At 35.5% G+C, this 112,596-nt stretch overlaps 3 long non-coding RNA genes across 3 annotated transcripts; 1 reads left to right on the top strand and 2 right to left on the bottom strand.

Moving 5' to 3' along the window:
- Positions 1–8,087: 8,087 nt before the first annotated feature.
- LOC136032781 (uncharacterized) lies at positions 8,088–11,518 on the bottom strand. Its single transcript, XR_010618779.1, has 2 exons — positions 9,879–11,518; positions 8,088–8,307 (listed from the first exon to the last, which is right to left on the bottom strand). It is a non-coding gene; the product is annotated as an uncharacterized LOC136032781 (long non-coding RNA).
- A 30,965-nt stretch (positions 11,519–42,483) lies between these two features.
- Positions 42,484–70,078, bottom strand: LOC136032780 (uncharacterized). Its single transcript, XR_010618778.1, has 3 exons — positions 69,970–70,078; positions 49,300–49,412; positions 42,484–42,930 (listed from the first exon to the last, which is right to left on the bottom strand). It is a non-coding gene; the product is annotated as an uncharacterized LOC136032780 (long non-coding RNA).
- Positions 67,137–100,723, top strand: LOC136032782 (uncharacterized). The gene is made up of 3 exons (XR_010618780.1): positions 67,137–67,347; positions 94,627–94,802; positions 99,235–100,723. It is a non-coding gene; the product is annotated as an uncharacterized LOC136032782 (long non-coding RNA).
- Positions 100,724–112,596: the final 11,873 nt, after the last annotated feature.

Below are 112,596 nucleotides of genomic sequence, written 5' to 3'. Positions count from 1 at the left end.
AATTCGGTACAATGAAAAACCCCTGGCTAAAATGGCACAAAATACAATGAAACTAAAAACATATACAAAAGTGAAGGAACTTTTCAAAAGAGAAAACGTAAACAACGTGTGCTAAAAAACATTTTTATTAACTCCTAAACTTATAATAGTTTCATGATTGACAAAAGCTTCTGTATAACCTATTATAGTGTCATAATATTTGGTTTATAAATAAAATAATTCCGGAAAAAAACTTTGGAATTTAAATTGGCGTTTTACCAAATTTGACTTCAAATTTCATTATTGGAGGATGTTATAACTCCTTTAATCAGGAATTACCTTTAATACGTAATGATAATGTAGGTTATTAATACTGTAGGCGATTTAATAGGTATTAATCATTAACTTTAATAGACTAACGATGAGAAAATATAATATAACAAGCATATTAATTAATTTTATTTAGTAGTTCTAATAAAAAGTATTAATAGACTCATTAATAGATGTAGCAAATCTGTAGGATTTTCTAACAACTATTGCAAGAACTGTCATACACCCACTAACATTCCTTCCAACATTCTTCCGCTAAGATCATTCAAAAAAAAATATGTGAGATTTTTATGTAGATTTTGATAAAAAAACATAACATCTAGTTTTTGGCATTTTTTTCAGAGTAGTAATAAGTTGGAATTTTTAGCAGTAGTATCACCACAGAAAATCGCCAAGTGCTTCTAACTTTCGGCTTTTTTTTTGTTGCCATTTCTCACAGCAATAAAGTAAAACCAGTGTAGTAATAAGTATTTGATTTTTTTTTCTAAAAAAAAAGTATTACAAATATTAAAAAATGCCGAGAAACACCAAACAATAGATAGCGTTGTTAATTTTTTCCACCATTAATTCCAGTTTCCATTCTTATAAGCTGCCAATACTCATTGATTCGCCCGACGTTGCCATGTAACATAACACTTATTGAATTATCGTCACGACCTGGAATACTTCAAAATTAAGGTTTTAAAAATTGGATGACCGCTTTGCCGACAAAGAAAAAAAAAAGTGGCGAATTCCATCTCGTGTTAAAAGCGATGCCGATTTAAACAGGATTAGAATGTTCTTTCCACTGTCACCGCCAAAATGGTTGTTGACTGAAACAGAGAATCGGACACTATAATTGAAAAATGCCCCATTTTTGATCAGTCTATCATAGTAGCGTATATAAGCCAATAAGATTTAAATTATCTAGATTATCATTAAAACTAGTTCAGGATTTAGGCCATATCTAAAATGCCTTTCTTCCTAAGTAGAATCACAAATAAAAGTCATTCTAAGAGGATTAGGGAGAGGAAACTGGAGCTAAGTCAAAAATCACTCCAGAGACCAAGAGGGAACGAAATCTAAGACGTCAAAAAGACTTATGGGGATTTAGAATGGAACAAAGCTTTCTCTTTATAATGCTAGACAATGCCCCTAAATTTTTTATTAAATTTTGGTGTCTATAATTTTCTCCACACGTAAGCTTTATTACAAGGGTTCCCCCTAAAGAATTAGGATTATTAGCATAAACAAAGATTAGGGGTAACTTATAAGAGCGGGAACTGGCGCTAATGTCGACCAAAAACTATCAACGCTATCTAACGGTTAGCTACACCCGACATTTTTTCAATGTCAAAACAAGAATAATCAATTCAATTAGTGTAATCAACAGAAATACGGTAATAATAAGTATCTGGCCTCAGGTCCAGAGAAACAAACGATTACAAAGCTTCAAAGAGTTCATACTTTTTCCCCTCAAAACGAATATCAATACCCCCTCCTTGGAAAATTTTTACTATTTACATCCATGATTACGTCGATACGAATAACAAAGGCTAGCAAATCCATTTATGAAAGACCTATAGGATCAAATCCTCCTTCTCAAATTAGGAATTTAACAAAATCCAAAAAGTGGCAGCCCAGGCAACCGTGAGTGCCCTGCTATATAAGAGGAGACTCACACTTCGACGTCATCCGTCCTCTATGAAATTCCTACTGAATATGAAGAATTTCCCCTTATTATTAATTTCACAGTATTCTTATGGAGATGTACCACTATGGGGGAGGGGGTAGCCTCTGCATTCAACTTAGAGATTTGAAAAATGTAGGCTTAATAGGAATATTTTCTGGAAACTGGGTGACAATTTGGGTTTGATTAAACTTTCCCATCATTAAGGTTTATATTGAAGACTATATCCTATGATTACGTCATTTTATTTCTATAAGAAAATAGTTATTTTTATGGTTAAAAAAAACTGCTGCATTCAAGCTTCTAACTAAAAAGTACTGAATTTAGCCTTGATACGAAGAAAGATTGAATAGTATCATTGTAAGATGTCTTGGGCAATCCAACCCCATCCCCTGCAAGGGCGTACCAAGGATTTATTTGTGTGTGTGTGGGGGGGGGGGTAAAAAACAATGCATCAAAAAAAATTTATATGCTTTTTGCCTACGTTTTTACGAGTCAGATGAAAATTTCAGGGGGGAGGGAAACCTCGTACACCCCCTGGACATGGTCTTGATCCCCTTATTAGAATCAAAATTTTTTGACATAAAAAAAAACCACCTTTTCAAGGTGGAATTTCTAGTAGAAAAAATAATAATAAAAAGGTCATACTTCTAGGTTATATAATAAACACTCGAGAATTTTTACGCACTCATAAGACAAAAAAAAGTCAAGCAACTTCTTAAACAAGATAATTCGTTTGGCTCGCTAGGCAAACAGGGGTTTCTCACTCTGTGAACAATATTTCTGGATATATTTTTTGGGTTGAGGGGCATAACTAACACACCTAGGTTTGGTTAGATTACATTTTTAATATACTGCGCTCTGGGCAGCACCCCTTCCATAGGTCCTAATCCTACATGAAACGTCAATGATGTCAATATTGTCCACAGTCAATTAAGTTAAGAATGATGCTATCAATCTAAAAAAAAATCGAGAAAAAAATCAAACACGTGTACTCAGTCTGGGAGTTTTTGTCTGTTTAACGGAACACAAGCAAGAACTAAGCTGTCTCAGATCTGACAAAGACCGGTTTGCCTCTCTGGAATCGGTTATGATTTGCTGGTTTTTGTTGAAAAAACTACGATGTAGGTATATTTTAATTAAATACTTAATGTTTAGGGGTTAGGTATTTAATATAATGTGCTCTGCGCGGCCTGCTTTCCATAATTCTTTGTCGTAATTTCCAAAATTTTGTTTCTAAAGTATCATATTATCATCATGTTTGGTAAAATTCATTACGTTTGACCTGAGTTCACTTCTTGGGCATGTTCTGTCTAACAGACAAGTAAAAAAAAGAAAAAAAAGGTAAAGGATACGGCATTAAGACTTTACAGTCCGTACCGGCGGTGCTGATCTCCGTTTCTTGGTACAGACAAGTACCGGTCTTGGTCTCACTATTCATTCTCTGTCCTATTTTCCTTTCCTTTCTATGCATTTTTGCGGAGGATGGGCTGAGGAACCTTTTTTGGATTCCCCCTCACCATACACACACACACACACACACATATATATATATATATATATATATATATATATATATATATATATATACCACGATTCTTACATCAGTTTTCTATATTTTATTGTAATAAAGTGTTGCGAGAGCAACACTTTCGTTTTATTTCTTTGCTATGGGTTAAACGCTGAAGTTATATCGAAGCCTATCGAAGCATTTAAAACATTATTTTCAAAGAAGAACTCGATCAGTAATCACATGATCAAAGGCTATGCCTCAGCTTTGAAAAAACAACAATAACAAAAGAATATCGAAAGAAGGGACTAAATTGACTTTGCAGCCAGTTGAAATATATCCTTTTCAATCGTAGACATCGTGACGGATCAAGACTTGGAGCAATATCTTATATAATCTAGTTGGTATTATAAAGCTATCCGAAACTTTTCAGGATCAAAATACCATAGATGATACTCTATTAATTATTCCGAAACTGCCTCGTTTTACGTTATCGTTTTTACCCGTTACGTAAACACTCAATTCTAGGTTACAGTGCCAAACAAATACAACGTAGAAACAATAGGGAAAGTTTTTTCAAGACAATGGAAATTATTTATGTAGATATTTCGGCCCTATGTCCAAGGGCCGTCTTCAGCACAATACAATACTATATATATATATAAAAGAACTTACATCAAATTGTGAGAATTAAAACTGAATATAAAAACACTTATTAAAACAATTTTTTTTTTAAAATATAGCCCTAGCATCCTTACTTCAGCGAAGTTCAACCAGGACTGGCGAAAAGAATGAAATGAAGAAATATAAACTCATTCAAACTAAAGAGAATAAAATGATTAGATGCAATTTCTTAAAGCTAATCTTGCTTGTTTAGCAGCCTGTCTCAAAGGCCTTTTCGTAGTTGGTTCAGTACTATTATAAATTGGTTTAGTAAAATATTTTGTTAGATCATTTTTAATTAAATTTGAGTATAAAGAATTTAGTGAGTATTCCCCCAAGTCCCTGTTCAAAGAAATATTTTTATTGATTTTGAGATTAATTTCAATTGATTCTCGAACCACCTGTTTTATTCCCAAATCATTACTAATGAGTGAAGAGTTTTCAAAAAGTATCATGTGGGACGGATTATTAAAAATATGCCAACCTAGAGCAGAATCAAAGGAATTGTTTCACTCATTAGTAATGATTTGGGAATAAAACAGGTGGTTCGAGAATCAATTGAAATTAATCTCAGAATCAATAAAAATATTTCTTTGAACAGGGACTTGGGGGAATACTCACTAAATTCTTTATACTCAAATTTAATTAAAAATGATCTAACAAAATATTTTACTAAACCAATTTATAATAGTACTGAACCAACTACGAAAAGGCCTTTGAGTCAGGCTGCTAAACAAGCAAGATTAGCTTTAAGAAATTGCATCTAATCATTTTATTCTCTTTAGTTTGAATGAGTTTATATTTCTTCATTTCATTCTTTTCGCCAGTCCTGGTTGAACTTCGCTGAAGTAAGGATGCTAGGGCTATATTTTTAAAAAAAAATTGTTTTAATAAGTGTTTTTATATTCAGTTTTAATTCTCACAATTTGATGTAAGTTCTTTTATATATATATATAGTATTGTATTGTGCTGAAGACGGCCCTTGGACATAGGGCCGAAATATCTACATAAATAATTTCCATTGTCTTGAAAAAACTTTCCCTATTGTTTATACGTTGTATTTGTTTGTTATGGAAAGGCAGTGTGGTCTTCGTCGCTATTTTAGGTTACAGTGAGTATGGGTAGGCTAAACCAACTAGCAAAAGTTACAAACCCCTCTTCACTAAAGATGATTGTAGCCTAAGAGATGATTATTACTTACAAGTCCCCTACATGTCTTACCACTCGAACCAATTCGGTCTTATCATCAAATACACTGGAAACAAATAATAGGTACACCAAATAGCAAAATTTGCAAACCCCTCACTGCCGAAGATGATTATGAGCTAACAGCTGGACCTTTCCTTACAAGTCCCCTACATGTCTCACAATTGGCATCGGCTTATTTTTGGTTTCAGTGTGTACCTTACTACTGAAGTTGTCAACCCCTTGAATCATTCAAACTAGTATATCTCATGAAGGAATTTTTGTATAAAAAAAAAAAGGATGACACAAAAAAAAAACGGAACAAAACCAAAGTGTTGCTCTCGCAACACAATGAATGTTTGTGTATATATCTTATTTACAGCACTACACTGTTCGGTTTATCACCAAGAAACTTCTAAAACCTGTTGAATACATTCTTGGAAAGGTTTTAGGCGTAAACACTTATACATTTTTTTTTTCACATAAAGTCATGTTAATAGATTTCAGGCCAGAAGTAAATATATATTCCTGGTCATAGGCACTTGACTGTTTCTGCTTTTCAAATGTTACATTATTTGTATTTTACGGATATTAATTATCCAACATCGCCCCACGGGTAATTTGACAAAACTAACCTTTTAAAATTAAAAATACAATTTTATTTGCATATGGGGACAATTTTCAGGGAAGGATTGTCAGGGAAAAGTTTATGCGGAGGGCAGAAATATTCCACCAGGAGGTTCCTGCAGGGGGGTGATTTTCTTAAGGTAATCTTCATGTGAGAGGAGATTATTCAGTTGGGGAGGGGAGCATTTTTGGGGGATTTCCAAGGATGAAGTATTATCCATGAAGGAGTTATCTGCAAGGGGAAGTTTTTGGGGTGAGGATTGTCTTTGGATTTAAAGACTAGAAATCTCCAGGGAGGAGGGGATTCTCTGGGTGAAAAGTTACGGTGATTATAATTCGTAACATGTTTATTAGCGTTGGTCCCCATTGGGGTTTTTGGAGCAGTGGGGTCAATAGGATATTATGAGAGGGGCCTGGTGAGGTTATACCACTTGCCACCCCCAAAGGCTGGCTCTGCTTAATACTTTCTTATGAAAACAAGAGATTCTCAGCAATTACACAAATCACTCAAAACTTAAAGACTTAAAGAGTTTATTTTATCAGGCGCCTAAAATTTCACCAATGGCCTTGGGATATAAATGTCTACAAAATCGTCGTTGAGGCATGCGCACTTATAAACAAAAAAAAATGAAAAGCAATTTTTTCTTTCAATTGAAATCAAGGAGTAACATTAAAACTTAAAACGAACAGAAATTGTTACGTTTACGAGGGGTCACCCCACCTCAATCCCTCGCTATTTATGCTAAGGTTTTTGAGTTTTTAAAAAGCTTATTGTTCTAGTTAAACAGAACTTGGGTTTCAGGAGTCATTCTTAAGTAATTGGAGCGAAAAGCGTAAAGAACAAGGTATTGAGGAGGGGTAGCCCCCTCTAAAACATTCTCTATAAAACTTTCCACCATAATAATTAACTCCCTATATAAGGTCTCTAAGATAAATGGGAGCCATGATGCATCCTACCCCCCCCCCCCACAAATAAAGCAATTCTGTCAATTCTCCAAACTTTGACAATTACTCATAAACTGTTCTACGTCTCTCCCATATTCCAAACAAAGGGCGCAAGCAGAACTGCCTCCCGGGCCATTTGCATCATTAGAATCCAAGTGTGCCCTACGCTACGAAAATAAAATTTTCAAACACCTACAACCAACACCTTAGCACGCTCCACGGTAGGTACAGTATCAACTAAAACTCCTTTCAATACATTACTTTAATCTTGTTATAAAATCATAGGCTACTTTAATCTCCTGGTGGTAAGGAACGAAATCCAACATACCAAGGAAATCATTAGGTTTGCAATGGGGACCCTGGTTATTATTCCATGCCCATGAGAAATCAGCTTTTTCCAGCGTGGATTTAATCTGTTTAATCTGCCACCTCACCTTTTTAGAAGATTTCGCCTTTTTAAGTTATTGTGAGCCGCCTTCATTAGACGGTTATCCGGCAAATGTAATGTCTGTAACAAAAATTTGATCATCTTGATAATGCTCTTAAGACACAAATTTGGTAAACCCAGGTCACCTTTAGGAGCTAAACTGCTTTCGAGCCGGCTAATTTCTTAAAATACATACACTGCAGTGACTTCAATTGTCTCATTGTAGTGGCTCCCCACAATAAATCATAAACGCTACTAAAAAACCTAATGAGATAGGTTGAAACAGAAAATTTGAGGAAAACCAGAACTTAAGGAGAGATAATCATGAAAGAAGTTCAAACTCAGTTAATACATTGGTGCATCCTAAATTCAGTAACTCAAAGAGGCCAGAAATGTCCTCAACAAATTGTTTTTAGCCTTAAATATTCTAAAAAATGTGAATCCTCGTTACAAGGAGCATCATTAAATTAAGCTTTTCAATACTTTCATTACAGCTGTGGCCAGGCCTCCCTCTATAACCAGGTATGGCTTGAATGTGCAGTTTTATCGTTGGGTGACTCTACAGTTTCTAATTTGATCTGTAGTTGGTTTTTATCCCACAAAACAAAGATGTAAGCTGGTACGCGTAGACATTCCGAGGGAGAAGGTTGAGCGGTGCTTTCGGTAGCAATGGCACACCCTATGTGATGGTAAGGCTTTATTTGTAGTTTTTCTATTGAATGGCTCTAGTTTAGAAGAGAAGACTCCCACAATGCAACAGATTTAATTTTATTCATGATTAAAAACAAAAATGGTACTGATACTGGGTGTGATACTGATACTAATAATAAATGAGACTGATAAATGGTGCTGCTACTGGCATCTGTAGGGGTATTGCGATTGAATTTGAATCCAAAGTAGTCTATACTGTTGTCCTGTGATTGTGTTTAAGCACCATCTATAACTCAAATCACAGAATAACAGTTAACAGACCTGAAAAAGAACAGAAAAAAAAATGATAATCTTGAAGCGAAGAGTTCAAAAAAAGAATAACTAACGTCTATAAAGAATAGACAAATAAAAAGAATAAACGATGAAGAATAAAAGAATAATGAATACCTAAATTAATCTAACTACCAAGGAGGCAGATGAAGCAGAAGCATTCAAAGGCAACAAATATTGGGCCAAAACAGACCTTAGTGAACCTACTTCTACCCTTATGGTTTTGAACTACTTTGCTTAATTATTTGCGTTTCAAGCTTTTTTAACTTAGCTTAGTTTTACTTAAAAAAATAAAAATTTGAACACTAATAATAATTGAGCAATAATTTCTTATCGTTTTAATGTCGCTCCTTACTTGCAGTTACAAAAACCTGTTTTTTTTTGTATTGAATAAATAGCTGAGTCAAACTAAAAATGAACAAAAATTAACATGAATAGGGCTGATAATCCCCGTGCCTTCTCAAGACCAGAACACAATTTGCGCTTAACTGAAAAGAAAATACACTTCAAATTAATATGTATACTTAATAATGTAAACCAGTCTTGAGATGTGACTGTCGCCTTTTTGAAAATCTTCATGTTCATATATAATTTTGATTTATTTGAACATCCGCCAATATTAATTGAATATTAAGAACTTGTGCAATAAAACTACTCTTCATAGAAAATGTTGCCTAAACAATCATATCTTATTCAAATTTTACTTACAGTTGAATTTTTGAATTCTCAAGCAGATGACAAAAAAAGCGGGAAACTTACAACCAATTTACAAGCATTGATAAATTTACTTTTACAGCAATAAATAGTTTTTGGAATTATTCTGGAATAATTTAGGTGGGGATCGGCCTGGGAGAGGTGGAATTCCCAGGCGGTGGAAGTTTCCAGGAGAGAAATTTTCAGGAGGTGGGGGGGGGGGAGAATACACTGAAAGAATGAACATAAACTCTTAAAACAGCCTCTTTGACTTTTGGAGATCTCTGAAACCTTCTAGGTGCGACCGCAAAGCCAGCTTGGGCTTTATTATTGAAATAGGTTTACAGCTTGGTAATCCAAAGTTCTTTTGACCACCCATTTTATTTAGCATTTTTTGTGTTTATTTTGAAAATTGCAGATACATTATACTAATTTTAAAACTGCCTATTAAATAGCAATTAATCTTGCACAACCTCTGAATCTCATTGATATTCAGACACGCTCGCAAACACAGACACACACACACACACACACACACACAGACAGACACACACACACACACACACAAACAGCTCTTGTTCATATTTGTAAAGAATGTCTCTTAATATTGAAATTAAACTTTTAGATGCAGAGTAGTCAAAGGCAAAAGCATTATGACAATTTGTCACTGCAATGAATCTTTATGAGATAAAGAGATATGTCTATAAGCAAGAAGAAAATTAAACAAAGGGGATTTTTATTTTATATACAGGAGAGTTGAAATTACTTGCTACAAACATTTCTCAACCCAATTATATAAAATTAAAAATTTAAAAATCCATCTCTACAGACAAGGGATACAAACACAAAACCAAAAAGAAAAGTCTTACATAATGAAAGAGAGGGTGCCTTCGATGCAACATACATGAAATGGATTCTTGAAAAAATATGGACTGGAGTTAACGATAGCAACATCTAAGTTAGACCCCATCCAAGAAAGAACTATAATAAAAATGCATAACAGTCAAGTTATAAATAATAAATATAATATTTATATTTAGTAACTGTTAATACAAAAATAACCAAAATTAATAACCATAATAAAATGTATACTGAAAATTATTTTCATACAGGCTACATTTTACTTTTTTCATTGCTCATTTCTTATTGCTGCTTTAGCAATAAAGATTGGCAAAAAACTTTGGTTAGCTTTCTTGATATAATTGAGATAACCTATGATCCTATTTCTGATACATGAATCAAGCTATAGTTTCTGAATCGTTTGGACTTTTATATGATGCATAGGGTGTCAAAGGCAAAACATTCAAAGGATCCCTATATTTATGCTCAAAATATGTATTTTGAGTAAAAATGACATTTCTAGAGCTATAAAGAGCTTTTTATGATGAGCCTTGCATGACGCGCAGCACCCTTTTCCAACTAGTCCATGACCAACCATAAATTGGTGAAGATTTGACTTCCTCAGACGTCAAACAGTCAATAAGTAAGTTGTTTTTAAAAACATTTCCGATCATGATGAGACGTTCAACATCAGTACTGAGGTCACCGCTGAAGAGCAAGTAGCCTTTGAAGCTTCGGCCGAGACTTCAAGTAAACATTTGTTGAGGTAATGGTATGACATTTGCACGGTAGATATGCATTAGCCAAGATAGTCAAGCACAGGCAAATGAAACTGCAAACATATCTTGATCATATAGGCAAGAACATCGGAAGGAGAGCTGTGGGTTCGCCCAGCAGGGGTATAGAAGTATGTATGACCATTTCTTTGCACCAAAGTGTTAATAGTTATGTCAGTAAGCTAGTGCTGAAGACTAAAAACTAGGGAAGAGATTTTCTGATATTCCACATTTTTGACTCTACATAATATATAAATACGTGAAGGTTGTCAACACATCCAGTTCTAGGGAAGGGGAATAAGAGGATTTTTTGGGGGAAGAGGTGACAAAAGCATTAAAGGCGATAATTTTTTATTTTTACCAAGGGACGGTTCTTCTCAGTCTGTGTGAAGTTATACCGACAGCAAATGTTAAAAAAGAAAAATGAGGACTAGATAAATAAGGTCAAATCTTTGCAAGTTTGGAAGAGTACTACTAGGTCAATGTTCGTATTTTACTTCTTAATCTATCTACACACAATACTTGCAAATTACAAGCCTTCAAAAAAATAAAAATAAAAATGAATCATGAATCAATACAAGTATTGATTTGTAATTATTGTACAGTCAGAGCCAAAGCCGTTCCTAGGGTGAGTGGTGCCCAGGGCAAAATTAATTACAGCACCCTTTCCCAAAGCAAAAAAGCCAAATCAAATTGAGCAATTCCCCAGCCTTGGTCCCCGGAACAACTGCCTCGGTTGCACCCTCCCCTAAAAGTGGCTCTGGTTGGAGCAGCACTTTTGATCTGTCCTGATTTATTTATTTGTTTTTTTTTATTTCCTTTGCTTTCACTTTTAGTTTATTGCAACAGTGTTAAAAGTCTAACCTTTGCAAATTTTACCTTGAGTGCAGACGACATGCCAAATTGATGAGTATGATGCAATATTTTAGAAAAAAAAATTTTTTGCCTTTGGTAAGAAAGAATGGTTTCTGATTTTGGTTCATCCGGAGCTCATATTGTGTGAGCTGAAGTAAAGCTTTAGAGTTTATGGCAGAGAGATGTATCCAGCTAGCTATTAGTAGTAGTAGTTGACATAATGCATTAGTAAAGTGTATATGCAGCAAGCAATCACTTGGTAAAAGACACTGGATCAAATTATTCTTACCATCAAATATATAGGAAGCAAATACTAGATGTCATGTTTTTAGAGAAAGTAATGTTGTCTGTGTTATAAATTATCAAACTATTCAAATTTATGTTTGGACCAAAGTAATATAATATGAAATTTTGGGGTGGAATAATAAAGCAATGGCTTGCATATTTGCTACGGACTATCGTGATGATCGATCAGATAGACTGTTTGCCATAAGTATTGCAAGACTATCGAAGTGTAATGATAAAATATGGACTTTCGTGTCTGATAACAGGTGACTTTAACAGTGATCTTGAAAACCTGAGCGGTAACACAGTTCAAGTTTTAATCGTGCTAATATGTTACTCGGTATGCTAGGTGATGAGTTTATACTCGCGTCTAAGAATAAGAATTTTTAATATATTCATAATTCGAGAAGTATGTCAAGCCTAGATCATGTTATGCACACTCAATCAGTTACACCGAGTGAGGTTCTTGTTTCTGATTCAAATTTTACATCAGACCATTTTCCGTTGTTTTTCGATATTGATTTAAATGTTAGTGTTTCACCTCCTCCTGCAAGGCTCCAGAAGGGTCCATATTTTGTTTGTGATTGGAAACATGCGTCTATGAGTTCATTTCAGTCGACTTGTGATGAACTTACTTCAAAAATCTGTGTTCTTTTTGATCTGCTGATGGTTAGTTCAAAGAACTATCCGGCGGAATCACGAATTCGGTTGAATATTTATTTTAGTGAGCTTGTGCACGCATTACGTCTCGCTGAACAGTCAGCTGTACCGTCTAGACGGATGTGGCCTGATACCAAAGTACCAGGCTGGTCTGCAAATGTTAATCTGCAAAACACGTATAATTCGGCAAAATTTTGGCTTTCGGTTTGGCGTGAGGCTGGCTGTCCAAGAGACGGTTGGGTGAATAAGCTTCGAATTCATAGTAAGCGTAAATTCGCGAAAGAGCTTTCACTACACCGTAGTGCAATTATTCGTTCTTCATCTCAGGCTATCCTTGCCCACCCAAATAAACTTTGGTCTTCATTGTTTGAAGAAAGATCTCATGTAACAATGACCTCAATATCTCGAGATAATTGGGTTCAGCATTATAGAAATGAATTTTCGGCTCCCGATATCAGGCTACAAAAAAGTTTCGGTGTGAATCTGGATGATTTCTTCTCACGTAAGCGAGAAGAAAACAGTCCGGGTGTACATGATGCAGACAATGTACTTAATCTGAGCCACCTCCTTCGCGGTTTAGAGGAGAATTTTATCCAGTCTCAAGTAGAATATAGAAAAATAATCCTTCAGTTTAATGAAAAGAAATCAGATGATGTGTTGTTATTGAATGCTAAGAAAGGGTCTGCTGTTGATGTTAGGCTGGGTGGTGCTACTGTTCGGCTTGCCGAACACATAGTTTATTTGGGGATCCCTATTGGTCGGTCTATGCTTGAAACGCGTCATCTTTTGCAGTCATCTGCAGAAACAGATCTCTTTAGCGTATAGCCGTGTTGTAGTTTATAGGCGTCAGTCTGATCGGCGGATTTTGGCCCGTCTGTATAATAAAAAGTAGCGACGAAGACCACACTGACTTTCCATAACAAACAAATACAAAGTAGAAACAAAAGGGAATTTTTTTTTTCAAGACAGTAGAAATTAGTTCTTTGAATATTTCGGCCCTATGTCCAAGGACCGTCTTCAGCACAATACGAGAACAAGAGAGAAAATATGCATATATAAATAAACTTACATTGTGAGAATTAAAACTAAATAATATTACTTAAAAACTTTTTTAAAAACAGCCCTAGCGTCCTTACTTCAACGAAGTTCAACCAGGACTGACAAAAAGAATGAAGTGAGAATATAAACTCATTCAAACTAAAGAGAACAAAGTGATTAAATGTAATTTCTCAGAGCCAACATTGCTTTTTTAGCAGCCTGTCTAAAGGGGCCTTTTCGTAGCTGGTTCAGTACTATTATAAATCGGTTTAGTAAAATATTTTGGTAGATCGTTTTTAATTAAATTTGAGTATAAAGAATTTAGTGAGTATTCCCCTAAGTCCCTGTTCAAAGGAATATTATTATTTATTTTGAGATTAATTTCGATTGATTCTCGAATGTTTTATCCCCAAATCATTACTGATGAGTGAAAATTTTTCAAAAAGTATCGTGTGGGACGGATTATTAAATATATGCCAACCTAAAGCAGAATCAAAGATTCTGAGACAGGCTGCTAAAAATTTTTTAGCCCCATTTGGCTAAAGACCTGGTGGACATAGAACAAATAGTTCGACACATTGAGTCCTTAGAGCCCTCAGGCAGTATTCACGACTGTTGAAAGTGGTTACTGGTGTCCAGACTTGATCACCTGTAAACGTGGACGATGCCAAATCTGCGAGATATGGTAGGGGAAGAAATTGACAATTGTTTTCAGGAGAAAGGAGATAGCTGTAACTATGGTACATGCTCAAGATGATGGCGATGTCTTAGTTGTAAAAACTGCAGTTAATTGCGTTGAAACTTTGTCAAACACTTTGATTGGAAATGATATCGACTTATTATCCCTTCTGCTGTACCATGCCAAGCTTGATGTATGTGATCTCTTTATGCAGACAAACACGCATGAAAATAACCGACGAGTGTGAGGCATAAAAAGGATCAAGAAGAAACTCGGAGCCTAAGGAGCAGAAAATTTACTCATTGCCACGCAATGTCTGGCTCTGATACAACATCTAGACTTTACGGCGTAGAGAAACCAACACTGGCTTCCTTGTCACCTAAAGATGGTATTTTTAAGAATGCTTGCAAGATCTTCATGATACCAGGATCTAATTGCTAGATCACCGAAGTCGGAGAGAAAGCTTTGCTCCGCGTATACAAAGGGAAAAGTAATGAGAAGACATTGAAGGATGTCCAAATTTGGTATTTACTATGTGGCTCAAAAGTTCAATTGCTTTCATTCAGGCAGAGCAGCTTCCGCCAACTTTGGCTGCCGGGAAGTACCACTTTTATACGTGTTATTTGCAAATAATGAAGTGGCAAGACACGTCCAATTCGCTAAGGCCCAAAGAGTTGGTTTTGTGCCTCTTTTAGTCACGAAATATGTATCTTCACATTATGACCGATGCCTCAGCAGCACCAGAAAATCTGCTTAAGATGGTGTGGTACACCAGCGGGTGCGAGTTTCTCAGATGCAGCTGCCGTTAGAACAATTTACCCTGCAGGGCGTTTAAAAGGGCGTTATGTGCCAACACTGCAGACAGACAGGATGAGGACGATAACCAAGACGACTAGGAAGAAGAATTAGCTTTAGATTGCGCTTTAAAAGAAAAATATTTTTATGATTAATTTACCTAAGTTCTAAACGTTTCTTTTTATAACTGATTCGTCTGCAGTTTTGACCCCGACTATAGAATTGGCTTTCAAGAAGTTATACTTATTAACGCCCTAAAGAGGTGGAAATCAGGTAAGTAGTAAGAAAAATTGCTTTTTGATCTCATATTTAGCAATACACTGCTTTATTTTATATGAATGATCTTTTAGTTGCTGGAAACCTTCAAATAATGATGTGGGTTCCTTACCCACCCTCCGTCCCATTCCATGAGGGTGAAAATTGATACCCTGATACGGAAAACTGACGTCTCGGATTCGTCATGATTGGCTTGGTAGAAAACGACCATTTAAACTCCAAATCCTGTGTAAACACAAAAAACGACCCCCCCTCGTTTTTCCCCTTCTACGGTAGATTTGGGACACTTTTGGTTTAATAAAGTTGGTTTAAAAAGTTTTTTACTGTTTAATAAAGTAGAATTGAGAGAGAGTCAAACTTTAGCGTAAAGAGCGGGGCGTTGAGAAGGGAACAGCCCTTTCATACACGGAGTAATTTCTGTTCGTTTTAAGTTTTAATGTCGCTCCTTACTTTCGGTTAAAAAAAACTAGTTTTTTAATTTAATCGAAATAAAACCCACTTTTCTTTGCTAAATTTTTCGTAGACTGAATTATGAAGTCCAAGGGTGTTAAGCCTAAAAAAGGTATGGTGGCAGAAACTATAGTACAAATTATGAGCACTCAGGGGTGAGGGGTGATTCCCCCTCTACATACTAATCTGGAAAACTTCACATACAACATTAGATAATTTAGGCGTAAAAATGCACTTCTCGAGGCGTCAGATACTTTCCGTTGCAGATTTGCAAGCCTGATTTCCCAAAGTTAAGTTCCAAATTCATAATCAGCTAGACATTTTCCACAAGAAAAATTGAATTAACAAATGAGCAAACTAATAGGATTGTTAAAACGTTTATTCTTTTCAAACAAATAACGTTCTTTCCAGAATGATCTTCTGATTACACTTGTCAGATTTTATTTTCCATAAAGTATAGCGTTATTTGCATACAAGGTTGGTCTTTTCAAATGAACAACGTTGTGCTGACTCCCTTAGTCAGAATTTATATTTGCATAAAAAAAGATCTTGCAACTATTCCAAGGACCAATTATACAGAAATTCATATATCAGCATTATTTATAAGACGCTTACCCAGTAGTGGTGGTGCTGTTAAATTGGACGTTGCATTATTGGACGTCGGCACACTAGAAGTGGTTGGAGTTGATGTTTCTTCAGTCTCACAAGCAGGGACATTCTTCCCTAAAAGTGAAAATACAAAAGATTTAAAACAAAAAAAAACAACAACAAAAAACTAGTAAAGTTTCTGATTAACTAGCTAGGAAATAGACATACGTTTAGAATCAAACTTTCATCCTGAATCCAAATATAGTCTTCATTTGCATCGCAAATGAACTTTAGTCACCCCCCCCGCTCTCCTTTAATGGTCAAATATATAGTCGTAACTGCATATATATATATAGGATGGGCCAAAAGTCAATGACCCATTTCAAATTTAAATGTCTTTTTTATTTCTTAATACTTTTTTTCTTCATATTTTTATTTTTTTTAGATCCTGGAAATTAATTATGGAGAAGTACCATACAATGTACGGTATGTAACGTGATACGGTATACATAGAACGTACGTATAAAGTACGTGATAGAAAATCAGTTTTCATTGAATTGACTTTATGATACTAAAATTTCATGCATGTAACTGTTAAAATAAAAGATATTGAAAATTGAATTGGGTAGATGACTTTTGGCCCACCATGTACAAATGAAACCATTAAATCAAATTGAAGATAAGGTTTTTACGTATCTTTTCTAGTTAACAAGCAAATAATATATTATCATAATTATATATATATATATATATATATATATATATATATATATATATATATATATATATATATATAGATATATATATATATATGTATACATATATATATTGTGTAGGGTATTGTATTGGTGGGGGCGCTTTGCACCCCCCCCCCCCACAAGCCCCCCCCCCGCGCGCGTAAGTCGTTACGCACCATATTAGGTACGTGCCATTGTAGTAATTTATATATCCCCCTGTGCCCCCTGGCGTCCCCGTTGCAGTTGTGTCCCTGTGTCCCTGTCGTCATTTATATCCCCTGTGTCCCAGTCGTCATTTGTGTCCCGGTGTCCCAGTCTGTAATTTCTCTTTGAGTGTCCCGGTCGTCATTTATATTCCCTGTGTCCCGGTCGTCATTTGTGTCCCGGTGTCCCGGGGACACCGGGACACCGGTGTCCCCGAATGTCTGAATGTATTTTCAGCACTAAATTAGAATATTTACACATTGAAAGACTCTTAGGGGAAAGGGCAGGACAATACACAGTTTTTGACCCCAGATGACCCAGATTTTGACCCCCAGATACCCAGATGATAATCTTTCAAAATAATTAGATGATAATGCCCCACAAAAATGATTATTTGTGTACAAATTATAGGAACATTGCAAAATTATGAAAATACAGTAAAAATGGGGGAGGGAAAAGAGCTATGAGTTACGCAATTTTCCCATTGTTCACGTATAGTATTTGTTACAGGGAAATATATCGAAATTTAATGGGGGGAATTATCTGCGGGGGAGCATATGATTTGGAAAACAATCAAAATTAAAAAAAGAAACTTTTTTCAACAGAAAGTAAGGTGCAGCATTAAAACTTAAAACGAACCCCTCCCCTTATTTACGTTCCTACTTTTATAAAGGAAGGGAAAATTAAATAACGTATTCACTGTATCTATTCTTCAAACATTGTCTTGCCAAAAGATACAAAGATAATTATTAGCATATCTATTGTTGAAGTTCTTATGGTGATAAAATGCTGTTACTGAACAATTGCAATGGGATAATAACGACGCATTTAGCTGCCATTAAAAAAGCGATGGGTATAGTAAGCCGAGCGGTCAGTTCCTTTTAAGCAATACAGGCGCCAAACATTTAAAGTAGAATGCCACGACACTGTGACTAAAGGGACAAACGCAGGGTTTTTAAAACTAAAAACGACCGTATTTCATGTCAGCTTTCGAACTACGATTTCTTTTTAGGTCAATCCTCATTTTGAGCGCATTTTACACTACACACTTTGCAAAAATTAAATTAAACCTAAAAATTTTACCCTACCTAAAGATGTCGCTGGTTATTTGGTTTAGAACGGGGGTCATTGGTGTGACTCTGCAAGCTTAGCCAAGCATTAACCCCGCTTTAAATGGATACCTGGAGAAATCTGGAGAAAATACCCGGAAAGCGTCGCACGATTTACCCCTAACCACGCATTGCACTCCCAGCCGAAGTCATTGAATCAGGAGATCGGCACCTGCGCAACGCAGAACATGGTAAGCAAGCGAAAAGTTTACCTAAAGGATTAGACAAACGTAGCGTCTTTTCAAAGCTAACAAGAGCTAAGAGCTCATATGGCACTTGTGACGAGGCGAGAAGAGCCAAGAGATCATATGGTATGAGCTCTAACAAAATTCTATGAATCAATAGATTGATTTTAAAAGGAAAATAAGAGGCTTAATGCCGGTCAGGATTTAAAATAAGAGCTCTGAGTCACGATGTCCTTCTAAATATCAAAATTCATTAAGATCCGATCACCCACTCGTAAGTTATAAATATCTAATTTTTTCTAATTCTTCCTCTCCCTTTAGCCCCCCAGATGGTAGAATCTGGAAAATGACTATCAAGTCAAATTGTGCAGCTCCATAGCACGCCTATCAATTTTCATCGTCCTAGCACGTCCAGAAGCACCAAACACGCCAAATCACTGAACCCCTCCCCCCAAATCCCCCAAAGAGAGCGAATCAAGATCGATTCTGTCAATCACGTATCAAGGACATTTGTTTATTCTATCCACCAAGCTTCATCCCGATTCCTACACTCCAAGTGTTTTTCCAAGATTTCCCCCTCCAACTCCCCCCAATGTCAAACGATCTGGTCGGGATTTGGAATAAGAGCTCTGAGACATAAATTCTTTCTAAAAATCAAATTTCATTAAGATCCGATAATCTATTCGTAAGATAAAAATACCCCAATTTTCATGTTTTCCAAGAATTCCGGTTTCCCCCTCCAACTCCCCCCAACGTCACAGGATCTCGTCGGAATTTAAAATAAGAACTCTAAAGCACAAGATCCTTCTATATATCAAATTTCATTAGGATCTGGTCACCCTTTCGTAAGTTACAAATACCTCAATTTTCAAAATTACCCCACCTCCAATTCCACCAAAGAGAGCAGATTCGGTTCGGTTATGTCAATCACGTATCTTAGACAGGTTTTTATTCTTCCCATCCAGTTTCATCCTGATCTCACCGCTTTAAGTATTTTCTAAGATTTCCAAACCCCCCCCCCCAACTACCCCCCCCCCCAATTACGCTTAATCCGGTTAAGATTTAAAATAAGAGAACTGAGTTACGAGGTCCTTCTAAATATGAAGTTTCATGAAGATCAGATCATTCCTTCGTAAGTTAAAAATACATCATTTTTTCTTATTTTTCAGAATTAACCCCCCCCCCCCCAATAGATCGGATCCATTCCAATTATGTAAATCACGTATGTAAGACTTCTGTTTTTTTTCACCAAGTTTCATCCTGATCCCTCCAATCTAAGCGTTTTCCATGATTTTAGGTTCCCCAACCCCAAACTTCCCCCAACGTCACCAGTTCCAGTTAGGATTTAAATAAGAGCTTTGAGACACGATATCCTTCTAAATATCAAATTTCATTGAGATGCGATAACCCGTTCGTAAGTTAAAATACCTCATTTTTTCTAATTTTTCAGAAATAACCCCCCCCCCCCCCAACTATCCCAAAGAGACCGGATCCGTTCCGTTTATGTCAATCATGTATATAGCACTTGTGTTTATTTTTCCCACCAAGTTTAATCCCGATCCCTCCACTCTAAGTGTTTTTCAAGTTTTAGTTTTCCCCTCCCAACTCCCCCCCCAATGTCACCAGATCTGGTCGGGTTTAAAATAAGAGCTCTGAGCCACGATATCCTTCTAAATATCAAATTTCATTGAGATCTGATCACCTGTTCGTAAGTTAAAAATACCTCATTTTTTCTAATTTTTCAGAAATAACCCCCCCCCCCCTCAACTATCCCAAAAAGAGCGGATCCGTTCCGTTTATGTCAATCATGTATATGGGACTTGTGCTTATTTTTCCCATCAAGTTTCATCCCGATCCCACCACTTTCCGATCCCACCCATTTCCGATACATGAAGCTTTTAATTGTTTTAAAAAGCAGAATTGTGGTAAAGAGTCAAACTTTAGCGTAAAGAGCGAAGGATTACGGAGGAGACAACCCATTTCATATACGGAGTAATTTCTGTTCTTTTTAAGTTTTAATGTCGCTCCTTACTTTCAGTTAGAAAAACTAGTTTTTTTATGTAATTTCTGAACGTTTTTGAATTAATGCATGTTTGGTTTGGCTCTCCACACATAAATTATTAAAATGAATTTTATATTTTAATTCCTTTTTTGGCTAAATGGCTTTCTCTTAGTTCTGATCAGACGATTTTGAGAAATATGGGATGGGGAAGGAGGCCTAGTTGCCATGCAATTTTTCGGTTACACAACAAGGCAACTATAAATTTTAATTTTTAACGAATTTTTTTATTAGTAAAAAATATAGGTAACTTAAGAAATAACTTACATAACAAACTTTTCTATTCTTAAATTTTTATTATGTATATGAGGGGGTTTGTACCCTCGTTAATACCCCGCTCTTTACACTAAATTGTAAGTTTTGTGCCGATTATTTAAGAATGACCCCTGAATCAGAAAGGCCGTAGAATAAATAGTTGAAATTACTAAAAATGCAATAGCATAAAGAGCGAGGTATTTATCTCCTCCTAAATACCTCGCTCTTTATGCTAAAGTGTTTTTAGAACCCCTCATATGCGTAATAATCTCTGTTCGTTTTAAGTTTCAATGGTACTCCTTACTTTCAATTGATAGAATTTTTCCATGTTTATTTTTTCATTGTTTTTTTTTCTAGTAATTTTAGAAAATCCTGCGCCCTTTTCATTGAATTTCTGTTCCCCCATGACATATTTCTCCAAGGAAAGATCCTCCCACATAGCCCCCTCCCCTCATCCCCGCCCCCAAAACCAAAAAAAATCCCCTGAAAACGACTGTACACTTCCCAATAACCATTATTATATGTAAACACTGGTCGAAGTTTGTAACTTGCAGCCCCTCCCCCAGGGACTGTGGGGGAGTAAGTCATTCCCAAAGACATAGTTGTTATGGTTTTTGACAATGCGGAACAAAATGGCTATCTCAAAATTTTGATCTGTTGACTTTGGAGAAAAAATGAGCGTGGGAGGGGGCGTAGGTGCCCTCCAATTTTTTGGTCACTTAAAAAGAGCACTAGAACTTTTCATTTCCGTTAGAACGAGCCCTCTTACAACATTCTAGGACCACTTGGTCTATACGATGACCCCTGGGGAAAAAACAAACAAATAAACACGCACCCGTGATTTGTCTTCTGGCAAAAAATACGAAATTCTACATTTTTGTAGATAGGATGTTGAAAATTTTGCTATAGGGTTCTCTGATTTGCTGAATGCGAGGGTGTGATTTTCGTTCAGATTCGGTGACTTTTAGGGGGTGTTTTCCCCTATTTTCTAAAATAAGACAAATTTTCTCAGGCTCTTAACTTTTGATGACAAAGACCAAATTTGATGAAACTCATATATTTAAAATCAGCATGAAAATCCGATTCTTTTTATGTATATTTTAGCATCAGGATTCCGTTATTTAGTTTCATTTACTATTGAGCCGGGTCGCTCGTTACCACGAACTGTTTGATCTGGACTGGAGTTAACGATAGCAACATCTAATATTAGACCCCATCCAAGAAAGAACTATAATGAAAATGCATAACAGTCAAGCTATAAATAATAAATATAATATTTATAGTTAGTAACTGTTAATATAAAAATAACCAAAATTGAGAACTATAATAAAAATGTATATGGAAAATTATTTTCATACAAGCTGCATTTTACTTTTTTCATTGCTCATTTCTTATTGCTGCTTTAGCAACAAAAATTGGGGAAAATCTTTGGTTTGCTTTCTTGATATAAATGTTGTGAAAGCAGCATTTTGGTTTTATTTCTTCACCAGCAGTCATCAAAACTTTAAAAGGATCTATGGCAAGAACCTATTGATATATTTTGAAATATTAAAATATTTTTATTAAATTTCTACTAAATATTTCAATATTGACCTATTGAAATATTTCAAAAATAGAAAAAAAAGACACTTTCTTAAAGAAACTCCAAAAAAGCTATATCCGCTTAAACCATCATTATTCTCCAATATCTGACACCCAATTAATGTTGTTACTTTTGAAATGCACCAAATATGCAAGCCATTACTTTATTATTCCACCCCAAAATATCATATTATATTACTTTGCTCCAAACATAATTTGAATAGTTTGATAATTTATAACACAGACATTACTTTTTCTAAAAACATGACATCTAGTAATTGCTTCCTATGTATTTGATGGTAAGAATAATTTGATCCAGTGTCTTTTACCAAGTGATTGCTACATATACACTTTACTAATGCATTATGTCAACTACTACTACTAATAGCTCACTGCAGCACCAAGCCACCTGAGGCCAATGCAGCTACACATGCTCCGATTCCATCCCAATATTTTACCTTAAATCACACTACCAAACAATAAGGACAAGTCCCAAAAATACAGGTCAATGATGATGATGACTTGATTTGTCAGGTGCATCCCATAGTGTGATCCAAGACTTCCTGCTCTGATCTTTGTCAACGGCAGACTTGACGGCTTAAACACTGGGAGACACAATAGCATTCAAGCTAAGGGAGTTTCATAGACTGACTACATGATTAGAAAATAATTTGTTTTGCAGTTTGGTGTTTGCATGTTTTTGGTAAATCTTCAAGGAATTGCCTCTAGTACTTGGCAAACTAACTTTCTGGAACAAGTTAGGGATAACACTCTGGTCACAGACTAACTGGTCAGCCATTATTCCATCTACAATCCCATGTCTATATGTGAGGGTATTTTGAGCTTATGTAATCAGGTAGGATATGGGAGATGTTGAATCACTTTATGCATTTAGTTGAATGCTGCTGTACTGATTCCACAATTTATATCTCAACCTTATTGACTGGAGTAGCAATACACATCTAAAATCCTAATTTATGTCTGATCAGGCCCTTTAAAAGCTTGGTGATCACAGCTGGAGATCTCCTGCAAAACATTCTTTTTACAAAACTGAGAGTTTAAGCAACCCACTTTGAGAGTGCACCAAGATCAGCTTGAATCTCTATTATTGAAGGTGCATTGTTGATGTATATATTAAATAGTTGGACCTAAATGCATTCCTTGAGGCACTCCACTTTTAACATCTACTGATCCTGAGAAGAAAATCAATATGCTGTCTCTGAATACCCATAGCACCTGCTTTCTAGTAGTAAGAAATTGTATTAATCAGTTGACAACAGCATTGTGGATGCCCATTGCACAGAGTTTAGAATTTAGTCTCCTGTGCCATACTTTACCAAATGCTTTGGCTAGATCCAATCAACAGGAGATCCTTTGTCCTATATAAGGGGGGCGATTCAAAGAGAAATTTTAGTATAAATCCTACAATGGCAGAAGAAACAGCTAAGGAAGCTTCTCAAACAGTTAATTCACGGAGAAATTTTAGTATAAATCCTACAATGGCAGAAGAAACAGCCGAGGAAGCTGCTCAAAGAGTTAATGCCAAAAGGCTTCCAGTTAATAGCGAAAGTTTGAAAAGAAAGCGTGCCGCGGAATCACAAGAACAGCATGAAAACAGGCTTGCGTCCCAAAGAGAAATTATAAAAAAAATCGTGCCGAGGAGTCACAAGAACAACGTGAAAACAGGGTCGCGGCTCAAAGAGAAATTACCAAAAAATCATGCCAAGGAATCATAAGAACAACGTGAAAACAGGCTCACTGCTCAAAGGGAAATTACCAAAAGAAAGCATGCCAAGGAATCACAAGAACATCGTGCAAACTTGAGGCTCAAAGAGATAATGCCAAAAGAATGCGTGCCGATGAATCACAAGAGCAACCTGAAAATTATCGCCTGGCATTCAGGTACAGCCCAGTCGATGATTATAGCTTGAGTAGATGTGCTCAAATCGGGACTATGTCTAAAATTTGTCCCTATTGCAAGGCCTTGAAATTTAATGGTGAAACAATGCCAATGTGTTGCGCCTCAGGAAAAGTTAAACTTCCTCAACTGCCTGCACCACCAGAGCCATTGAACACTTTGCTTACTGGAACTACGTCAGAATCAAAGGGTTTTTTTTCAAACATCCGAAAATATAACTCATATTTCCAAATGACGTCGTTTAGTGCCCAAATCGAAAATCAAGATCAATTTATGCCTACTTTCAAAGGAAAAGGGCAAATTTATCTTAGAGCATGGTCCCTTCTACCATTCTCAGGTGGGAGTCATAAATTTTTACAACTGTACTTCATCAGTGATAGCAATTCTGAATTGAATGCACGTTGCAAAATTTCTCCCGATGTTGAAAGGTCTATTGTTTCCCAATTGCAACATCTTTGCCAAGAAAACAATGATTTAGTGCGCCTGTTCAAAACAGTATTCGATGTGATGCCTACTGATACGCATAAAATTGTTATTTCCGCTGACAAAACGCCTATTGGCAAACAAGTGCGTAGATACAATGCTCCAACTATCAACGAAGTGGCAATCGTTATGGTCGGTGATCAATTTTTGCCTCGAGATATTATTCTTCATAAGCGAAACGCTCAGTTGGTAAGAATTGCTGAAACTCATCAACGCTACGATGCCCAACAATATCCTATCATTTTTTGGGATGGAGCTGATGGCTATCACTTTAATAATAAATTGATAGATCCATCCACTAACAAACAAATGGATAAGAAATGCAATGAAATGAATTATTATACCTAGAGACTAATGATTTGTCCCAATGACGAAATTTATATTTTAAAATGCCATCAATTGTTTCACCAATACATCGTTGATATGTATACAAAGATTGAATCGGAACGTTTTGCTATTTATCCATCTGAATGAGACCAAGCTCTGCTCTGAACAATACATTCATGTGCAAGATGCGGTTGTAAATGACAGTAATACCACTAACGTTGGAAGATTAGCGATTTTACCTTCGTCATATGCTGGCAGTCCCCATCATATGCATGAATATGCTCAAGATGCTATTGCGTATGTTCGTCTCTATGGTCGTCCAGATTTATTTATAACATTTACATGTAATCAATCGTGGGACGAGATACTGCAACTTTTACCTCAAGGACAATTGGTGGTTCATAGACATGACATTACGGCCCGTGTCTTCTGGCAAGAGTTGAAATCACTGATAAACTACATAGTAAAACCTAAAGTGTTTGGGTCAGTGCGGTGTTTGATGAACTCAGTGGAATGGCAAAAACGAGAATTGCCACACGCAAATATTTTAATCTAGCTACATGATAAAATTACTTCTAATAAAATTGACAATTTTATTTTCGCTGAAATACCTGATGAAAATGTCCATAAGGGCTTATATGATATAGTGGTAAAAAATATGGTATATGGACCTTGAGATGAACTGAATGAAAAATCATCCTGCATGGCCAAAAGAAGATGCACAAAGCAACATCCTCGACTTTTAGTACCCAACACAATTACCAGCAACGATGGTTACCCACAATATAGAAGAAGATCTACTAAATTTGGCGGTAAAACAGCAATAATAAAGAAGCATAACAGTACCACCATCGAAGTACATAAACGGTGGGTTGTTCCATATTCACCTTTATTACCGAAAATATACAATGCACACATAAACGTGAAATATTGTAATTCTACAAAGGCAATCAAATACATATGTAAATACGTCAGCAAAGGTAGGAACTTGGTAGTTTTTGACTTGCAGTCCAAAATCAGTGATATTGATAAAGTTGTACAATATTGGGCTGGGAGATATATAAGCATCAATGAAGTTGTGTGGCAAATTCTTTCATTTACGATACATGAATGTTGTCCAGCTGTTGTTGACTTAGCGGTACATTTACTGAATGGTCAATGTGTTTATTGTTCGGAATCCCACATGCAACAAAAACCTCTGAATCCACCGCCTACAGCGTTAACTGCTTTCTCTGCGTTATGTCAAAATGATTCTCTTGCAAAAAACTGCTGTATTCTGAAGTGCCTACGTTTTACATGTGGAATTCTAATAAGAAATCATTAGCACGTTGAAAACAGGGTAAGTCAGTCGATGGCCAACCTAGGATCTTCAAAGAAACCACGATAGGAGGACTCTACACCATTGACACCAATCAAGATGAATGCTTCTTTATCCATCTGCTTTTGGTTTATATACCTGGCCTGACGTCTTTTGGTCATTTGAGAACTGTAAACGAGACTATACATGACACCTACCGTAGTACATGCCAAGCTCTGAGTTTATTGAAAAACAACCAACACTGGGATAACTGCATCAATGACGCGTGTGAAACGTCAATTCCAAGTTAAATTTGTGCATTATTTTGAGTCATTTTGACAACTTGCTCTCCTCCATCTCCTACAGAGTTACAAGAGAAATACAAATCACAAATGACCAAGGATATACTCCACCAAATACGGCTAGAGAGTATCTTGAATTTTACAACAGAAATTTATAACTTCACTTTAATCTTCTCAAGCATTTGGGAATGCCTTCACCTATTTTTACCGCTGCTATTTCTACATGTGTATAATTAGATTGTGAACAATGTTACAACACGATTGATCTATTGATGTATATACAAACAAATATTTCTAAGTTAACGTCAAAACAAAAAGGCATTTATGATGAGATAATGCATTGTGTCAATAACCAAGTTGGAGAAATCTTCTTCTTGGATGTGCGAGGTGATTCTGGCGAAACGTTGCTATTAGGATTGATTCTGGCATCAATTTGATATAAAAATGACATAGCGTTGGCCCTTGCATTGTCCGGAATAGCTGCAGCATTGTTGCCTGGTGGGTAAACTGCTCATTCTGCTTTGAAATTTTCTCTGAATATGCAATCTACAGAAACTCCCACATGCAACATTTCCAAATCATCTGGGATGGGTAAAGTATTGCAGCAATGCAAACTTATTGTTTGGGACGAGTGCACAATGGTACAAAAAAAATTGCTTGATGCTTTTGACTGATCATTGCAGGATTTCCAAGAAAATTCAAACCATTTGGCAGCACATTAATATTGCTTGCGGGAGATTTCAGGAAAACATTACCTGTTATTTCTAGATCGACCCCTGTGGACGAGATGAATGCTTGCCTGAAAAATTCTAATTTATGGGTTCACGTAAAGACATTAAAATTAACTATAAATATGCATATCCGATTGCAAAACGATAACTCTGCTAAAATATTTTCAGATCAATTGCTGGCAATTGGAAACAGAAAGATCCCAGTTGACTCAATTTTAGGACGTATACAACTACCTCCTGAATTCTGTAAGTGAGAGATGTCAAAAAAATGATTTGGTTGAAAAAGTATTTCCAGATATTCCAAACCAATCATAAAAATCATAAAAGGCTAAGTGAACGAGCGATTCTAGCAGCCACGAAAAAACACGTCCACAAAACCAACAATATTATTCTGACCAAGATTTGAGACCAGGCAGTCATTTACAAGTCAGTCAACACAGTTCTGGAATCCAATGAAGCGTTTAACTATCCATCATAATTTTTAAATTCCCTGGATCTCCCAGGGTTTCCACACATGCTATAACTAAAAACTGGCATTCAAATAATACTTTTGCGAAATCTTAATCCACCAAAGCAACTTGCTGTAAAAAAAAAACAATGGAAAACTTAATAGAAGCAACAATTTTGACAGTGCTTTCTGAGGGTGAGGCTGTTCTTATTCCTCAAATTCCATGGTTCCAACAGATCTGCCTTTCCAATTTAAAAGATTGCAATTCCCAATTCGACTAGCATTTGCAATCACCATCAACAAAGCTCAGGGGCAATCATGAGAAAAATGCAGTATAAATCTTAATACAAATTGTTTTTTGCATGGACAATTTTATGTTGCATTCTCAAGAATTGATAAACTGGACAATCCATTTATATACACAGATAATGGAACAGCAAAGAATGTTGTATATCCACAAGTTTTATGCAGTTAAAAAAAACCACATATTCGTTGTATATACATACGTTGTATATCCATAAGTTTTATGCAGTTAAAAATTATAACCTGACATACATGTTGCTAGGACGTGTAGCACTAAAGCAACGAGTGGCAGTGTTTACAACCTGTTGCAAACACCTCCAAAAAGGAAAGCAGTGTAGCGATAATAACCTTATTAGATTCATTATATCAGCGAGCCCTACTGTAGAAGTTTTTAGATCCAATCTACATTACAATATTTAAATTACAATCAAATTGCAATAAAATAAAATTACATTAAAATCGTAATAAAATATTTTGCAATATAAGGAAGCTTTCATTTCAGTAATTTACAAAATCAAAAATAGAGGATCTTATTAAATTATATTAAACTGTTTAAAGAGAAAAAACTGGTAATAGCAAAAATATTTGAATATATTTTGACAATAAATTAAAGCAATTATAAAAATCTTAAAAAAGAAAAACCAAAAGTTTGAAGCTTAGTAGAAATTATTGTTATAAATTGGATTTGCTTTAATAATCAAATATCTTTGAAAAAACTGCAATATGAAAAGACAGAAAATTGTCTGTGGTTAGAATACAAGGGACAATGAGAATCCATATATAAAGCCTGCCGCGTGCCGCTAGCTGAGGTGCTAGCTAGCACCAGTCAGTATAGAATATAGATATAGATTACTGCAAAATGACTTGAACTCACATCTTTCGAATTCAATAGAGAGCATCAAAGCCAATGTACTGTGGTAACTGTTAAAACAGATTGTACTATTGAATACTTGATTAATATATGGTGGTAGAGAAAATGGTGGTAGAGGTGATAGGTGGGCTTTGTGGGAGGATCTTTCCTTGGAAGAACATGTCAAGAGGGAAAAGAAATTCAATGAAAAGGGCACAGGATTTTCTAGCATTACTATAAAAAAAAAACAATGAAAAAGTTTTTTTCAATTGAAAGTAAGGAGTAACATTAAAACTTAAAACGAACAGAGATTATTACATATATGAGAGGCTCTTCTTCTCCTAAATACCTTGTTGTTTATGCTAAAGTATTTTTAGTAATTTCAACTATTTATTCTACAGTCTTTCTGATCAGAATTGGGACAAAACTTAAGCTTTAGAATAAAGAGTGAGGTATTAACAAGGGGACAAACCCCCTCATATGCATAATAAAAATGCAAGAATATAGAAGTTTGTTATGTAAGTTAATTCTTAAGTTACGTATATTTTTTACTAATAAAAACGTTTTTGTTAAAAATTAAAAGTTCTAGTAGCCTTTTCAAGTAACCGAAAAATTGGAAGGCAACTAGGCCTCTTTCCCCACCCCTTATTTCTCAAAATCGTCTGATCAAAACTAAGAGAAAGCCATTTAGCCAAAAAAAAGAATTAATATACAAATTTCATTTTTATAATTTATGTGCGGAGAGCCAAAATAAAACACGCAATAGTTCAAAAACATTCAGAAATTAAATAAAAAAAAACTTAAAACTGAAAGTAAGGAGCGAAATTAAAACTTAAAACAAACAGAAATTACTCTGTGTATGAAAGGGGCTGTTCCCTTCTCAACGCCCCGCTCTTTACGCTAAAGTTTTTTACTGTTTAATAAAGTAGAATTGAGAGAGTCAAATTTTAGCGTAAAGAGTGCAGCACAAAGAAGGGAACAGCCCCTTTCATACACGGAGTAATTTCTGTTTGTTTTCAGAGGCGCCATTTGGACCAAATCTTGGGGTGGGCATAAACTCTATCTTGCTCCCACCCCCACCCCCAACTCACTTCGTGTCGCGTAATCATCTAGGAAATGGGCATTTGACAGAACTCGAGAATTTTATTATGCATCTTACCTTCTTTCAAAGTTTACAATAATTAATAGCAAATAGCGTAATTACCCCAAGGGACGTCAAGTAATTATGCTTTTTGGTTAATAGGCGAGCAGTAATTTCAAACCCATTGGACAGAATGGATTATGTTGGGCATAATGGATTATTATGGCCGGCAAAGGGCCCTTTGTGGTGGAAGCTTGGGCCCCCCTGGAAAATCTGGGATGGGCATTTGCCCAACCCTGACCCCCCCTCCCCCAAATGGCGCCTCTGTTTGTTTTAAGTTTAAATGTCACTCCTTACTTTCAGTAAAAAAAAAATAGTTTTTTTTTATATTTAATTTCTAAATAGAAGATAGTAAAATGGTTCAGTAACTATGTTTCCAGAGATCTTTGGTATTTCAATCCCTCACAATTATGTAATCAATCCATCATGCTTTGAAACTAAATGTTGGTTTACAACAAACTCAAAAGACAATGTTCACCTGTTCGTAAGTTAAAAATACCTCATTTTTTCTAATTTTTCAGAATTAACCCCCTCCCAACTATCCCAAAGAGAGCAGATCCGTTCCGGTTATTTCAATCATGTATCTAGGACTTGTGTTTACTTTTCCCACCAAGTCTCATCCCGGTCGGTCCACTCAAAGTGTATTCCAAGTTTTAGGTTTCCCCCTCCTAACTCCCCCTCCCCCAATGTTACCAGATCCAGTCGGGATTTAAAATAAGAGCTCTGAGACACGATATCTTTCTAAATATCAAATTTCATTGAGATCCGATCACCTGTTCGTAAGTTAAAAATACCTCATTTTTTTCTAATTTTTCAGAATTAACCCCCCCCCCCCCCCAACTACCCCAAAGAGAGCAGATCCGTTCCAGTTATGTCAATCATGTATCTAAAACTTGTGCTTATTTTTCCCATCAAGTTTCATCCCGATCCCTCCACTCTAAGTGTTTTGCAAGATTTTGGGTTTCCCCTCCCAACTGCCCCCAATGTCACCAGATCTGGTCGGGATATAATATAACAGTTTTGAGACGTGATTACCTTCCAAACATCAACTTTCATTAAGATCTGATCAACCGTTCGTAAGTTAAAAATAACGAACGATTGTGTTGAATGTTTAACCGATTCCCCTCTTGCTGGCTGTTAATTTCAATGTTGGTGTATTGAGGGTCGTTTGGAAACGGGGGTCGATTATCAACAAGTGTGACAAAGGCCATACAGCCTCTGTATCATGCAAAATAGAAGAAGTCAATGAAGAATTTCTTGAAGAAGTGAATAAAATACAACTTATACGAGTATTTTGGTTATATTATCAACAGTCATCCACATCATAATTTAATGGAAGTAATAAAACAAAGAAACTAACAAGAATCCAACTCGCTTAAAAACTCGTTCAGATCCTTAAAGTTTGAATCTTTATGCAGAAAAGGCCTTCCGAAATACCAAATTTAATGAATTAGTTTCACTTATTTATTTCAACGTGGCAATACTGTCAAAAATGTAGGGCCGCCCTAAAAACTCCATAATATTGAAAAAATCTTAGAAAAAGAGAACCGAGATGGATCCAAGAAGCAAAAAAATGTTTTCATTTAGATTTCTTGGCACTTTGTCAATATTTCACATATTCCACTAGAGAAATTGAACTCAAACGGAAATCCACTGCAAAAGGAAATCGAGTCCAAAATATATTATTAAAAACCTCACATAAGGTACAAGAGAAAAATAGAACATTTTTCTCTTTATTTAAAGCTGGAACAGGTTTTGCGCCAACAGCTCTGGTCGAGCTGTAATTTTGCTGGAGATAGCTACTAGCTCTCAGCAGACTTCAAAAACCAAAAAAAAAATTCCGGAAAAAAATCTGGGAGGCCGAAAATTAAGTTTCGTGTATTTAAATTGGATTCTGGCTACAATAGATCTGTAGTTTTTAAAAGATAGAACTCAGACGATTTCAATTATCAAAGAAGGTTCTGAAACAAAAAAACCCACGGGGATAGTGGATTGCAAATCAGTTTTGAATTTCTCTTTTCTTAAATTTGTTGTCAAATTGTACAGATAAATTGTTTTATCCTAGCATGGATTTTACCTAGCAAAACGCTTTAAAAATAATCTTATAAAAACAAAAGAAGTTAATTGGGAATTTTCTGAAGATAATGATGAAAAGAAATGCAACCATAATCAATACTTCAGTAATATATGATAATCAGTGAAATACAAATTCAATCGCTCAAAACTCTTCGATAGTATAACGATGAACTAGAATTGGCCGAATCTTTATGAAGATTCGGCTGAAGATTGGCCATATTATCTTTCAAATGAAGATTAAAATCGTAATTAGAATATTCATTAGAATTCAAATAAGACTGACTCTCACCAAATTTTCAAATTGTTTATGGTTTTTAGTGTGAACAATCTTGGCCGTATTAGAATTCAAATGAAGCTTATAATTATAATCTTCATTAGAATTCTAATAAATTTGAGGCTCAGTCAAAATTTTCATAATTCAAAATATTCTTCGACGACCGCACTAAAACTTCCCAAAATTTCAGCTGAATTCACTTTGAAGTTTTATCCGGATTGATTTTCCTCTCTCCTCATCTTTCAAAATTATATTGAGGAATATTCTTAACTTCTATACTCTTCGCCCTTGTATTTTTTTCTTTTTTTAGACATAAAGCTGAAAATGTTATTTGAATCTGTCGTACTCTTATTATTCTCGCCGTATTTTCTTTCATTAGTTTTCTGTTTTGCTGTATGTTAGTGTATACTCTGTTTTTTTTTTGTGTTGTTTTGTGTAATTTATTTGAAAGTATTTGTGGTAATTCATCATTGTATTTTGAGATACTCAACAGGCCAATCTTTATTGATCAAATAAATGTTTAGTGTTTATAAATAGATTTCTTTTTTGGAGGAAAAAAATAACTGTTAGATTTTGTGTTTTAATCCATTTTGACGAAGAATGTTTTAGTGATTTGGCGTCTTATTGTTTCCTTTACAATTTGTATTATAGTTCTAAAACATTGCCGCTTCTGAAGACAGAGGGGAACTTCTTAAGCGTTTCCCAGAGGAATTGTTGCAGATAGTTTTGGGTACCTATTTGACAGACCGTATATCAAACAACAAACTGTACGAAAAAGTAGTCTTTTCCATTTTGAACAGATATAATGATTAAAATGTTCAGATGACTAGGAAACGTTTGCCGATGAAGAATGAAAGATTGCCAATGGTCATCCTTTTCGGCCATCCATGAAGGTTCAAAAGAAAAAAAGGTCCTCCCCTAATGTATTGGGAAATGGTCGTAAAAAGGACTTAAGTACATTGGAACTTGATTTCCTTAATGCAATGTTGTCGTCTTATTTGTGCCCTTTAGTAACAATTCCAACGAGAATAACGCATTCTTCGGCAACTTTAATATTTGTTGGTGGGCAGTCATTGAATGGTTTTAAGACGGATTTACTTGTTAATGATGGATCAGACAACCTTATGTTGATGAGTAAAATTGATAGTTTAAAGAGTAGACCAACAAAAGATGATATTAAACATCAAGATTTATCAGAAAATAGTTTGAAAAATCTGGCTGTAAATTTGGAATATGTTGATTTTTCGGAAGTTTTCAAATAGAAATGTGCAGAAAAGGCTTATAATTTGTTTATGGATCTATTTTTAGCTGAGTTTGATAAATGTTGCCCCTTAAAGAAAGTTAAAAAGAAAAAAATAACCTTCGAAAAGTATGGATGACTGGTATCCTTGTTTCTGTAAAAATGAAGAATAGATTGTATAAAGATTATTTAAAAGACCTCACGAATGAGAAACTCTTGACTTTCAAAGAGTATAGAAATCGGCTGAATAAAATTAAAGGGGACGCTGAAAGAGCTTATTACAAAAAAGAGTTTGAACAGATAAGAGGAAACATGAAGCAGACTTGGATCCAAATCAATGATACACTGGGGCATAAAAAGGAAAAGGACAAGATTAGAATGATGAATTTCAGTGAAAAAATTGTTAATGATTCAAAAGAAATTGCGGAAAATTTATGCATGTATTTTTCAGAGGAAGGTTCTAAGCTGTTCCATGAAGCAGTTAAAAGATAAGAAAGTCCGCCAGTCCCCAAACTTAAACCTCGTTATGTTACTTCTGAATTCCTTTTTACAAATTGTGATGAAAATCCAATAAATGAAATAATTATGAAAATGAAATCACAAACCTGTGGAGTAGATGAAGTATCTTTAAAAGCTGTTCAAGCAACAAAAACAATTTTTATTCCTAATTTGACTCATCTGATTAATTTATCACTTGAAGAGGGAACTTTTCCAGAAAGACTTAAATTAGCCCGAGTGCTACCCCTTCACAAAGGGAAGTCAAAAAATGACCCGAGTAATTACCGACCCATTTCTATTTTACCCTTTTTTCGAAGATTTATGAGAAAGTAGTCCATAAGAGAATGTATGATTACCTCCAGGAGCACATGTGATACCCAATTCGGGTTTCGCAAAGGACTTTCTACGGACCATGCAATTCTGAAATTGGTTGACTGGGTGAACGATGCATTCGATAAAGGCCTATACCCGCAGCTTTATTTTTAGACATTAAAAAAGTATTTGACACTGTTGATCATGATGAATTACTCCAAATTCTTGAATCATTTGGTGTACGTAATGTGGCTTTAAAATGGTTTCGTCCGTATCTTATTAATAGAGCTCAAGTTGTACAAAATGTAAATGCAACATCAGAATGCCATCTTTTACCGTGCGGAGCGCCAAAAGGTTTAATATTGGGACCATTGTTTTTTCTCATTATATTGACTATTTAAAATATCCTTTATCTGAAGCTAATATCATAATATTTGCAGATGACACGCTTCTTTTTGTTGCATTTGAAAATCTACCTTCTTTATTTAATAAAATGGAAATTGCTCTGACTGAATTTGTATCGTGGGCTGATTCACAGTTTTTAACACTAAATTACAGTAAAACAAATTATATTTTATTTTCTAGAATCAGATCAGTCCAAACAGACCTCAATTTAAATGTAAAAACTAATATTATAGAGTTAAAACCAGTAGATATCTTGGATTTATTATTGATGAGAATATTTCGTGGAATGAACATGCTAAATTGGTTGGTAACAAACTTTCAAGGTCCCTTGGAGTTATCCGCCGTCTTGAATTTCGTTTCCCTAAAAAATCCTGAAAATGATTTATCATTCTAATTTTCATCCCCATTTGTCTTATGGATGCTCTATATGGGCAAGCAACTTCATCTCATGTTATAAGAGAATCCAGATCATCCAAAATAAGGCCATTAAAATTATATCACCTCTTCAGCATTCAGATAAAATTAATCTCCATTTTAAGTTTACTAAAATATTTGATTTGTCAAAGACTAGGGATTTTCATATTGCAACTTTTTGTTTTAAAGATTTTAACAGCCTCCTTCCATCATTATTTGAAAATTTATCCCATTTAAATCAAGATTTGCATACTTATGAAACGCGAAATTCATGTGACATTGTTCACGAGACACCGCCAACAAAAAGAGCTTCTTTTTTAATTAGATTTTTGCACCAGCTATTTGGAATTTAATCCCCTTGGAGATCCGGAACTCAAATAACTACCTTCAAGCGAGCAGTGAGGGGTCATTACAGAAATACTGTTGAGATTTGAATATCGTGTGGTCCTCCTCTTTTCGGTCTTTTTCTTTTTTTTTCTTTTCTATCTCTTCGTCACCTCCCCTTTTTTTCTTCTTTTTTTGATAAATCTAGTCAATTCGTTGTTTCTATTTGTTGATTGTTTAATTATTCTTTAGTTAAGTTTCTGCCCTAGTAATTAAGTTAAGTTTAGTTAAGTAGTAAACATGTAATTATATGTTTCTGCTTAAATATATATGACTGAACTGAATTGAGATTGATGACCACCTTTGTTTCTTTAGCCAGCTTAGATAAGAAACGGTGCCTACGTTGATGGCACCGTTTCTTTGGACTATTTTGAATAAAATGACTGTCTCAAAATTTCTGTTGGATGCATTTCGAGAAAACACGACGTGCGTATGGGTGTGTGTGTGTGTGGGGGGGGGTAGCTGCATTCTGATCAATTTGACCTTTTAAAAGGGCACCAGAAATTCTGATTATTAATCCACTGAGTCCTCTTTGAAGTATGTATGACCACCCTTCCGAAAAAAAATATTTTATGCCCCAAGGGCATAACTTGCAGCCCTTGCCATAAAAGCTTCGGGGCGAGGATGTCTTCCTCGAACACAGTTTTTCCGGATCCGGACCCTTCAACTCCAATGAACAAAACTGCTATCACTAAATTTTGATTGGATGTCTGGGAAAATGATGAGCATGGGGGGAGGGGCTGGTTGCTCCCAAATGACTTTTGACTCTTGAAAGGGCGCTATAAATTCTAATTTCAAATGATCCCCATCTGAAGTTTATAACATCATCCATTTCATAGAAGCCATATATACCTCCAGGCCATGACTTAAACCCTATCTCCAGGGCACCGGGGGGCTGTGGCAACCCCAGAAGCATTCTTATGTTCTTTGGACTATTTTGAGTCAAATCGCTGTCTCCTTATTTCAACAGGATTCGTTAGTGAAAACAATCGCAGAGGAGAGGGGCTAGAGGCCCTCCACAACTTTTGACGGTTAAAAAGAAAATAGAATTTCTAATTTTCATTCTAATGATCCTCGTCTAAAGTTTATTCAAGAATTCATTACATAAATACCTTAACTGCCCCCAGGGCATAACTTACAACCTTTGCCTCCAGGCTCTGGGGTTTATTACTGCATCGAAAGTCTTGTTGCTATTTTAATACCACGTTATTGTTACTATGTTACTATTTAACAATGTTAATGTTAATATGTTACTATTTCTATGTTACTATTTTAAAAAAAAATTGCCATCTCAATTTATCAATAATAAATAATTAAACATTGTAGCAGTATAGGCTTTACTATAAGCAACACTATAACGCTGTCTCTGCAATCTTTTATGTCCCCAGGGCAGAACTCACAACCCTTACCCTGAGGGCTGTGGAGGGGACTGTCATCCTTAAAAACATAATTTCCGGACCTTTTAAAATCATTAAACAAAATGGCTATCTTAAAATTTTGATCGGAAGTGTTTTGGGAAATGATCGGCTACGCGTGGGCATTTGCACTTCAATCACTTCTAATTATTAAAAAGGGTACAAGTTCTCTCAATTTCCAATCGAATGAGCTCTATTTGAAGCTTCTATGACCACATTTTCTATAAAAAACCTTCTATGACCCCAGGCTATAACTTCAAACCCTTGCTCTTGGGGTTTTGTGAGATGTTGTCACCGTCAGAGACATGATTCCCGGACCCTCAAAATTTTTTTATCGAAAATCTTTGCAAAAATGATGGGCATGTGGAGGTATTCGACCTCCGATGACTTTTTACTATTAAAAAGGACAATAGTCCTATCAACTTCCAATCGAATGAACCCTTTTTGAAGTTTTTACGACAACACTTTCTTTAAAAACCTTTTAAAAATATGTCCTCATGGCTAAAGTTATAGCCATTACCCTGAGGGATGTGAGGGGATTATCATTCTTCAAGACATACTTTCCAGACCCTTTAACTACATTGAACAAAATTTTGATTGGATGAGTTTGGGGAAATGGTTGGCGTATGAAGGAGGGTCGTTGCCCACCAATGACTTTCGACTCTACAGAAAGGGTACTAGTCCTTACAAATTCCAATCGAATAAGCCTTTTTTTTAAGCTTCTACAACAACTCCTTCAATACAAAGTGCCTAGATCTAAAACAAACCAAAAAAAAATAATAATAAAATAAAAAAATATATTGTGCCGTCATCGTCTTTTGATTAGGCAGCAATATTGCGCTACCTAGGATATTTGATTATTGAAGCAAGTCCATTGTCTAACAACGATATACACTAAGCTTCAAACTTTGGTTTAAATTGCGCAGCTTGAAACCTCGGAGAGGGGGCTGGGGGGTTGAAATCCCAAAATGCATAATACCTGAACAGTTCAATAATGCTGAAAAATTGATGCCTCAAAACTTTGTTTGAACGTTTGTTTTTTGAAATGATTGGCATCGGGAGGGGGAGGGAGGCGCTCTCAATTCACTTTGACTCTTAAAAAAAGGCACTTTAACTTCTAATTTAAGATCAAAAGATTCTTTTGATTTTAGTACGACCAACCTTTCCATGAAAACGCTATGTGTCCCCAAAGCATAGCTTAAAGCCCTTGCCCCAGGGTTCTTGGGGGTAGTTTTAACCCTGGAGACATTGTTGCATATTCTTTTGAAGATTTTAAACAAAATTGCCACCGTGCTATGATATCCGATTCGTTTGGTGAAAAGAGGGGTAATAGGAGGGGGGCTAGTTAACCTCTGTCACTTTTAATCTTTAAATGGAACTAGAACTTCCAATTTCAACCAAATGAACCACCTACCATCCCTTCCATGAGAACCTTAAATGCCCCAGGGGTATAACTTACAACCATCGGCATCAGGCTCTGGTGGTTTGTATCAACTCCAAGAAACTTGTTATATGATCTTTCGACTATTTTCAATAAAAGGACTATCTCAAAATTTCTGTTGGATTCTTCTCGGGAGAACACGACGTATATGTGTGTGTCTGGGGTGGGGGTAGCTGCTTTCTGATCACACTGACTTGTAAGAAGCGCACTAGAACTTCTTAGTACCAATCTAGTGAGTCCTCTTAAAGCATATGCGATAATCGTTTCTTTAAGAACCTTATACGCCCCCCAGGGCATAATTTACAACCCTTGCCTAAGAAGATTTTTTAGCGGGGGGGGGGTATCTCCGACCCAGACATAGCTTCCAGGCCCTTCAACTACAATGAGCGAAATTGCTATGTTTAAATTATGACTGAAGTATTAGGTGAAATGATGAGCGTGGAGGAAGGGCTGGTTGCTCTCAAAACACTTGGACTTCTAAAGAGGGTACTGTAAATACAATTTCAAATCAATTGAGCTCCATCTGAATTTTACACGCCCACCCATCCCGTAAAAACCTTATATGCCCTCATGGCATAACTTACAACCCTATCCCCAGGACCTTTGGGATTGTGTCAACCCTGGATGCACTATTATATGTTCATTAGACTATTTTGAACAAAATCGCCATTTCATAATTTTATTCGGATACTTTTGGTGAAAGAGGGGCCATCGGGAAGGGGAGAGGGAACAATGGATCATTGGAGCCGTATAACCTTTAATTTAGGCAGCGCTATAACGCTGCCTCAGAAACCTTATATGCCCCCAAAGGGCGCAATTTACAACCCTTGCCCTGAGGGCTGTGGAGGGGTCATCATCCTCAAAGAAATAATTTCCGGACCTTTCAACTATTTTCTTTAAAAATCTTTTTTTAAGAGAATGAAACTGAAGAAGGTTTGAACGAAATCAGTTATATAATGTTAACAGGAAGGCCCAAAAATCGAAAATTTGCAATCATTAAGAATGATGATTCTCCATTTTGACAAGGAATTACAACAATTCAAAAACCTTTAAACAGAAAAACAAAAGTTTCAAGCTTAATGCATATTGTTACTGGAATTCGGACTAGCTACAACATCAAAATATCTTTGACCTCAGTGTGAAAAGACATTAAATAGTTTATAAGAGCAAAAAACTGTTGCATACAAAAATACTTATATATATTTTAACAAGGAATTACAACAATTCAATAGCCTTAAAAAAGAAATGCACAGACAATGGGACAGCAAAGAATGTTGTATATTCGCAAGTTTTACGTAGTTAAAAACATACATATATATCTATCTATATTCACAGGTGGGACACAGGGACACAACTACAATGGCACGTTAAGACTTAAGCGCACGGGAGGGCTTGGGAGGGAGGGCGCAAAGCGCCTCCACCAACTAGGTGTTTAGGTGGCACGAAGCGCCACATCAACAGCTAGTATATATATATATATATATATATATATATATATATATATATATATATATATATATATATATATATATATATATATATATATATATATGTATATATGTGTATATATATATATATATATATATATATATATATATATATGTATATATATATATATACACATACTAGCTGTTGGTGTGGCGCTTTCGCGCTGTACCAGCACCTAGTTGGTGGGGGGGGGGGGCTTCACGTCCCTCCCCCCAAGCCCCCCGCGCGCGTAAGTCGTTACGCGCCATTGTACTTGTGTCCCTGTGTTCCACCTGTGAATATGGATATATATTTATATATATATATATATATATATATATATATATATATATATATATATATATATATATATATATATATTTTTAACTACGTAAAACTTGCGAATATACAACATTCTTCGCTGTCCCATTGTCGGTGCATAAAAAAAGATTGTCAGGTTTACCGACCGTCGAACATGCAACGTACAATTGTCCATGGGAAGAACAATCTGTATTAAGACATATACCGCATTTTTCTAATGATTGCCCTTGAGTTTTGTTCATGGTGATTGCAAATGCTAATCGAATTGGGAATTGCAATCTTTTATTAAGTATAGTATAAGCTCTAAAAACGAAATAATAAAGTTTTACTCAAACAAGCTTTTTAATTTTTATTAAGATAAAGATAAAATAAAATGTCAATATTTTTATTTGTTGACTCAGGAAGCGGTTCCTTGGCAGAGGAGAAGAGACCATAGAAGAAGCAGAAGTGCTTGGATGAGCAGTAAATTCGTTTAGTGAGGGATAAGCAAAAAGGATCACTGATTCAAAAATGTAAAGGGCTCCAGTTCTTTTATAATAAAAAAAGGAAAAAGAACATAAAAAACGACTTTACAGAGAATTAGATTAACTTACGGTTGAAAGCCCTTGATTTTTATTTTAACTTTAAAATTACAAGAAGCCTGGTCTGTTGCAACGCCTTTCTCTGTGAAAATTAAGGCTATCAAACAGTTCGTGGTAACGAACTGTAGTAAGGAGCGACCCGGCTCAATAGTAACCAAAACTCTAAAAAATTGAATTTTGATATCAATAGCTACATCAAAAGAATTGCATTTAAATGCTGATTTTAAATATATAAGTTTCATCAAGTTTAGTCTTACCCATCAAAAGTTACGAGCCTGAGAAAATTTGCCTTATTTAGGAAAATAGGGGGAAACACCCCCTAAAAGTCGTAGGATCTTAACGAAAATGACACCATCAGATTCAACGTATCAGAGAACCCTACTGTAGAAGTTTCAAGCTCCTATCTACAAAAACGTGGAATTTTGTATTTTTTGCCAGAAGACAAATCACGGGTGCGTGTTTATTTGTTTGTTTTTTTTTTTTCTTTTCCCCAGGGGTCATCGTATCGACCAAGTGGTCCTAGAATGTCGCAAGAGGGCTCATTCTAACGGAAATGAAAAGTTCTAGTGCCCTTTTTAAGTGACCAAAAAAATTGGAGGCCATCTAGGCCCCCTCCCACGCTCATTTTTTTACCAAAGTCAACAGATCAAAATTTTGAGATAGCCATTTTGTTCAGCATAGTCAAAAACCATAATAACTATGTCTTTGGGGATGATTTACTCCCCCACAATCCCTGGGGGAGGGGCTGCAAGTTACAAACTTTGACCAGTGTTTATATATAGTAATGGATATTGAGAAGCGTACAGACGTTTTCAGGGGGGATTTCATTTTGTTTGGGGGTGGGGCTGAGGAGAGGAAGCTATGTTGGAGGATCTTTCCTTGGAGGAATCTGTCATGGGGGAAGAAAAATTCAATGACAAGGGCGCAGGATTTCTAGCATTACTATAAGAAAACAATGGAAAATAAACATGAAAACGTTTTTTCAAATGAAAGGAAGAAGTAGGATTGAAACTTAAAACGAACAGAGATTATTACGCATATGAGGGGTTCTAAAAATACTTTAGCATAAAGAGCGAGGTATTTAGGAGGAGATAAATAACTTGCTCTTTATGCTAAAGTATTTTTAGTAATTTCAACTATTTATTCTACGGCATTTCTGATTCAGGGGTCATTCTTCAAGAATTGGGACAAAACTTAGCATTTAGTGTAAAGAGCAAGGTATTAACGAGGGTACAAACCCCCTCGTATGCATAATAAAAATATAAGGTTATGAAAGTTTGTTACGTAAGTTAATTCTTAAGTTACGTATATTTTTTTACTAATAAAAACGTTCGTTAAAATTAAAAGTTCTAGTTGCCTTTTTAAGTAACCGAAAAATTGGAGGGCAACTAGGCCTCCTTCTCCACCCCTTATTTCTCAATATCGTCTGATCAAAACTAAGAGAAAGCCATTTAGCCAAAAAAAACAATTAATATACGAATTTCATTTTAATAATTTATGTGCGGAGAGCCAAAACCAAACATGCATTAATTCAAAAACGTTCAGAAATTAAATAAAAAAAAAACTAATTTTTTTAGCTGAAAGTAAGGAGCGACATCAAAACTTAAAACGAACAGAAATTAATCCGTATATGAAATGAGTTGTCCCCGCCGCAATTCCTCGCTCTTTACGCTAAAGTTTGACTCTTTGCCACAATTCTACTTTTTAAAACAATTAAAAGCTTTAGCGTAAAGAGCGAGGGATTGCGGCGGGGACAACTCATTTCATATACGGATTAATTTCTGTTCGTTTTAAGTTTTAATTTCGCTCCTTACTTTCAGCTAAAAAAATTAGTTTTTTTTTATTATTTAATCACACAAAAAGACGGCAACAGGGTTCAGACTTCATTCACAGAAGTTTTTACTGCTCAGCTTTTTTCAACCTAAAAAAAAGATGTCATTCAATTGGAGATTAAAGATATAAAGAATACAAGAAAAGAAAACAGAGAACAATATATATATATATATATATATATATATATATATATATATATATATATATATATATATATATATATATATATATATATATATATATATATATATATATATATATATATATATATATATATATTTATATATATATATATATATATATATATATATATATATATATATATATATATATATATATATATATATATATATACTAGCTGTTGGGGTACACACCTTATATATACACACTTATATACATACTAGATGTCTGTCTGTCTGTCTGTCCTAATATGAAGTCTGAATTATTTCATCATATACCAATTCAAAAACGAAAGTATTCAAGCCGATATAGCTGAGATGGTAACGCGTTATGTTCCAGGTTCTAGGTTCGAAAGGTTTCAGGTTCGAACCTTGACTTTAGCATTAATACAAAAGAAGAAAAAAACTAAAAAAAAGGGTAAAAACTACAAAAAAAAAAACTAAAAAAACTGAAAAAGCTAAAAAAGGTAAAAAACTAAAAAAGGTAAAAACTACAAAAAAATTAAAAAAAAAAAACTAAAAACTAATAAAAACAAGAGCTAAGAGCTCTTATGGCACTTGTGACGAGGCGAGAAGAGCTAAAAGCCAAGAGATCATATGGTATGAGCTCTAACAAAATTCTATGAATCAATAGATTGATTTAAAAAGGAAAATAAGAGGCTTAATGCCGGTCAAGATTTAAAATAAGAGCTCTGAGTCACTAAGTCCTTCTAAATATCAAAATTCATTAAGAACCGATCACCCACTCGTAAGTTATAAATACCTAATTTTTTCTAATATTTTCTCTCCCTTTTGTCCCCCAGATGGTCGAATCTGGGAAAACGACTTTATCAAGTCAAATTGTGTAGCTCCCTGACACGCCTACCAATTTTCATCACCCTAGCACGTCCAGAAGCACCGAACTCGCCAAATCACTGAACCCCTCCCCCCAACTCCCCCAAAGAGAGTAAATCCAGTACGATTCTGTCAATCACGTATCAAGGACATTTGTTTATTCTATCCACCAAGCTTCATCCCGATTCCTCCGCTTCAAGTGTTTTTCCAAGATTTCCCCCTCCAACTCCCCCCAATCTCAAAAGATCTGGTCGGGATTTGAAATAAGAGGTCTGAGACATGAATTCCTTCTAAAAATCAAATTTCATTACGATCCGATCATCTATTCGTAAGATATAAATACCCCAATTTTCATGTTTTCCAAGAATTCCGGTTTCCCCCTCCAACTCCCCCGAATGTCACAAGATCTGGTCGGAATTTGAAATTAGAACTTTAAAGCACAAGATCCTTCTAAATATCAAATTTCATTAAGATCTGGTCACCCTTTCGTAAGTTACAAATACCTCAATTTTCAAAATTACCCCCCCCCCCAATTCTACCAAAGAGAGCATATCCGGTCCAGTTACGTCAGTCACGTATCTTAGACAGGTTTCTATTCTTCCCATCCAGTTTCATCCTGATCTCACCGCTTTAAGTATTTTCTAAGATTTCCAGTCCCCCCAACTGCCCCCCCCCCCAAATTACGTTTGATCCAGTTGAGATTTAAAATAAGATATCTGAGTTACGAGGTCCTTCTAAATATGAAGTTTCATGAAGATCCGATCACTCCTTCGTAAGTTAAAAATACGTCATTTTTTCTTATTTTTCTGAATTATCCCCCCCCACCCCGCAATTGAGCGGATACGTTCCAATTATGTAAATCACGTATGCAAGACTTCTACTTATTTTTCCAACCAAGTTTAATCCCAATCCCTCCAATCTAAGCGTTTTCCATCATTTTAGGTTTCCCCACCCCAAACTTCCCCCAATGTCACCAGATCCGGCCAGGATTTAAAATAAGTGCTTTGAGACACGATTTCCTTCTAAATATCAAATTTCATGGAGATCCAATCGCCCGTTAGTAAGTTAAAAAATACCTCATTTTTTCTAATTTTTAAGAATTAACCCCCCCCCCAAACTACCCCAAAGAGAGCGGATCCGTTCTGGTTGTGTCAATTGTGTATCTAGGACTCGTGTTTTCTTTTCCCACCAAGTTTCATCCCGATCCCTCCACTCTAAGTGTTTTCCAAGTTTTAGGTTTCCCCCTCCCAACTCCCCCCCCCAATGTCACTAGATCCGGTCGGGTTTAAAATAAGTGCTCTGAGCCACGATATCTTTCTAAATATCAAATTTCATTGAGATCCGATCACCCGTTCGTAAGTTAAAAATACCTCATTTTTTTATTTTTCAGAAATACCCCCCCCAACTACCCCAAAGAGAGCAGATCCTTTCCGTTTATGTCAATCATCTATCTAGGACTTGTGTTTATTTTTCCCACCATGTTTCATCCCGATCCCTCCACTATTAGAGTTTTCCAAGTTTTAGGTTTCCCCCTCCCAACTCCCCGCCCCCGTCACCAGATCCGGTCGGGATTTAAAATAAGAGCTCTAAGACACGATATCCTTCTAAACATCGAATTTCATTGAAATCCGATCACCCGTTCGTAAGTTGAAAATACCTAATTTTTTCTAATTTTTAAGAATTACTCCCCCCCCCCAACTACCCCAAAGAGAACGAATCGGTTCCGATTATATCAATCATGTTTCTGGGACTTGCGCTTAATTTTCCCATCAAGTTTCATCCCGATCCCTCCACTCTAAGTGTTTTCCAAGATTTTAGGTTCCCCCCCCCCTCCAACTTCCCCCAATGTCATCAGATTCGGTCGGGATCTGATCAAATCGGGAAAACGACTATTTCTAATTTAATCTGGTCTGGTCCCTGATACGCTTGCCAAATTTCATCGTCCTAGCTTACCTAGAAGTGCCTAAAGTAGCAAAACCGGGACCGACAGACAGACAGACCGATAGAATTGGCGATTGCTATATGTCACTTGGTTAATACCAAGTGCCATAAAAACTGCAGAACTTTCAAAAAAGATTGAACAAATACAAATATGATCAAATTGTATCATCTTCTCATCAGAAAATTTCTTCCAATAAATAAAAGAAAAGAAAGAAAAATTGACTTTAAGCTACCAAAAAAGGTTACCTTCTTTAAAGAAAAAGCTATCAAGGTTAGCATAAAACACTCCTCTGTATAATATTTCTTGAATTCTAAAGATGTTCCATAGAAACATATTGCTGATTTCACATTATAAATATTATAATATTTATGTACATGAAATAATTATTAATGAATAAATGAGAACTAAACAAACAGAAATTAAAGTGCATAATTAAGTCAAACTCAAGAGCACTACATATAAGAATAGGGCTACTATACAAGAATAAGAAGAATATAAATATATATATATATGCACATACAAGAAAATACAAGAGCATACATATATACATATACAAGAATATAGATATAAGAATATAAAGGCAAGAGTGTCATACTACTACATGGACTATGATCTTTTTTTTTTATTTTGTACTCTGTAGTTTAGTATATTGTACCGTGGGTAATAAATAATAGTGATATGGTACAAAGTCTAAATTGATGGTAATGAAATTTTACAAATCTTCCAAAAAAATTTGTTCAAGGAAATATGACTACCCCAGACTGGAAATATATGCCACATTGGCATGTGTGCCAGGTTCACACTGTTCTAGAGGGACTGGAACCAGGAATTTTGAACTAAATCTGACTTCAATATACTAAAGAAAATGTAAGATCTTTATAAAATCCTTAAAGCCTTGTTTTTATGGCAGTTAGTATTAACCAAGTTACATATAGCAATCACAAATTCTGTCGGTCCTGGTTTTGCTACTTTAGGCACTTCCAGGTAAGCTAGGACGATTATTTTTAGCAGGCACATCAGGGACTGGCCAAATCAAATTAGAAAGAGTCTTTTTCCCGATTTGACCATCTGGGGGGGGGGGAATGGGGGGCCGGTTAATTCGAAATTTTTTTTTGGAAAAAATGAAGTATTTTTAACTTACGAACAGGCAACGGAATCTTAATGAAATTTGATGTTTGATGTTCCCGACCAGATCCAGTGATATTGGGAGAAGCTGGAGAGGGTAGACATAAAATCTTGGAAAAAACTTAGAGTAGAGGGACTTGGACGAAATTTGGTGTGGAAAATAAGCAGAAGTCGTAGATATGTAATTAATATAGCCGGAACAGATCTGCTCAGTTGGGGAAGTTTGGAGGGGGGAGGAGGGTTAATTCTGAAAAATTAGAAAAAATGAGGTATTTTTAACTTACAGAGGAGTTATTGGATCTCAATGAAATTTCATATTTAGAAGGACATCGTAACTCAAATCTCTTACTTTAAATCCCGACCGAATCCAGAGACACTAAGGGGGGGGGGAGAGTTGGGGGGAACTGGAATTCTTGGAAAACACTTAAAGCACGGAGATCAGGATGAAACTTGGTGGGAAGAATAAAACAAGACCAAGATACATGACTGACATAACCGGAACGGTTCAAATCTGGATCCGGTGACCTATTAGGGAGTAGGGGGGGGGCTAAAATTTTGGAAAACGCCTAAGAGTGGAGGGATCGGGATGAAACTTTGTGTGACAAATAAACAAAAGTTATAGATACGTGATTGACATAACCGGAGCGGATCCGCTCTATTTGGGGGAGTTGAGGAGGGGGAGGGTTAATTCTGAAAAATTAGAAAAAATGAGGTATTTTTAACTTACGAAGGAGTAATTGTATCTTAATGAAGTTTCGTATTTAGAAGGACCTCGTAATTCGGATCTCTCATTTTAAATCCCGAACGGATCCAGTGTCATTGAGGGAGGGGGGGGGACCGGAAATATTGGAAAACACTTAAATCAGAGATTAGGATGAACCTTGGTGGGAGGAATAAAACATGTCCCAAGATAAGTGACAGACATAACCGGATTGCATCCACCCTCTTTGGTGGAGTTGGGGGGAGGAGGTCGTAATTCGAAAAAAACGAGGAATTTTTAACTTACGGACGGGTGATCAGATCTTAATGAAATTTGATATTTAGAAGGACCTTGTGCTTTAGAGCAATTATTTTAAATCCTGACCAGATCGGGTGACCTTACGGGGAGTCGGAGGGGGAAATTGGAATTCTTGGAAAATGTGAAAATTGAGGTATCTTTATCTTACGAATGAGTGATCGGATCTTAATGAAACTTGATATATAGAAGGATCTTTATGTCTTAGATGCTAAATTGTCAATTTGAATCAGATCCGGGGACAAAGCGAGTTGGAGGGGGGAAACAGAAATGTTAGAAAATGCTTAGAGCGGAGAGATCGGGATGAAACTTGATGGTAAGAATAAGCACAAGTTATAGATATGTGATTGACGAAATTGGAACGGATCTGTTAACTTTGGAGGAACTAGGGGGTGTTGATTTGTAAAAATTAAAAAAAATTGGAGTTTTTAACTTAAGAACGGGTGACTGGATCTTAATGAAATTTGATATTTAGAAGGAACTCATGCCTCATAGCTGTTATTTGAAGTCCCTACCAGGTCTGTTGACATTGGGGGGAGTTAGAAGAGGAAACCAGAAATCTTAGAAAATGCCTAGAGTAGAGAAATCAGCATGAAACTTGGTGGGTAGAATAAGCAAATGTCGTAGATACGTGATTGACGTAGCCGTACTGGATCCACCCTCTTTGGGGGAGTTAGGGGGTGGGGTTCAGTGCTTTGGCGAGTTTGGTGCTTCTGGACATTCTAGGATGATGGAAATTGATAGGCGTGTCTGGGAGCTGCACAAATTGACTTGATGAAGTCGTTTTCCCCAATTAGACCATCTGGGGGGCTGAAAGGAGAGGAAAAAGTAGAAAAAATGAAATGTTTATTACTTACGAGTGGGTGATCAGATCTTAATGAATTTTGATATTTAGAAGGACCTTGTGACTCAGAGCTCTTATTTTAAATCCCGACCGGCATTAAGCCTCCGATTTTCCTTCTAATTCAATGTATTGATTCTTAGAATTTTGCTAGAGCTCATACAATATGAGCTCTTTGCTCTTGTCTCGTCCAGCCTTGTCACAAGTGCCATATGAGCTCTTAGCTCTTGTTCATATTTGTAAAGAATGTCTCTTAATATTGAAATTAAACTTTTAGATGCAGGGTAGTCAAAGCCAAAAGCATTATGACAATTTGTCACTGCAATGAATCTTTATGAGATAAAGAGATATGTCTATAAGCAAGAAGAAAATTAAACAAAAGGGATTTTTATTTTATATACAAGAGAGTTGCAATTACTTGCTACAAACATTTCTAAACCCAATTATATAAAATGAAAAATTAAAAAATCCATCTCTACAGACAAGGGATACAAACATAAAACCGAAAAGAAAAGTCTTACATAATCAAAGAGAGGGTGCCTATGATGCCACACACATGCAATGGATTCTTGTAAAAATCTGGACTGGAGTTAAAGATAGCAACATCTAAGAATAGACACCATCCAAGAAAGAACTATAATGAAAATGCATAACAGTCAAGTTATAAATAATAAATATAATATTTATAGTTACTAACTGTTAATATAAAAATCACCAAAATTAATACCTATAATAAAAATGTATAATGAAAATTATTTTCATACAAGCTGCATTTTACTTTTTTCATTGCTCATTTCTTATTGCTGCTTTAGCAATAAAGATTGGCAAAAATCTTTGGTTGGCTTTCTTGATATAATTGTAGTGAAAGCAGCATTTTGGTTTTATTTCTTCGCCAGCAGTCATCAAAACTTTAAAAGGACAAGAACAAATATTAAAAAAGAAGACACATTCCTAATGAAACTCCAAAAAAGCTATATCTGCTTAAACCATCATTATTCTCCAATATCTGACACCCAATTAATGTTGTTTCTTTTGAAATGCACCAAATATACAAGCCATTGCTTTATTATTCCACCCCAAAATTTCATATTATATTACTTTGCTCTAAACATAAAATTGAATAGTTTGATATTTTATAACACAGACATTACTTTCTCTAAAAACATGACATCTAGTATTTGCTTCCTATGTATTTGATGGTAAGAATAATTTGATCCAGTGTCTTTTACCAAGTGATTGCTACATATACACTTTACTAATGCATTATGTCAACTACTACTACTAATAGCTCACTGCAGCACCAAGCCACCTGAGCCCAATGCAGCCTACACAAACCTACACATGCTCCTATTCCATCCCAATATTTTACCTTAAATCACACTGGCCAACAATAAGGACAAGTCCTAAAAATACAGGTCAATGATGATGATGACTTGATTCGTCAGGTGCATCCCATAGTGTGATCCAAGACTTCCTGCTCTGATCTTTGTCAACGGCAGACTTGACGACTTCAACACCGGGCGACACAATAGCATTCAAGCTAAGGGAGTTTCATAGATTGACTACATGATTAGAAAATAATTTGTTTTGCAGTTTGGTGTTTGCATGTTTTTGGTAAAGCTTCAAGGAATTGCCTCTAGTACTTGGCAAACTAACTATCTGGAACAAGTTAGGGATAACACTCTGGTCACAGACTAACTGGTCAGCCATTATTCCATCTACAATCCCATGTCTATATATGAGGGTATTTTGAGCTTATGTAATCAGGTAGAATATGGGAGATGTTGAATCACTTTATGCATTTAGTTGAACGCTGCTGTACTGATTCCACAATTTATATCTCAACCTTATTGACTATAGTAGCAATAAACATCTCAGATCCTAATTTAGGTCTGATCAGGCCCTTTAAAAGCTTGGTGATCACAGCTGGAGATCCCCTGCAAAACATTCTTTTTACAAAACTGAGAGTTTAAGCAACCCACTTTGATAGTGCACCAAGATCAGCTTGAATCTCTATTATTGAAAGTGCATTGTTGATGTACATATTAAATAATTGGATCTAAATGCATTCCTTGAGGCACTCCACTTTTAACATCTATTGATCCAGAGAAGAAAATCAATATGCTGTCTGTGAATACCCATACCACCTGCTTTCTAGTAGTAAGAAATTGTATTAATCAGTTGACAACAGCATTGTGGATGCCCATTGCACAGAGTTTAGAATTTAGTCTCCTGTGCCATACTTTACCAAATGCTTTGGCTAGATCCAATCAACAGAAGATCCCTTGTCCTATATAAGGGGGCGATTCAAAGAGAAATTTTAGTATAAATCCTACAATGGCAGAAGAAACAGCCAAGGAAGCTGCTCAAACAGTTAATTCAAAGAGAAATTTTAGTATAAATCCTACAATGGCAGAAGAAACAGCCACGAAAGCTGCTCAAAGAGTTAATGCCAAAAGCCTTGCAGTAAATAGCGAAAGTAAGAAAAGAAAGCGTGCCGCGGAATCACAGGAACAGCATGAAAACAGGCTTGCGTCTCAAAGAGAAATTATAACAAAATTCGTGCCGAGGAGTCACAAGAACAACATGAAAACAGGGTCGCGGCTCAAAAAGAAATTACCAAAAAAATCGTGCCAAGGAATCATAAGAACAACGTGAAAACAGGCTCGCGGCTCAAAGAGAAATCGAAGTGCCAAGGAATCACACGAACATCGTGCAAACTTGAGGCTCAGAGATAATGCCAAAAGAATGCGTGCCGAGAAATCACAAGAGCAACCTGAAAATTATCGCCTGGCATTCAGGTACAGCCCAGTCGATGATTATAGCTTGAGTAGATGTGCTCAAATCGGGACTATGTCTAAAATTTGTCCCTATTGCAAGGCCTTGAAATTTAATGGTGAAACAATGCGAATGTGTTGCGCCTCAGGAAAAGTTAAACTTCCTCAACTGCCTGCACCACCAGAGCCATTGAACACTTTGCTTACTGGAACTACGTCAGAATCAAAGCGTTTTTTATTCAAACATCCGAAAATATAACTCATATTTCCAAATGACGTCGTTTAGTGCCCAAATCGAAAATCAAGATCAATTTATGCCTACTTTCAAAGGAAAAGGGCAAATTTATCTTAGAGCATGGTCCCTTCTACCATTCTCAGGTGGGAGTCATAAATTTTTACAACTGTACTTCATCAGGGATAGCAATTCTGAATTGAATGCACGTTGCAAAATTTCTCCCGATGTTGAAAGGTCTATTGTTTCCCAATTGCAACATCTTTGCCAAGAAAACAAAGATTTAGTGCGCCTGTTCAAAACAGTATTCGATGTGATGCCTACTGATACGCATAAAATTGTTATTTCCGCTGACAAAACGCCTATTGGCAAACAAGTGCGTAGATACAATGCTCCAACTATCAAAGAAGTGGCAATCGTTATGGTCGGTGATCAGTTTTTGCCTCGAGATATTATTCTTCATAAGCGAAACGCTCAGTTGGTAAGAATTGCTGAAACTCATCAACGCTACGATGCCCAACAATATCCTATCATTTTTTGGGATGGAGCTGATGGCTATCACTTTAATAATAAATTGATAGATCCATCCACTAACAAACAAATGGATAAGAAATGCAATGAAATGAATTATTATTCCTATAGACTAATGATTTGTCCCAATGACGAAATTTATATTTTAAAATGCCATCAATTGTTTCACCAATACATCGTTGATATGTATACAAAGATTGAATCAGAACGTTTTGCTATTTATCCGTCTGAATCAGACCAAGCTCTGCTCTGAACAATACATTCATGTGCAAGATTGCGGTTGTAAATGACAGTAATACCACTAACGTTGGAAGATTAGCGATTCTACCTTAGTCATATGCTGGCAGTCCCCATCATATGCATGAATATGCTCAAGATGCTATTGCGTATGTTCGTCTCTATGGTCGTCCAGATTTATTTATAACATTTACATGTAATCAATCGTGGGACGAGATACTGCAGCTTTTACCTCAAGGACAATTGGTGGTTCATAGACATGACATTACGGCCCGTGTCTTCTGGCAAGAGTTGAAATCACTGATAAACTACATAGTAAAACCTAAAGTGTTTGGGTCAGTGCGGCGTTTGATGAACTCAGTGGAATGGCAAAAACGAGAATTGCCACACGCAAATATTTTAATCTAGCTACATGATAAAATTACTTCTAATAAAATTGACAATTTTATTTTCGCTGAAATACCTGATGAAAATGTCCATAAGGGCTTATATGATATTGTGGTAAAAAATATGGTATATGGACCTTGAGATGAACTGAATAAAAAATCATCATGCATGGCCAAAAGAAGATGCACAAAGCAATATCCTCGACTTTTAGTACCAAACACAATTACCAGCAACGCTGGTTACCCACAATCTAGAAGATCTACTAAATTTGGCGGTAAAACAGCAATAATAAAGAAGCATAACAGTACCACCATCGAAGTACATAAACGGTGGGTTGTTCCATATTCACCTTTATTACCGAAAATATACAATGCACACATACACGTGGAATATTGTAATTCTATAAAGGCAATCAAATACATATGTAAATACGTCAGCAAAGGTAGGAACTTGGTAGTTTTTGACTTGCAGTCCAAAATCAGTGATATTGATAAAGTTGTACAATATTGGGCTGGGAGATATATAAGCATCAATGAAGTTGTGTGGCAAATTCTTTCATTTCCGATACATGAACGAAGTCCAGCTGTTGTTGACTTTTACTGCGGTACATTTACTGAATGGTCAATGTGTTTATTGTTCGGAATCCAACATGCAACAAAAACCTCTGAATCCACCGCATACAGCGTTAACTGCTTTCTCTGCGTTATGTCAAAATGATTCTCTTGCAAAAAACTGCTGTATTCTGAAGTGCCTACGTTTTACATTGTGGAATTCTAATAAGAAATCATTAGCACGTTGAAAACAGGGTAAGTCAGTCAATGGCCAACCTAGGATCGTCAAAGAAACCATGATAGGAGGACTCTGCACCATTCACACCAATCAAGATGAATGCTTCTTTATCCATCTGGTTTTGGTTAATGTACCCGGCCTGACATCTTTTGGTTATTTGAGAACTGTAAACGAGACTATACATGACACCTACCGTAGTACATGCCAAGCTCTGAATTTATTGAAAAACAACCAACACTGGGATAACTGCATCAATGACGCGTGTGAAACGTCAATTCCAAGTTAAATTTGTGCATTATTTTGAGTCATATTGACAACTTGCTCTCCTCCATCTCCTACAGAGTTACAATAGAAATACAAATCACAAATGACCAAGGATATACACCACCAAATACGGCTAGAGAGTATCTTGAATTTTACAACAGAAATTTATAACTTCACTTTAATTATGATTGAAGATTTGTGCTTATATATGGCAAACAAACTTCTCAAGCATTTGGGAAAGCCTTCACCTATTTTTACTGCTGCTATTTCTACATGTGTATAATCGGATTGTGAACAAAGTTACAACATGATTGATCTATTGACGTATATACAAACAAATATTTCTAAGTTAACGTCAAAACAAAAAGGCATTTATGATGAGATAATGCATTGTGTCAAAAACCAAGTTGGAGAAATCTTCTTCTTGGATGTGCGAGGTGGTTCTGGTAAAACGTTGCTATTAGGATTGATTCTGGCATCAATTTGATATAAAAATGACATAGCGTTGGCCCTTGCATTGTCCAGAATAACTGCAGCATTGTTGCCTGGTGGGTAAACTGCTCATTTTGTTTTGAAATTGTCCCTGAATATGCAATCTACAGAAACTCCCACATGCAACATTTCCAAATCATCTGGGATGGGTAAAGTATTGCAGCAATGCAAACTTATTGTTTGGGACGAGTGCAAAATGGTACAAAAAAATTGCTTGAGGCTTTTGACTGATCATTGCAGGATTTCCAAGAAAATTCAAACCATTTGGCAGCACATTAATATTGCTTGCAGGAGATTTCAGGAAAACATTACCTGTTATTTCTAGATCGACACCTGTGGACACGATGAATGCTTGCCTGAAAAATTCTAATTTATGGGTTCACGTAAAGACATTAAAATTAACTATAAATATGCAGATCCGATTGCAAAACGATCACTCTGCTAAAATATTTTCAGATCAATTGCTGGCAATTGGAAACAGAAAGATCCCAGTTGACTCAATTTTAGGACGTATACAACTACCTCCTGAATTCTGTAAGTGAGAGATGTCAAAAAAATGATTTGGTTGAAAAAGTATTTCCAGATATTCAAACCAATCATAGAAATCATAAAAGGTTAAGTGAACGAGCGATTCTAGCAGCCACGAAAAAACACGTCCACAAAAACAACAATATTATTCTGACCAAGATTTGAGACCAGGCAGTCATTTACAAGTCAGTCAACACAGTTCTGGAATCCAATGAAGCGTTTAACTATCCATCAGAATTTTTAAATTCCCTGGATCTCCCAGGGTTTCCACCACACATGCTATAACTTAAACTGGCATTCAAATAATACTTTTGCGAAATCTTAATCCACCAAAGAAACTTGCTGTAAAAAAAAAAAACAATGGAAAACTTAATAGAAGCAACAATTTTGACAGTGCTTTCTGAGGGTGAGGCTGTTCTTATTCCTCAAATTCCCATGGTTCCAACAGATCTGCCTTTTCAATTTAAAAGATTGCAATTCCCAATTCGACTAGCATTTGCAATCACCATAAACAAAGCTCAGGGGCAATCATGAGAAAAATGCAGTATAAATCTTAATACAAATTGTTTTTTGCATGGACAATTTTATGTTACATTCTCAAGAATTGGTAAACTGGACAATCTATTTATATACACAGACAATGGAACAGCAAAGAATGTTGTATATCCACAAGTTTTATGCAGTTAAAAATAACCACATATTTGTTGTATATACATACGTTGTATATCCATAAGTTTTATGCAGTTAAAAATTATAACCTGGCATACATGTTGCTAGGGCGCGTAGCACTAAAGCAACGAGTGGCAGTGTTTACAACCTGTTGCAAACACCTCCAAAAAGGCAAGCAGTGTAGCGATAATAACCTTATTAGATTCATTATATCAGCAAGCCCTACTGTAGAAGTTTTTAGATCCAATCTACATTACGATATTTAAATTACAATCAAATTGCAATAAAATAAAATTACATTAAAATTGTAATAAAATATTTTGCAATATAAGGAAGCTTTCATTTCAGTAATTTGCAAAAGCAAAAATAGAGGATCTTATTAAATTATATTAAACTGTTTAAAGAGAAAAAACTAGTAATAGCAAAAATATTTGAATATATTTTGACAATGGATTAAAGCAATTATAAAAATCTTAAAAAAGAAAAACCAAGAGTTTGAAACTTAGTAGAAATTATTGTTATTAATTGGATTTGCTTTAATAATCAAATATCTTTGAAAAAACTGCTATATGAAAAGACAGAAAATTGTCTGTGGTAAGAATACAAGGGACAATGAGAATCCATATATAAAGCCTGTCGCGTGCCGCTAGCTGGGGTGCTAGCTAGCACCAGTCAGTATAGAATATAGATATAGATTAATGCAAAATGACTTGAACTCACATCTTTCGAATTCAATAGAGAGCATCAAAGCCAATGTACTGTGGTAACTGTTAAAACAGATTGTACTATTGAATACTTGATTAATATATGGTGGTAGAGAAAATGGAAAAGAACTGAAACCTGTTCTTTTTTAGTTTTTTAAGTGATTGCCGTTGACCTTATTTTTTCTTTTTTTTTTTTTTTTTCTTTTTTTCAGTGTTTTCTTTTTTTAGTTTTTTCTTTTTTTATTTCTTTTTCTTTATTAGTTTTTTTTTCTTTTTTTATGCTTTCCTCTTTTTTTCTTTTCTTCAGTTTTAGGCTTTTTCTTTTTTAGTTTTTTTTTTCAAACAGTTTGTGGTAATGAATGTAAGTAAGGAGCCACCCGGCTCAATAGTAAACATAACTCTAAAAACGGAATTTTAATAGTAAACGATGCACCAAAAGAATTAGATTTTCATGCTGATTTTAAATATATAAGTTTCATCAATTTTAGTCTTTGTCATCAGAAGTTACGAACCTGAGAAAATTTGCCTTATTTTAGAAAATAGGAGGAAACACAATCTAAAAGTCATAAAATCTTAACGAAAATCACACCATTGCATTTAGTGTATGAGAGAACCCTCTAGCAAAAATTTCAAGCTCCTATCTGTATAAATATTGAATTTTGTATTTTTTGCCAGAAGACAGATCATGGGTGCATGTTTATTTGTTGTTTTATTTCCCAGGGATCAAAAAATTGAAGGACACCTAGGCCGCCTCCCACGCTCATTTTCCCCCAAAAGTCACCGAATCAAAATTTTGAGATAACCATTTTGTTCAGCATAGTCGAAAACCATAATAACTATATCTTTGGGGATGACTTACTCCCCCCACAGTCCCCAGGGGAGGGGCTGCAAGTTCCAAACTTTGAGCAGTGTTCACATACAGTAATGGTTATTGGGAAGTGTACAGATGCTTACAGGTTGTTTTTTTGGTTGGGAGGGGGGGGGGGGGGGGGGGTAAAGGAGGGGACTTTGTGGGAGGATCTTTCCTTGGAAGAACATGTCAAGGGGGAAAAGAAATTCAATGAAAAGGGCACAGGATTTTCTAGCATTACTATAATAAAAAAAACAATGAAAAAGTTTTTTCAATTAAAAGTAAGGAACAACATTAAAACTTAAAACGAACAGAGATTATTACATATATGAGAGGCTCTTCTTCTCCTAAATACCTTGCTGTTTATGCTAAAGTATTTTTAGTAATTTCAACTATTTATTCTACAGTCTTTCTGATCAGAATTGGGACAAAACTTAAGCTTTAGAATAAAGAGTGAGGTATTAACAAGGGGACAAACCCCCTCATATGCATAATAAAAATATAGGAATATAGAAGTTTGTTATGTAAGTTAATTCTTAAGTTATATATATTTTTTACTAATAACAAGAGCTAAGAGCTCATATGGCACTTGTGACGAGGCGAGAAGAGCAAAGATCCAAGAGATCATACGGTATGAGCTCTTACAAAATTCTATGAAGGAATAGACTGATTTAAGAAGGAAAATAAGAAGCTTAATGCCGGTCAAGATTTAAAATAAGAGCTCTGAGTCACAAAGTCCTTCTAAATATCAAAATTCATTAAGATCCGATCACCCAATCGTAAGTTATAAATTCCTAATTTTTTCTAATTTTTCCTCTCCCTTTTGCCCCCCAGATGGTCGAATCTGGGAAAACGACTTTATCAAGTCAAATTGTGCAGCTCCCTGACACGCCTACCAATTTTCATCGCCCTAACACGTCCAGAAGCACCGAACTCGCCAAATCACTGAACCCCTCCCCCCAACTCCCCCAAAGAGAGCGAATCCAGTACGATTCTGTCAATCACGTATCAAGGACATATGTTTATTTCCACCAAGCTTCATCCCGATTCCTACACTCCAAGTGTTTTTTCCAAGATTTCCCCCTCCAAATCCCCAAAATGTCAAAAGATCTGGTCGAGATTTAGATCTGGTCGAAATAAGACCTCTGAGACATGAATTCCTTCTAAAAATCAAATTTCATTACGATCCGAGCATCTATTCATAAGATGTAAATACTCCAATTTTCATGTTTTCCAAGAATTCCGGTTCCCCCCTCCAACTCCCCCGAATGTCACAGGATCTGGTCGGAATTTGAAATTAGAACTTTAAAGCACAAGATCCTTCTAAATATCAAATTTCATTAAGATCTGGTCACCGTTTCGTAAGTTACAAATACCTCAATTTTCAAAATTACCCCCCCCCCCCAATTCCACCAAAGAGAGCAGATCCGGTCCAGTTATGTCAGTCACGTATCTTAGACAAGTTTCTATTCTTCCAATCCAGTTTCATCCTGATCTCACCGCTTTAAGTATTTTCTAAGATTTCCGGTCCCCCCAACTGCCCCCCCCCCAATTACGCTTGATCCGGTTGAGATTTAAAATAAAATATCGGAGTTACGAGGTCCTTCTAAATATGAAGTTTCATGAAGATCCGATCACCCCTTCGTAAGTTAAAAATACGTCATTTTTCTTATTTTTCAGAATTACCCCCCCCCCCCCCCGTAATTGAGCGGATCCGTTCCAATTCTGTAAATCACGTATGCAAGACTTCTGCTTATTTTTCCAACCAAGTTTCATCCCAATCCCTCCAATCTAAGCGTTTCCCATCATTTTAGGTCTCCCCACCCCAAACTTCCCCCAATGTCACCAGATCCGGCCAGAACTTAAAATAAGAGCTTTGAGACACGATATACTTCTAAAATCAAATTTCATGGAGATCCAATCACCCGTTTGTAAGTTAAAAATACCTCATTTTTTTCTAATTTTTCAGAATTAACCCCCCCCCCCCCCCCAACTACCCCAAAGAGAGCGGATCCGTTCTGGTTATGTCAATCATGTATCTAGGACTCGTGTTTTTTTTCCACCAAGTTTCATCCCGATCCCTCCACTCTAAGTGTTTTCCAATTTTTAGGTTTCTCCCTCCCAACTCCCCCCCAATGTCACCAGATCCGGTCGGGTTTAAAATAAGAGCTCTGAGCCACGATATCCTACTATATATCAAATTTCATTGAGATCCGATCACCCGTTCATAAGTTAAAAACACCTCATTTTTTTTTCAGAAATACCCCCCCCCCCCCCCCAACTACCCAAAAGAGAGCGGATCCGTTCCGTTTATGTCAATCATCTATCTAGGACTTGTGTTTATTTTTCCCACCATGTTTCATCCTGATCCCTCCACTCTAAGTGTTTTCCAAGTTTTAGGTTTCCCCCTCCCAACTCCCCGCCCCCATCACCAGATCCGGTCGGGATTTAAAATAAGAGCTCTAAGACACGATATCCTTCTAAACATCAAATTTCATTGAGATCCGATCACCCGTTCGTAAGTTGAAAATACCTCATTTTTCTAATTTTTAAGAATTACTCCCCCCCCCCCCCAACTACCCCAAAGAGAGCAAATCAGTTCCGATTATGTCAATCATGTATCTGGGACTTGCCCTTATTTTTCCCATCAAGTTTCATCCCGATCCCTCTACTCTAAATGTTTTCCAAGATTTTAGGTTTCCCCCCTCCAACTCCCCCCAATGTCATCAGACCCAGTCGGGATTTAAAAAAAGAGCTCTGAGACACAATATCATTCCAAACATCAAATTTCATTAAGATCCAATCACCCGCTCATAAGTTAAAAATACTTCATTTTTTCTATTCTCTTCGAATTAACCGGCCCCTACCCCCCCCCCAGATGGTCAAATCGGGAAAACGACTATTTCTAATTTAATCTGGTCCGGTCCCTGATACGCTTGCCAAATTTCATCGTCCTAGCTTACCTGGAAGTGCCTAAAGTAGCAAAACCGGGACTTTAGGTTTTCCCCCTCCAACTCCCCCCAATGTCATCAGATCCGGTCGGGATTTAAAATAAAAGCTTTGAGAAACAATATCATTCCAAACATCAAATTTCATTAAGATCCAATCACCCGCTGATAAGTTAAAAATACTTAATTTTTTATATTTTTTGTAAATTAACCGGGCCCCCACTCCCCTCCCCAGATGGTCAAATCAGGAAAACGACTATTTCTAATTTAATCTGGTCCGATCCCTGATACGCTTGCCAAATTTCATCGTCCTAGCTTACCTGGAAGTGCCTAAAGTAGCAAAACTAGGACCGACAGACCGACAGAATTGGCGACTGCTATATGTCACTTGGTTAATACCAAGTCCATAAAAATGTTTTTGTTAAAAATTAAAAGTTCTAGTAGCCTTTTCAAGTAACCGAAAAATTGGAAGGCAACTAGGCCTCCTTCCCTACCCCTTATTTCTCAAAATCGTCTGATCAAAACTAAGAGAAAGCCATTTAGCCAAAAAAAAAAGAATTAATATACAAATTTCATTTTAATAATTTATGTGCGGAGAGCCAAAATAAAACATGCAATAATTCAAAAACATTCAGAAATTAAATTTAAAAAAAACTTAAAACTGAAAGTAAGGAGCGACATTAAAACTTAAAACAAACAGAAATTACTCTGTGTATGAAAGGGGCTGTTCCCTTCTCAACGCCCCGCTCTTTACGCTAAAGTTTTTTACTGTTTTATAAAGTAGAACTGAAAGAAATAGTCAAATTTTAGCGTAAAGAGTGCAGCACTGAGAAGGCAACAGCCCCTTTCATACACGGAGTAATTTCTGTTTGTTTTCAGAGGTGCCATTTGGACCAAATCTTGGGGTGGGCATAAACTCCGTCTTGCCCCCCCCCCCCCGACTCACTTCGTGTCGCGTAATCATCTAGGAAATGGGCATTTGACAAAACTCGAGAATTTTATTATGTATCTTACCTTATTTCAAAGTTTACAATAATTAATAGCAAATAGCGTAATTACCCCAAGGGTAATTGTCAAGTAATTACGCTCTTTGGTTAATAGGTGTGCAGTAATTTCAAATCCATTGGACAGAATGGATTATGTTGGGCATAATGGATTATTATGGCTGGTAAAGGGCCCTTTGTGGTGGAAGCTTGGGCCCCCTGGAAAATCTGGGGTGGGCATTTGCCCACCCCACTGACCCCCCCCACATGATTTTGGGGCCAAAACCAAGGCCCCTGACCCCCCCCCCCCCAAATGGCGCCTCTGTTTGTTTTAAGTTTTAATGTCACTCCTTCTTTCAGTAAAAAAAAAAATAGTTTTTTTTATATTTAATTTCTAAATAGAATTTAGTAAAATGGTTCAGTAACTATGTTTCCAGAGATCTTTGGTATTTCAATCCCTCACAATTATGTAATCAATCCATCATGCTTTGAAACTAAATTTTGGTTTACAACAAACTCAAAAGACAATGTGTGTATGATTTCCAATAAGACACCTAATTGATATAAAAAACGACAGGGGGAGGGGGGAATTACTATTAATACTTCTGCTTTTAAAATTTCAATAAATTAAAAAAGTGTGAGTGTATCCAAGTTGTCAGAAAGCAGGAAAAGTATTTTTTGGGAATTGTATTGATTTATTTTTCTGATAACTTGAGGAGACATACAATTAAATTATTTATTTTCTTTAGGATTAATCATGGATGAAAAAGTTTCTCCAGCATATAATTAGAAAGCCTGACCATGGATTCTTATAGATAAAACTGTAAAGATGTGTATATATATATATATATATATATATATATATATATATATATATATATATATATATATATATATATATATATATATATATATATATATATATATATATATATATATATATATATATATATATATATATATATATATATAAAATCAATGAAAAAAACCATGTCAATAAAAAATAAACAGAAATTAATTCAGAAATCTTTTTTCACAAACAAGATTTTCTAAGAAAAGTAAAGAGGTCCATTATACCAAAACTGAGTAGAAATAAAGTCAAATAGTCGAATTTATTATTTATTGAAAAAAAAGTGAAAATATTTGAAGTGTATTTTTTTTTCTTGGCAGTAAATTGCAAATTATATTCTAGTCTTGCAGTAAAATAATGATTCATTTACACATTGCAAAAATCCTTCCAGAATTTGTAATCTATGAGGAAATTCTATCCGTTTTTGTGCTTGAACAATTCTCTGTTTTTCCCCTGTGTTTTGATCAAATCAGAACAGATTCTTGACAAAGTTTTTAACTATATAAAACCATAACCTTGGAATATCAAAATCATAGTTGTTTCACCCTTAATTGCTTTCTCTTTTTGTCAGCTGTTCCTCCTTTGAAGAATAAGAACTAAAGTGCAATATCTTCGGTTTAGCTTAATGGTTTAATGGAAACCCAAGCAAGCACCTACAACAAGAACATATATAAGCAAGCAATAATATAAGCAAGCAAATAATTATAAGCACGGGCATGCACGTTAATAAGCAGAGCTTCAAGCACGGCAAGTCAATATTCTGCATCCTCCTTCTTTTGTTGATAACATCAAAGGTTGAGCCTGGTGGGTGGCTTCGTAATTCGCCCAGAACGTGTGGTGCCACGTAGCGGCTGTCTTGGTCGTTGGGTTAGGTGCGAAGGGGATCGTGAAGGAGACTCTGCAGTGGCAGTATCTGCTAGTGGTATAGCAAATCTTTCGGCGGGTGTAGTTGTAATACGAGGTGGCGTTGGGAAATTTGTGGGACTTGAGGGGACGCTATGTGGATGTTCAATTCCTATTTGGGCTCGAGGAGATATGTGGGATTGATCTCCAGGTATACTGGGTTCCGGGGACGTTGCTTCAAACTGCGGCTCGGTGGACATACTTTGGTTTCTCTCTCTGATCTGTCGCCTGTTCCGTCTGTAGACCTTTCCATTCTCTGTTTGAAGAATGTAGGATCGTGGCGCATATTCGTATTTTTCCAGTATCAGTGCTTTCTGCCACCTAGCATTGTGGTCGAGCTTCACCCACACAGTCTGATCCTTGAGCAGTGGTTTTAGGTCCCTTGAGTGTCTATTATACGACTCCGTTTGTAATTTCTGTTGTCTTTCTCTGGCTTGTTGGAAAGATGAGGGTGGGATGACCTTGGAATTTAAGTGTCTGGGAAGAACGGGTAAAACGGATCTGAGTTGTCAGCTCATCAGCAACTGTGCTGGTGAGGCTAGCCCATCGACTGGTGTGTTACGGTACTCCAGCATGGCTATGTACGGATCGAACCGGTGTTCTACGGCTTTGGACATGATCCTTTTTGCCGTCTGTACCGTTTTTTCGCTAAATCCATTTGACTGTGGGTAGTTTGGGCTTGACGTTTTGTGGTCAATGCTCCATTTGTCAATAAAATCTCTGAATTCCTTCGACGAAAACTGAGTCCCGTTGTCTGACGTCAGTGTTTTCGGGATTCCGTGTCTGGCGAAGTGGGCTTTCAGTTTGGTGATCACTTGCTGTGACGTGCTAGTTGTTAGCTTATCGACTTCTATGAACCTGCTGTAATAGTCAGCAGTGACTAAATACTGAACTCCCATGAATTCGAAAATATCCGTTCCAACATGTTCATATGGATGTGTGGGGATTTGAGATGTCATCATACTCTCTTTGGCTTGGTTTTGTGCCATAGTACAACAAGTACTGCAGCTGCCAATCATGTTCTCAATATCTTTTGTAATGTTTGGCCAGAACATTACCATCCTGGCTCGTTCTTTGGTTTTGACCATTCCTAGATGGTAAGCATGTAGTTGGTTTAAAATGTCATTTTGCAGTGTTTCTGGGATTATGATTCTGTCGCCCTTCAGAATCACGCCATCCATGTATGTTAGTTCATCTCTGTGATTCCAAAACTTGAGTATTGCAGTGTTGCATTCATGGCGATGATCGGGCCATCCCTCAGCGATGGTCTTGACCAGCACTTGTAGGTTCTGGTCAATCCTGGTTTGCTCTATGATTTGTTGGATTTTGTTGTCGCGAATTGGGACAGATCTGAAAAAGCTGAGTACTGTAAATTCGGAGTCATGCTGTGTGTCTGGATCTGTTTCGGGCAAGTGTAATCTAGAAAGGGCATCTGCAACCGGAATCTCGGAGCCTGGGCGATATATGACTTGTATGTCATAGTTCTGAACTGCTATCATCATTCTTTGAAGTCGTGGTGGAGCCTTGGATATGGGCTTCTTAAGTATTAACTCAAGAGGCTTGTGGTCGGTGGTTACAGTGGTTGTTCTACCGTATATGTATTGGCGGAAGTGTTTGCAAGCGTATGTTACGGCTAGCATTTCTTTCTCAATTTGCGAATACCGTTTTTCTGCTCCGCTGAGGGACCGGGATCCAAAGGCAACCGTTTTGTTGTCGACGACTAGTTGGGCCCCTAGCCCATGTTGAGAGGTGTCCACTATGACTTCTACGTTTCTGCTCTTATGGTCAAAGTATGAGAGGTTTTTACAGATTGATGCTTGGATTTGCTTCCTCGCATTCTCATGCTGGGTTGTCCAGTCGTAAGTTTTGGATTTAGACAGTTCACGGAGAGGGTGGTTTAGAGTGGAGAGGTTTGGGATGTATCTTGCTAAATAATTGTACATGCCTAGGAGCAACTGTAGCTGTTCGTGTGATTCTGGTGCTGGCATGTTCGCAATTGCCTTTGTCTTCTCTGGATCTGCTTTGATCCCTTCAGTGGTCAGCAAGTGCCCAAAGTATGGAATGCTTAGAGCATCAAAAATACATTCATCTCGGTTGAACCTTACTCCCTTTTCTCTGGCTCGCTGTAATACCAGCCTCAACTTAGCATCATGATCTTGTGTATTTGCTGCTGTTCCAGCAATGTCATCTATTATGAGTCCAATGTCGAGTCCTTCAAAGACTTCCTCCATCTTCCGTTGGAACTCGTCCTGTGCTGATTTGACTCCAAATGGGTATCGCTTCCAGCGATATCTACCAAATGTAGTGCTAAAGGTGGTTAGGAGGGATGACTCCTCATCTAGTTCCATGGACCAGTATCCTTGTCTTGCGTCCAATTTAATAAATGTATTAGATCCTGAACATTTTGCTGCTACATGATCAAACGATGGTATTGGGTGGTAAGGACGCTGCACCCATTTGTTTAGGTCGACAGGATCTAAACAAATCCTAAGAGATCCATTTGGTTTTTGGACGACTACGATTGAGTTTACCCATTCAGTTGGTGTAGTTGTCTTCTCAATGATGCCCATGACTTCAAGGCGATCAAGTTCTTCTTTGAGTTTTTCTTGTAGGGCGAATGGAACTCTTTTTGGTGGTTGTACTGTTGGTACAGCTCCTTCTTTCAAGTGGATTTTACACTTCCCTGGGAGTTTTCCTACACCTTCAAAAACATCTCCATATTCCTCCAGTATTCTGGCCGTTTCGGGTTTCATTGAGGTTGCAGGTTCGTTCTGTACATTCAGAATGACTTTGATCAATTTCATATTCTGACTTGTCTTTCTGCTAAGGATTGGCTTGCGGTCAGTGTTGACCACATGAAACTGGTGAACCTGTTTCTCACCTTCCTTGTAGCAGATGCATAGCTCTACAAACCCCAAAACCTGTAATCTTTCTCCGGAGTAGCTTGTTAGAATGTCTTTTGTTGGTTGCAATCGAGGTTTAGGTACCATGCTATTATAGTCGCTGACCGGAAGAACATTTGCTTCAGCTCCTGTGTCTATTTTGAAGACTAAGTCTAGTTTCTGGTCAACAATGCTTATTACAGCATCTGGCCCATCTGTATGTTTCACTAGCATGCTGTTGACAGTATCAATTATGAACTCACTTGCACTTGTTCCTGCTTCTTGTTGGCTTATTTCATTCACACCTTTGCTTTTACATACTTTGGCAAAGTGATTCAGTTTGTTGCATTTTGAACATGTTTTGCCCCTGGCTGGGCAGTTATGATTCTTGGTATAAGGTGCACCACAGAAATAGCATTCCTTGTTGTTGTACTGTTTCTTCAGGGCATCTATCTCTTGTTTCATCATGGGCACTGAAGTCTTATTAGCAGCTGTCATTTCCGCTTGGGTTTCCTGTACTGATTCAATGGCACGGCAAATCTCTATTGCTCTGGCAAGGGTTAATGTCCCTCCTTCACTTAGCAATTTCTCTCTAATCCTGTCACTCTTAACTCCAAAGACAAGACGATCTCTTATCAGGTAATCTCTGCTGGTACCAAAGTCACAGTCATTAGCAATTAACTTGAGGTCGGTCACATATTGTTCAATGTTTTCGTTACCTTGGTCTCGCTTGTGGAAAGTAAATCTTGTCACTATGGGGTTTGATATGGGTTCAACATGGGCTCCGAATTTATTAAGGTACGCTTGAACCCTGTTTGTCTCGGCATCTGTTAGAGTCCATGTGCTGAAAATGTCTCTTCCTTTATCACCAACCCATATCAATAGATACGAACACTGGACAGCCTTGGATTTGCCTTCCAGTGGTCCGGAGAACATTAATTCACAGTGTTGTCTGAACCTTTTCCAGGCCGATTTTAGGTTCGTCGATGACCAGTCCAAGGACGGATGTGTTGTGCTGTCCATGTTTACTGTTTTACTTCTGACACCATGCAATATCTTCGGTTTAGTTTAATGGTTTAATGGAAACCCAAGCAAGCACCTACAACAAGAACATATATAAGCAAGCAATAATATAAGCAAGCAAATAATTATAAGCACGGGCATGCACGTTAATAAGCAGAGCTTCAAGCACGGCAAGTCAATATTCTGCATAAAGCAAGAATTCTAAAGAAAGAAATGTTTACAGAAAAACATTGAGATCATTATTAACACTTGCTGCCATCTCTTCAAACTCACTTTCAGCATTTAAGCCTAGATTCAATAGAAAAATAAATGTCAATCAAAATGATCTGAGAAACATAAAACCATTTGAACTAAAAAGGATGGTGTTTCTTGAAGAGAAAAAAAATGATCCAAGCTCTTATGAAATTGAAGGAGGAAAATAAAGGAAATTCTATTCTTGGAGTGAAGTCAGAAGGAGTGAAAGCTGCTGCTCCTTTAGATTGCTTAAAAGAAGTCACTCTAAAGAAAGGAGCCAGAACTGGTAGGAACTGCTATTATAAAGTGGGTAAAATTGTAATTGAGGGGCTTCTTGCTGTCTTTTTAGTGGCTTTAATCAGACCTGAACGCCTTGCTCTTTAGAAAGGCACACAGGGCCTAAATCAATCCTGGAAAGGTGCTATTAAGCTTCTAGACTAACATTTAGGGTAGAACAACCAGTTCTGGGACACAGACCTATTCTGGGACAGAATTTTTGATTGGATCACAATATGTCCAATACTAGGACATAAGACTTTAATCTTGGACACCCAATTGATACATTTTACTGGGTTGCTTACAAAAAACCTGTTTAGACATTCTTTGCTGATATCTATTACTCAGGCACTTTGTTTTGTTATTAGACAGTATAATGTCTTAAATTTGTTATTTTAAATTGGATTTTCTGAGAGAAAATTGTTAATCCATGATTTTTTTAGGGGGGTGCACATAATGGGTCACTTTGATAAACTTGCAAACAAAGAAATACCTGCAATTCAAAGGGAACCTCAAAAATTATGCATCATAGGTAGGTAGTAGAAATGGTCTAAAGTGTTAAATGAATTTTGTCTTTATTTTAATGTCTTAGGATGAACAGAGGAGGTGATATATCACATAATTCACAGCTTTAACTGGATGAAAATAGGCAGTAAAGTGGCCACCATTTCCTCACAAAAATCCAAAACTCAAATTAATTAATTTTGCCTGTTTTGGTTTTGGTTTTTTGTGGGTTTTTTTTCAAAGAGGGGTGGCTTTTGCAACATAGTCTAGTTGTTTTTTAGGGGATTTGTATAATAGAAAGTAAATGTATGAGAAGTGCAAAAATTATTAATTTAAGTTTTGAATTTTTGGGAGGAAATGGTGGCCACTTTACTTTACTGCCTATTTTTGGTAAAATTCTAGTTAATTGACTTCTTGCTATCTCAGAAAGGGTTTAGTTAGGAAAGTGAGGCTTTCAGTCTACAGACTAAAGTATGTCCTGGGAAGGTATTTTGAAGCAACTAAATCCACTCCTCCCTCTAGAAGGCCCTGAAATTTGCCTACATGACAGGTCTAACCTAATGAAATTTTGACAAAATAACATTTTACCTTAATTTTCAGTTACTAGTTGCTTTTTCTCTGCCTTTAGTTCTGAAAATGCAATTCCTGTTATTTGAGTAGAATTTTGAGCCATATCAATGTTTTTTTTTTAATTTAGGAGAAATGTATTTGCATATCTTTAAAACCTTATAAAATGGAAATGCACAAAGTTAAGGAACTGAAAACAATTTTGTTGTACATCAATTAAGCAGAAGATCTACTTTGCAAGATTTCACTTTTATAACACACATTTTTAAAGGTCATCAAAGGTCAGGGTCCTCTAGAGGGAGAAGAAGTGGATGTAGTTTCTTCAAAATACCTCCCCAGGACATATTGTAGTCTGTAAATTTATCACTGAAAGTTTCATTATCCTAACCTAAACCCTTTCCAAGATAGAAAGAAGTCAATTAACTGGAATTTTACCCTATTTTCATCCAATTAAAGCCCTGCATTATATAACATATTGCCTCCTCTGTTTATCCTAAATCATTAAAATAAAGGCAAAACTCTTTAGCACTTTAGACCATTTCCACTACCTACCTAAAATCCAAAATTGTCAATGTTATTTTTAAATTGAGGGTATTTCTTTGTTTGTAAGTTTATCCAAGCAACCTATTATGCACCCCCTCCCCCCAAAGAAAATCCTGGATTCACTATTTTCCCTCTGAAAAACCAATTTAAAATAACAAATCTCAAGACATTAAACCATCTAATACCAAGACAAAGAGCCTGAGTCATAGATCTCAGCAGAGAATGTCTAAACAGGTTTTTTTGGAATTGTCCAAGATAAAGTAAGCCTCTGCCTCTGTCTCAGATTGTGTATTATTGTGTAATATCTTTGCCAACAAGAGAAATGTATGTCCCAGTATTAGCTGAACCAACAGCTATTGCTAAATTCAAAAATAGGCAGAACTGTAAAAGCAAAACTATTCAAATTAATAACCTACTTGTTCAGAAAACAGAGGCTATTCTAACTGTGAAAGAATCAAGTTTCTAGGTGGTATAATAGATTAGTTATAATAGATTAAATGTCAAAAAGTGTGAAGAGTGAACAGTGTCAAAGTACTGGTTGCTTTACCCTACTTTAGCCTGTAGACACATCCCTGAAAGTTTCAATTCACTAGCCCAACAACTTTCCAAGATGGCAAGAAGTCGATGGACTAGAATTTCCCCTAATTCTAATCTGGGCAGACTAAGGACCTAACAAGTAGGCTATGCAATATTTTTTTTGTAGTGCTTAGTTCTGAGCATAGGCCTATTTTGCATTTTCATGACCTACAAAAAAAAACAGCTACAAAAAGCAATGGTTTGGAATAACATAACCTATATCCAGAAGGAGACATAGCCTACTAGAGCAAAGATATATATAGTTTGCAAATGATACTTTTACCTTTGTAATTATTTTGGTTTGCAGCAATTCCCAAAGCCCTCTCTTATTCAAAGCAATTTTTTGTTGTAGCATATTTTATTCTGGAAAACCAATAATAGGCTATAAACGTTCGTCTCCTCTGTTTCCTTCTAAACACAAAATTATGAATGTTATACTTACAAAAAAAGTTGTTGAAGTTGAAGGAATTATGCTCTCCTCTGTTTGACACTTAAGAGCCTTCTGTTTACAAAAAAAAAAAAAAAAAAAAAAAAAAAAAAAAAAAAAAAAAAAAAAAAAAAAAAAAAATTATTGGTGATAATTGGATTTAAAACATGGCCAGTTAATTTTCTATGGATTGATCAAAGTGACGAACTGTTTGTATCAGGCTTAGACGCTAGGTAGCGCTATTCCCTTCCGATAATTTGTAGCTTTTCTGGAAGTAGAAAATTGAAACTTTACTTTTTTTATTACCAATTAAAAAAAGAAGACTTGGATGACAAAAATGTGTCATTTATTTTGAAAAGAGTGACATTTTCATCGATTGTGTCATCATTTCGGCTGAATGAGTCATTGTGTCACGTAATATCAAACTGTGTGATTTTGACACAAATGTGTCAATTTGGCAGCTCAGGCTGTGATTAGTGTTACCGCCAAGGTTTCGTTCGTACCATTTTTCGTACATTTTACTTAAGCGTTATATTTTACGCTTAGGTCCTAAAAATGGTACATTTTTGTTATGGCTCTTAATTTGTGTTACATTTTTGAATTCAATTCTAAGCTATCTGTCCCCAGCAGTCTAAGGACACTAGGCCGGCCGGTACCAATACGGCTCTACCTACTCACTCCTGCTCTTTTCTGCAGAATCAAAATCTATGCATGAACCATCTCCTTTTAAATTGACTCGTGATTTAAAAATCACTAAACAAACAAGAGGGCACCAAAGTGGATTTCATTGAAATGTACCAAATTCAAAGGTAGCTATCAAAATTATGCTGCAAATTAACATGTATTTTTTTAATTTTTGTGGAAATCACCTTGGGATGGAGGGAATGGATGATTTGCAAGGCTTTAAAAAAATATCGTTTGAACATAGGAGGCAAACATTCTTCCATTGACCCAACACCCAACAAATTGTTTAAACGCTTTGTTTGTTATTCATTTTTATTATAGTTGTTTTAATCTTTTCTTATCATTTTCATTGTCGTTCTCTTTGTTTCTTGTCGTCTGACAAAAATTTGGGTGGCTAAAGCATATTTAATATCGCTCATTATTCCTAAATTAAAGTAATTGAAAAAAAATACAAGACTCAATACCAAAAAGAAGGTATTTTCAACACTAAATTGGTTGAGTACCCAAAACCATTCTGTCTGAGGAAAAAAGTCAAGTGGATACACAAAGAAACCAAAGTATGACTATGCAACTAAAAATATTCTTAATCTTAAATTTGTGTCTACTATCGAGGGAAAAAGTATTAAAAGTTTTTAGGATATCTGTCACTATCCTCTTTTTCCTGTATTGCTTAACAATACTTTAAGAACGATTATCACATCTTTAAAAGTATATCCCCCAATCAAATATCAGAAAAAGGGGGGATGCTCTCAGGTTCCCAATAAGACTTTTTACTTTTAATATACACCAATGGTCTATAATAATAATAATAATAATTTATTTATAACCCACATCATAACAAGTTATGGCACTTGTGGAGTAACATAAAAAAAAATGAAATACACCACAATTAAAATACACTACAAATAGAAAAAACACTACGCTACCATGAGATTAACCAAACAGACGGACCAAAGGATGATGAGACGATAAACGATAAAAAGCTGATTCCGTCAACCTTCCATGCTGGAGGGCCAACTTTGCACTTATATCTGGGACATCAAACTTACGAATTATCTTCCCATTGCTATACCAAGGGGGAATATAAAGTAAAAATTCATAATATCTGAAATAAAAAGTCCGAATCTGATTAACATATTTTTTTCTTTAGAAGGATATAAAGACCAGAAAGATAAAGGACAGAATAATCACAGAATGTAGCATAGAGTCTCCCGAGAGCACGTCTATTATACTTCCCTCATTAGCAACTATCTTAGAATAGACCATTTGAATTTTCTTTTGAACATCACGAACAGTGCACTGCCTTAGGCAAGAAATTGAGCTCGTAACAGTAATACTCAACCACCGAAAGGCGAAAACAAAGGGTATAGAAAAACCACGACAAGCTAAGGGAGCATTAGGGGAAGTCGGACCATTAAAAACTAGAAATTCACATTTCTCAACATTAAGAGAAAGACCAATTTTAGAAAATATATGTGAAACTTTTGAGATCATAAACGAGAGACCTTGCTTATTTTTACACAAAAGTAAAAGGTCATCCGCATAAGCAAGATAGGAAACATCTGAGAGTCCAATAAAATAATTTGATCTAATTTAATCTAAAATACCAGAAATGCACATTTTGAATATATTAGGTGATAAAACCCCTCCCTGCTTGACACCCCGACATAAACGGACAAACGGAGATTCAGATTTATTAATGCGGAGGATAGAATTCTCATACCAGAAACGAAGAAGAAAATGACTGAAAGATTTACACCATCATTAAAAAGGGAAAAAAAAGCTTGACTGTGAACTACATTATCAAAAGCTTTAGAAAGGTCCAAAGTACATATATAAAGTGGTGACCCCTCAGCAAGGCTATTCTTATGGGTGGAAGAAAGAATACGGTTTGCATGTTGAAAACCACCACCAGATTGAAACCCAAATTGATTCGATCCGAAATTTATATTTTCATTTAAATGAGGAATTAAAATATATTCAAGGATTTTACTCAAGTTACACATAGTGGTTATAGGGCGATAAGATGAACATTGAGAAGGGAGTTTTCCCCGCCTTAGAATTAAGGTGACAGTTTCACAAAGAAATCTATCGGGAACTAGAGAAGATGTTAAACACATTTGGAACAACAACTGCAAATGAAATAAAAGATAAACACACTTTGGATTTATATTATTTACACTAATACCATCAATATCAATGGATGAAGATTGTCAAAAGATTGTCAGATTGTGAACTACATTGTCAAAAGCTTTAGTAAGGTCCAAAGTACATATATAAATTGGCGACCCCTCAGCCAGGCTATTCTTATGGGCGGAAGAAAGAATACGGTGTGCATGTTGACAATCAATACCAGATTGAAACCCGAATCGATTCGATCCGAAATTTATATTTTCATTTAAATGAGGAATTAAAATATATTCAAGGATTTTACTCAAGTTACACGTAGTGGTTATAGGGCGATAAGATGAACATTGAGAAGGGAGTTTTCCCCGCCTTATAATTAAGGTGACAGTTCCACAAATAAATTTATCGGGAACCAGAGAAGATAATAAAAGATAAAGACACTTTGGATTTATATTATTTACACTAATACCATCAATATCAATGGAATAAGATTTCAGTTGCTTAATTGCATTTTAAAAAGCAGATATTGATACTGGAATAATATGTCCTTGATGAAGCAAAGGCGAAAGAATTTTAGAAAATAACCGAGAATAATGTGACTGCATGAAAAAATTAATTTTGGAAAAAAATCCCGAATAGTAAACACACCAAGCTGAACTAGAAATCGAAAAACTATAGCTTCTCAGAATTGATCAATTTAGACCAATCCTTTTTAGAGGCTGGAAATTCCATACCAATGAATTTAAGGTACTTTTTATAATCATTCTTTGTTTTCTACTTTATATCCGCAACAGACCCCGTTGTAGGTCTATCACAATCAACCCAAATTCGAAGTCAAAGTTTTGCCTTATTTTTATAATTCTTTAATTCAGGATTGGCAGTCCATATAGATTTTCGCGTTTTTATACGAATACGCTCTTCGGGAACCGCAATTTTTTCAGCTTCTTTCATACATCGAATTATATCATCATAATATCTATCAAGATCACGCTTACTACCATTCACTTGCAATTGGAGTAAATGATAAGGTACACGAATTCAATTAAGCAATGTAGATAAAGACAATATATATAAAGCAATATCGGCTCTTTTCCAATTACTACATTTAAACCATTTAGAATTCCCAATAGGTGCAACATTGCAAAGGTTACGTTTCAGTTTTGTAGTAAATAAAAGCAATAGATGGTCAATATCATCAGTCTCAATATCAACATGAATAATCGAGCATTCTGGCTTTGACGAACTGATTATATGATCAATATTAGAAACACAACCAGATTGATGGATGTAGGAGTATAATAAATCTTTTTTCAGAATCACGTAAGGGGGCATGTGCTCCAATGTTTCTCGTGAATGATAACTTTGTTCATCCAAATCTGTATTAAAGTCACTAAGAACAATAAAATCAAGTTTGTTTTCCTTAACACGATTCATCACGGACTTTAAAGACTTGCATGTAATAGCAAATCTATTTATTGACTCCACTGTATTATTTTTGTATAGAAGATAAACATTAGCAAACACAGTACTATTTACTCTAACAGCAAGAATGTGGTTATCCGAATAAAAAAGGGATGGGTTCGAAAGATCAATACTTTTTTTTTTAAATACAGGCCAGACCTCGAGAAGGGCGGCCACGCGTGGTAATTGCATCAGAAGTAAAAACCTAATGAACAGAGCTTCGATGAAGGAAATTTCTGCTAGAGGCTCAGTCTAAAGAATTCATAACCAATTCGCACACCGTCTTTGAAATAAGCAGCTTTAGCAAAAGAATCCACAAAATCAAGCTTGACTGTTTTCGGAGAGCCCAGCCTTTTGGCAGCAACAATACAGCTACAATTTGTGAAAGACTGAATCGCATAATCCTCTGGAACACCTTTTATAATGGCCGAATATTTCTTAGAAATTTCTTTGGTTGACGTACCGGAGAGAATTGCGGGAACAGATGCACGGAAGTCTTCGGCACCAGATTTATCAATATTTACATACCACTTATTGTGAACAGGGCGAATACTGGAAACAAGTTCATGGCTACTGATTTTACCAATAGCTTCTTTCCTTTTAATAGGATCTGATAGATGAGACGGCACTTGAGAGGCGACAATAGTGGTTGACTGGCGAATAGAGCCTACAGGTTATGGAAACTGAGGGTAATTGAGGCTATAATTGTCCAACTTTGCTGACACAATTTGAACAAGTTGATGAACTTTGGAAACTTTAGAGGCTAACTGTGAATAGACCACAGCCGGCAACACTGGAACTTCAATTGGAAGTTAAATAACATAAGTTGGCATAGTGATGCTAACTTCATCACACTTCTTCAAAAGATCGAGCATGTTCTTAATATTACTGGTTGCAGACTTTGCACCACTGCGACGAGGGGGAATTTCATCAGGCGCAAGTTTCGACCATAGATCAGCCTTAGCTTCAACTATTTTTAGTGAAGCAAAAAATCCACTCCATATTCAATAATTTCCTTCTCAGAAATAGAATTCAGCCAATTACTTTGGACAAAATTTAACACAGGTGAATATATAAGTTCAAAGTCATTCAGATCCTCCGATTGTTCGCTAATACTTGGCATTTTTTCAAGGCACCTGTTTTCAACCACCACACATTTAAACCGTTCAATTTATAAATATAGGTCACTGTTATATGTCATTACAATCCCAAGCCAATTGTTGCAAAATAACAAGGTTACTGAATTAATCATGAAGCCTAGGTCAGGATTAAAAGACTCTATGATCCCAAACCCAATATTGTGAAATGTTAAATTAGTTCACTTGACAAGAAACTCACTGATTTATTAGTGTTCATAAAATATCCAATTTTAGCTGTTCACACATTGAACTCTGAAACAAGACTGAATGTCTATGTGGCAAAGTTACCAATCTCTTGATTATTTTATTTCATCCGAGACAATATACAGAGCTAGGGACGAATTATCCGACCCTTCATGTGATTTCTCTCATATTTCTATGGGTATCTCCTAGAGACTAGGATAACTATGACCTTTTAGGATAACACCAGGACTCGAACACCTATCCCCAAGGGAAAAAGACACGAAATTCAAATGTGCCAACTACTCACACTGAATCAATCTACGCACTATGCTTAGTTTTAGGTGAGTCCCTAGTTTATTTAAATACAAAAAACAAGTTTTTTTAACTGAAAGTAAGGAGCGACATTAAAACTTAAAACGATCAGAAATTACCCCGAATATGAAATGGCCTGTTCCCTCTTCAACGCCCTGCTCTTTGCGCTAAAGTTAGACTCTTTCTCTCAACTCTACTTTTTAAAACAGTACAAACTTTAGCGTAAAGAGCAGGGCGTTGAAGAGGGAACAGCCCCTTTCATATACAGGGTAATTTCTGTTCGTTTTAAGTTTTAATGTCGCTCCTTACTTTCAGTTAAAACAACTTATTTCTTAATTTAATTTCTGAATGTTTTTTAGTTAATTCATGTTTTGATCCCGGCTCTCTGCAGACGAATAATTAAAGCGAAATTTGTATAGTTATTTATTTGGCTACATGGCTTTCCCCTAGTTTTGATCGATTGATTAAGAGAAAAAAGGAGTGAGTAGGAGGCCCAGTTGCCCTCCAATTTCTTGGGTACTTAAAAAGGCAACTAGAACTTTTAGTTTTTTTACGAACGTTTTCATTAGTAAAAGATATACGAAACTTACGAATTAGCTTACGTAACAAACTTCTATCTTCGTATGTTTTATTACGTAAATGAGAGGGTTTGCCCAATCGTAAATACCTCGCTCTTTATACTAAAGCTTAAATTTTGTCCCCTGAATCACAAAGGCCGTAGAATCAATAGTTAAAATTACTAATAATTATTTAGCGTAAGTTGTGAGGTATTAGGAGGAGGTGAACCCCTTATATGCGTAATTTTTTCTGTTCGTTTTAAGTTTTAATGCTACTCCTTACTTTCAGTTGAAAAAAAAAACATTTTCATATTTATTTTTTCATGGGTTTTTTAAATGATAGTAGAAAATGCTACACCCCCTTCATGGAAATCTTCTTCCGCCATGACAAATCCCTCCATGAAAAGTTTCTCCCACATAGCCCCTCTTCTCAAACCCTCCTCCCAATCGAAAAATCCCCCCTAAAAACGTCTGTACACTTCCCAATAACCATTGCTATTTTTATGCAAACACTGGTCAAAGTTTGTAACATGCAGCCCCTCCCACGGGGACTGTGGGGGAGTAAGTCGTCCCCAAAGACATAGTTATAAGTTTTTTCGACTATGCTGAATAAAATGGCCATCTCAGAATTTTGATTGGACGACTTAGGGAAAAAATGAGCGAGGGAGGGGGCCTAGGTGCCCTCCAATTTTTTTGGCAACTTAAAAAGGGCACAAGAACTTTTTTTTTCTGTTCAAATGAGACCTCTCGCAAAATTCTAGGACCACTTGGTCGATACGATCACCCCTGGGAAAAAGAAAAAAAAAAAACGAAACGAAACAAACAAACAAACAAAGACGCATCCGTGATTTGTCTTCTGGCAAAAAACGCAAAATTCTACATTTTTGTTGAAAGGAGTTTGGAACTTATGCAGTAGGGTTCTCTGAGAAGCTGAATCTGATATTGTGATTTCCGTTAAGATTCTATGACTTTTAGGGGGTCTTTCCCCCTATTTTCAAAAACAGGGTAAATTTTTTCAGGCTCAGTTTGTTATCACGAACTGTTTGATTCCAGTTTAGTGTTTGAAAGAAATTTGAAAAATTCTATTGAAGCTACTGCGGTAAGATAAGATGTTTGATTTTTAAAAATGTCTATCACCAGCCCCGAAGAACTGAATTTGCATTTCACTCATCAAACCAAAAAAAAAAATCATAGAAAAAGCTCAACAACCAAAAAACTATCTAAATAATGCTAAAACCAATGAATCAGAAAAGCAAAGCCATTCATTGGTCAAAAAAGCGGTAAAGTTTAAAAACTAAGATAAAACTAAAAATGAGTGACACAAAAATTGTTGTTAGAGGTTTAAAAAACAAAATATATACAAAGGGGATGGAACAAAAGAATCAAACGAACACAAACATTTGGGTACCAACAGTGCCAAAAAAAGAAGAAGGAAAATTGGTGGTTTATTTTATCAGTAATGAGAGGAACAAAGGTTTTTTTTTATATCTGGAGGCTAATCAAAGGATGGGGGACAAGATAGGAATGGGTTCAGAAACAATACGTGACAGGCGGTGTCTGGATGGGGAACGTCTTATGGGGAAAATTTTTTCCGTGCGAAGGTTTATTATCACATTTTTGTTTGCGAAACGGAGACACAACGTTCCTCTCTAGTGCTCAAGAGTTTCCAGCCCATCCTTTTTTAGAAGGAGGGAGTGTAGCACCTTTTCTTCTTTAAAGATTATTCTCAGGGCCCTGTTTTAAATGGATTTAATTTTCTCTGATTCATTTCGGGAGATTCCAGGATGCCAAACTAGACAAGCATATTCAAGATGCAGGCGGACAAAGGAAGTATAAATCCTTAAAGAATGGGAAAGGGGGAAATGAACGCATTCGCATTATGGACAATATCTTTATGTGGATATCTCACTTTAAATTAGAGGAAACTGTAAGCACAAATAAGTTAAAGGAAGACACATAAACATCTGGGGGGATAGGGTTGAGGAAAAGGGATGAGGTTTGAAGGGAACATATTGGCATTATCATAGATTTAAAGGGGTTTACTCTCATGTCTAAGTCCACAGTGTCATCTGCAATATCATTGAAGATACTCATAGGATTGCTTACTAAGTTTTGGAAGCAAGTTTCAATAACCATTAGGTCATCCACAAATTTTATCTGTCGGGAAACTCCTTAGCGAGGATAGCCAGTCGACTATCAGAGTTCAAAGAGTGAAGAGCTAAACCAGTATTCAATTGAATTGGATATAGTCCTTGCTAAGAATTTGATGAGCATGCTTGAATAACCAAGCACATATTACAAATGTGAGTACTTTAGGGGTGGCAAATTGGAACATTCTGTTGTTGAAATTTGTTACCTGTAGTGTTCCCCCCCCCCCCCCCATTGTGACTGAAGATTGTAAAATGGCAAAATACAAACCGTTTGATCTTGTCCCAGCTTCATTTCAAGGATATCCCTTATGGCCATCAGTAGTTATTAAAACCACCAAAGACCAGAAAAATCAAGCTAGATATCTAGTCTTTTGCTATGGCACCCACTCTGAGCATAATATAGCTGAAGCACACATCTGCAACTGGAATGACCATTTTAAAGAAGCTTGTGCAAGGAAAAATAAAGATGTAAATAAGGCTTTTGAAGAGCAGCGCTTATCCCCTGATATTTTCAAGACTCTAAGTAAGTCCTACTTATCACTACCCGCTAAAACAAAGAGAAAATCCAGCATAGCACCATTAACTCCAAATTCTGCAGCAGCATCAACTTTCAAAGAAATAATAAATGAAACTCAAGAGGAACTAATGAGCACTAGGTCTAACCTAATGAATGATATTTCTCGTGTCGTATCAAATACAATGAAAGATCGCCGAGCTTCGGAAAATATCAGTGAAGATATTTTGAACGAAGTTTATAATTCGATTTCCCTTGAATATAATGCCAAATTTGAAAAAATTGAAACAACCCTTCGAAAACTTTATAATGCAGTGAACTTGCTTGAAAATAAAATTTCTAAATTAGAAGACAAGTTTGACCAACTAGAGCAGGATGCCTTACTTGATAGCCTAATTTTTTACGGTGTGAAACCAAACCCCAATGTGGAACTGAGAGAAAATCTTAATGGAGTGATAACACAAATAATGGGCTTGCAAGATTTTAAAGAAATGGACCTCTTAAAGGCTAATTGATTCCGCATGCCTGCTAATTAAACTGAGAATGTGAAAATCGCCCCAGTTCTAGTAAAATTTTCAAGCTTAGATACTGCTCGTAAAGTGTTTGCAGCAAAAAGTAAGTTGGCAAAGTCAGGTGTATTTGTTTTAGAAAACCTAACTAAAAAGCGTCGGGATCTATTAAACGCGGCTCTTAGCACCTTTGGCCCAAGAAGGGTTTGGTCTGATCATGGTCAAATTCTAGCCAAAGTTCCTGGTGAAACTCGTATACCGAAAATAAATTATTTGCATGAATGTATTAGTATGTGATTGGTTAATATTTTCTTGATGCGTATTCTTTCCTAAGTCATTCTTTTTTACAGTTTCTTTTTATTTCGTTTCTTTTTCTCTCCTTTTTTTCATGCTCATGGTTCATCCCGATAGTACCTTCTGTACTATTAATTATTTTTGTCTTTATAATCCTTTGACAGGTTTTTCTTTCGTAATAGATTTAGGTAAAGATTTCATTTTTGTTCATCTGGTGATTTAAATGGACTCCAAGTAAAACCTGCTTTTGTCAATATTTTAAGTCGTGAGAGACGCCTTTGCGAGCTTGAAAATAATCCTTTTGATCTAATTAGTATTGTGAATAATTCTGTCGGTCAGGTTAATCAAAACCTGACTAATATAAACCCTTTTGTAATAGTAAATATGTTTCGGAATTGGGGAGGAGAGGACGTTACCAAAGGAAATTATTCTCTGACTGCACTTCAGCTTAACATTCAGGGTCTTTCCTCGTCAATAGATAATTTAAGACAAATAGTTTCGGATGGAAAGCCTGCTGTTGTTGGTTTGTGCGAGACATTTTTGGATTCTGGCAATGAAATGCTATTGGATATCCATGGCTACAAAATGGAACATATAAACCGCTGCAAGATGGCTAAAGGAGGTCTTGCCATGTATATATCTAGTAATTTGCATTATTTCTTACGGGATGACTTATCAAGGAATTTTGAAGGTATCTTTGAGTCACAATTTATAGAAATTAGAGTTAATGGTATTGATCTAATCATAGGCAACATTTATCATTCTCCTAGTGGCGCGGTTTCGTTATTTCTTCGGAATCTTGAGGAAATACTTGAGATAATATTGAAACGTCCGTGTCAGTTAATCATAATCGCTGACCTTAATGTAAATTTGATGGATTCAAACTCTTCGGCTTTAGTTGATTTTATTTTAACCAAGCTTGATGGAGGAACTCTACCAACTACATCCATCCCCACACGAGTAACTAATGTTACAGCTTCTTTGATTGACAATATCTTCTCTACGCTTTGCTTGAAGGAAAACTCAATTTTAGTTACTGATATCTCCGATCATTTTCCCATATATTCTCGGTTAAGTTTTAATCAGGGAAGGAATAACCGGGCTCAAGTGTTTGATTCTTATTCTATTAGGTTTGGTGAGAATGAGTTATCTCTTCTGGGTTCTAAATTAGCGAAAAATTCGTGGAGCTTATTTGATAATGACAGGATTTTTTTTGTTTATTTGAGTCGTTTTATGGAACCATAAAAGAGGTTATTCTTAGCATTTGTAAAGTACCACCTTCTAATCGCAGGTCTCAAAGGATTATTCCTCTAAACCCATGGATGACATCCGGACTTCTCAAAAGCTGGAGAAGGAAAAATAATTTCTAGAGGTATTATAAATGCACTACACTTTCAACGAGTGCTATTCGTCTTTGTCAATTCAAGATTTACCGGAATATATATAATTCCTTGTGTAGGAAAGCCAAATATCTCTATTATCTAAATAATTTTGCTGCGTGTAATAAGGATATTCGTAAAACTTGGAAGGTAATAAATTCTGTGCTTAAACCTGGTTCTCAATATAGCTCTTTACCTATGAGTCTGGTCATTGGTGATGAGACTGTAGAGGGTGAGCCTAATGTCCAAGAAGCATTTACTTCATTTTTTGCTAGTATTGGTAATAACAACGCTTCCACAGCTACTTTGTCTCGGTCTAAGTCGGACTTTAGATCTTACCTCGGGCTGTCTTGTGTTAAGTCTATGTTTCTAGAGCCAGTAAAAGAAATTGAAATTACCGAAATTGTTAATGGCTTGAAAGACTCATCTTCATCTGGGCCAGATTCTATTCCTACTAAGGTAGTTAAATCTATTCTTCCTTCAATAGTTGTGCCTCTTACAAAACTTGTTAATCTTTCATTTAAATATGGGGTTTTTCCGGATCCTCTCAAGCGTGCTCGGATTATTGTTCTGTATAAAGGTGGACCAAGAAATGATCCAGCAAATTATCGACCAATTTCAATTTTATCAGTATTTAGTAAAATCTTCGAAAAGGCTATGCTTTCTCGTCTGCTTAAATTTCTAAAATCTAAAGAGTTTCTTCATGATTTTCAATTTGGTTTCCGAATGAAGCACTCCACTGAGCATGCCTGTATGACCCTTTTGAATTTTATACATTCTGAATAGGACTGGGGATTAATTCCGGCTGCTATATTCCTTGATATTCGCAAGGCATTCGATTCCTTAACCCATGAAATTCTTCTATCGAAGATGTCTCATTTTGGCATTAGGGGTAATGTATTTTCTTGGTTTCAATCTTATTTGAATGATAGGTTAATTTCTGTCAATCCACAATTTAATTTCTGTCAATCACAAGTGAATTTTGGTGTCCCTCAGGGATCAGTTTTAGGGCCAGTGCTATTTTTGATTTATAAAAATCATCTTTTTTACGCAGTAAAAAAGCAGAAACCTATTCATTGCTGTAGACTCTGTCATCCTAAACCTTCCCTTACCCATAGTGCCAGCTATAGTTCGCCATCTTCTGATGTCCTTGTTTGTTTTGCTGATGATAGCGCACTCGGCACTTCGGGGAACTGTGAATCCGAGCTTCGATTAAACTTGGAATACTTGTTTGAGAGAGTAATTTCATGGCTTGATGCTAATTTTCTTACCCTAAATTATTCAAAATCCAATTTTTTGAAATTTTCGCATGTTTCTCAGATTTATCCCAAGTTATCAGAAATTTATCAGCCAAATGGGATAATTCACAGATCTAAAGATCGATATGTTCGGTGGGCATTCTTGTTTGATGAAAACTTGTCTTTCAAGCGTCACATTGATTTGATTAAAATGAAGATATGCATGAGTCTCGGTATTTTAAGGAAACTCAAACATATTTTCCCTGGATCAATTTTGGAAATCCTTTTTCACTCCTTGATCCGATCTTACGTTTCCTTCTGTCCAATAGTATGGATGTCAACCTTTCCTTCACTGTTAAAACCACTTTCTAAGGTTTATAATAAAGCAAGAAACCTCATTAAGGAAACTAACCGTTCAAGAGTTATCCCATTACTTGATCTCGAGTCACTGTATATTCTTTCGTGTGCATGTTTTTCTTTTTCTCAGCTTCATGGTGACCTCCCCCGTCCCCTAAGTGTTCAGCCATCTTTCACCTCTGATCAGAATAATTATAAGCTTCGCAATACCGAAAATCATAGTCAAGTTCCTTTTACTCCTTGTGTAAGGTCAGACTTTAATCCTTTAATTGCGAGTTATATTGTATGGAATAAGTTGCCCGAGTCAGCTCGAAGGTGCCACTCATTCGTTTTGTTCAAAAAAAATTATTAAAAATCCATTGGCTTCCTAGAAATTATTTTATCTATTTTTATATGTGTATATGCGTGTATGTATGCATATATATTTCCTTATTATTTCATTGGAGTCTATTTATCTACAGATCTACATAATTGATTTAGTCTATTCAATCTATTAGTCTATTTAGTTTTGTTTTCTATAGTTTTTTATTTTATTTATATTTTCCTTTCTTCTCCTTTTTGCTCTTCTCTCTGTGAGTAAGTGATTTTTTTTTCTTCTCTGAGTAAATGCCTCGTTCATTTTCCCCTTTTTTACAGGCCAAAGAGCCTTTGGGGAAATATTAAAATGTAATATTGTCTGTGTGTTTCGTGATGAATCTTTATCTTTTATTTTTATTTTTTATAGCAGAAAAAAGGAGAAGACCTTCAGGTACTTTATTATGAACAGGGAGGGGGCTGGAATGACGATTATGATCTTTGACTACCTGTGATATATTTGATAAAAAAAAGGCAACCAATTTAACCAAGAAAGAATCAATATCAAAATCAGTTACAAGTTTCTGAGCTAAAATATTGTGGTTAACAAAGTCAAATGCTTTTCGAAGGTCAATAGAAATTAAATTTAGCCAGCAATTAGATTTTTCAAGAATTTTCCCAATCGAGTCAATAAGAAAAACAATGTAATGGGACCTAGAAATGGATTTGATGTTCCCGAATTGTTTCTGGTAGGTAAGTAAAAGGTAGGATTTTCTCCTTAAGCCAATCTGTTAGGAATCCTTCATATAGTTTGATTAAAGAAGTGAGTGAAATAGGATGAACACCTTCCAAGCCAGGTTTTCTGTCTTTCTTTTTCAAGGTAGCTATGAAACCCTTTTTCAAAAGTTACTGAGAGTACTAATATGAGGAAACGGAATATCCAAAGGGCAGACACTTGTTTTTCAGTTTCCCAATTCTTCTTTCGATCTCAGACGGAGATATAGATGGGAAAGCAGGTAGGAGAACATCAGTCGGAAATTGATAAGACAATGCCGGAGGGCTCTGGACGATAGAAGCAAGGAACTTGTTAAAATTATTATCAGTAACTTCTGGGGATCCAGGTAGGTTGAAATTAAGGTAAAGCACGAACAATGCAAGGAAACAGGACAACGAAAGAAAAACCAGAATTCTTAGTGCAGTTCTGTCTTTATCATAGCCTTTTTGTGCTGTTGGGCGACAAGCTTGCTACTTGTTCCTTTAAAAACACCCAGCAACTTAAACGTCGATTCGACGCCCTATGCGCCAGCAATGGCTCTGGAGGATCTTTATCCTTTTTTTTGTGCGATTTGGTTGACTGGAAAAAATTTTCAATTTATCACCTAGCTACTAAACAAATATTGAAAAGCGCAGTCTTTTCCTATAAAAGCCTCATTGAAATTTCGGCTTAGCTAAGAATGTTTTTTCTGCAGTATGATTATTTTACTTTTTTTTGCTGTAATTAGATCCGTTTTTCTCCGTGTTCTTCATTCTCTCGTTCCGTCAAATAGACAGGGTTCAGAAACATAAATATCTGTACGATATGATGCATAATATTGTTCCTTATCAGCGTTCTAACAATTTCAATTTAAGATACTCCTATAATAACAGCACGACAAAACATAAGACAATGAAATAATGCAGCACATCTACTCATTAAATTTCTGATTCTTAAAACGAACAGAAATTACTTCGTATATGAAAGAGGCTGCTTCCTCATCAACGCCCCGCTCTTTACGCTAAAGTTTGACTCTTTTCTCAATTCTTCTTTTTAAAACAGTAAAAAACTTTAGCGTAAAGAGCGGGGCGTTGATGAGGAAGCAGCCTCTTTCTTATACGAAGTAATTTCTGTTCGTTTTAAGTTTTAATATCGCTCCTTACTTTCAGTTAAAAAAAACTTGTTTTTTTTTATTTGATTTCTGAAAGTTTTTGATTCAATGCATGTTTTGATTTTGGCTCTCCGCAGAGGAATCATTAAAAGCAAATTTGAATTTTGTTTTGGCTAAATGGCTTTCTCATAATTTTGATTAAATGATTTTGAGAAAAAAAGAGCGGGGGAGGAAGCCTAGTTGCCCTCCGATTTTTTGGTTAATTAAAAAGGCAACAAGAACTTTTAATTTTATACGAATCTTTTTATTAGTAAAAGATTTACGTAACTTTTAAATTAGCTTACCTAAGGAACTTTTGTATTCTCATGTTTTATTACATATATGAGGGGGGTTCGCCCCCTCGTCAGTACCTCGCTCTTTACAATAAAGCCTAAATTTTGTCCCAATTCATTAAGAATGACCCCTGAATCACAAAAGCCGTAGAATAAATAGTTGAAATTACTAAAAAACTTTAGCGTAAAGAGCGAGGTATTAGGAGGAGATGAATCCTTCATATGGGTAATAATTTCTGTTTGTTTTAAGTTTTGAGTTCCTTACTTCCAGCTGAAAAAACTTTTTCATATTTATTTTTCATTGTTTTTTTTAAATAATGCTAGTAAATCCTGCGCTCCCTTCATGGAAATTTTCTTCCCCCATGACAGATTCTCTATGGGAAGTTCCCCCAGCATATCCCTCTCTTCTCAACCCCTCCCCCCAACCAAAAAAATCCTCCTGAAAACGCCTGTACATTTCCCAATAACCATTACTATATGTAAACACCGGTCAAAGTTTGTAACTTGTTTCCCCTCCCACGGGGACACTGGGGGAGTAAGTCGTCCCCAAAGACATAGTTATAAGGATTTCGACTACTTTGAATAAAATGGCTATCTCAGAATTTTGATCCGTTGACTTTGGGAAAATAATTAGCGTGGGAGGGGGCCTAGGTGCCATCTAATTTTTTGGTCACTTAAAAAGGGCACTACAACTTTTCATTTTCATTAGAATGAGCCCTCTTGCAACATTCTAGGACAACTGGGTCGATACCATCACCCCTGGGAAAAAAAAAAACAAAAAACAAATAATCACGCATCCGTGATGTGCCTTCTGGCAAAAAATATAAAATTCCACATTTTTGTAGATAGGAGCTTGAAACTTCTACAGTAGGGTTCTCTCATACGCTGAATCTGATGGTGTGATTTTCGTACGACTTTTATCCTACGACTTTTAGGGGGTGTTTCCCCCTGTTTTCTAAAATAATGCAAATTTTCTCAGGCTCGTAGCTTTTGATGGGTAAGACTAAACTTGATGAAACTTATATTTTTAAAATCAACTTTAAAATGTGATTCTTTTGATGTAGCTATTGGTATCAAAATTCCATTTTTTAGAGTTTTGGTTACTATTGAGCCGGGTCGCTCCTAACTACAGTTCGTTACCACGAACTGTTTGACAAGCGAAATTTACCAATCCTGCTCCAGGTACCACTTATTTGATTAAAGGCCTGCCTTTATTCAATGGAATGATTCCACAGAAGTTCTCAAATCACCTGTTAACTTTAAATTATTTTTTTCGTTTTGTTTAGAAATGACGAGGAATAATTTGAACCCTGTCTAACCAAGATCAGAATAATAAGAGTTTGTTACCATAGTAAGTTCTGTGGACCTGTCAAGATGGAGCGGTGTTAGGCCTTAAAAAATTTAGGCAAAGATCATAAAAAGCTCTAGTTATCAGTCAAGAATCCTGCTGCTACATCAAGCATTATCCCCATTAAAGAGCTTCAAAAAAGAGAGTGCAACAAAACTTGAATTGGGTCTCACTAAGTGCGTTACTAAGAAGAACTTGCCGAACATCCTACCAGAGGTCTTGAAACAACATGTAAGATTCATAAGCTTTTCAAAGTATAGCGTGCTGACCCCTTCCCTCCCCTTACTGCAAATTATAGTTCAACAGTTCAACAGGGGGGGGGTGAGCTATTTTTTCCGATATTTTCGGGGGGGGGGGGGTTAAGTTGTAAAATTGTCAATAAAAATACCGAAAAAGGGCAAATGTGTTTACCTTGATTGCATGTTCGATGACCGTAGTCAATTTACCTCTTAGGCAATATTACTTCGTCCACAGTTTACGGGGAAAAACCGACTTTGTTTGTACTGTCTTCCCCGTTGAAGTTATTCCATTAATTTCAATATTGAATATATGTAGAAATATGCCTAGATTGAGAAAATATCCGATAATAAATTTTATACTATCATCCCTCAAATGCCCCTCCCCCCCCCACCAATGGGATTTTTTAATTAGCGTACAGAAATTCAAAAGGGTATCTTGAATTCACTATTTTTGTAAGTTCATAAACTAGTATATGGGACTTTTGTTGCTGTGTGATAAAATATTCCAACAGAAAAAACGAAAGGCATATAAAGAATTAGGTAGAAACTTGAAAGTAAAGATAGGTCCAAGCTGCTAGATTTAAATTCTTCATGATTACCCTAATGGTTTTGGCGTTTCCTTAGAAATAAAAAATTAAAACAGATAAAAATGAAAATTATGAGTGAAAAATTAAGCTATTAAGCAGTTTAAGTGGTATGCAACTAAAAACTTAGTGATGTTCACGGGCTTTCTCCATCATTCTTTAAGGCTTTCATTATAATTTACTCGTGATCAATTTCTTTCTGTGAAAAAAAAATATTTAGAATAGGGTGAATTACACTTACCCATATAAATTTTTTTAGCGGAAAGAACTAGTTTTTCAATCAGACCATTTTTTTGGGGGGGGGAGTGGGTGCATAAAAAAAAGAATTGAAGCCAAAGTGCCATATTTTTTTTTCAGAATTTTTTTTTTCTAAGGAGGACTGACTCTTTTTTTTTCTTGTAGATGATCTTGAAGTGACCGTTTTGTACATTTATGTCAAATGTAGCGATTTAACAATTCACAATGTAGAGGTAACGCCCATCAGATGTCATTTAACTTTACAATTACAAAAAGTTCTTGTTTTTTTTCATTTGTTTCTTGACTCAGGAAACGGTTACTTGTCTGAGGAGTAGAGGCCATAGGAGAAGCAGAAGAGCTTGGAAGAGTAGTAAACTCGTTTAGCGATGTCTGAGCAAAAGAAAAAGTTAATAAGAGTCAAAATGTAAGGGTTCGATTTATTTTAAAATGTAAAAAGCAGAGTAAAAAAAACATAAATAACAATTTTATTGAGAATTAAACTAACTTAAGGTTGAGAACCCTTTATTTTATTTTAACTTTACAATTGCAAGAAGTCTGATCTGCTGCAAAGAATTTCCATGTAGAAGAAACGCCATTACAAAAAAGACGGCAACATCATACAGGCTTGCATAGATGTTTTCGAAATTTACTGCTCAGCTTTTTAATTTTCAACCTAAACACTAAAAAAGACGTCAATCGATTTGAGATAAAAGAAATATAAAAAAAAAGATAAAAGAACAGAGCTAAAACTTAAAATCGACCCCATACATAAAGGAAGTTTGGTCCTCAATTAAGTTTGGGTAATATATACCCAAATAGACGACTTTATCCCTCCAACATGAAATACTATAGCAAATAAAGAAGAGCAAACTTGGAGGCATGTTTAGCTAATAGTCATGACAAGGCGTCAATCAATGACTTCATAGAGTAGATTATAGGTCAAAAATTGGATATTTATCCGATAATTAAGGTTTGAGGCATAACAGGGATGTTGAGCTCACACTGAGGTAAATACTCTATTGCAGTCAAGATCGTCAATTGCAATTATCATCTATATCTCAGGAACGACTAAGAGAAAAGTTGAAAATTTTGAGGCTGGTTGAGTGGAAAGACATTTAAGAATTTTGGATGCCTAGTTAATAAAATTTGCGCAAATTTTCGTCATTACTTTTGCAATTTTACTGCTACATTTTTGGAGAGAATTCAGTAATTCTCACAAGAAAATATACGTTCATATTTTTCATTTCTTGGGCTTCAGCCCTTTGAGAGATTTACCCTAAGATTTATCGATTTTAATGTGTTTTTTTTTTAAATTGTCTTAACGGTGATTGATAGAAACTTTGAATGACTCAATCATTTTAATCAAAAGCAGTGGGTTAGATTAGCTTTGATAAAGTAGTGGAAGCCTGGATTAAAGTACTGGAAGCCTTATCAATCACAAATCATGCACATAACTATTGAGTTTTTATCTCAACAATCTTGAGCTTATGATTGTAGATGAACACTTACATTTGAAACCCTTTTTTCTACAAAATTGACGAAAGAAGGCTGACTTGCTGATGTTAGCAAGGCTTTGTGTCATTTGGATACAGTTGCAATGTATCCAAACATTGACATTGCCTTACAAATGAACGCTAGTGTACCTGCCGCAAACTGTAAAGGAGAAAAATCCTTCTCTGCTCATTATTGACTAAGTACTACTTAAGATCTTCAATCAGTCATAATAGATTGACTTCATTATCGCAAGTCACTATTGAGAGAAGGCTGACTCAAGAGATTCAGCGATAACGAATTTGTATGGGGGGAGGAAATTTTTCATAGATGATGAGCCAGATTTTATGGCATTATTGGACAAACGATCAGAAGTTAAAGAATTGAAAGTAAGAAACAAAATATAAGCTCAAAACGAACAAAAATTATTCGACATAAATGGGCTGCCCTCCCCCCCCCACCCACCATAATACCTTGCTGTCTACGCGAAAGTTTGACTTATTTTTCCAATTCTGTAAGAATTGATCGTGAAACACAGGGAACATTTAATTAGACTAGGAAGCTTTCTTAAAAGCGCTAAAAGCATTAGCGTAAAGAGCAAAGTATTAAGGAAGGGGGCAATTACAATATACAAAATATTTTTGTTTCCGTTTTGAGTTTTAATGTTGCTAATAAATTTTAGTTAAAAAGACCTTTTTTTTAATTTAACTAAGGCTAAGAGCAAAAAGATAAAAATTAACGAAGTATACGAATATACAGGGTATCAAAAGGATATATCCCCTCCGCGCGCGTAAGTTGTTACGTGCCATATTAGCTACGCGCCATTGTAGTTGTGTCCCTGTGTCCCACCTGTGAATATATATATATATATATATATATATATATATATATATATATATATATATATATATATATATATATATATATATATATATATATATATATATAAAACTATGTAAAACTTGCGAATATACTACATTCTTCGCTGTCCCATTGTCTGTGCATATAAATAGATTGTCAGGTTTACCGATTCTTGAACATGCAACATATAATCGTAAATGGGAAAAACAATCCGTATTCAGATCTATACCTCACTATTCCAATGATTGCCCTTGAGCTTTGTTGATGGTGATTGCTAATCAAAAATTCCCTGTGTCCCCGTCATTTATATTCCCTGTGTCCCGGTCGGCAGGTTAGGTTAGGTTGTGATTCCTCGGTACGGAATCATATCTGTACGGATTCCTCGATACTGATGATTCCTTGGTACGGATTCCTCGGTGTGATTACTTAGGTTGTGTTGGTTAGGTGTGATTCCTTGGTACGCTTTTGTTTGGGCATTATCTCTTTGAGCCTCAAGCCTTTTTTCATGTTGTTCTTGTGATGCCTCGGCACTCTTTCTTTTGGTAATTTCTCTTTGAGCCACGAGCCTGTTTTCATGTTGTTTTTGTGATTCCTCGGCGCGATTTTTTTGGTAATTTCTCTTTGTGCCGCAAGCCTGTTTTCACGTTGTTCTTGTGACTCCTCGGCACGATTTTTTTGGTAATTCCTCTTTGAGACGCAAGCCTGTTTTCACGCTGTTCTTGTGATTCCTCGGCACGCTTTCTTTTTTTATATTAGCCACAAGCCTTTTGGCATTAACTATTTGAGTAACTTCCTCGGCTGTTTCTTCTGCCATTGTAGGATATATACTAAAATTTCTCTTTGAATTAACTCTTTGAGCAGCTTCCTTTGCTGTTCCTTATATACTTATAATGCTCCTTCCTTTGCCTTATATACTTATAATGACGTCATATGCAAACGCTCTTTTTACAAACATATGTGTGTAAATATATGCATATATGCATATATATATATATATATATATATATATATATATATATATATATATATATATATATATATATATATATATATATATATATATATATATATATATATATATATATTTAAATTTGTTTTAGTTAATTTCTAGTCAAAGATCACTGATAAAAGTGCTAAGACGTCGATTTTAAACGTCAATTTTTTTTTCAGTTCATACTGATTTTTCTATTTTATGTAATGTCAACGCATAAACGTATTGAAAAAAGAAAACAAAAGAAAAAAAGAATTAGGGACTTATATCTGGCGTGGGATACCACAGAACTTGACGTTTTCCCCAGTTTTCTTTTCCCAGAAATAAAATTGATTTTTCAGCTTTTCTAAATAACTACTACTAAAAACTCACTGCAGCACCAAGCCGCCTGAGGCAAAACAGCTACACAGGCTTCTCCTCCGTCCCAATCTATTAAAAACCTCCCTCTTTAAACCCTCCCAAAAAGTTTTCATTTCCTTAAAAAAATTTCTTTACGGCATCGACCCACCTCAGACGAGGACAAGCTGGTTTCCTTTTAGCCCAAGACAGTCGGCCAAAAAGGACTATTTTTGTGTTAGTAGCCTAAGCCAAACTCTCTAATTGTAAAATTCAAGCCGCTAATATTTCAGTAGCTGAAGCAATTGGCATTCATTATTAGAGTGAGTTGTAACCTGATCTTAAAATGTTCAAACAAATCACTAGGTTGAGAATATATACGTGTTGATAACTTTACTCTGCCTCAAGATTTTTCATTTTTTTTATATTTTTTACGTTAAAGAGCAGACAACTCTTTTAATATACGGAATGATTTCTGTTCCTTTTAGGTTTTAACCTTTTTTCCTTATTTACAGTGAAAAAAAACCAGTGAAACAGCTAGTATATATATATATATATATATATATATATATATATATATATATATATATATATATATATATATATATATATATATATATACATATATATATATACATATATATATATATATATATATATATATATATATATATATATATATATATATATATATATATATATATATATATATATATATATATATATATATATATATATATATATATATATATATATATATATATATATATATATATATATATATATATATATATATATATATATATATATATATATATATATATATATATATATATATATATATATATATATATATATATATATATATATATATATATATATATATATATATATATATATATATATGATCGGAGGATTATGGGTTCAACCCCACTTGTGGCAAGGGATAAATACCACGGCCAAATGGTCATCAAACATGAATTTGTCGCCAAAACCCCTCATGGAAGGATTTTAACCACATTTTACTGTCTATATAATCCATATGATTGGTACTTTCACATAAGGATCTTTAATTCTATCAGACTCTATTGAACGTCTTAGATATGTCAAAATCGTAGAAATGTGGAATTTTTAGGTAGTTTTATCCCTATGTATTTATGCTCCTTAATGACAAATCGTCACCTAAACTTAGTGCATGATATTTTAGATGATTAGCATAAATTAGAAGTACGCTATTAAGGTAAAGGGAGAATCAATTAGTTCCTTGTTTATTGTATACGTACCTCTAAAATGCCTTCAAAATAAAAGTAACCGAATGCTTTAAAAAATTGAATAAAAAAATAGTTGGAAGTCACATTCAATGAAATGTTAAGCAAAAGCTATAGTGGGAGGGAAGGTTTGCAGAATTTCTTAGAAGTGGGCAAGAATAGAGATTTTTGTATCAAAAAGTATTTTATTTACTAGAAAAAATAATGTATTTTCCTGAGTGTTGGCCTTTTTTTATAAAGTTTGCGAGGGAAGAGTAAGAGTAGGATCCAGTAATATTGGGGTAAACCGTATTTTGAAACTTAAACAATAATTAACTTTGTACTGAGCACTGAAACTCAGGCAAGTATTCTGAAAAATTTTCTCCATTTCCAGGTGGGGGAACATTGGAAAAAACACAGGCTTATTTTATTCAAAACGTCGAGAACTGTGCGGTAAATCATTAAAACAGCTCTAAGTCTCTGAAAACTGGATGGAAGGTACCAGTCTGAACCCCCTCTGTCCCTTACCTATGTGCGTACTTCAACTGCAATTTTTTTTATTATTTTGACTCTCCGAAAGATTCTGTGTATCTCAACCCACTATTTTAACCCTCGTCTTACTCTACCCCGTTCAACTTAACAGATGTTTAACTCAATCCTCTTGCAGCTCAACTCTCAGTCAACTCAACCCCTGGTTAACTCAACACTTTAAACTTCATTTAACATGACCTCATTTATCTCAACCCTCATGCAACCCTAACGCAATTCAATCCTAATTCACTTAGCTGGTTGTATGTTGGGGTAAATTTGCTGTGGTTGATTAGATCTAAAGAAAAAAATGGCAATAAAATAAAGCAGTACCCTTAGATTCTCTATTTTAAATTTTCCCAGATATCATGGGGGGTTTTCTGACAATGCACCCATCCCCATCTCCCTCTGATGGTTCCATGGTCCATGGATATGTATAAAAAAAACTAAAAGTAACTGCTAAACCATTTTAATAAAAGTAATGGAATTGTTAAATTATAATTGCGGCTTGTTTCTATTAATCACGTCACTATGTTTCCATCTATTGGCACCACATTTTTAAATCTTTTCAAGCAACATTTTTATCCAGCAATTATATTAAAATCTCTTGGTGAAATGCTTTTCAACGGGTCAAAATTCGAGAAACGCTGCTAACAAAGAATATATGACGCATCATGGATTGCAAAACAATGAAGAAATATGTTATCCAGGCTATATATGAGACCATACAGGGGTTGGGGGTGTATTTTCAGAAAAAAGTTTATGGTATGTGAAAAGAGCATAAAATAATGAATTTAATGGTACTACCAGGGGCGTATTAAAAGCTTTGACGCTTGTAGGCTCAAGCGTTTTGGTGAGAATTATTGGATTAATCCCAAAAATTCAGGGATAGTGGAAGTACTAAACAAAGCGTAACTGATGATCTAAAAATAATTAAAGAGAGGGGTGATACCAAACACTCAGCTGCCATTCTTGTGAGACATCTGACAGTTTGTAAGTGGCCACGGTATTCATGTGTTGTTTTAAAATACCTTTTTTGTGAATAGGCTGCGTGGTAGCGAAGTGCCACCTAGCACTTGGACGATAAATCATAGCAGTCGAGTTGGTCAAGAAAAAAATCATTCTGTGATAATTTATTGCAAACCTGGTGTCGTCTGCCACTAGGCCAGGCCTAGTGGGCCCATTGGTAAACCAAGGCCTTGGTACTACTTTTATTTATTTAGGTTGTTCCATTTAGATGTGGTCAGCCAAAGTAAATGTACAGAAAGTTGTCTAGTGGAATGTAGGTTTGGTTGAACGGGAGTTGAATTGAAAGAGGGATGGCTTAACGGGGCTGGGTTCTATGCGTACCTTCCCAAATATATATTATGAAGATGTATTGTTTATGTCATACTGACTTTTCAAACATGTTTTAGCCTCTGTGTGCTCCAGAACAGAATTATACAATATCATCCGTTGTCCAAGACAGGTTACATTGTTATTGCATTTCTAATTGCCAGGATCCTTTTGCCTTCCTGCCTGCAAATGTTGTGGAAAAAATATTGTCTTTCCTTGACTGCAAGTCTCTTGCAAGATCTCAGGGAGTTTGCAGGTAAGAAATAAATAATCAGGGCTGCCATCCGTAAGAAAAAATTACTAGATTTTAGTGATGTTTTAGTTGATTATTTCCTTCAATAATCTAGTGATTTGTGAGCTAATTTGGTGATTTTTTTTGTTTAGAAAATAATAAAAAAAATGACTAGAAATAGTTTTAAATCATTAGGGATGGTAACCCTGATCACAACTGTTAATACTAATTTAGCTAGCTGAAAAATAATTATTAATAAGCAGTAATTTGTTGATAAAAATTCCTATTAAATGGGCACGAAGTTTGAAAAGCGGACCTTCAAATATAGACAAAGGTGTTAAGGAATATTTCAAACTTCAAGACTAGCTTAAGAAAATAACAACATAAAATTTTGAAAAATTAAAGTCCTCCACAGATATTTAAGGTAGGTAATCGGATCAGATACGTTTCTTGACTACTAAGGTCTCTCTGACGACCCTGAGGTGTATTACTACAGCATGATTTGATCTCTGGATCCTGTATTACTCAACATATATTTATTGCTTTTTTTTTAATTTTAGGCTCATAATCTATGAATAATTTTCATTAATATTGATTCAAATTGTTGGAGAGCATTACTTACAATTCTTAAAAACCTTTTAATGTAAGCTTTCAGAAACAAAATTAGTAGTAAAATGGCATAAAGGGATTTATTTCATGATAGTATCTGCCTAATATATTTTTATCTACTGTTACACGTACTAATCACCAGGGTTGTCAAATCTTTTATACAGAATAAATGTTTAACCTTGATCCAGAAAATACTAATGAAATTGCGAGCATCTCCCAGGCATCAATACCTGATTTTCATTTAACAATTAGCGAAAGCTTAAAACCAAATTGTCCAAATCACAAATTGGATTCTCCGCAAAAATTATTTTAAAATAGAAAAATTCCAGAAGGTAGACATGATCTATTGATCTCTAGATATTAATACTAGCCATGCTGTGGGCAAAAAAAAATCCAATTGAAGAACGTATTTCTAAAGGTTAATAGATGCATATTAAACAATGCTGCAATGTAAACCACCGGTTATTTTTTACCATTTTTATTACTGCTGTCCATAATTGCAGCTTATTGTTTGTTAAAAGAAAATTCAATTTTTTTCAGTTAAAAAAAATCCTCCTCTTTTACCTATTTTAGGTCGTGGTGTGTATAATGCCTTTTGTAACATATTGTATGTCATATTTAAGTCTCAAACGTTAGAAAGTGCTGACTGTTAGGAAAAGAAAACCTAGAATTTCAAACCCAAATTTTTCTAATTTTAAGAAAAGTTGTTGGTTGTAACCACAAATAAACGATAGGAACGCAATTGAGCAGCATTCAAAAGTATGTAAAATTCGATCTTAAGGTTGGGTTAAAAAGGGACTTATTGCAGTTTATTACTTTTTGCCATTTTTATTACTGCTTCCCATTATTGCAGTTTACTATTTTGTTGCCATTTTTATTGCTGCTGTCCATTATTGTAGTTTATATGGCGTTTAGCTTTAAGCAGTACTTGGCCATTCTCGAAAACAGGTCATGAACGCCAAATGCGTTCTCATCGAAAGGAAGATGGGTCTGTCGACTAAAAGAGAGTAAATCTATTTCGCCTTGCTTTTTTATATTTATTTCAAAAGGCAATTAAAATATTAGTTCGTAGAGCCGAGCCTTTTTTATTTTATTTTTTTAAAGAGGAAATACAAGGATTAAATACTGTGCCATCTATTTCCAAGTGCGTAAATAATTGGCACTGTTTCTGTTTTTTTTAAGGAAATTAAATGAAAAAAAAAAATTATTTACTGCCTATAACGAGCAACATTAAAACTCAATACGAACAGAAATTAACCCGTATATGAAAGGGGCTGCTACTTCTTCAACACCTCGCTCTTTACGCTAAAGGTCGACTCTTTCTCACAGCTCTATTTTTTAAAACAATTAAAAACTTTAAAAACAATAAATTTACAGGCTCGTAAATTTGATAGGTACGGCTAAACCTGATGAAACATATATATTTAAAATCAGCATAAAAATGCAATTTTTTTGATATTACTATTGGTATCGAAATTCCGTTTTTTAGGGTTTCGATTACTATTGAGCCGGATTGCTCCTGTGTGAAAAGAGAGAGAGAGAAAAAAAAAAAAAGCGGATCAGAAACAGAACCATCAAAAACAGATGACCTGTTTCTCCTTTCTGATCTGTTTTTTGGAAAAACAGAAAATTGGAAACAAGAAAGGTTAAGAAAAATAAGAAAGGTTTAGAAAAACAGAAAGGTTCGACAAAAAGAGATAGACGTAAAGCAGAAACAGTGCTGATGCTTAGTCATGAATTATAGTTTTTGATTTCAAAGCCCTGTTTTATGATCGCCTTTGAATTTATTAAATAAAAAAAACAAGTTTTTTTATTTAATTTCTGAACGTTTTTGAATCAATGCATGTTTTGATTTTGGCTCTCCGCAGAGGAATAATTAAAACGAAATTTGCATTTTTTTTTGGCTAAAGGGCTTTCTCATAATTTTGATCGAATGATTTTGAGAAAAAAAAAGAGCGGGGGAGGAAGCCTAGTTGCCCTCCGATTTTTTGGTTAATTAAAAAGGCAACTAGAACTTTTAATTTTTTACGAATATTTTTATTAGTAAAAGATTTACGTAACTTATAAATTAACTTACGTAAGAACTTTTGTATTCTCATATTTTATTACATATATGAGGGGGTTCGCCCCCTTGTCAGATCCTCGCTCTTTACACTAAAGCTTAAATTTTGTCCCAATTCATTAAGAATGACCCCAGAATCTCAAAAGCCGTAGAATAAATAGTTGAAATTACTAAAAATACTTTAACGTAAAGAGCGAGGTATTAGGAGGAAGTGAGCCCCTCAAATGGGTAATAATTTCTGTTTGTTTTAAGTTTTAATGCTGTTCCTTACTTCCAGCTGAAAGAACTTTTTCATGTTTATTTTTTCATTGTGTTTTTAAATAATGCTAGTAAATTCTGCGCTAGCCTTCATGGAGATTTTCTTCCCTCATGACAAATTATTGATGGAAAGTTCCCCCAGCATATCCCCCTCTTCTCAACCCCTCCCCCAACCAAAAAAATCCTCCTGAAAACGCCTGTACACTTCCCAATAACCATTACTATTTGTAAGCATTGGTCAAAGTTTGTAACTTGTTGCCCCTCCCATGGGGACTGTGGGGGAGTAATTCGTCCCCAAAGACATAGTTATAAGGTTTTTCGACTACGCTGAATAAAATGGCTATCTCAGAATTTTGATCCGTTGATTTTGATAAAATAATTAGCGTGGGAGGGGGTCTAGGTGCCCTCCAATTTTTTTTGTCACTTAAAAAGGGCACTAGAACTTTTCATTTCCGTTAGAATGAGCCCTCTTGCATCATTCTAGGACAACTGGGTTGATACAATCACCCCTGGGAAAAAAAAAACAAAAAAAAACAAATAAACACGCATCCGTGAACTGCCTTCTGGCAAAAAATACAAAATTCCACATTTTTTTAGATAGGAGCTTGAAACTTCTACAGTAGGGTTCTCTGAAACGCTGAATCTGATGGTGTGATTTTCGTTAAGATTCTATAATTTCTAGGGGGCGTTTCCCCCTATTTTCTAAAATAACGCAAATTTTCTCAGGCTCGTAACTTTTGATGGGTAAGACTAAACTTGACGAAACTTATATATTTAAAATCAGCATTAAAATGAGATTCTTTTTATGTAGGTATTGGTATCAAAATTCCATTTTTAGAGTTTTGGTTACTATTGAGCCGGGTCGCTCCTTACTACAGTTCGTTACCACGAACTGTTTGATCAAGCTTGAGGTAAAAGTTTGGGCTTTATTTCTTGTTTTAGATACATCCTTTTAGGGTATTTTCTTATGAATGTCAATGTTTGTTTGTGCGGAAAAAATGTTTGTGTGTGTAAAACGGTTTGTATGTTCTGTATTTTGATATTTACATCTTGCTTTTAAATTAAACAAGCAATTACGTAACTAAATTAAATGAAGCTTTTGGTAAAAGTTTTCATTCATTATTAAGCAGAATCAATTCTAGGGAATTAAAACAGAAAACAAATTCCTAGGTGCTAGCCGAAACCTTGAAGTAATTTAAATTGAAGTAACTAAATTGTAAATTTAATTGAAGTAAATTTATGCGCAGTAATTTAAAATGTCAAGTGAAATGGCGCCTATTAATCAATTGAACAATGAAACAAACGTTCACAGACAATTTTTTTCAAGGGGGAGGGGGAGATCAAGGCTTCTAGAAGGTAGGCCAGCTCTTAAAAAAAGTGCATAAAACGTGGAAACAAATTGAAACAGACTGTGAAAATTTGGAGGAAGACGCTTGGCCGGAATGTCTTTCTACGTACTTCCCTATCCAAGTTCGAATCGACCACAAGTTGTCAATACAAGTGTCATATAGAATTATTCCCTTATAGGTATTTGTTGAGAGGTTTAAATTACAAAGAAATTGGAGGCGAGGATATTGTCACGTTCGTACTTTTGAAGGACACACTCAGGTCATTACATGCATTTAATTTGATGGATCTCGTACAAAACTATTCGATACGTCTTTTCTCCTTAACTGTCGCTCTTTTCCTTTTATATGTAGTCTTATTTAAAGTCATCTAGCTTATTAGTTCATTTAGCCTGAGTTGAGGAGACCAAAAATGTGTATATTAGTCCAATATCTTAAAGAATCAAATTAACCTGGTATTCTAAATAAAGAAAAAAAATTAAGCAAAGAATTCGCCAAAAAAATTATTGGGGGTGGGTGAAGTTTCAGATTTTCTTTTCAGAGAAGTATTATATCTTACCAAATATTAGAAAACTGTTGCACTTGTTGTGTTGAGGAAAGTGATATTTTTTCAAAATATTAAATAAAAATCAGTACTTATAGGTTGATGGAGGGGTCTTCTTAGGAACATAACACTAATTTAGGGTGTACTCTGGGAGTAAGCAAAATGATATATCTAAAATACTACAAATTGGAATCGATTTGATGACAGACTGGCTCTTTGGTAGATTTTGGGTTGGTTTTGACTGATTTTTCTTAATGCCAGAGAGTCAAGTAAGGGTATGCAATCAACGGAGTGTATATTTGTAACAATATCAACAAAAGAAGTAGTTCTTTCCTTTTTAATGTTTTTCTTCAAAAAAATTCATTTGGTTTATTGTATTACATTTTTTTTTCTTCCCTCTTATCTTGATAAATGCTTTTCAGTACTTAAGTTCTTGATTTAATAAATATCAATATTTTGAGGCCACGATTTTAATTTAGAAAGCTGTTTATCCTAAGTAGTAAGATATATATAATGAATGTAATTAGTTAATATAATTAATCAATATAAACAAATATATAATTAAGACAACTTTGTAAACCACATTGGCCTGTCACCACAAAAACAAAAGAGAAGCAGAGTCGTTTTTCTTGATTCTAATTGAGAACATCGTTAGCTGTTTGATTTTGGGTGAATGGCTGACCTTTTTTTATTTGGCTTTATTGTTTCATATTTTTTTTCTGTTATTTTATTCCTAGTTGATAGCTTTTTAATGCTTCAATTTTTTTTTTTGTTTCATTTTAACATCTACTTTATTTTTTTATTTTTTTATTCTCTTTTTTCTTGTTTAAATCGTTTCTATTGTGACTCAGAATATGTGAACAAGATTTTTTTTTGGGGAGAGGGGGACTTTTCATAATATTGCTAGAAAAACACCTGTCTTCTTGAAATATTCGTTTTTGTTCCTTCCAGTATTTTCCTTGACCTTATGAAACCTCATTTTCGCTTTTCTTCTCTCTTTTTTTATAATATAATATAATTTACGTATTGTAAAATTTATAATAAACTAATATTTGTAATGTTTTATATAATATAATAATATAATTAATATGAGTAATTTAATATTAGCAATAACATTTATAGTATAATTTGTGGCTCTGACGCCCAAAGGTTGTATGACATTTTCATATTCCCGAGATAATTGTTAAAAACCGAGAGGTATACTTTTCATAAAGAGACGATTAGCAGGGTAGTTTCACTTACGAGGATTAAAATGGGATTGGACATAGTGTTAGTATTACGCCTAAAAGACGTATCTGACATTTTCAAACTCCTGAAATAATTACCCAAAATTGTTTATTATGTTGTTCGAAAACGGAAGATGATGTGTGCGAAGTATGTCTAATTACATTTCAATCCTCATCGTCTACATTGTACTGCCGATTTTTCCTTTGAGAACAGCTTATTAAATAGTTCTCGGCAATTAATTCAGACGTGGGAAAATATCAGGTACGACCTCTAGGCATAACATGGTAAATATTACCATAGATACACTATTACAATAGATAAATATTTACTACGGGAAAGCCACATAATATAAGATAGTAATATTTTTTTTTCACATGAATGCACAATTCAAAACCTATTGCCCTACTGATTGCCTTGTTGAGAACAACTTAGATAATAGTTTTTAACAGTTATTTGAGAAGTTTGGAAATGTCGCATGTGATTTTCGGACGTGACATAGACGAAATGATAATTCGATATGGCTAATAAGATAAGCATAAAATGAGATAATGTACAATATTAATATGCAAAGATTTGTACAGTAAAAGTGAACATGCAACAAGGGTAACTCCCTCCCGGAAAGTTATGATGTTGGTAGACTTCAGGATGAAAATTTGAGGAAAGAATTCCAGGAACAGTTGAGCACTAAACTTGAGAGTTTAAAATTTGACAATATGAAAGATGGATGGAATAATTTTAGAAAAACAATTTGTAAAGTTGCTGATGGTGTCCATCAAAAATAATAAGGCCCCAGGTGTTGATAGTATGATTAATGAGTTTCTTAAATATGTTGCCTCTGAGGTTAGGAATAAGCTACTGAAGATTATGAACATGATTTTTGAAAAAGGGGAAGTACCCAATGATTTTAGGAAAACCTTAATTAAACCACTGTATAAGAAAGGTGACAAGAGTGAGTGTCGTAATTATCGAGGCATTAGTCTGGTCTCTGTAGGTAGCAAATTACTGAGTAATATGATACTTTTTAGACTGAGACATGCTGTAGACAAAGTTTTAAGGGAAGAACAATGCGGTTTTAGAAAAGGTAGAGGATGTGTCGACCATGTTTTCACTCTAAGTTAATAATTGAGAAGTCCCTTCGTTGTCAAACACCTTTGGTCGTCAGTTTTATCAATTATGAGCAAGCTTTCGATTCTGTTGATAGAACAGCGTTAACAAAGGTCTTGTCGTTATATGGTATACCTGAAAAATACATTAAAGTGATTTGCGCTATGTACGAGAATAATACTGGTGCCGTTAAGGTAGGAGATGAGGTTAGCAACTGGTTTTGTATTAAATCAGGAGTTAAGCAGGGTTATGTTCTATCCCCCTTTATATGGATCATTTTGATGGACTTCGTCTTAAGGAGCACAGGAAAGGCAATTGGAGACCATGGAATCAAATGGGGAGGAAGAACGCTCCTGGACTTAGATTATGCTGATGATTTAAGCATATTAGATGAAAGTGTGAGGAAAATGAATGAATTTTTAAAGGTTTTACGAGTTCAGGGTGCTAAAATAGGCTTGAAAAGTCACTAAGGCTAGGAATAAGTGAAGATGAACAGGTGACATTAGGTAACGAAAAGATTGATCAGGTTGGGAGCTTCAGTTACCTTGGTAGTATTATTAGTAAAGATGGTGGGAGCAGTGAAGATGTTAAAAGTAGAATAGCTAAGGCCCAGGGTGTTTTTTCACAGTTAAAAAAAGTTTGGAAGAATAGAAAGATAAGTCTACAAACCAGGATTAGAATATTGGAAGCTACAGTGATGACAGTGGTCAAATATGGCTCTGAAGCATGGGCACTCCGAAAAGCAGATGAAAATTTACTAGATGTTTTCCAGAGAAGTTGCCTACGGATTGTTCTGGGTACCCGGCTGACTGACCGTATTTCAAACAGTAGGTTGTACGAATAGTGTGGTTCAATCCCGCTTTCTGGGGCTATAATGAAAGAAAGGTTGAGATGGCTAGGCCACGTTCTACGGATGAAGGATGACAGATTACCGAAGATTGTCCTTTTGGCCAACCGTCTGGGGCTACACGGAAAGCAGGTCGTCCTTGTTTGGATTGGGAGGATGTCATAAATAAAGATTTAAAGGAAAGGGGAACTTCCTGGGAGGCTGTAAAGAGGGAGGCTTTAAATAGATTAGGTTGGAGGAGGAGCGTGCGTAGCTGTGTTGGCCTCAGGCGGCTTGGTGCTGCAGTGAGTTATTAGTAAATTAGTAATCACAGGGCAAAGCATCTTAAGTTGACGGAACAGTTGAAAGTCATGCCAGCTCTTGTATATGTTCACCTCAAGGGTTGCCTCTCCTCGAGGCCTTGTGACAGGCCGATTTGGCCACAGAAATCGTCAATTTATATGATTCTCTCCACGCGTTTCCTTTACATATTCGTTCTTGTAGGTGGAAAACAACACCGTCTATAAATATTCAATCAATAAAGTAAATTAAATAAAAAAACAAATTTTTTTAAATGAAAGTAAGGAGCGTCATTAAAACTTAAAACGAACAGAAATGACTCCGTATATGAAACGGGCTTTTCCTCCTCAACGCCTCCCTCTGTACACTAAAGATTGAGTCTTTCTCTTAGCTCTACTTTTTAAAAAAGGAAAAAAACTTTAGCGTAAAGAGCGGTTATGAATTGGTTATGAATAGAATCATATCATATTCTTGCGACTTTTATTGGATTAAATAAAAAAAACTGATTTTTTTAGCTGAAAGTAAGGAGCGACACTAAAACTTAAAACGAACAGAAATTACTCCGTATATGAAATGGGTTGTCCCTTCCGCAATCCCTCGCTCTTTACGCTAATGCTTTTAATTGTTTTAAAAAGTAGAATTGTGGCAAAGAGTCAAACTTAAGCGTAAAGAGCGAGGGATTGCGGAGGGGACAACCCATTACATATACGGAGTAATTTCTGTTCGTTTTAAGTTTTAATGTCGCTCCTTACTTTCAGCTAAAAAAATCAGTTTTTTTTATTTAATTTCTGAACGTTTTTGAATTAATGCATGTTTGGTTTTGGCTCTCCGCACATAAATTATTAAAATGAAATTTGTATATTAATTCTTTTTGGGCTAAATGGCTTTCTCTTAGTTTTGATCAGATGATTTTGAGAAATAAGGGGTGGAGAAGGAAGCATAGTTGCCCTCCAATTTTTCGGTTAATTAAAAAGGCTACTAGAACTTTTAATTTTTAACGAATGTTTTTATTAGTAAAAAATATACGTAACTTAAGAATTAACTTACGTAACAAACTTTCATAACCTTATATTTTTATTATGTATACGAGGGGGTTTGTACCCTCGTTAATACCTCGCTCTTTACACTAAATCTTAACTTTTCTCCCAATTCCTTAAGAATGAGCCCTGAATCAGAAAGGCCGTAGAATAAATAGTTGAAATTACTAAAAGTACTTTAGCATAAAGAGTAAGGTATTTATCTCCTCCTAAATACCTCGCTGTTTATGCTAAAGTATTTTTAGAACCCCTCATATGCGTAATAATCTCTGATCGTTTTAAGTTTCAATGCTACTTCTTTCTTTCATTTGAAAAAAAGTTTTCATGTTCATTTTTCAATATTTTCTTGTAGTAATGCTAGAGAATTCTGCGCCCTTTTCATTGAATTTTTCATCCCCCATGACAGATTCCTCCAAGGAAAGATCTTCCAACATAGCCCACTCTCCTCAGCCCCACCCCCAAACAAAATAAAATCCCCCTGAAAACGTCTGTACACTTCCCAATAACCATTACTATATGTAAACACTGGTCAAAGTTTGCAACTTGCAGCCCCTCCCCCAGGGAATCGTGGGGGAGTAAGACATCCTCAAAGACATAGTTATTATGTTTTTCGACTATGCTGAACAAAATGGCTATTTCAAAATTTTCGATCCGTTGACTTTGACAAAGAAATGAGCGTGGGAGGGGGCCTAGATGCCCTCCAATTTTTTTGGTCACTTAAAAAGGGCACTAGAACTTTTCATTTCCGTTAGAATGAGCCCTTTTGTGACATTCTAGGACCACATGGTCGATACGATGACCCCTGGGAAAAAAAAAAACAACAAAAAAACAAATAAACACGCACCCGTGATTTGTCTTCTGGCAAGAAATACAAAATTCCACATTTTTGAAGATAGGAGCTTGAAACTTCTACAGTAGGGTTCTCTCATACGCTGAATCTGATGGTGTCATTTTCGTTAAGATCCTATGAATTTTAGGGGGTGTTTCCCCCTATTTTCCTAAATAAGGCAAATTTTCTCAGGCTCGTAACTTCTTATGGGTAACTCTAAACTTGATGAAACCTATATATTTGAAACCAGCATTAAAATGCGATTCTTTTAATGTAGCTATTGATATCAAAATTCAATTTTTTAGAGTTTTGGTTACTATTGAGCCGGGTCGCTCCTTACTACAGTTCGTTACCACGAACTGTTTGACTTAGACTTTTCCCACGTATTGAGTCCAATCCAAGCTTCCAGGGTGATTTTCGTTAGTTCAAAAAATGTCTGAATGAGAAGGAGCTTGTAATCAGGGAAATTTAACAGAGTAGCAATTTAAGGTAGGCTAATGTAGCTACATAGATGTACTAAATTTAAAAAAAACTGTTTTTTCAACTGAAAGTAAGGAGCAACACTAAAACTTAAAATGGACAGATATTATTACTTATATGAGGGGAATCTCCCCCTCGTCAATACATCGCTCTTCATGATAAAGTTTTTTTTAGTACTTTTAAATTTATTTTAATTAAACAGCTTTTGTCATTCAGGTGTCATTCTTAAACAATTTGAACAAAATTTGAACTTTAGCGTAAAGAGTGAGGTATTGACGTGGGAGTAAATCCCCTCATATACGTAATAATTTCTATTCGTTTTAATGTTACTCCTTTCTTCTAGCTGAAAAAAAAACTTTCAGCTCAATCAGAAATTTAATTTCAGATTTTTTTTTTTTAATAATGCAGAGAAATCCACTCATGGGAAGTCCTTCATAGAATTTCTTCTATCCTCATGAAAGATTCCCCCATAGAAAAATCATCTTACAGTAACCCTCTCCCCCTGACACTCCCGCCCCTCTCCACCAGAAAAAATCCCCTCTGCAAAGGTCTGTATACTTCCCAATAGCCAATACTATTGGTAAACAATAGGCCAAGTTCATAACTTGCAGCCTTTTCCCCGGGGAAATTGGGGGAGTAAGTCGTCATCAAAGACACAGTTTTTAGATTTTTCCACTATGGTAAACAACATAGCTATCTCAAAATTTTGATCTGATGACTTTGAGAAAAAACTAGCATGGGAGGGGGTCTAGATGCCCTCTAGTTTTTTCGGTCACTTAAAAAGAGCACTAGAAGCTTTAATTTCGTTTGAACGGGCCTCTCGTAACATTCTAGAACCAATGAGTCAATACAATCACTTTTCTGGAAAAAAAAAACAAAAGAAATAAACACGCATCCGTGATATTGTTTTTCTGGCAAAAAACACAAAATTCCACATTTTTGCAGGTAGGAGCTTAAAATATCCACAGTATGTTTCTTTGATATGCAGAATCTGATGGTGCGATTTTTATTAAGATTCTATGACCTTTAGGTGGTGTTTTCCCCTCCACTACTAGGTGTTTGTTTTCCTCTCCACTACTAGAACGATTGAGGTGCCAGAAGCCTCAAATGATAGAATCTCGGGTCCATGCTTTCAGATTCTCCGTGAGAGGTCCTTCAAATCAACGGAGAGGGGAGAATTTACCACCTACCCTGCTTTAATTTAAGGAACATATTCGGATTAAGGTAATATGTATGCTTATGGGGTGACAGCTCCTTCTTATTGCTGAAATTATTCAGTGTAGTATGGCTGATTGCGTTCATATAAACTTTTGATTATATTCACCTGTGTGTACTTACTTCCATGCTTACTTGGATTCCATTAAAACAAAATCTGTCGCAATAGAAAATTAAAAGTGATAACCCGAAAATTATTTTTTGACATTCAGACATCTGTCCCAGAGAGAACTCTTTTTTTAATGTTAACAAGAAAAACAGAGGGTTGAAGGGGCGGTAACTCACCTATTTTTTTTTAAACAATCCCATTTTATTACATAGATCAAATGGACTTAAATAAGGCCTTCCATTGTTGAAGCATTATTATAAAATAGTTGAAATCATTGATGTATTACTAGGATATTAGTGCTGACAGAACTCAGGTCACACACTGTAGGTTCTGGCTAACGAACAAGAGAAAACAAGCTATTGCTGAACTTATTTTTCTTTGGTTAAAAAAAAAAAAAAAAAAAAAACTGTTGCTGAGTAACTATTCATGAGAGATTTTTAATTTTGAGGAAAGACATACACGGTGTTTTTGTAGACAAGGACTTAGTATTTTGGACAAAAGTCAAAGAGATGAGTCAGAAGAAAACTAACAGTTCTTGCCTGACTGTTATTTTAGATGTGATCCTTGATCATCGTAAATTAGTTGAAATATCTAGAAATTTTGACTGTTTTATCAATTGATTAAGCAGGGGCAGAAATCTGAATTGTTTTCTTTTCTTTCTTTATTCCAGAGGTTTTGACTATAATTGATACTTCCACGTGCAAATATGACTCAATAATAAGAATAAACAGTATAATGAACCGTACCTTAAAAGCTGTTTCTGATAAAGTACTTCAGCAAAACTTTAATTTTTGGGGAAAGCCAGACGACATGTTTTGTACAGAAATAAGAGATAAATTTAAACACAGGAAACATTGTCTTTGTGACTACTTATGTCAACCTTACAGGCGAGCCATTGTGAATTTGCTGGCCATTATGAATTTGCTGGCCATTGTGAATTAGCTGGCCATTGTGAACTAGGTGGAAGATTGTGTAACACTTTGATTGTATAACCACACAATAGAACAGTCCAAAATTAACGAGCTGTATGTAAGGAACGACTAAGTCCAATAGTATCCTAAACTCTAAAAAACGGAATTTTGCTAACAATTGATACATTAAAGAATTGGCTGAAATTTTTATCCTTTATTATGACAAATGGAGGGAAACACTCGTAAAAAGTCAAGCGATCAAAATAAGACTCTCACCATCACATCCAGGATATGTGACAACTCTACCGCAGAGATTTCAAATACCTACCAAAGAAAATGTGGAATTTTGTATTTTTTTTTTTAGAAGAAAGATCATAGATGCGTGTTTATTTGCTTGTTTTCCCCAGGAGTAATTGTATCAAATCAATGCTCCTAGTAGAAAAAGAAAGCAGAATTCGAACAAAAAATCAAAAGTTCTAATACCCTTTTTCCGTGACCTAAAAGATTGGAGAAAAAGAAGTTCCCTTCCACACCCCCTTTTCTCCAAAGACATAAGATCAATATTTTAATATCCATTTGATTGAGCATAGTAGAAATGCTAATAACTATGCCTTTGGTGAAAACAAGACCCCCCAGATCCCCTGGGAAAAGGATTGTAAGTTACGCAATTTGCCGACTTTTTTTATCAGAAGAAAGACCATAGATGTGTATTTATTTGCTTGTTTTCCCCAGGAATGATTGTATAAAATCAATGCTCATAGTAGAACAAGAAAGCAGAATTCGGATGGAAATAAAAAGTTTTAATGCCCTTTTTCCGTGACCTAAAAGATTGGAGAAAAAAAAGTTCCCTTCCATCAATCAATCAATCAATCAATATTTATTAATTCAAATTAAATATATACAAAAACAATATTATGGCCCAACAGAGAGCAGAGCTCGTATAAATCTTCAACACCCCCGTTTCTCCCTAGATATCAGATCAATATTTTGAAGTAGCCATTTGATTGAGTATAGTAGAAATGCTAATAACTATGCCTTTGGTGAAAACAAGACCCCACAGATCCCCTGGGAAAAGGACTAAGTCACGCAATTTGCCGAAAGTTCAAAGAGCATTTCTTATTAGAAAATGTGCGAAATTTTTTCATGGGAGTTTCTTACAAGGGGGGGTCATGGGGAGGGAAGTCTTCGGAGGAAATATTCCAGGTGAAATTTTAAATGGGCGTGGGGGAAATTTCGTGGCATAACTTGAGACACGGTAAGAAATTAGATAAAAAAAAACCATGTTTTCGAACTGAAAATAAGGAACAACATTAAAACTAAAAACAAACAAAAACTATTCCGTAAATGAGTTAAACTACCCTTTCGTCAACCCCCGCTCTTCAAATAATGATTACTTAAACACAAGGGCCGTTGAATTCGATGGCCAACTTTGAATCTCCACTAATATAGATTAGCATTATTGCACCAAAAAGTTGGTAGGGATAAGGAGACACCATCTTGAAGAATCCACTGTCCCAGATGTTGCCTCCAAACAAAGATTTTTAAATCTCTGTATGATTCTGGCTCAAGGTGCCAGATGCATACCTTTCTACTCAAAGTTGACGGAGGGGTAGGAGAAGTATTATCGGGGGGGGGGGGGGTAAATACCTACCTTTATGCTAATAGTTGGTGGTATGAGAGGCACGGCGGTTATTTGGTCCTCTGTTCAGTCTAATCAAAACTATCACGTAACTCCCGTACAAAGAAGGTGCAACGTGACCACCTTTCTACAGAGAAGTTGCCAATTTAAGGGGAAGGGGGATGTTGGAGGAACCATGGGACAACTTTACATCTAGAAAATTACACAAATCCAATTCATGAACAAATTCTTGTACGAAAAACTGATGTAATATACTATCGTCAGCTGTCCAAGTTCCAAAGTTAATTTTCTTACCGTGGGCCCATTTCTTAATATCGCTACTAAGAAATAACAATATGTTAAAAATATCACTCCAATTTCTTTTGCAATGAAAGAATTACTAAAGTTTAGGAGGTATCTATCGTAGCACTAATCAGTCTCCGTTCCAAGCAAAGAAAACTCAACCAAATCACGAAGAGGAGCCGCTTTTAAAAATAAAAGGCAGCTGTTTGGAACCCGTGGGAAAAATACTCATTATCTGGATCTCTAAAATTTTCTATATATTATTCTAAAAATATTATCATATACGGAGTAATTTCTGTTCGTTTTAAGTTTTAATGTTGCTCCTTACTTTCATTAAAAAAAAAACTTGTTTTTTTATTTAATTAATAGATAGAACTATGGATTTATTTTACTCAACCATGAATTTATAACAATAAAAGCACATAAAATATAAACTACCCGCCGCAAGACTCTATGACCGGGAATGCAAGGAGAGTACCAATTTATCAGACCGATGTCGAGGACATAAACCGAGGAAATCAAAAGAAGAAAATTAAAAGGAAGAAATGTTGAAGGAATTTAAGATACTCCAGCTTGGTTCAATAAGTTACAGGTTCTGAAAGTAAGACAGACAATTAGAACTTGTCATTGCCTTTTTCCTGACTAATTACCAGTCAGGAAATTTTGTACACCAATGTTGCAGTTTTTTCAATCCTGAGGTTCTTAGTTATTAACTTATTAATTTTTATTTTAATTAACTAGATTTATTAATTAATTTCTCCCGAATTATGAATCTCGTCATGTGGGTAATTACATCATAAGCATAGAAGTGGAACCAGGGCCAGCTTTCCTACAGGATTTCTGGCTGATTTCAGGTTATTCACGGGTTGGACTCGTGGAGTCAGCTTAGTACCTACGAGCTGTTAGAAGTCACTGAGCAGCTATCTGTTAGGTAGCAGCTAAGTTTTTTGTTTCTTTTTTTTTAGATTGGTTATCTCCTTTCAGGTTTTACTCGATTTATTGTTTCGTCAGTGGTTAGTATTTAGTTAAATTGTTAATTCGTTAAGAATATCTAACTAACCCCTACAAGTTATTTTTGTATTTTTCTGTGGGGGGTTATTAGCAGGTTGGTTAACCTGGTAATTTGTTTGTAACAAAACTGGGTTGACCCAATTGATTATGAACAGTATTTCAAAAGCTATTGTCATTAAATCGTTAATACACATACCTATCTATCTATCAGATTATATTTGTATAGATGCCGTTCTAACACATAAATAAGATATAATTCATCACATTAGTGCTGGAGTACGCTCGTCTTGCTTTTACGTTCCGTTAAATGATAATACCCAATAAATGTTGATATGATGTATCAACAGGGACCGTGTTACCTCTGCCGTAAGCAAGAAGTTGGCTCTCATCATCAACTTTTAATTTAGGCTTGCATTAATTTAAGCACTATCATCTCTGGAAATTTTACTCTGGCTTATCCGTCAATATCACAATTGAATTTTTCGGTACTCCGAAGAAAAATCTTTTTCGAATCAGTTCAAAAAGGAGTAATCTTAGCCTTATCCTATTATCTTGGGATCTTGACGTTTTTATGATGTCATGAAAGAAATAGGAACATTCGATTAAATTAATGTTACACACTATGAATTTTTGCCTGGGTGGACAACGAGGCAAGTTTACGTTTATGAAAGTTCTAGGGACAATTAATTCCCACATTAAGTTGAAAATAGACTTCTCGTATGACGTCATGCATTTACGTAATCGTCTTTATCGGCTAAGCTTTAGTTGACAGCTTCGAAAATGGAAAAATACAAGACCACAGTAGGTGCGTTTGAACTTTTTAGTTTGCGAGCAAAGGAAGTATAACACCTGAACACACATCTTTTCGTTTTAACATGTTTTGGCCCTACTTTTGTTCTCTTGTACAGTAGATCACTTTGACTCGGTAATCGGAACTTAGTCCCCAGACAAAATAGTTCCAATTATTTTGTCGGGGGTTCATTGTGCCCTCAATGAAACTTAGCTGGAACCAACAATACTACTAAGCTGTCTTCCTGTCTTAATAGTACAATCCTACTTCTAATGAAGAAAAATCTTGAAGGGGCAGAGGAAAAGTCTAAACCAAAATCAATCGTATATTTGTACTAAAAATCACAGGTATTCATCACAGATCACTTAATATTATATAAGTGCTGAAAAACTTGGTAACCTCTCACACACAGACCCCCTCCCCGGAAATTCAAGTATATTTCACCCTTATTATATCTAGGGCTCATTGGTCTTTTATTCTTTCTCCTTGTACCTGGCCATAAGATTATTTCGTATATTGGAAGGAATTTCCCAGTCGTGCACGGCTCCAGAGGTACGAGAGACCAGCTGCTTTTCATGCATCAGGGAGTTTATCGTGTCGAGAAGTAAACTATTCCTGAGTTTCGTTTTTATATTTGATAGAACTGAAGATTGACGTTCTGCAGCTGCAGTGGAATATGGGAGAGCACACATATTTAGCATGAAAAAGGATGGGTCTTTGAACTCTGGCTTGCCTTGAGCATCTTTCACATTTTGTAACGTCTTCCAAAAGATCGAAGGAGACATTTCAGTTCCCATGGTTCTCATAATGTAAACCCTGTGCTCAGTAATCCATGGTTTATCATTAGATTTCACTTTTTTCGGGGGGGGGGGATTTCACAGTATTTTTTTAACAGTTTCTTACAGAATAAACTTGCCATTTTGTCACCGTCAGACAATGAGAGAATATCACGCCAGTCATGATCTGTAAGCCATTTCTTGTAGAGATTTACTAGTTCAGGTGTGAAAGGCCTGTACACCACACTATATCTTACTTTTCGGTTTAATCTTAAAATAATGGAGGACAGAGAAACTAGAATTTTTTGTTCTCAATGGTGGATAAAATTTTTAACACTAAATTAGATTAAATAAACTATATTGAATTAAAATTTGCCTCATTACCAAACACTGAGTCAAAATGCGTGGGAATTCAGCTCCAAGTAAAAGCAAGCCTTCACTTAATTAAACAAGAGCTAAGAGC

The sequence above is a fragment of the Artemia franciscana genome, chromosome 11 (assembly GCF_032884065.1).
Source record: "Artemia franciscana chromosome 11, ASM3288406v1, whole genome shotgun sequence".
NCBI lineage: Eukaryota > Metazoa > Arthropoda > Branchiopoda > Anostraca > Artemiidae > Artemia > Artemia franciscana.
Note: the sequence above shows the minus strand (reverse complement) of the source record. Positions and strands in the feature narration are given on the sequence as shown.